General features: G+C 40.2%; 3 protein-coding genes, 1 long non-coding RNA gene and 3 pseudogenes across 5 annotated transcripts; 2 read left to right on the top strand and 5 right to left on the bottom strand.

Annotated features, from left to right (window-relative positions):
* Positions 1-18,486: 18,486 nt before the first annotated feature.
* LOC148209757 (uncharacterized) lies at positions 18,487-20,004 on the top strand. The gene is made up of 2 exons (XM_088126982.1): positions 18,487-19,025; positions 19,194-20,004. Exons 1-2 carry the CDS (start codon positions 18,487-18,489, stop codon positions 20,002-20,004), a joined length of 1,350 nt encoding a protein of 449 aa, XP_087983108.1.
* Positions 20,005-31,223: 11,219 nt separating this feature from the next.
* On the bottom strand, positions 31,224-31,679 carry LOC148209756 (uncharacterized). The gene has a single exon (XM_088126981.1). The coding sequence runs from the start codon at positions 31,677-31,679 to the stop codon at positions 31,224-31,226; it is 456 nt and encodes a 151-aa protein (XP_087983107.1).
* A 130-nt stretch (positions 31,680-31,809) lies between these two features.
* On the bottom strand, positions 31,810-35,571 carry LOC148209755 (uncharacterized). The gene is made up of 2 exons (XM_088126980.1): positions 35,212-35,571; positions 31,810-34,785 (listed from the first exon to the last, which is right to left on the bottom strand). Exons 1-2 carry the CDS (start codon positions 35,569-35,571, stop codon positions 31,810-31,812), a joined length of 3,336 nt encoding a protein of 1,111 aa, XP_087983106.1.
* Positions 35,572-38,732: 3,161 nt separating this feature from the next.
* LOC111025307 (uncharacterized) lies at positions 38,733-40,493 on the bottom strand. Its single transcript, XR_002603501.2, has 2 exons — positions 39,997-40,493; positions 38,733-39,007 (listed from the first exon to the last, which is right to left on the bottom strand). It is a non-coding gene; the product is annotated as an uncharacterized LOC111025307 (long non-coding RNA).
* A 16,371-nt stretch (positions 40,494-56,864) lies between these two features.
* Positions 56,865-79,734, top strand: LOC111025305 (lupeol synthase-like; annotated as a pseudogene). Its single transcript, XR_015792798.1, has 15 exons — positions 56,865-57,184; positions 57,461-57,677; positions 57,777-57,866; positions 57,957-58,145; positions 58,220-58,471; positions 77,158-77,346; positions 77,458-77,571; positions 77,649-77,768; positions 77,845-77,967; positions 78,054-78,152; positions 78,389-78,448; positions 78,550-78,596; positions 78,706-79,108; positions 79,179-79,262; positions 79,347-79,734. The product of XR_015792798.1 is annotated as a lupeol synthase-like (transcript).
* LOC148209754 (uncharacterized) lies at positions 65,163-66,025 on the bottom strand (annotated as a pseudogene).
* Positions 66,145-68,724, bottom strand: LOC148209753 (uncharacterized; annotated as a pseudogene).
* Positions 79,735-131,169: the final 51,435 nt, after the last annotated feature.

The following is a 131,169-nucleotide window of genomic DNA, read 5'->3' as shown; positions in this document are numbered from 1 at the left end:
ATATTAGTTAATAAGTTATACAAATAATAATAATATTATTGATATAACTAATATATCGAATATAAGTTATATTTATATCGAGAATATTAAATATATAAATGATACTTAATATTATGTATATCCTCTTGAGCTGGAAAGAAAAATGTGAGCAATAAGAAAGCTTCTCGTCATTCTTGAATTATGTAAAGCTTTTTTTCTTTTACTTTGTTGAAAACATCTTATTATTTAATTTAATGGCAATCTTTTATTTCATTTCATTGCAAAATTTTGTACTTTAACCATGAGCTAATATCTTTCTCAACCCTTGTATGAAAATTCTGGGCTGATTTTTCTATAAAAACACTTGTGATAGCGCCTTGTGCTCACCACTCCAATGTTTTAACTCTCATTCCGGTAGGATGTTCACAGGTTGGGTGGGTTGATTTAGAGTGGTTTTTTGGACCAACTCGAATTTTCAGGTTGGTGAGATTAGTGAATTGACAAAATCAAATATAATGGTCAACCCAACCCAACCCAATAGTTTCGAGTGGGGTAATGTTGGGTCCTTGGGTTGCATCTTTAAAGGATAAAATGTATGGGCAACCTTGGGTTGCATCTTTAAAGGATAAAATGTATGGGCAACCGGAGAAGTAGTTATATTAAATAGTTTGATTTGAAAAATGGCCAAAACAATCACATATCATGAAAATGATTAAAAGACAGTTAGAGTTGAACTATAGATTTTATATGGACAAATTTACCCTCCCATCAAAATAGGTAAATTTATCCTACTATTACCCCCATAAATTTGTGGCGAAAATGACTACAAGAATTTCAGTTTCAGCGACGAGATGTTTGGCGACGAAATGCATTTCGTAGCCAAAAATATTTTTCGGCGTCGAAAATGGTACTCGTTGCCGAAAGTACCCCCTTTCAGCGACGAAATTTACTTTCGTGGTTGCAGATATCAACCTTCAGCGACGAAAAATGGTGTTCGTCATTGAAGGTGCAAACTTTTGGCGACGAACACTTGTTTCGTCGTTGAAAGGACCCCTTTCAGAGACGAGTTCTAATTTCGTTGCCTAAAGTCCAATTTTGGCGATTAAAATCCCGCCCAGTGAAGACTTTAGGTTATGACTTTTAGAAATCATCGCCAAAAGGGGAACCTTTCAGCGATGGCTTGTAGAAGTCGTCGCTAAAAGATGACCTTTTGGCAACCAATTTGAAATTCGTCACCAAAGGTTACGCGGGAATTCACCTGGCCATTTTTCCCTCTACTTTCAGCGACGATTTTTGGGGGCCTTTGGCGACAAAATTTAAGTTGTCGTCGAAAGTCCTCCAAAATCCCCAAATCCCTATCTCTTTCATTTCGATTTCAAAACAACCCCCCTCTCAATCTTATTGAGATTAATGTGACCTAATCTTAAGTGCCAAGGATAGTTATTTTCTTTACGAGAAACTTTTTGCCTTTTATTTTTAGTTTTAGCATTTTTAAACAACTCGGTATTTAAAACTGCTTTAGTTATGGTTGGTCTTAGCACATACAAGTTGTTTTTAAGCTTAGCAGAACAAATATTTACTCCATTTCTAGAAATGAACACTTCATTTAATTGAAAAAAAAGGTAATACAAATGTTCTAACAAAAAAGTCATTGAAATTAAGTTCCTTTTGATTTTTGGAACTACGTACACATTATCTAATAATATATATAAATTCTTATTCGTAGACAACTTGAGCTCCCCTACCGCCACAACTGAGATGACCTCTCTCGTTCCGACCTTGAGAGTCATCTCTCCGACTTCAAGCTGCCTCCAGGAACTAATTTCCTGAAATGAAGAACAAACGTGATTAGTGGCTCATGAATCTAATATCCAGGCGGAGTCATCATTATCCACTAAACATATTTCCAAAACAAGTAAATCATATTTACCTTCGTTGGCTTTCTTATTCTCGACCAGGTATTTCGGGCAATTGCGTTTCCAATGCCCGTCCACGTTGCAGTGGAAACACTTTCCTTTGTCTGCAACCTTGGCCTTGCCTTTCTTGGCAGCTGTAGCAGTCGAGTCAGGTTTAGACCCCTTACCAGTCGCCTTCTTCTTCTTGAAAGTCTTACTTCTAGAAGAAGAGGGCGCAGACTTGGGTCCAAAGGATGAACTTCGATGGAACCTCTTTGAGGTGACAACATTTGCCTCCCCTTCTTGTTCCTTACTTTTCATAAGAGACTTGTAGGTCTGTAGCTCATTTAAGAGTGTGGTAAGAGTATACTCCAGCTTATTCATAACCGCATTGCTGCAGAATGTCAAGAAACTCTTTGGAAGAGATTCTAGAATGAAGTTGACCTGACTCTGCTCGTCTATGACCGCCTCGTTCGACTCTGCCACGTTGAAGTGGACCATCAGGTTGAGAACGTGTTCTTGCATCGGGGAGCCCTCTTTAATACGGGAGTTGTAAATGAACTTAAGGGCTTCATGTCGAGCCTGTGAGGACGATTGTCCAAACATGTTCTGCAGTGAGTCCATGATCTCCTTAGCGGTGACCGTGTCCTCGTGCTTCTTAGCAAGCACATCAGATATGCTCGCTAAGATGTAGACTTTGGCCTTGTCATTGGCCTTCATCTAGCGGTCATAGACGTTGCGCTCTGCCACAGTGGCGTCAGGTGCAATAGCTTGAGGACAATCCTCTTGCAAGACAAACCTAAGATCATTTATCACTAGTATAATGTTTAGGTTCGATTTTCATTGTTTGTAGTTTTCGCCGTTAAGTTTTTCCACGGCTAATAAGGCAATAAAAGTAGGCATGCTAAAAATAAAAACACACCTATATTAGTTTCATGCACTATCCTTTAAACCTAATCAAATTTTAGCAAAAGTAATTAAGCACCCTAACAAAATTGTTTTGCAACGATGCTTAAGTGATTTAGAGCAACAGCTACCGTAGGGCAGACAGCTACCCTTTCACTTAATTGAGACGTTCTCAACTAAATCTTACACTAGAATAACTGTTATTCCTATAACCTTTAGTCATCTTTTATTCGGTCAGGGAATTGCTAACTAGCTTAACAACTCCCGTACGTGTGACCCATCATTTTAGAATCTCAGAGATCCGCTCCAATAATCCCACGTAGGGAAGGAAAATATTGGAGCAAAACCTAAGAAAGCCTTATCCATTTCTGGAGTTTGCCTTAGTTTCGACTCCATACAATGGGCCCTCCGTAGGGATGGTCGCACCAGGACGACACGCAAGTCATGTATGAAATCTCACGGTGCAAACCAATGGTGGAGACCGTAGGATGTGTTGTCACACGTCCTTTTCCCACTTACTATGAATACTATATTCGTTCACCTCGATATTGAACCATGTAAACACCTTCCGTAGGGAGGCCACGCCCAGGGAGACACAAGGTCGAGCATGGAACTCACAGTGTGAACATTAAGGAGAAACGTGAGTGAAAAAAAAATGTCATATATACCTTGTATATCAAAAATATACGTGGTATATAACACATTCTCTTTTGCTCCCACTTAGTATTCTAAGACTATGGTATACTACTTAGTTAAATACTGGCTAAGTGAAATTAACTAAGTGAATTTTTAGTCCGCGCAAATTATTTATATTGGAAGTTGTACAATAATGTTTTAGTTTATCAAACATTTTAATAAACTAATGACATTATTGTATGCATAAAAATATTGACTAATTCAACCCTCAAGTCGGTTCCCAGGTACAGGTGTTTCCTTACGGTCAGCTTAAATACCTCAACCTAGACAGGATCTTACTTAGACAGAGTTCCCTTATAGGCAATATTTTATATTTAGTCTTTTATCATTTCATTTTAAACCTAGTTAAAACAAAAGAAAAGACTACCCCTTAATCATATTAGAAGATATAACTTAAGGTCTAACTAATTTTAAACCCCTTTAAAATTAATTAAGTTAGACCTTATGTTTGCATGCAATTTTTTATTATAGATTTTAATTTCTATCTACCAAATTTTATAACTCTTATAAAATTTAAGAAATTAAACCGATAAACATGCATTGAAGACATACATTAATATAACAATTATATTAGCTAAAGTAATGTCATGCTCAATGCAACTTTATTTTCATCTAATTAATACAACACTTATATTAATTAATCATGAAAATAAAACAAGCATTCATACATATAAAATTTATAACTATATGATGCATGATAATACATATATGATATATATCAAATATACATATTACGCATGTATCCTATGGTGGAATTTTAAAACTATATGGCATACGTTATACAATATACATTTAATTAAAATATAGATTCAAAATGCATAAATAATTAAACAGCAAAGTTAGACTGAATTTTGGCATCCTAAAAAACAAAATAAAAAAAACCGAAGAAAACTCCAGAAACAGCACTCAAACCGCGAACCAGGACATCGAAACCACGTCGGAAAACACCCGGGACAGTGCTGCAGCGTTACAGTGCAGCATCGCGGTGCTATCTGCTGTTCTTCGGCAGAGCGCCATGGCTCTTCCTATGTGGACTGCTTCGTCTTCTTCGTTGTTTTCTACAAAACATCGCTCAATCTGACACTATGAACAACTTTCGAGCGACCCGGACTTACAGACTCAATACATAAACATAGTGCCCAAAACACCGGGCCCTTACATGATCAAATCAAGAAGGAAAACGCTATCTACATATCAAAATTTGCAAACATCCAACCTGCAAAACCCACATTTTGAAAATGGAGAATTACGCACCAAAAACAGTAATTTTGAACCCGAAAAATTCAAAATGTAAACCTGGCTTTGATACCAATTAAAAAGACGTAAATCCTACTGTAGAGATAGATCTTGTTCTTGAATTTTTTGGAACAAAAACACAACACATAAATGGAAAATACAGGGGAACAATTTAGTTACTTTTGAAGAACTATTATTCAAGATTCTCCTTTGATCAACTGTAAATAACACCAAAAGAATCTTCCTTACTATCCCTGGGTACCGAGTACTGCTTGTGGGAGCACCGGGTTATGAATTCCAAAAACAAGGGAATTGAGAGAGAGAGAAAACAAAAACCACAAGAAAAATTCTCTGATTTTTCTTTTGCTGGGAAGAAAAAGAAGAAAACTGCAAAACACCTTCTGTATTTTATTGCCAAGTGACGTGGGGAATTACACACTCCCCTGTTGCTAAAATGCGGGGAGTTAATAATTAATAATATTAATTAATTAAAATTAATATAATTAATTAATTAAGTAAAATTATTAATCAAATTAATAATTAATAAATTTTAATTAATAACTAATTAATTAATTATAAATATTAAATAATTAACCATTAATTATTTAACATGTAATTAAATATCACATATTTAATTAAATCATATATTCGAATCATATTCAAATGCTTCTCTCTTGTATAACCTATAGATTTAATGTACATCTTATGCGAATTAATTTTAACCTATAGTTTTAATATGAATCCAATTCATATTATTATTTGAATCTTATTCAAATATTTCTCTCATAATATATAGTATTAATTTTAAAGCCTTATTCAAAATTATTATATATTTATATATAATGTATCAACATACATTGTATACAACCCCTTATATAATTTCAGCATTTTAAATTATTTCATAATTCTTAATCCTCGTTTTACCCATTGTGAGCTAGCAAGGGGACCTAATAGACCTACATACCAGAAGCTCCAACGATGCGAGATTAATCGGTCAAACTCATTAATCGAGTTAATCAACATTCGTTAACTATGGGTCACTCCATTAAAGACACGCAGCTGCACTCTTCTCATCGCATAATGTTTTTGTGTCCACGGATATACTACCATTAATGGCAAGTCAATCCTTCATGAATGCTCTGAAGGGATGTGAATCCCGGAGCGGAAGCAGACCGATGTTCGTCATATTTGGGAAAAACAAAATCTAAGGGTTGAGATAAAAATACATAGGGGAAAACATTACCTTTGAAGAACGTTTCTTCAACGGTTTCCACCCGAACACCACCACCGTGTCTTCCTTGCTATCCTCTTGGGTCTCGAGACCGTGCTTGTGGGAGCGCCTCGTTTGGAATGAGAGGGAGTATTGAGAGATCTTGAAAGAGATGGGAGTTCTCAGTTTTTCCTATCCTGTTGTTCTGTTTTTGCAGAACGTTTCTGCAATATTTCCCAGAAAAACAGTGATGTGGGGAGTTACCCCACGTCACTCAACTCCCCACTCCCCTGCAATAATGCAGGGGAGTTAATAATTAATTATATTAATTAATTAATATTAATATAATTAATATATTAAATAATTATTAATCAAATTAATAATTAATTAATTAAATGTAATATTAAATAATTAACAATTAATTATTTAACATTTAATTAAATATCTCATATTTAATTAAACCATATTCTCTCTATAGATTTAATGTACATCTTATGTGCATTAATTTTTAACCTATACTTTTAATATGAATCATATTCATATTAATTTTATTTGAATCTCATTCAAATAATTTCTCTCATAATATATGGTTTTAATTTAGAATTAACTATATATTATAATTTATCAATATACATATAATCCCTTAAGACATTTGAACCGTTCAAATTCTTCCAAAAACTTGATCCTCGTTTTACCCGTTATGAGCTAGCAAGTGGACCTAATGGACCTACAGATCTGAAGCTTCAACGATACGAGATTAATCGGTCAAACTCATTGACCGAGTTAATCAACATTCGTTAACTACGAGTCACTCCACTAAAGACCCGTAGTTGCACTCTTCTAACTGCAGAATGTTTTTGTGTCCATGGATATACGACCATAAATGACGAGTCAATCCTTCACGAGTGCTCGTAACTTAAGTTGGGTCAAATTACCGTTTTACCCCTGAGTTACATCTTACTCCTTAAATACCACTGCTCCTCTAATGAACAACCCGGTTATGGTCCGACCAATAACCGGAAGTCCCTCTCGGGCCAATGAGAGGATGGGGCCCCTTGTTAAAGTCCTAGAGTCAGCATTTAAGGGAACACTCATCTACTCCCCTAAAGTCGGAGAGAAGTGGATTCCATCTTGTGAAGTTATGTTCCCAGCTCCCCACTCGGTCTCGTCCCCAAAATGGTAGGAATATTGAGTCGGCAACTAGGGCCACTCTCACCCATACAGATCAAAGGACGAGCCCTCACGGGCAGGAGTCCATAACTCACTCAGGATTGAGAATGAGTTGCCTGGTCATCCTAAGAAACAACAATCTATTAGTTAACGGTGTTACATCTAAAGATTTGCTATTTCGTGGTCCGGTCTTATACAAACTCATTGTATAGGATACTACCACTCGCATGTCTTCACACGAACGACCTGGATCGAGTCGTTTGTAACCTTTACAGAGTGGGTCGTATCCATAGTGTTGCCAGGATAAGGTATCCAGCCTTATCCATATATTATAGATCCTTTGGGTTATTCACGGGACATTATCCACTTGTATATCAGGGTATATCAAATATATACCTCGTATATCAGGGGTATATCAAATATATACCCAATATATCAAATATATACCCAGTACATATATTGTCCCGGTTACACTAAAATAACCTCAGATGTTTAGTTTATTGGATTTTGGACAATGCAATGCTATGAATTCAATAACAAATTTATCGAATAAAACTTTATTGAATATACATTTGTTTTTACACAAATACAAACTACGAGTTTAGGGCAACACACTCAACATGCTCGTAACTCAATCTAGGTCAAATTATCGTTTTACCCCTGAGTTACATCTTACTCCTTAAATACCACTGCTCCTCTAATGAAGAACCCGATTATGATCCAACCAATAACTGAAAGTCCCTCTCAAGCTAGTGAGAGGGTGGGGCCCCTTGTTCAAGTCCTAGAGTCAGCATTTAAGAGAACACTCATCTACTCCTTGAAAATCGGGGAGGAGTGAATTTCATCTCGTGAAGTTATGTTCCCAGCTCCCCACTCGGTCTCGTCCCTAAAATGGTAGAAATATTGAGTCGACAACTCAGGCCACTCTCACCCATATAGATCAAAGGACGAGCCATAACAGGCACGAGTCCATAACTCACTCAAGATTGAGAATGAGTTGCCTGGTCATCCTATGAAATAGCAATCTGTTAGTCAACAGCGTCACAATTAAAGATCGGCTATTTCGTGGTTCGGTCTTATACAAACTCATTGTATAGGATGCCCCCACTCGCATGTCTCCACACATACGACCTGGATTAGGTCGTCTATAATATTTACAAAGTGGGTCGTATCCATAGTTTTGCTAGGATAAGGTACCCAACCTTATCCATATACTATAGACCCTTTAGGTTATTCCCGAGACATTATCCACTTGTATATAGAGAGTATATCAAATATATACCCAGTATATATATTGTCTAGGTTACATGATAATAGCTTTGGATATTTAGTTTATTGAATTTAGACAATGCAATGCTATGAATTCAACAACAAATTGATTAAATAAAACTATATTGAATATAAATTTGTTTCTACATTAATTACAAACTACGAGTTTATGACAACACACCCAACAAACTCCCACTTGAACTAAACTCGAAGGGCCGGTGGTTTTATTATACGGCGAGTGGCTTGTGACGGGTTTGAGGAGTCGTTCCACGGTGTGTCGAGTAGCTTCGATAATTTGGGTAAGAGCTCCGACTTGTAGCTCGATTTTTCTATTTTCATCCATATCTGACGTAGTTTTGTTCTTCCTACAGTTACGCCCAAGTCATCTCCCAAGGTAACTAACCTGACCAAGTTGTACCTGAAATCCATCCAGGCGCTCGACGTGAATAAGCGCACGGCTAAACTCTTATTCACTGATGCGATGGTCATTGAATGTGGGTTGTACAAGTTCTTCAATTATCCATCTAATTCAAAGGGCAGTTTGCTCCCCCAGGTATAGCTTTAGCTATTCCCTTGATTTTCGGCCGTATGAAGATATCTGAGGAGAAGGGGTATAGCTCAGCTCCTACTGAGACTAGCACCTCGAAGTCAGCTCCTGCTCAGAAGGTGGTTGATGCTCATAAGGTGGCTCTTGAGACATTCATCCTTGACTTAGAAACCACAGTTCCTCCCAGCTCCTAGGTCAAACCTTCTCCATGAAGGGACGTTAATCCTGTAGCAAAAATAAGGAACTTGTTCTTGAATTTTAAGGAGCAAAACCCACACATATAAAATGAGAATACAGGGGAAAAAGAAACTTACGTTTGAAGGCCTTGTAAAAAATTCTCCAGTAATTTCATTCACTACCACCAATCGTCCCGGCCATCCTTTGGGAACAAAGAACTTGTTTGTGAGAGCAACAAAATTAGAATTAAGATAGAGAGAGATATTTTGCAAGCAAATGCAGTGAGGAGTTTTTTTCTTGTGTACTACTTTTGCAGAACCATTCTGCAAGATAAACCAAGATGACGTAAGGACTTACCCTACGTCAGAAAACTTCCCCACTCTCGTGCAATTTTGTAGGGGGGTTTTAATTAATTAAATATTAATCAAATTAATATTAATATATATATATATTAATTAATATATAATATTATTAATCAAATAAATAATTAATTAACACTTAATTATTTATTACCAAAATAGAATCATATTCTAAAGTATTTCTTTCGTATAACCTATAGTTGTAATATACATCTTATGCACATTATTTTTAACCTATAGTTTTAATATGAATCATATTCATATTAATTTTATTTGAATCTCGTTCAAATAATTTCTCTCATAATATATAGTTTTAATTTAGAAGTAACTATATATTATAATGTATCGACATACATATATATATAATCCCTTGAGCAATTTGAACATTTCAAATTCTTCCAAGAAACTTGATCCTCGTTTTACCTGTTTTGAGCTAGCAAATGGACCTAATAAACTTACAAATCAGATGCTGGATTTTTTTTAAATAATTATTTTTTAAAAACAAATGACAAAACTAGTGTAGGTTTCAAAGTAATTACAAAAATATGGTAGATAAATCGCAGGATGCGATTTCATCGTAAATTGCAGCCATTGTCTGCGACTAATGTCGAAATCGCGGTCATTGACCGCAATTTTACTAGGCTGCGACTTCTCCCCGAAGTGGCACAAATGGAGCCACGTCTCTACTGACGGACCCTTTATTCTTTTATTATTATTATTTTTATTTTAAATTTGGAAGTCGCAGCCAATTTTTGTTTTTGGTTAAATTTGGAACCCCATTGTTTTCTTTTTCTTTTTTTTTTTAATTTACAAGTCATAAGCCTGCACTTCCCACCAATATCCCTTTGCTTTTTTTTTTAATTTTATTTAAAAAATCATAATTTAAGAAAAATACTATCATCTTAATTTTCTCGATATTTGGAAAATAGATGATGAATTACCTACAACATGATATTCATATTCTTGTAATGCAATAATTTAAATCAAAATAATTATAAAACAAACAAAACCATAATTATACATATCCCAAAATTTGGTTTTTGTTTTAAAGCCATATATTTCGCCATGTAAATGACAAAACATGTGGGTTTCATGTAATTCATACCTTGACTTTTAGGTTTTTATTAATTTAATAATTTTTTTATCCATTTAGTTTATATTAAATTTAAATGTTATTTTATAGAACATACGAAGATGAAACACGATAAGCTAAATGACATTTTAATCGGTTTTAATATAATTTTAAACTTTTACACTTTAAATGACATTTTAATCGAAATTTAAAATTAAACAAAACCAAAAAATTTAATCATATCTTAATTAAATTTTGCAATATTAATAAAATAACAATATATAAATTAAAATATTAATAAAATAACATATATAAATTAAATTAAATTAAAAAAATAAAAAGGTGAAAGTCGCGTACAATGTACGCGATTTCCGCCTAATCACCTGATACGTCAGATATATACGTTTGCATGGAAATCACAGGTATTGTACGAGAGTTTTAACTTTTATTTTGACCTAATCTATTTTTCTCAATAGTTTTGAAAACCTAACTTACATTTGAATTTATTTATTTAAATTACATTTATTTTGTAGTTATTTTTAAACTAACATTATTTTTGTAATTTATTTTTAAAATTAGATTATTTTAAAACTTTGTCCATCAGATGCTCCAATGATACGAGTTCAATCAGTCAAATTCATTAACCGAGTTAATCATCATTTGTTAACTACGGTCACTCCACTAAAGATCCATAGTTGCACTCTTCTCACTCCAGAATATTTTTGTGTCCAGGGATATACGACCGTTAATGGCAAGTCAATCATTCACAAGTGCTCGTAACTCAAGCTGGATCAAATTACCATTTTACCCGTGAATTACATCTTACTCCTTAAATACTATTGCTCGTCTAATGAACAACCCGGTTATGGTCCGACCAATAACCAGAAGTCCCTCTTTGGGCAGTGAGAGGTGAGATCCCTTGTTCAAGTCTTGGAGTCAGCATTTAAAAGAACACTCATCTACTCCCCTAAATTTTGGGAGGAGTGAATTTCATCTTGTGAAGTTATGTTCCCAGCTCCCCGCTCGGTCTCGTCCTTAAAATGGTAGGAATGTTGAATCGACGACTCAGGCCACTCTCACTCATACAGATCAAAGGACAAGCCCTCACAGGCAGGAGTCCATAACTCACTTAGGATTGAGAATTAGTTGGCTATTTCACGGTCTGGTCGTATACAAACTCATTATATAGGATACCCCCACTCACATGTCTCCACACGAACGACCTGGATCGGGTCGTTTGTAACATTTACAAAGTGGGTCGTATCCATAGTGTTTCCAAGATAAGGTACCCAGCGTTATCCATATACTATAGACCGTTTAGGTTATTCCCAGGACATTATACACTTGTATATCGATGGTGTATCAAATACATACCCAGTATATATACGGTCCCGAGTACATGACAATAACCTTGGATGTTTAGTTTATTGAATTTAGACAATGTAATGCTATAAATTTAACAAAAAATTGATTGAATATGAAACCCTAATCTTATTGAATATAAATTTGTTTTTACATAATTACAAACTACGAGTTTAGGGCAACACACCCAACACTCCAAAAAATGAGAAGAAAAAGAAGGAAAAGAAGGAAAAGAGGAAGGATCGCTCCAAGAGGAACACAAGGTTGTTACTACCGAGGAGCCTTCTTCCAAAAGAGCTCGGATCGGGGCTTACCAGAATTTCAAGTTACACTTCCGCACCAATACTTTGAGCAAGGGAATTAAGGCGGTCGTGTAGGAGGTTGCTAAAGGGTGCTTGGCTAGGTCAGCTCAGAGGCAGCACCTGGCGATGATGCCTGCAGCAGGCAATATTGAAAGGGCCATGGATACAGTTGCTGATGTAAGTGACTTTTTTTTTTTATTCTTGAGCTAAGCTGACGGTACTTCTTTGTAGGCACTCATCACTGTTTTCCAAATAGTTGCACAATTAATATGAATTAAGTTGTCAATTTAATTAATATGAATTTTTCATAAATAATAAGAACAAGAAATAAAGAATACATGAAAAAGTATAAATCCCAATCTGACTCGAGTCTCCCAAGCTTACAGTTGGATTTGAAATCACCCTTGAATTGAAAGAATTAAAAGCCTAGCCACTCATGGGAGAGAGGGAGAACTTGAATTTAGAAGAAAGAACTTTTCGTTGGAACTAGAATCAATCAATCTTCCAATAAGGATCCACTATTTCTAGAGATTAATTTTATCATCTTTTAAAGATGAATTATCTATAATATTATATTCCTAACTAATTGGGAAGATCTTATTTAAAAGAAAATAAATTAAATAAAATAGTTTCTAATCAATTTAGGATTATATTTCCTACTTTGATTATATCTTTTTATTTACAAAATATCATAAAAATCCATTATTATCAATTTGAAGCGTCCCACCGTAATAATTGTGTCTGTATTTTATCGGTTGAGCTCTACCCAATTTGGTGAAGTTCACATTATCCTCTAAAATTGTGTTTTTTTTTTATTGTTAATTTTGAATATCTCCAATCTACCACACAAATATAAATTATAATTAAATTTAAATATTTAAACATAATAAATTAATAAAATGTAAAATAAATATATAAAATATGGGTGTATTTTTCATCTTATCAATGAGACAAAAGACGATAGCTTGAGAAAAATATTAATAAAAAATGTATGTACTTCTAAATATAATTCCTAATATATATATATATATATATAATTCTTAATACTTGATTAATCTTTATATAATTATTTAAACAATATAGTGAAGAGTTCTTCTTATGGGATCTGTTAATGCTAGTTTACTTTGTTTGGGGGTAAACTTACCCAGGACACGTGGAGGACCATTATTCGTGTTGGAAAAAATTAGATAAAAAGGATTGCTTAGGTCCACCTCGGCCCCGCCGAGGTGAACCGAGTTTGTCCCTTAAAAGATGAAGTATGGGCAACAAAGTTCGACCTGACTGTGGTCCGACCTGCTCGGAACCCGACAGGTCCGATGACTGGCGTTTTGCTGAACGCACGCACTAAGCGTGGTAACAATTATATAGATGCAAGCGCACACCTGTCAGAGTAATATAAAATGGATGGAGTATCCAAGTATCGATACTCAAGGACTTTTAAATAATTTCCAAACTCGAAAGTTTTAAAGAATAGTGAATGTTAAAATGAGTGATTCTTGTAAAATGGGAAGTGGTCACAAATAATGGTTTTGGATTTGGGATTTGGACTTATAATGATAAAACCTAACCCGAATTACTTCAAGTTAGCCAACAAAGAATCAAGGATATGCTAAGGACGATATGCATTTTACTTTAGGAACCAACGACTACGCTTTTCACTTGACTTATGTCTAAGCAAGTTCAAAGTCCTAAGACATTCCCTAATATGTCTATTATGAGAGATATCTTAGTTTTAGGATGGAAATAGTCGCAACCTCGGGTTAAGGTCCTATGTCTAGGCTACTTAAGCGGAACCCTTATGTCTAAGGCGCTCCTCTCCTCGGTTTAACCACTCAACAATGCAAATAAGCAACCTTTTCAGTATTGACTTGCTAAGACTTACAGTGGCCTTCTCTAAATCCTAACTTTTTTGGAAAACATGTTGAGCAATGAATGGAAAGCAAAAACACTACTTCTTAGCAACCCTTTTTAGAAATAAAAGGCTAACTATCCATAACCGGGCTAGAGACGGGAATTTAGAAAGACATATTGAAGAAAATCCAGCAAGTAAAATGGTTGAAATTGGAATGCATGTGTGAACAACAAAAGTTAACTAACGGAGAGTTTTTATCGGGATTGAGAGCTTCGCCCTTCTCTTTCAAGCAAGGGGGAGTGTCACGTGCTCTTTCCTCCAAAAACACAACTCTCTTAACTAAAAATAAAGTAAAGGCAAAGGGAAGATAAGCAAAGTGCTGGATTTTTATATATTTGAATAAGTAGAAAATAACTAAGTACAAATGGAAACAAAACAAAGCTCAATAAAGGAATGTAAAGTGCTCGGGATTTAAAAACCAAAAGCAACTAATGAAAGCAACTCAAAAGTACTTAGAAAGCAACAAAGAAACACTAAAAATGATCAAGAGAAGGAAGCAAGGCTTGATGAATTTGGTGGAGAAGCTGCTGGAATTTATAGCTGTGCAGAATTGGTTAGGTAGGTCCTAAAACGATGGTGAATAACCCATTTCCAACTATTTTGACTGGCCAAATCGTGCTCAAACTGATAGTGGAACACTTCTTCTACACGTATGCATCGGTTGGAACCACCAAAACGCATGGGAAGACGCGTTTCATTAAGGGCAAAGTTGGAAGAAAAACTGTTTTCTGCAGCCTTCCCAGGCGCCTGGCGCCTCCCATGTAGGTATTTCCGACTTTTTGCTTCTTTTGATTAATTTACACTCCCAAATGGTCCTAAAATGTCATAAATACAATATAAGCCAACCACAAACCATAATATATGAATTTTGCATGAATTGGAACTCAAACGACCGAGAAAAATCCGAAACAAAGCTGAAACATAGTAAAAACAGCATCTAAAACCTTCTTTTTACGAATGTAAACAAGCGTAATCATCCGATATGAGAAAAGACATGTAACCGTCGGTCGTGCGTGCTGTCGGGTCCGTCACCTATAAATAGAGGGCTTCATTCCACGCTCAGGTATCGAATCTCATCTCGAACTAAATAAGGAATCCGATCTATACTAACTTTGAGCGTCGGAGTGCTTACCCTCTTGTACAGGTCCACTCTAGTGTTCAGGTCGGAACCGGAGGCCGGGTTCGAGCTCGATTTGTGAAGAACCGTTGTGCAAATTCCTGCATAAACATTTGGCGCCGTCTGTGGGGACGACATCTAAAGTCATCCCGATCTAAAAAAAAATATACGCAAGGATGGTGCACCCAGCAAACTCTGCCAATACGACAGAACAGAGGGGTGTGAACGCTGACAATGGCCCTCAGCGAGACCTCGGTGCAAGAATAGTCGAGGACCAGGTCCGAGCAGGGCAAGAGGCAGATCTGCCGCGTAGATCTGCCCGCCATGCGAACCAAGAGCTACCACCTGCTAACCCGAAACCCTCAAAAGCAAACAGAGGCCGAGGAGGGACGTCGAGAAAAACCTCCCAAAGGCCAATCAGGAAGCAGACCCCGAAGCTCTGTCTACTCTCCAGCGCGAGTTGGATGATATGCGCCATCGATTGCGCACAATGGAAGAAATGTATGCCGAGGCAATGCGTGCTAACCGAACTGCGTCTCCCTCTATGGCTCAAGGCGCACCCGGTGAAAAGGGGGCTCCATCTATCCAACCTGGCGGTCGTGAGCCCATTCCCAACGATGGGGGAGTGGATTACAGCTTGCGGGATAACGATTTGAGAAAGCATCTCACTGAAAAGAAGAGAGCATCTCGGGAGTCGGAAGACTCTCCTTCCTACTCCCGAGAATTCTCCAACTCGAACCTAAAGGCCCAATCAAAATACAAGCCTATGGTACCAGAAGCTGTGATCACAAGGGAAGAGTTCGACCTGATAAAGCACAAGTTCGATGAGCAGGTCGAGGCGCTTAAGGCCAGGTGCGAGAAGAAGGACTGTTCGTTCGACGATGGCGACTTGGGAGAATCGCCATTCACCGCGGACATCCTGGAGGCTCCAATCCCTCCGAAGTTTAAGACTCCCACCATGAAGCCCTATGACGGGTCTAAGGACCCTAAAGATTATGTTGAGGTTTTCGAGGGCCTCATGGACTTTCAAGCAGCGACGGATGCGATCAAATGCCGCGCCTTCCAGATCGCGGTTACCGGTAGCGCGCGCCTGTGGTACTGAAGATTGCCGGTCAGGTCGATCTCGACCTACTCCCAGCTGAGGAAGGAGTTCATCAGTCAGTTCTCCTCTCGGCATTATGATAGAAAGACAGCGACTCACCTTGCCACCATCAGGCAGAAGGAAGGAAAGACGCTGAGAGAATATGTCACACGGTTCCAGGAAGAGAAGCTTAAGGTCGTGCATTGCTCTGATGATTCGGCTATGTGCTACTTTCTCACCGGCCTGGCTGATGAGGCCTTAACCATAAAACTTGGAGAGGAAGCTCCAGCCACTTTTGCCGAAGTGTTACAGAAGGCGAAGAAAGTCATTAATGGGTAGGAGCTCCTCCGAACCAAGACTGGCCGACCTGAAAAGCAGATCGGTCAGAAGAAACTTAGCCAGGAGAGGAGAAGGACTAATGTCACGTTCAAAGATAAGGGACCATCCTCCTCCAGTTGCAGGACAGAGTACCGAAGGTCGGAGGGCGGCTCCATCTGGAGCCGACCTTATGAGCGGTATACTCCAACCACCATCCCCATCTCCGAGATACTCACGAACATCGAGGAAACTGGGATGGAAAAGCTCCTCAAGCGACCTGAGAAGCTCCGAGGAGACCCAGAGAAGCGCAACAAAGATAAGTATTGCCGTTTTCACCGCGATAACGGCCATAATACGACAAGCTGCTGGGAATTGAAGCGCCAGATTGAAGATCTCATTCAAGATGGCTACTTCAAAAAATTTGTGGGCAAACCGAGGTCTAACTCGGTCGAGAAGAAAGAAGATAGGAAGCGTTCAAGAACGCCGCCTCGCCGGAATGACCGACCAGCAGTCATCAACAATATTTTCGGAGGTCCGAGCGGGGGCCAGTCCGGAAACAAGAGGAAGGAGCTAGCTCGCGAGGCCAGGTGCGAGGTATGCACCATCAGGGAGCAGAAACCTACTTGCTCCATCACTTTCGGCGATGCCGATTTGGAAGGGATTCATTTGCCCCACAATGACGCGCTCGTGATCGCCCCTCTCATTGATCACGTCCTGGTCCGAAGAGTATTGGTTGATGGAGGCGCATCTGCGAACATCTTGTCCCTCCCAACATATTTAGCATTGGGATGGACCAGGTCACAATTGAAGAAGAGTCCAACACCCTTGGTTGGATTCTCTGGAGAATCGGTCTCCCCAGAGGGGTGCATCAACCTGCCGGTAACTATAGGGCAAGATGCTACCTAAGTAACGCAGATGGCCGAGTTCGTGGTAGTCGACGGCAAATCGGCCTACAACGCCATTTTTGGGAGACCCATTATCCACTCATTTCGAGCTGTTCCTTCCACATTGCATCAAGTCTTTAAGTACTCAACCCCTAATGGAGTGGGCACAGTCCGAGGTGAACAAAAAGCTTCAAGAGAGTGCTACGCGTCGGCGCTCAAGGGATCGTCGGTATGTGCCCTGGAGGAACAATCCAGTCGTGGCAAGCAGCAGGAGTCGGAGACCGACCTGCTAAAAGAAGGCAAAAGGCAGTTCTCCCCGCCAACAGAAGAGCTCGAGCTTGTTCCTTTACTTAGCCCCGAAAAACAAGTAAGCATAGGAACCAAGCTGGGGGCCACTGACAGGTAAGAACTGATCAACTTCCTCAGGTCTAACTCAGACGTCTTCGCATGGTCCCACGAGGACATGCCTGGTATCGACCCGAAGATCATGGTGCATCGCCTCAACATAGACCCATCATTCCGACCTGTAAAGCGAAAAAGAAGACCTGTAAATAAAGGGAGGAGTGATGTAATTGTTGAAGAAGTAAACAAACTCTTAAAAGCTGAATATATACGAGAAATTCTGTATCCTGAGTGGCTCTCTAACGTTGTATTAGTTAAAAAATCCAATGGGAAGTGGAGGATGTGCATGGACTTTACAAATTTAAATAAGGCGTGCCCAAAAGATTGCTTCCCCCTTCCAAGGATCGACCAGCTCGTGGATGCAACAGCCGGGCACGAGCTACTCACCTTCATGGATGCCTACTCCGGATACAACCAAATTAAAATGCATTTGCCAAACCAAGATCACACCGCGTTCATAACAGACCAAGGCCTGTACTGCTACAAGGTGATGCCTTTTGGCCTAAAGAATGCAGGTGCGACCTACCAAAGGATGGTGAACAAAATGTTCGCCAGGCAGATCGGTCGGAATATGGAAGTATATGTGGACGACATGCTTGTCAAGAGCAAGCAGTCAGAGTCGCACCTTTCCGATCTGACCGAAGCCTTTGAAGTGCTACTCAAGTACCAAATGAAGCTCAATTCGACCAAGTGCGCCTTCGGAGTCTCCTCGGGAAAATTCCTTGGTTTTATGGTAAATAACCGTGGGATAGAGGCTAACCCAGAGAAGATAAAGGCCGTGCTCCAGATGGAGGCACTCAAGACTCTAAAGCAGCTTCAGTGCCTCAATGGCAGGATTGCAGCCTTGAATAGGTTCGTGTCAAGATCGACGGACAAGTGTCTTCCGTTCTTCAAAGTTCTTAGGAAGAAGGGACCGTTCGAATGGACAGAAGAGTGTGAGCAAGCGCTGGCGCAGTTAAAAGACTATCTCTGCTCGGCACCTCTACTCGCGAAGCCATTACCAAGGGAAAAACTCCATTTGTACCTGGCGGTATCTGCCAGCGCCGTCAGCTCGGCACTGATCAAGCAGGAGGGCGCAAGACAGAGCCCCGTTTATTACACCAGCAAATCCATGACCGAGGCCGAGACCAGGTATCCCCAAATGGAGAAGCTGGCCCTCGCTTTAGTCACCTTGGCCCGAAGACTTAGGCCATACTTCCAAGCGCACACGGTCGTAGTACTTACAAACTTGCCCCTGAAGAATATCTTCTTTAAGCCTGAAACATCAGGGCGTCTGATGAAGTGGGTATTGGAATTAAGCGAGTACGACATCCAGTTCGAGCCCAGAACTGCGATGAAAGGACAAGCAGTGGCCGATTTTATCGCAGAGCTCACTCCACGACCTCAGTTGGTCAAATCCGACCTCCCGTGGACGATCTTCGTTGATGGGTCGTCTAATGAGAGGGGGTGCGGGGCAGGAATCCTCTTGCTCGCACCAGGAGGTGAGCGATTCGAATATGATCTGCGGTTCAACTTTCGAACCTCAAATAATGAGGCCGAGTACGAAGCACTCCTAGCAGGCTTGCGCGTTGCCAAAGGACTGGGGGCCAGTCACATAAAGGTCTTTAGTGACTCCCAGCTAATTGTAAGTCAGATCAAGGAGGAGTACCAAGCGAAGGACCCCTGGATGGAAAAATATCTGAGCAAGGTCAGATCGCATCTCGCCCAGTTCGGGACTTACGAGGTGAGTCAAGTTCCAAGATCTGAGAACTCTAATGCAGATGCCTTAGCCAAATTGGCATCAGCATACGAGACCGACCTGGCTAGGTCGGTCCCGGTCGAAATCCTAGACACTCATTCAATCTTGGAGCCAGATGTGATGAAGGTTGATACTCCTTCACCCACTTGGATGGACCCAATCGTGGAGTTCATCAAAGGAAACCCACCGCAAGAGCCGAAGGAGCAAAAGAAGATGACGCGAAGAGCAGCTCGGTTCACGCTCCGAGAAGGAATGTTGTACCGACGTGGCTTCTCCTTGCCTCTCCTCAAGAAGGCCTCTACATTCTTAGGGAAATTCATGAAGGGGTGTGTGGAAACCACTCTGGCGTCAGGTCGTTATCGGCTAAGGTAATTCGACAAGGGTACTATTCGCCCAGTGTCGAGCAGGATGCAAGGCAGTTTGTGAAAGCTTGCGACAATTGCCAGCGTTTCGCAAATATCATCCACCAACCTCCCAAACTGCTCACCCAATCTCGGCCCCATGGCCATTTGCCCAATGGGGGGTGGACATCATAGGTCATTTTCCTTTGGGCAAAGGACAAACAAAGTTCGCCGTTGTCGCTGTGGACTACTTCACTAAGTGGGCTGAAGCTGAGGCACTATCCCACATCACAGAGTCCAGAATCACGTCGTTCATATGGACAAACATTGTGTGCCGCTTCGGCATACCAAATACTATCGTGACAGACAACGGAAAACAATTCAACAATGCAAAGTTCAAGGACTTTTGCAGAAAACTTGGTATAAGCCACCTCAGTTCGTCCCCTGCGCATCCAAAAGCGAATGGACAAGTTGAAGCAGTAAACAAGATCATAAAGTGAGGACTCAAACTAAGGTTGGACTCCAGAAAGGGAAGATGGGCCGAGGAGCTACCTGAAGTTCTGTGGTCATATCAAACCACCCCACGGGAGTCAACTGGCGAAACTCCGTTCTCGCTAGCCTTTGGTTCCGAAGCTGTTGTACCAGTCGAGATCGGCATACCAACAGACAGGGTAGAACAGTACGAGCCAACGAAGAACGAGGAAGAGCTACTCCTTAACCTGGACTTATTGGAAGGGAAAAGGGAAATGGCTCAGCTGCGCTTAGCAGAGTATCAGAACAGAATGGCCAGGCATTACAATGCCCGAGTTCGACCTCGAATCTTCCAAGTTGGACATTTGGTCTTGAGAAAAATTCAGAGTCATGTTGACACCCTTGACCCAGGTTGGGAGGGGCCATTCGAAGTCAAAGGCATAGTCCGACCTGGAACTTATATGTTGGCTGACCTGGAGGGGAGAGTGCTTGCGCATCCATGGAACGCGGAGCACTTGAAGCGCTATTACCCCTGAAATGTCAAAATAGTCCCAAAATGTGCTTGTAAAAATTTTCAAGGGTAGGAACTTTCAGTAAATCGGGTTATTTAATTTCATAACTCCGAGTTCGATTAGAAATTAAATGGGGGCCACAGACTCCCATAAGACTTAAAACCGGCAGAGTAAGGGCTAAAATTGATCAAATTCGATCCTCGGAACCCACGGGTTCGAGGTGCGATGTCAAAATCAATTACGAACCAAAAGTCAATCCTTTGAACACTTAAGATAAAGGTGCGATGTTGAAGGTTCAAGAAATTCAATATTACTTCATGTTCTTTCGGAATTCCGAGTTCGAGGAGAAATATTAAAAGCTGATAAAAGAAACTCTCAAATTCAAACCTTAAGTAGGAGGTACGATATGAAAAGAGTTATCTTGAAGCTTAGCCCAAAGTTAAGTTAGAGGTGCGATCCTTTAAGTTAGAGGTGCGGGATGAATCCATTTATTGATAAGTTCCAGCTTACAAAAGTGAGTTCAAAAAAGTTTAAGGAAAAAGCAAGAGAAGAGTTAGAGCTAGATGCAGAACTGCAGTTTAGTATATGGAAGGAATTCATTAATGGGAGGACAGAGCCAAGGCTTATAGACCTTGCAGCTCTGCCCAAAAAGATGATATATATAAAAACAGAAGGAAAGAGAGCTTCAGCTACTTCCGAGGTGGGAGGACAGCTCGCCTTGGGAGCCTAGAAGGTTAACCTCCTGAGACCCATCCTGCTGGGAAGGAACCTCCTCTTGCGTTGTGCTGATCTCATTAGGGTCTTGGCTAGGAGCGTCCTCTTCTTCCATGTCGGAGTAGTCAGAGTCCAGCTCCCTGATATACTTGTCCACCAGTGGTTGGGGACCAGGAGTCCTATTAGGCCTAGAAGCCCACTTCTCAGAGTATTTCTTCTTGAGGGCGCTGAGATCGATCTGAAGGTGAGGCATGTCGGCAGCAATGCCCTTCATCAAGAACTTGAAGCCGGCGTCGCTAAAGTCCTTGGCAAACCCATCGAAGTCTGGGTGTTGCCGGAACGACTCCTCCAGCAGAGGTCCGCTGGTGAGGCGCTCCTTCAGGTCTTTGAGCTCGGCTGTGAGACGCCCAATAGAAGCATCCTTCTCTTGAAGAACTTGGGCGAGGTCGTCCTTCTCCTTTAGGAGTTGGAATTTCTCCTTCTCCAGCCCCTTAGTGATAGCGTGGGCAGCCCAGAGGTGGGCCTTGTGCTTCTCACCCTCCTTCTTCAAAAGTTAGGCCTTGGCATCCACCTCGGCCCTTAAGATACTCACCTCGCCTTGGGCCTTTAGCAGCTCGCCCTTCAGCGTGGTGGCAGCCTCTAACGCAGCAGAAGAGTTCTCCCTCTCATTGGCTGTCAGAGCCTCCCTTCCATCCAGCTCAGCGTTGACCATAATAGCTGAATGAATGGAAGCGACAAACGCCTGCGAAAGACAAGGAACACAATGGTTAGATCAAGCTGATAATCGAGAAAAGATAATAATAAAAAGTGATGCAAAGCAGATCGCACCTCGGCAGCGTTATCGATGGTCCTCTGCAGTACGGACCCAGGATCACTCACGAACTTGGATGCTCTCCCCAGACAGCGGTCCAAGCACGTGGCCGAGATGCGGGACACCTGGTCCTTCACCCCAGAGCTTGACGGTTCCATCGTGAACCGCGTTCGCACGTCGAATGTTCCCCCCATCCGAGCTGTGGGGTCGTCCACCAGGTCAGCATGGCTCGCGGGCAGGGTCCCACGAGCCCCAGCCTCCGAGAGGGAGGAGGTCTTCTTCTTCTTTCTTCTTCTCCTCAAAGGAGATTCTCCCCTCACATCGTTCAGGGGAGATACATCAAGCGCCTCGGACTCCTCCCTTGGACGCTTCTCTTCAGATCGACCCCCAGACAGGTCCAGTTCGATCACGGGTGTGGGAACTACAGAGGATGGCCCAGAGTTACCCTGAGCCTCAGTCTGTGGCACCGAAGGCGTTACTGGTTCAGGGCTCACCACGGTCTTGAGGGCGTGAGCACGGCCCTTGGACTTACGCTTCACACTTCCAGTGAATCTGCACACCATTGCTGCAAAGTAAACAAGTATAAAATGAAGGATCAAAGGAAAAATGAAATCAAGACCAAGGTCGAGCACGACTTACCGAGTTCGGAGTTCGGCCTTGAAGCTTCGATTGGCCGAACTAGAGGGTTGTAGTCAAGAAGTCCCGACTCCAAGAGAAGCTTGTCGGTGACCAAGGTTCCGATCTTCCTGCCCTTGGGGAAGTTCTCTTTGTAGAACTTGAGTGTGTTGAAAGTGGCTTGATCGAGCTCGGGGATCGGCTTGATCGACACTGCACAAAGTAAACAGAAAGTCAGAGTTAGACATGAATACCAAGAAACTAAAAGAAAAAGAAAGTAAGGAAGACTTCATACCTAGGTTCCCAAACCTAGCAGGCACGTCAAAAAAGGCACGACCTGATTCGTCCTTTGCCAGCCACTCTCCAGAGGCAAAGAACCACTTGCCTACCCATCCTTTGATGGAGGTCGGCCCCTTAACTATGCCACCCGCGCCCTTCCTTGCGCACATATAGTATCGACCTGGTTTTTTGGCTATCCTCTTAGCCTCAAAACACCCAAGAAGCTGGTCGACACTTAGCAACTTGGCCTCATCCTCATCCCGAGCTCGCAACCAAAAAAGAATGGCTAAAGCAAAAATGACACCCCACCCATTGGGGGCCACTTGAGCAGGAGCCAGTCCGGTTCAGTTTAAGAACTCCTGAGCAAAGGGATGAAGGGGAAGTCTGAGGCCGTACTCAAACATCTTCAAATAAAGAGTGACCCATCCCTCTGGAGGATTGTCAGCTCTTTCCCCTTCATCCGGAATCCTAAGGAGGATGTTATTCGGAATGTTAAACCCCCTACGAAAGGGTCCAAGGTAGTGCTCGGGCATCCTAGAAGGGTACTCCAGACCCTGGCCCGAGGTGGAGGTATCGCTATCCTCTTCATCATCTAAGAACCTAAAGTTCTCTATTTCTTCCAGCTCAGACTCTAACCTACGCGCTAAGACCTCCCAGAGTCACTAGGCTTGGGGGGCGAACTACTTATCGTCTGACCTACACTACCCAGGCTATCGCTACTGGATAGGGAAGATAAGAAAACTACCATGTTTTGAAAGAAGAGTAAGAGCAAAGAAGAGTGACTGACCTAGAAGAGAGGGTTCGAGCTGGTTTCAGATCGAACTCCAGAAATTCAGGAAACGTAAGGTTTGACCTGAAGTTTCGGGACTATTTATAGCTGATCGGAAAAACCTCTGCGCCGTACACGTGTAATCAACGAGTGGCTGAAATCTCCTTGGGATACGCAACGACGAAACGCTTGGGTACTCCGACAACCTGGCAAGTCGAAATGTATTCCGCAAACGGTCATATTCCCTCTACAAATAGAAAGTCGCCACGTGTCCAAAAGAGATTTGAAGGGACTTCTCTGTCAGGTCGAGATCGAACCTGACAGAGAGGGGGCCAATGTTTGGGGGTAAACTTACCCAGGACACGTGGATGACCATTATTCGTGTTGGAAAAAATTAGATAAAAATGATTGCTTAGGTCCACTTCGGCCCCGCCGAGGTGAACCGAGTTTGTCCCTTAAAAGATGAAGTATGGGCAACAAAGTTCAACCTGATTGTGGTCCGACCTGCTCGGAACCCGACAGGTCCGATATGAGAAAAGACATGTAACCGCCGGTCGTGCGTGCTGTCGGGTCCGTCACCTATAAATAGAGGGCTTCATTCCACGCTCAGGTATCGAATCTCATCTCGAACTAAATAAGGAATCCGATCTATACTGACTTGAGCGTCGGAGTGCTTACCCTCTTGTACAGGTCCACTCTAGTGTTCAGGTCGGAATCGGAGGCCGGGTTCGAGCTCGATTCGTGAAGAACCGTTGTGCAAATTCCTGCATAAACAACTTTGTCGGCAGGGAAGGATGATTTGGACCTATAATTTATAAGATGAGTTAAGATTTCTTACTCACTCATAAACTTTCATATTAAATTACTCGAATTCGTTCATACATGCCACTTTTTTTTATGGAAGATGACTAAATTAATATTTTTCTAAGTTACTTTAACTCGTCATTTAATATATTACATATGTCATTTTTTCAAGGAAGGGTATAACTAAACTTATATTTAATTAACATTACTCGAAAAATAATTGTAGCATAGTTTTAGTTAATTAGGTGGTCATTAATTATTTAGTTCAACATGTGGAGTATGTAGATCATTCCAACATTTGATATTAATTAGATCTTCTTTAGTTAATTACTTAATTAAGTAGTCATTTTAATATGTTGTTATAGAATTAATACTTTTGATATTAATTTTACATAATTAAATAAATTTCTTATTCATTTAGCTTACTAAAACTAATGATAATTACATCTTACTTTTACTATTAATTTCATGAAATTGAATTTATAGGGTTATGTTGTAAAAATATTTAGTGCTCATGCGTGTGATTGTATATATTAGATTATGTTATTTAAATTTATTGAAAAAAAATTATGTTATTTGAATTAGATATAAATTATGTCATTTAAATTAGATCTCTTTCGTATTTTAATTACTTGTAGATTATTTTAATTATATTTATTAATAAAAATGGGTTATTGAGTTTGTATGTATTAAGGAACAAGTATTCGATGAAATTATTTCCGTCTTTGGATTTTCTCTCTATTTTTCCTCTATGAAATTCTCATCATATCAGAAACAATAAGATTCAAGATCATGTAATCTTTTTGATAGAAGGACTTTATTTGGTTGCTTATCGTAGTCACGATATCTCTATTTTTTTTTTTCTCTTATACCATATTAATAGTTATGGGATTCCATCTTACAACCAATTGACTATGAGAGAACTAGTCAGATTCTTAACATTCCCTCTCAAGATCATGACTCTTTTGGCTCTCATCGATCTTGGCTGAATCCCATTTTTAAATCGGATGCTCGTTTGAGCGTTTTGAGCTCTGATCACATATTTATTCATGAGATTCTATCTCAAAACCAATTCGCTATGAGACGGGTAGCCCATGCTAACATGGATGATAAAAATAATTAGACTTGTATAGAACGTTGATTATATGCTCGTTTAATTTTAGTTAGTTTTATTCTTGTGTTGGAATTAGAATTGACATTGACGTGAAAAGTTATGCTGAGGCTACAGCGCCAAATTTGATAAAGAAATAATTGGCATGGTGAAGGTTTTGTTTGAGATTGGAGCACCAGGAGGTCTAATGATGAGGAATTGTATTGTATTGCCATTGGAATTTGACATTGATGTGTTTATTTATACTGGATTGGGATTGACGTTGACATTGGTGGTTGGCTTGCAACACATTTGCGGATTGCTTAACAAAATTATGATAGTATTGTGAGTTTGAGAGGACTGTTGTGTTCAATTATATTACCAGACTGTGTTTCTTGAATTGGATATACTTTAAGTTATGTTATTTAAAGTAAATTTATTTCATATTTGAATTACGATTTGGAATTATTGAGTTTTGTTTGAGCTGAAATTGCTGAGCTCGGATGTAACGTAGATCGGAACGTTCAGGATGAACTGTGGCCAACGGTCCAACACCTTCTCAGAACACTCTGGAGACCTGCAAAACAAAGTTAGCACTCCGACGAGCAAGTCAGTTCTAGTCCGAGCTAACTTGCCGAGTCTATCTAGGATTGCATACCTTGCATTTAAGGCAAGAGTTTCTATTTATAAAAGCTGGGCCCAACAGAGATTCTGACACACCCTAAGATCGCGGCGTGTTGTCGGGTACGGAAGGGACATTGTTACGAACTTTGCCTCAGGTCGGCTCGGCACTGTAGGTTCTACCCTGACTGCCGACCTGAGTATTTTCGAGTCAATTTCTACATTTCATTTGCGTGTTCACCCAACTCACTTTTCCGGTCATGACACGTGACAGCCTAGGATTCACATCCAACATTGGCCCCCACTTCGGCGGGGTGGAGGTCGGCTCGGCGAAGTCATTCGAGCTAACTGAAGATGGGTCGAATCCACACATTCATGCGTGACGTCATGGATGTCGTCAACACTAGCCTCTGCTTCGAGAACCCAAACGTCGTCATGGGGAAAGCCTGGCGTGGACGAATCTTGTCCGTTGATCTCTCCTTGATCGAACGGCTCCCGAGCCTCCGGGCTGTCCTATAAAAGGCAAGAGTCTTTCACTTTTCACTTTTTACTTTTCACTTTTGAGCTTTCGTGTACCTCGGCCGTTTCCAAGTCAGGTACTCTCTCCTTCTTTCTTTGGGTAGCTTTCTAGATTCTTTCTTTAGATCTGACGATGGGTAGCTCGTCTAGTGAGTCGTCATCTGGGTCGTCCGGTTCCTCTAGTTTAGGTGACATCTTAGGGGATCTAACCATAGCTTCTACCTCAGGGAACCCCTATGCCGAGGGTAGATCGGGAAACCCCAATATAGCCTCAACCTCGGGAAACCCTGACCTTGGTCTAGTAGTTGAACTTCCTCCTTCATCTTGCTCGGTAGGTAGGTTGGCCGAGCTCCGCAAAACTTACTCGATCCCCAACTCCATAGAGCTTAGCGTGCCTAACATCGTGGAACACCTCGACGACCCTCCTCCGGGCTTCGTCAGTTTCTACCCCCAGATGTTCCATAGGGGGGTCAGACTCCCACTCCACTCTTTCATTCAAAGGTTCCTTAGCGCAGTCAACCTTGCCCAGCTCAGCTCTTTGCTAACGGATGGTCTACCGTGCTCGGAGCCTACGTCATGTGGTGGGTCCTCCGAGACGAGGATGAGAACGGGCTCACGGTGGACCAGCTCTTAGCGACCCACACCGTCAAAGCCTCCAACGAGGGAGAGGGTCGGTACTACCTCTCAGCTCGACGGAACGTAGGTTAGCTGATTAGGAACCCCTCCCCTAACAAAAATTGGAAGGAGTGTTGGTTCCTCGTCCTGGGAGATCATCAAACGAGCCCAAGATCGGAGATTGAAGTACGTGCTGTGGGGTGAAGCACTAGTCTCAAACTCCCACCTCTTCTCCAGTGGTCTCAGACCCCACGACCAAGCGGACGAGCTCAAGAAGCTACCCAAAGCTCGGCACGTAGCTCGTAGAAACGTAAAGCTCCTTAAGGTAACTACTCCTTGACTCCTCAGCTCGGTTGATTTCAACCTCCTGTCTAACCTCGTCCCTTTTGCAGAAATGGCCTCCAAGTTCCTCGCGCTTAGTAGTACGAAGCGGCAGCAGGCCTCGGTCCCGTCTGCTCCGCCAGCACCTCCTCAGGCTCGTCATCGCACGAGCAGTGCCGACGTCCCGGCCCCCGGGATGGCGAACTTGGCCAAACTCCAGGCCCTTCAGGCTCAGCCTCTACAGACCATCGTCGGTGGCGAGGAGTCGACTACTCCACTGCAGCAAAGAAAAAGGGTGAGGGAGACACTCCCCTCCGAGAAGGTTAACTCCAAATCCCCGCCTCCCCCTATCATGGTCGACTCGGAAGACGGGTCTCAGCTGGGTCGGCGGCAATGCGACGAGCTTCCACTGCCGTTCAAGCTCGCCTTCTCTCGCCTCAGCATCCATGAGGCGGCAACGATGGTGAGATCCTCCAGCTCCCGCCGTGTGGGGCGAGCCATTCAGGCACCTGAGGACCCTGTGGAGGCGGTGAGAAAGACCATAACTCTGGCTGCAGAGGTAAGCTCGTGCCTACTCTTCCTTTTTTCTTTTCCTTTACCTCTTTTGATCTAACCCCTGGCCTTTGCAGCTGCACTACATGCCTACCTCTCGACGTCGATGATGAGCCTGGAACTCGGAGGGCGGGACTTGAAAGAGGAGGAGACGAATGCCTCCTACGAGTGGCGGATCGCCGAGCTCGAGGCCGAGGTTGTCCGGGCCCGAGCTGAGAAGGAAGCGGAGGCCGACAGGTCGCAAGCCCTAATTGCCCAAGCTCGTACCGACCTGAAGAACCCTCGGGGTCGGGCCGAGACTGCGGAGAAGGGCTGAAACGAGGCTCGGTAGAATTTGGCGAACTGGGCCTACTTGGAGAAGAGAATCAAAGAATTCCCTGAGTTTGACGGCCTAGCCGCGACATGGCAGACAAAGGCTTCTACTATGCTGTCAACAGGCTCGACACCGCTTGCTCGGAGGATGCCATCGCCGCTGTTGAGCAAGAATACGAGGCCATCTGGGTGGAGAGGCCTACCGAGGCCGGTAAAGAGGCTGAGGCTGTTGGCGTCGAGGCGGGGTCCAGCAAGCCTGCTGACCCTCCTCAGGAGTAGATCATCTCGGCCTTCCGTTGTTTCTTGCTTTCTCTCTTTTTTTAACCAAATCTGTACTGAGCCGAGGCATACATACCTCGACTCTTCACTAAACCTTATTCTAATGAAATGACATTGTTTTGTTTAGATCCGAGTAATTCTTTCCGAGGTCCCTATACTTAGAGAAATTTTGTTTCAGAGAAATTTAATGAAAACAATCTTCGTTCAAACTTGAGTTGTTCTCTCCGAGGTCCCCATACTTAGAGAAATTTAATTAAACTTCAGTTTTAGTTTTGGTCTCGTTGTTTGAGTTTCTCAAGTCTTTATAATTTCTTACCTACACAACGGCTTACGAGCCGAACAACTCAGCTCAGCGGTGTGTATTTGGGATAACAAGGTTCTTACGAGTTGATCATTGCTTCGCGTGTTTGTAAAAATGTAACTCATTGTAGGTCGTTTAGCATAGGTCATACCACGTAGTCTTCTTTGGCCCCCATTTGACTTAGCTCGGTAGTGGGAACCACTCTAACGAATAAAGTCAAATTTTGCACAGGTCATTGGAGATCGGCTTTCATTAATGAATGAAATTTTTACACGTCGGATTAGACACATTTCATTGATAATAAATTCGCAAATGCTCGGCATTCCATGGGTGAGGGAGTTGTCTCCCGTTTAGGTCGGACAGCAAATACGCTCCAGGTCGGAGTGTTTTTAAGACTCGGTATGGACCTTCCCAGTTCGGCTCGAGTGCTCCGACATGATGCATTACCTTCTTGAGGACGAGGTCGCCAGGCTTGAACGTTCTGAGTTTTACTCTGGCGTTGTAGTACCGAGCCATACGGTTCTGATATTCTACTAGCCGAAGCTGGGAGTGAGATCTTTTCTCCTCGAGGAGGTCAAGATTCACGAGTAGAGCTTTACTGTTGGCTTGCTCGTCGAAATTCTCAACTCGGGGCGTTGGCATGCCAACTTCGGCAGGGACAACAGCCTCCGACCCGAAGGCTAGGCTGTATGGCGTCTCACTAGTAGATTGGCAGGGTGTTGTTCGGTAAGACCACAATACCTCTGGTAACTCTTCTACCCACCGACCTTTCAGAGATTTCAGCCTCGTCTTCAAACCACGCTTGATGATCTTGTTGATGGCTTCAACTTGCCCATTAGACTGCGGGTGGGCAGGCGACGAGCTAAAGTGACGTATGTCGAGCTGTTGACAAAATTGATTAAACCGAGCACCGTCAAACTGCTTTCCATTGTCAGTAATGATGGCGTTCGGTATACCGAACCGACATATTATGCTCTTCCATACAAAGCTGACAACCTTTGCCTCGGTAATAGACGCCAGAGGCTCCACTTCCACCCACTTGGTGAAGTAATCTACAGCTACTATGGCAAACTTCAACTGCCCCTTCCCCATCGGTAGTGGGCCGATCAGATCTATCCCCCACTAAGCGAAAGGCCAAAGGCTTCAGATCGGCATTAGCATCTCCGGGGGTTGCCTCAAAATGCTCGAGAAGCGTTGACATTTGTCGCATGTTTTGGCAAACTCCTTGGTGTCGCACTCAATCGTCACCCAGTAGTAGCCCTGGCGGACGACCTTCACGGCCATGGACCGAGCTCCTCCATGATTTCCGCAAACCCCTTCATGAATCTCGCGCATGACATACCTCACCTCTTCTGGGTCGAGGCACCGCAGTAAGGGTACGGAATATCCCCTTTTGAAGAGCTTGCCTTTTTGCATCAAGTAGTGAGCAGCTTGGCGTCAGAGCTTTCTTGCCTGGCTCGGATCAGCAGGGACTGAGCCATTGACCAGGTAGTCCTTAATTGGGTCCATCCATGTAGGCCGAGCTGACGTGGTCTCCATGATCTCAGGCTGGTCGATGGACGACTCAGCGAGTATTTTAACTGGAACCGTTCTTGGTTGGTCGGTCTCGTATGCCGAGGCTAGGCGAGCCAGTGCGTCGGCGTTGGAGTTTTTGGACCTCGGCACCTATCGAATCACATAGTCCTCAAACTGGGCGAGGAACCCTCGGGTTTTGGCCAGATACCTCTCCATACGAGCTTCCTTCACTTCGTACTTCTCGGTAACTTGATTGACAATCAGCTGGGAATCGCTGGGAATCAAAAGTCGCTTCACGCCCATCCCACTGGCGACCTTCAGTCCATTTATCAATGCCTCGTATTCGGCTTCGTTGTTGGAAGCTCGGAAGCTAAACCGGAGTGCGTACTCGAACCGAAGACCACCGGGGCCGAGGAGCAGCATGCCTGCCCCATAACCTTTCTCATTGGATGAACCATCCACGTAGAGTGTCCACTGATCACGGACATCGCTCCCTGGCCGGGGTGGGGTCAGGTCGGCAACAAAGTCTGCGGCTGCTTGACCTTTCAACGCTGTTCTCGGCTCTAAGGCGACGTCATGCTCACTGAGCTCTAGTGCCCACTTCATCAATCGACCCAACGTTTCGGGCTTGTAGAAAATCTGTCTCAAGGGGAAGTTTGTCGGAAAGATTATCTTGTGTGCCTGGAAGTATGGTCGTAGGCGTCGCGCCGAGGTTACCAAGGCTAGGGCCAGCTTCTCAACACAGGGGTAACGAGCCTCGGCCTCGGTCAACAGGGCTCTGCCGCCCTTCTGCCATCCTGATAAGTACTGAGCTCACTGCGTTTTCCGACACTGCTAGGTACACGTAGAGTACATCACCGGGCAGCGGCTTTGACAACAAAGGAGCCAAGCCAAGGTACTGCTTCAACTGCCGAAGCGCGGCTTCGCAATCGTCGGTCCATTCGAACCGACCCTTTTTCCTTAGCGTTTGGAAGAAAGGGTGGCACTTGTCATTGGAGCGAGATACGAAGCGATTCAAGGCTGCCAATCGACCGTTAAACCTCTGCAGCTGCTTAATATTCCTCGGTGCCTCCATCTCGAGGACTGCTTTTATCTTGTCTGGATTTGCTTCAATTCCGCGTTCGTGGACAATGAACCCGAGGAATTTTCCTGACGAGACCCCAAAGGCGCACTTGCTCGGGTTAAGCTTCATCTGATACTTCCGAAGCACGCTGAAGGCCTCCGCCAGGTCGGCTAAATGGGAGCTCGTCTGCTTACTTTTTACCAACATGTCGTCTACATATACCTCCATGTTGCGTCCGATCTGTTTGGCGAACATCATGTTGACCATCCGCTGGTAGGTCGCCCCGGCATTCTTTAGACCAAAAGGCATGACGTTGTAGCAATACAGCCCTTGGTCGGTAACAAAGGCGGTATGCTCTTGGTCAGGCATATGCATCCGAATCTGATTGTACCCGGAGTAGGCATCCATGAAGGAGAGGAGCTCATGCCCTGCTGTTGCATCGATGAGCTGATCTATACGAGGTAGGGGAAAACTATCTTTCGGGCACGCCTTATTGAGACTCGTAAAGTCAATACAGATGCGCCACTTGCCGTTGGACTTTTTAACTAAAACTACGTTAGATAGCCACGCGGGGTAATGAACTTCTCTTATGAATTTAGCTCGTAGCAACTGCTCGACTTTCTTACAAATTACATTACTTCGCTCGGCGTCAACAGGCCGACGCTTTTGCCTTACAGGCCTATAGCTAGGATCTACATTAAGCTTATGAACCATTATGCTCGGATCTATGCCCGGCATGTCGTCATGAGACCATGCGAACACGTCAGCATTTGCTTTCAGGAAACCGACGAGCTCTTCTTTCACCTCGGCCCCCAGTCTACTGCCGACGCTGACCTGCTTTTCTGGCCCCAGCAGGGGGACAAGTTCTAGCTCTTCAGCTGGGGTTCCGTGGCTCGACTCTGATTCCTCGGCATATGGCTTGGGCGTGCTCGTGATTCCCGCACAAGTGGTTGTTCCCTTCATCGCAGTGGCGTAGCATTCTCTGGACGTCTTTTGCTCACCCCGGACTGTCGCAATTCCGGCTGAGGTCGGGTACTTCAAGACCTGGTGATAAGTGGATGGAACTACCCGGAGATCATGAATTAAGGGTCGACCAATTATGGCGTTGTACGCGGAGCTTCGATCTATCACAACAAATTCTGCGACTTTAGTTACTTGTTGATCTCCCTCGCCAATGGTAACAGGGAGCGAGACACATCCTTCCGCACTGACTGACTCCCCTGCAAAATCGACCAAAGGCGTCGGGCTGAGCTTCAAATGCTTCCTCTCCCACCCCAGGGCCGTGTAGGTTGAGAACGATAAGATGTTAGTCGACTCTCCTCCATCGACAAGGACTCTTCTCACCTTCACGTGATCTATGAGTGGGGCGATTACTAGGGCGTCGTTATGGGGCATATGTACTCCTTCGCCGTCCTGGTCGTCGAATAAGATCGGCATCACAGGCTCTTTGGGGTACGAGGTACAGACCACGCGTGCCGCCTCCCAAGCCAGAGCTTTTCTCTTCTGCCCCGACTGTCCCCCATTCGGGTCCCCATGGATGGTATTTATAACGGCGGGACGATCTTCCTTCCGTCTCGGCGGCGGCGACTTCTCTCGCTTCTCCTCCAGAGCCGACCCTTCTGGCTCTGCCCTTTCACGCCTTCCGACGTATTTATTCAGATACCCCCTCCGGATCAGATCCTCGACCTGCTCCTTCAGGTGGAAACAGCGTGAAGTGTCGTGGCCGTGATCCTTGTGGAATCGGCAGTACAGTCGCTTGTCTCGTTTCCCTGGAGGTCGGCGGAGCTTTTCTGAGGCTGCGAAAAGCGCCTCCAGGTCGGAATCTTGAGTCGGAATTTTCGCGATTAAGGCGTTCAGTGGAGTGAATTTGTCGAACTTCGGTCCTCGTCGGTCTGAAGGGGATTTCTCGTCTCGACGGCCTCTACCCTTATTGTCGTCGGCCCGCAGAGACGAGCCCCAACCATCACTGCGTTGCCTCTTGGGAGAAGGGGACTTTTGATCCCGATCTTCACCACGGTTGCTTCGCCGAGCTCCATTGGCTTTCCACAACTCCAAGCCGTCGATGTACTGGCGAGCCCTGGCGAGCATCTCGTTTAGTAAGGCTGGCGGTCGGCTTCCGAACTCTATCGTCAAGTTCCTGTCGTTTAAACCTGTGGTGAAGTACATCATGGCGATGTCATCGGTGCAACTTACCACTTTGACATGCTCGTCCATGAACCGAGCGATGTACTCTGTCAGGGACTCATTGTCCCGTTGCTTCACTATTCCGAGGTGAGAGGGCGGCAACTTCAACAACTGCCGAGCTGAGAATTGGTTGATGAACAACCTTCTCAGCTGTTGATAACTGTCGATGGATCGGGGCTTCAACTGTCGGTACCACAATCTTGCCGAGCCTTCCAAGGCTATTTGAAATGCTCGGCACTTCATAGCGTCGCTTGCGGCCAGGAAATCCATCTTCCCCTCGAACAACTCTACGTAGGAGATCGGATCTCCAGATCCGTCGTAAGAACTCATGACCGGAGCCTTGAACCTCGGTAGGATAGGTGCGTCCAAGATCGCTTGGGAGAAAGGCGGTTCTTCTTGCTCAGCTATGCGATGCAGGTCTACAGGCCTGCACTGCCGCTTGAGATCTTCTATCTCCCTCTGAAACTGATCCCAGAGGAGGTCCACTTTAGACCGAAACGAATGGTCAGCGTGGGAGGACCTCTCTTGAACGTCGACCTCTGGGCTTTCCTCCTCATCGTCAACCAGATACTCCCAATCTCAGGGTGCCACTACTCGTTGCCTCAGCGTCTCTTCACCTCGGCCCTGATGAGCGTTGGAGCTATCGAAAGATGCCAAGGGAGTCCGAATTGGTCGGATCCTCAGGCGTCGGCCCTCAACCCGATTATCCGGCTGAGGGTCGTCACGCACCTGTGCCTCCAGGGCACTACCTGTCCTCACCCGTTGTGGCTTTCGTGAGGGTGCTCCAGCTCGGGCCTCTCTGCAAGGTCAGAACTGATACTCCGTTCTTTAATTCGGATGCATCGGTCCCTTTCCTTGAATGGGATCCCTAGAGACGGAAGAGCCAGACACCTCGCTGCCTCTCTCGACCACCTCGAGCCTTGCCTTGACTTCCCTGAGCTCGGTGATCACGTCGGCTACCATGACGGGGTCCACGCCCTCATCGGCACTCGCCCCGGAGCGTGCACCAGTGTTTCCCCAACCGCAGAGGCGAGGTGCACGGGGCGGCAACCCGTTTCTCTGAGGTTGCAGTACCGGGAACTGATCTGAGGCAAGGTGGAAGTCCCGGACTGCTACTGGATCGGACGTGGCCGGCCGACCTCCGTTCTCCTTGACCACCCCCGCCTGGGGTCGTTGCTTGATGACAGGAGTTCCTGCCACTTGAGAGTACGTGAGTCGAGGATGGGCTCGAGAAGTGACAGCATCCCCCATCGGAGAGCGGGTTGGTGAAAGTTGAGATCGTGAGTGCTGGGAGCGGGTTTGGACCATTGGCTCAGATTGCAAAAGATGAGACTGACTTCTAGACGTGTCGATCCCCACGGACGGTGCCAGATGTTTGAGCCCGAAATTACTGAGCTCGGATGTAACGTAGATCGGAACGTTCAGGATGAACTGTGGCCAACGGTCCAACACCTTTCCAGAACACTCTGGAGACCTGCAAAACAAAGTTAGCACTCCGACGAGCAAGTCAGTTCTAGTCCAAGCTTACTTGTCGAGTCTATCTAGGATTGTGTTCCTTGCATTTAAGGCAAGGGTTTCTATTTATAGAAACTGGCCCCGACAGGGATTCTGACACACCCTAAGATCGCGGCGTGTTGTCGGGTACGGAAGGGACATTGTTACGGACTTTGCCTCAGGTCGGCTCGGCACTGTGGTCCTACCCTGACTGCCGACCTGAGTATTTTCGAGTCAATTTCTACATTTCGTTAGCGTGTTCACCCAACTCACTTTTCCGGTCATGACACATGGCAGGCTAGAATTCGTATCCAACAAGTTTGTATCTATTCAAACAAGTGTTCAATGAAACTCTAACTATCTTTGCATTCTCTATACATTTTTCCTCCCTTGAATTCACAATAGATATTTGATAACATTAAAGGTAGGTTTGATTACTGTTTCGTTTTTTATTTCTAGTTTTTGGATTTTGGTTTTTAGTTTTTTAAAAAATAGGTTTTTTGATAACCAATTCAATTTTCTATTTTTTTTTTTCAAAAACCATTTTCAAATTCTGTGTAAATTTCAAAAACAAAAAAAAAAGTTTTTTAAAACAAGTTTTTGATTTTCAAAATCTCATTTTTTCTTCTACTACTTTAACTTTTTTTTTCTTATATTTATCTCTGAAAAATTTATTTTTCACTCTAATATTTGTTTATTTCTAAATTTCTCTCTACGAACTTTATTTTTATCTCTCTAAAATTTTCATTGTTATTTGACTCTCTCCAGATTTTGCTGTATTTTTTTTTGTCTAACATGTCAGTTTCATTTCTCTGCCTAAAAATTTAATATTTTTCCTAACTTTTTTCTCTCCAAAATTTCATATTTTATAATTTTTATTTTTCTTCATAATCTATTTTTTCCTCTAAAAATTATATTTTATTTTCTCATTCAATTTTCTTTCCTGTAACTTTTATTTATTTGTGTATTTATTTATTTTCTATAAAAATTATATTTTGAATCTTGTTTTTATCTCTAAATTTGTTTCCACTATAAATTTTCTCTTTCTTTATAATTTATTTTTTTTCTTTAACATATATTTTCTTCTCAACTTTATTTTTTTCTCCAAAATTTTTCTCTTTCTGTCTTTAACTTTTTTTTAACTATTTTTTCTTCTAAATATTTTTATTTATCTCTCTAAAATTTATCTTCCAAAATTTTATTTACATCTCTATTTTCATGTCTCTACATGTGGGGAAGACAAAAATTTCCGCAGGGTCAGATCCCAAAAATATAAAATGCATGTCCCGACCCTCTCCCCGTCCCCGATTCCATTTTTTAAATAATTAATATATATTTATTACACTTTTTTATATTTGAATTCTAAAAATAATTAAAAACAATTATAAAACCGATAATTTTTCTCGAGAACATCTCTCGGACCCAAGAACGAGGTGGAGACGGAGACTAAAAATTTTTACGAGCCCGAGAATGCGGGAGAGCATCCTCGCTCGCACCCACACCATTGTTAACTCTACTCTACATAAAATTTTCTCTCTCTAATAGTATTTTCAATTTTCTAACTTTTTAAAAACTAAAAACTAAAAATGGTTACCAAACATGTTTTGGTTTTTGTTTTTTAAAACAAAAAACAAAAAATGGTTATCAAACATATATGATTTTTATTTTTTAAAAATAGAAAAAAAATAAAATAAATAAAAACTAGAAAAACAAAAACCTAAGAACTAAAATGGTTACAAACGGGCTTAAAGGGACCGTTTGGTTGAATGCTTCAAAAAGCTAATCTAGGATTAAGTTGTAGGAATAATATGCTTGGGAATCAAACATAATTGTATTTGGTTGTAAACATGGATTAATAACTCATCAGATTTAATTAAAAATAAATTCTATAAGTTGAACAATTTTAATTTATAAATTATTTTATATTAACATTCTAAATTTTAAATTGACAATTTAGCATAATGATCCAAAAAATTCAATATATACATATTTACCAAAATGATATGTGCATATAAAGCTTTAAAATTAATAAAAATTAATTTACATTAATTAATATAATATTTATTAAGTTAAAATATTAAAATTATTTTAAGCAATTATATTTTAATTTAAATTTCACTCATTAGTAAATATATTATAAACAATATATCTAAATTTATTTTTTGATTTTATTTAGCAATTCAATCTTATAATTATCATGTGTTTAACGAAATTAATACTTTCATTCTATCAATTGCACCCATATATTACATTTTTATATAAAAAATTAAGAATATGTTTCAGTAAATTAATTTAGATAAATTTTTAATGTTGTTTTATTAATTCTAAATTTAATTTAAATAGTTTGACTAATTTTAATTATTTTATGTTAATAAAATAAAGTAAATAATTATATTTAAAAAAAATAATTTATTGAAAAGGAGAGAAATAAAAATCTGACACAAAACCCGTGGACAAACTCATGAAAATGGGGAGCAGACAAAAGTCTTTATCCATTTGAATAAAGGATGCTTGAGAATAAGCTATTCCTATGAAAAGCTTTCAAATTTGTCAAACAATCCACGACTTTACTTGCCCATGCCCATTCCCACCTAGTAAACCCCCAGCGAATGGCCCTAAAGGTTAGAAAGCTACTCTAGTCTTAATAGTTTGATTGAGGAATGCTTAATTTTTTCAATATTTATATATTATATAAGATCCTTCCAGTATAAAACCCTTTATGTAACGCCCCCAAATTTCAAACAACTTAAATGGAGTACGTTACTAAAACATCTTATTTAACTCAATCCAATCAAGAGGATAACTACACTTTATTCCATGACTTTGTAAGCAACCTTACTAAGTTTCATAAATTATCAACTAAACAACTCTTATCTACGAAGCCAACACTAGTCTCATTTCATCTTGAAACAACACAATGATAGCTAACCTCAATAAACTTCAATGCCACAACCCGAATAGATAATCAAAACTATAGTTCTCAAAGAATAGTAAAATCACAACTTTAAATCATTCTTTAAACAGAAACTAAGCAAAACTAAACAGTTAACCAAACATCAAACTCAAGCTAAAAGAAACAACTTCTACAATCCTATTCAACATGAAAATTAAATGCGCAGCACTATGGTCTCTCTTCATCAATTCTCCTCCTTGCCACCACCATTCTCGTGAGTGACCTCGTTACCTGCAAATTCTACGAGAAAAGTAGGGGGTGAGTACAAAAACTAGTACTTAGTAAGCAGCCCTAACCTGAAGGGTCACGCTCAAACATGCTTACACATCAACCAAACATCATGCTTGTCATTAACATCATGCTTTAAATAAAATTGAACAATTTATACATAAGCTTGACTAAACATGCATTCTATATGCCAAAACCAAATCCTCACATCACGACTCACTCATTCTCTCTCATTATTCCTCCAAGGCTTATTCTTTCGAGTCCCACCGACCCCTGACCATCTATTCAGAGCCTCGACACTTTTCTACGGCACTTAGCGTTCGATCTCCGACCTTTACCCGGGCCTCAAACTGTTTCATCGACCCTTGACTATCTATTCAAGGCTTCGACGACTTTGCAACATATTGGTCCTTGTCCTTTTTCCACAAGGCCCCAATACTTGACTTCCCTCTAAGATTCATCGCATCGACCCCAGACCATCTATTCGAAGCTTCGAAACTCATCTTTGTCCAGAGTTGACGTAACGATCCCCGACAATTTATTTGAAGCCTCGATACCCAACTAGTGACGTGTCAGCCGTGTAACCTTGACACTCACCCATTCACTTCATAACAGAACCAACTCTTTCCAGAGTCCTACTACATACTTCCTTAAGCTATGACCCATGCATTCATTCAGCTCACAAATACAACTCAACATGCTTCTACAACATAAACAACATTCTAATAACGAAACAACAAACCAATCATGCTTTCATAACATATCAATTCTTAACAAGAACTCCAGAGCGAATTTAGTTATAACAGAGCATAGTCAAACAAATTTTAAACTATTAGAGCCCAACACAGTTCATCCAAAGCACTTAATATCCAACATTGGTAGAAAGACATCCAACATCAATATTCAATAAACATTGCTAGATATAATAAAACACATAAAACACGCCAAACAATTCATGTATATTCATACAACAAACATTCCCACAAGTAAGAACTACTTACAACAAGGTCCTAACACGCTACTAAGCTTGCCGAAGGATTCCTAACTCACACCAAATCCACTTGGGTTAAGAGTGGGTCGAGGGACACCGGAAACGCGAGCCACCATTGCTAGAAGGGGAGAACACGCCGGGGGAAAGAAAATTGCACGATCTGCCGGATTTGGGTCGCCGCCGTGGAACGCCGAAAATTGCCCAAACACACTCGGATGCGCTGCTGCTATCACGTCGTCGGAGGAAGCTGTGTCTTCGGAGAGGTCGGCGCCGGCGAGGGGTGGGAAAAGGGGCGGCGGCTGTGGGTGTTGGGAGGAAGAAGAAGAAAACAAGGTGGAGGCTAGGGTTTTGGATTATCTTTTTCTTGTTTTCTTTTTCTTTTAAAAAAAAATAATAAAACAAAATAAAAGGTTAAGGACCTAAATAAGAGAGGAGATTTTCGTGATCCTTTTGTTAAAAGGAAAACTCACTTCAAACAAAATTTGGAAATTAATTTAGGAGATTGAATTATTTTTATAACTCAATAATAGTATTCTAAAGGGAAAAATTAAATTTCCAAAACTTGAATTAAAATTTAGTTAAAAATATCTTTCCAAAATTTGAAAACTAAATTTATCTTAATCTAACGAAATTAAACTTAAATTCTAATTTACCCAAAATTAGAATTTCAAAATTATAAAATCCAATAATTTAATTATTAGCTCAATGGAATCCAAAGGTTCAATTTACATCTTAAAATAAAAGTAACCCGAAAACTCGGGGCGATACACTTTAATCTCTTTATTGCAATAAATAATGTAGGGGGATAAATGCTTTGGGAGTGCAATTAATTTTAAAGTTAGCATGTGATGCTCTTCCATATGTAGAAAACCCCTTTTTGATAGTTGGGTATTTGTAAAAGTAAGAACCCAAGCTCTTCAAATAACCAAGCACCTCATTGATTATGAAAATTCGTTCGAGGAGTAATCAATCAACCAGCTTTAGGCGAGTAGCACGAGTTGACCAACTTGAATCAACTAACACCGGCTAACCAACTCGAGTTTATCAGCCTATGACTGCCTACATTAGGCTACCAACTCAGGTCGTTAAACCCGAGCCCGAACCTGACTACCCAGGCCCAACTAGCACATTCAACCTTGGCCAACCACAAAGCCAACCAACTTGGACTAATTCAAATCAACCAATTCAGGCCAACCAACCTTAGATGACCATCTTCACCTCGACTAGCCTAAGCCTACGAACCTGAACTAATCCATGCCGAGAAACAAAAGCTGCCCAACTTTGGCCGACTAACCCAAACCGACAAACTTGGGCCACACCTAGGACGACCGGCACGCATCGACCAACCTACGTCGACGACCTTGGGCCTGAACAACCTTGACCAACCACCCCAACCAAACCACTCAGGCGACCACCTGAGTGGACCAATAAGAGCCGATAACTTTGAGATGTACAACTTGGATAACCTACGTCAAGCTGACCAATGTGGCCGGTCCACTTTTAGATGATCATCCCGAGCATGACCACCTTAGGTCGACCAGTCCAGGCTAACCAACCCGAGCGACTTAACCAGCTGTACCTCTATCAACTAGCCCCCATACAGCCATATCAAACCTGGAGGCATGGGCTAACCATCTTAAGACAACTTATATCCCAGGCCTAAAGGCCTATTTTGACTAGTCCGAATCATCAACCCGAGTTTAACCACCTTAGGCCAACCACTCAAAGTCAAGTCAACCAACATAGGCCGACCAGCACGGGCTTGATCACTCCAGGACATGGATAGTCACTCTTACAAAAATTGCTAGGAAAAGAGGAATCGGTGGGAGAGGATGGAAAGTGAAAAAAATAACTAATTAAAAAAAGATTTTTATAAAGTAATAAATTAACTGTAATCGTATTCTATCAATTATATAATAATTTATTTATTTAAATTTATTGTTAAATATAGTAATTTTTTTTAGTAATTTGATAATTTGATAAACTTTTGCAACCAAACATTAACATAATTAAAAAATCACTTCTAAAAATTTTTTTTTTATTTGTCTCCATATTTTTAGAATATATTATATTGAGTGGTCTTTGCACACAAATTTCTCATACATACACATACATATATACACATATATATACATACATACATATCCAAGTTGTACACATATATATACATACATACATATCCAAGTTGTACTTTTAGTTAAGCAACCCATTAATAACATTCAATTATGCTACTCTTCTACACTTTGATATAAATTACTTTGAATTGAGTTGCGTGCCGGTAAATTACTCATTAATGAACAATAAAGAGTACTTTATTAAGATTAAAGGAATTATATAGAAGAAAAGTATATTTTTGCAAGTCTATTTCTATATTATTTTTACAAGTCTATTTTTAGATTTTGCACTTTCATTGGATGTTATTAAGTTTATTGGAAGTCCAAGAACAAGCAAAATTATTAGGGGCCGTTTATTTCGTGGAATCCAAGATTCTCGTGAGACAGTCATTCGGATTCCCACGTTTGTTTTGTGCTAACGTAAGATACCCGAATATCTCAAGATGCTCATGTATCCTAGGATGTCCATTTGGAAGGAATTCAAGTCGATTTGAAAGCTCTTTTGAAACATGGGTTTGCATGATTCCCATGTCGAGGGCATCCTATGTTGGCATTCTTACCCCTTCGTTATTTTTTCATATATTTTATTTTCTCAAATTTATTTGGTTTTATTTGTAATTCTATAGTTTAAATAAATTAATACATCCATTGACTAATAAGCAATTAAGTATATTTATGTATTACATGTACATATAAAATAAACTTCAATTAAATTACATAATATCTCAATTTATTTTTAATATTTAGAATGAATTATTATGAATAATATATTTTCAATCAAAAAAGAAAAAATTATGAATAATATCTATTATCTTAAATACATAATTTTAAAACAACATTTTTCTAAAGATCAACTCACCTTTTATATTTTTTTTTTCTTAAAAGAATATAATTTGATAATATAATAAAAAAATTTACCCCATATAACATTAATTATATAATTGTATTTTTTTTAAAAAAATATTAAAGTTGAAAATGAAATTTATATTCAATATTAATTACTTTTAAAAAAGTCTTATATTAATATGAATTGTACCTAATAACATAAAAAATTAATACATATACGCAATTAATACAAAAAAACCTAAAATATTAAATTAATTTTAAGAAAATCTATTATATAAATGTTATTAGATTAATTTATAAATTATATGAATATTCGTAAGGGCGTTTTTTGAACATTATATAAATTTAGAATATTCCATGAATGAATCCTGCAAAACAAAGGTGGTTATCCAAATATTCCCGAACGTCCTTGTATATTACAAACATGGTCATCTGAAGATGCCAAACATCTAAAATTTCGGACATATGACATTCCAGGCATGAAGATGTCGGACATCTACATCCCCAAAAACAAATGATCCCTTAGTATATTTTCCATGTGCTGAGAATGAATATAGAGGGTTGGCTTAGAGATTGGTTGAATACCAACAACTTTTGAAACATGTGAACGCTGTTAGTCGATCTACATTGTTTTTTCTTCCAAGAAAGAAAAAAAAATATTGTTCATCTTGCCACAAATCCTACGTTCATAAATGAAATAATCACATAGACTTATTGCCATTTTTACGAAGTAAATAATGATTGATACTGTTAGGATTCTCCCAAATTTATTTTGGAAAATACTTGTCTTCCTACCATTAGATGATTGACAACTAAGAAAGAGAAATACAAAAGTAGATTTTTTTTTTAATTTTTTGTAATTGTAGTGGGTATCCAAAATATGTTAGGTATTTCAAAAAATGCTTTTCAAAATTTCAAATATAGCAAAATATTTGAATTTTTATTTTTAGAATTTTTATTATTCCAATTTTACCTCTATGGCATCTGATATACATCTGATCTATATCTATTTCTAATATACATCCAATCTATATCTCATATATATCTGATGTACATCCGATGTACCTCTGATATACTTCTGATATACATCTGATGTACCCCTAATATACATCTAATGAACCCCTAAATTTGGTCAATGCTAGGGTATTCATCAAAATAGTTTAAACTTGTAATCAAGCTAAACTCCCTTAATCCAAAACTTACAAAGTTCCCATCTAGTTTGAATATCAGTGCATCTAATGGGCTCTTTTCAGATTTTCGGCAAATTAGATGCACTAATAACTGTAATGCGCATCTTCTAATATTAAACGACATAAAGTGTCCAAATGGTCAACTTTTAAAGATTTCCATGTGGGTTGGTGTTAGCATCTTGATAATGTTATATATTGATTCTAATTTTGAATATTGTTGCACTATTGCACCACAATATCATATTTCATTTTCGTTAGAGTAAAATCAGCACTGTATCATATGTAAATCAAACTATCACGTATCGTATGTAAATCAGACTATCACGTATCGTATGTAAATCATACTATCACATCAATGGTATATTCGACGCTCATATTAGTAATATATCAAACTGTCATTCAGTAGTAGATAAAACACTCATATCACTAGTACATCAGGTGTATATGAGACTATGTCATCGGTAGTATATCAGACACTTATATCAGTAGTATATCAAACACGAATATCAGCAGTATATCAGACACTCATATAAATAGTATATCATATATACATATCAGTAGTATATCATACACTCATATCAGTAGTTTATCACATTTATATCAGATATACATATTGACATGAAACACTCATATTAAGTGTATATCAGATTATCACATCAGTAGTACATCAAACATTAATATCAGCAGTATATCAGACACTCATAAAATTAGTATATCAACCATTAATATCAGCAGTATATCAGACGCTCATATAAATGGTATATCACAAGTATATACTCATATTCGGTGTATATCAGATTATCACATCAATATTATATCAAACATTAACATCAGTAGTATATCAGACACTCATAAAACTAGTATATCAACCACTAATATCAGCAGTATATCAAACGCTCATATAAATGGTATATCACATGTATATCAGATATACATATGAGTAGTATATCACACACTCATATAAGTTGTATATCACATTTATATCAGGGATGCATACATATTGATATGAAACATTCATATCAGACGTATATAAGACTATGACATCAGTATATCAAACACTTAAGTAGTATATCAAACATGAATATTAGCAGTATATCTTATCGAAATCAAAAGGGAATCGAAAAGTAGGGTTTTTTGGGCTTATTTTTTTTGTTTATTGTGTTTGTATTTGGGCCTGTAGCACAATATTATCATTTAAAATATGTGGGCCTCCATTTTTTTTAATGTGCTACATTTGAAAAACCAAAACATGGTTGCTAATTTGCTTATTTTGCTAATTTCTTTCTTGCCATACCTGAAGTTGACATTTTTTTTTTCTAATAATGAGTTGTCAAATTTTAACAATGATAAGGACCAAATTTAGTTATCTCACCCAATTGATTCATCAATTTCATTATTCTTGTTCGGCATCAACCTCTCGTGTGCAACTTTTTTTTTTTTTTTTGCAACTTCTTTTCCGTTGATACAAAATTGGATTTATAGAATTTAATTCTATGGTTATATTTTAGAGAAATTTTAATAGTTACAGTTTTATTATAATAATAAAGACAATAGTGAGTAACTTGGTAATGGTTTATATATTTAATTGTAAATATAATTAATTTGTCAATTATAAACCGTTTAGTATAATAATAAAGACTGTTGATGATGAATTTCGGGAAGAGGCCACGTGTCCTACGGACGACTATGTTCACCTGAGAACAATTAGACCTGCAACAAAGAACTCGACACCGATGCGGTGTCTCACCTAAGACACTCCGACGATCAAGTCAGTAATCGGAGTAAGAAATAGGAAAAAGATACCTTAAGTATAAGTGACAGGTTTTTCACTTACCTGGTGAGGGGAAGGTCTTTCCTTTTATAGGCTTGGGAGGCCGACCAGGAAGGACGACGGTTGTAGGTGGCGAGGGCGTGACGGGTGGTACGGTGAGTGTCGTGGAGCACGTTACAGACAAATGTGGGGTGGCACTACTACTTGCAGCTCTAAGGTTTGTCGCCTGCAGCTGTGAGTAAGGATGGCAACGGGCGGGGCGGGGCTGGGGGGGCATCCCCATCCCCGCCCTGTTGAGGATTTTTTCTCCCACCCCCACCCCCGTCCCTGAAATTTTAGGGGTAGGGACAGGGCGGAGATTCCCCGATCGGGGACAAGTTCCCGATCTGTTATAAATATATTTTTTTAATTTTTAATTTAATTTTTAATTTTTAATTTAATTTTGTTATTATTAGTATAAAAAGTGAACAACAAGTGGCTAAATGAGGTATTAGCTTGAGTTTTTTTTTTAAATAAAAAAGTATTTATAAAATTAATATATATTAATATTATTATATAAAAAAATAGAAAAAGTAATAAAAAATTAAATGGGGCGAGGTTAGGGTCGGGGACGGGGCAGGGTGGGAGACTGATCCCCGTCCCCACCGGGGAACCCAATTGGGATCACCAATTTGACCCTGTCCCCGTCAAACCGGGGAATCTCGACCCGAACGGGTCAGGTATCCGCAGGGATCAAGTCCCGCGAGTATTTTTTTCATCCCTAGTTGGGAGGGGGTACGTCGCTCATATTGGTAACGTGCGTTTCATAATCCCCTATGTACGGTATGTAACCGCATGTGGTGCTTCTTCGTGAGCGAACACGTATTCTGCTCGGCAATACCACCATATGATATATAACCACATGTGGCCCCTACGTCCTTTGAAATGGGACACACGTCCTACTCGGTGTTTACCCCCAACAATCAGCCCTCTTTCTGGGCCAGGTTGCTTGGCCACTAATGGGCTGGGCCGAAAGCATTGAATTGAGGCACGGTTGTGTAGCCCGGACGCATATTTTTAAGGGTTTTGAATTGGGAAGCGAGGCCCATGAAGCACAGCAGGTATGACGATTAACCGTAAGAACGTACAGTTGCATTTAAGAACAGACACGTGTCCATCGTCGTTTCACGGGCAGTCGCGTCCTCCATGCGGTACGTGAAGTGATGGAGTCGACAGTCGCGATTCCCAGTGCCGTTGGGATTCGTAGCGACGCCTCCGTGACCTTTAAATTCACCCAGAATGGGGGAAGGGGAGGGGGCGATGATTACCCTTCATGCACTTTAAGCCATTATCATCCTGTACGGCTATTCATCTTTTCAGCTTCATGACCAATCATCAGGTAGTGAACCACATTCCGTCGCAGGCGACAGAGAAAGATCTATTGGAACTTCGTTCTAAGTACCGAGTTCCAGACTATGTCTTTATGCGTCTTCCGACGGAGGAGGAAAACATAGACAATCCCTCCCCAAGTGGGTGAGTTTTTACCCATAGATGTTCAGGAATGGGGTTAGGCTTCCCCCCTCTCTTTTTGCAAAATCTTTCCTGACTTTTGCCAGAGTGGCGTCGGCGCAACTAGCCTCCAACTCGTGGGAAATTCTGATGGCGTTGGCCATCCACTGGCCGGAACTAGGCGGTGGCGAAAAGATGACCCTAACCCTACTGTCCACTCTGACCCTAAAGAAGTCAATCAAGGGCTTCTCGGGGTTTTGCAGTGTGGGTTTTCGTCGCGGGACACTCTTCAATGTCCTTACTTTACACAAACATTAGAAGGACCACTGGTAGTTCGTTGGCGGTCGATGGTTCGCCGGTGGTCCATTCTCGGACACGTGACCAGTCGCTTCAGAGAGCATGGTAGGTATCCCAGTGTTCCCTCTTCGACCTCCTACCATTTGCTTGCAACTCTGAGGTCTCGAATTCTTCTTTGTAGTGTTCCTGAGTGGGGTGCTTCGTCTTTGATCTGAGTTGGAGGGCATACTGTGTAATATTCTGTCTCTCCCTTAGGCCAAGAGGGTTCCCACGCTCATCATCATAGATGGGAGCTTATCGCGTCATCGCCTTATTGGGGACACCAATTGGCCGAGTAGGGGCAGCGACGATGATCGAACCCTGGTGAGGCTCTGCCAGGTAAGAATATCTTCGCCATTTCTCTATAGGGTACAAGTTTGTCGTTTGCCTCCTTATCCTTGAACATTCGTGCAACTTGGTGAGATTACCGTTGGCTTCCCTGTCGGGGCGTGAGCTTGTCATCAGTCTTTTTCTTCATATCAGGCAGGTTTCTCCTAGTGGTTTCGACAGTAGTGAGAGCACCGCATCGACCAGCGCGGCAACCACTATCTCCCCCAGCCCCTATGAAGAGGCTTAATAGGGGGAGCCCTTCTTTGGAAATTCGGACGCGACTGGAGGAAGTGTTCCCTCCGACAAAGCGCAATCATCTGGTAAGGTGAAACGCTGCTGGCCCTTCTACTAAGGCACCCGTCGAGGGCCAGTCTTCCGGATTACAGAGATCATTGATCCTAGTTCGAGCGAGGCTGTCTCTTCGGATCCTCTAGCCAACGATCATGGGGATATTCAGGAATCTACTCAGGAGATGGCTCGCCACTTGTTTGGCCGAACCCTTTCGTCTTAGGGAGGAATATCTTAATAGAACCTTCGAAGCGGTTTATGTGAGCAACTTCTCCTTTTATTTTCTCTTTTTTGTCCCTACTCTTCGCCTAATACCTCATTTGGGTTATTTCTGCCAGTTGGATAGTCGTTTTCATGTCCTGTCCCTGGCCTTGCAGGATGAGTTCGTGGCCATAAGGGTCTAAGAACAGGAGCATCAGGCTGAGGTCCAGAGTCTTCAGGCCCTTCTAAATTTTGGTGGCCGATTGACCATCAAGCATGATCAATATGAATAGCTTAATTTCGAGAAGCAAGTTGCCTGTGAGGATGGATTGCAAACGTAGGAAAGGGCAGTCGTTCTCCGTATTAAACTGGATCGCATTCAGCATCGAATGGCTATGGCTGAAGCACGCGTTGGTGAGCTTGAGGGAGAGGTACGGTCTCGCTAGGCTCAAATAGTTGAATCAGAGTCTCGCAATAAAAAGGTTACCAAGGACCTAGAGATGGTTCGAGCAGAGGCTGCCTCCTACTACAACAGGATCGTTGAGTTGGAGTTGCACCTCTTGGACGCTGAGGATAAGTCGTTTAAGGCAGAAGAGGGGCGAGCCGTAGTCGAATTCGACTTGTCGAAGTCCAAGGAGGCTGAGAAGACAATCTTGTACTGTTTAGGACGAGAATACACTCGGTCTGCCAGCCTTGAGGTTGCTTTGGCTGGTGCGGAGTGTTCTCTTGCTCAGGTTCGAGAAGAATTACAGTCAGTGGGGGCAATCTTGGACGTTCCTGAGCTGTTGGAGTCCCATTTTCGTGGCTCGATTGTCTTTTGCGCATCAGAAAAAAGACCTTCAACAGGCAGGCTTTGATTTCATGAGGGTCCATCTATAGGGCCGGTGTCCGAATGAAGAATTGAAGCATGTTCTTGACGCTCTTAACGCTTCTAGTCTACTCTTGGCAGCTGCGACTCTAAAGAACATCTCTAGCATCTTGTCTCTAAAGGCCACAGTTATCATGACGCCTTGGTACATCAGGTTTCCAATGGCTTGCTCGCGGTCAAGTGGTGCCACATGGGTTATCCGGACTTGGGGGCAGCCTTCGAACTTGGAGCGTTTTCAAAAGGTAGGATTACGTCTGATTGGGAGCCGTAGCTAGGTCCTCCGCTCGGGAAATTCCTTGGAATATTAGGTCTCTAGAGGCTTGCTATCGGCCAAGTGATGTCACGTGAGCTATCCAAACTCGGGGGCAGCTTTGGATCTTTAAGTGTTCCGACAGGCTGCCAGTGACGCGGTGCTCCATATCAATTTCTTACATGTCATTGTACTTATTTACTGATCCGAAGATGCTGTCAATCATCCTCAGGGCACGTTCCCACAACCATCACCACTTTTGTGTTATTTTTGCCATTATGTCATGTGCACTTTGAGGCGCCTTCGCTGGGTCCTGTAGTACGTCGTTTCATTTGCCTTAGAATGTGAGGCGATGTGCTTCTATCGAAAAGACACTTGGAAGTTTGATACAATGGCTAGGGGTCACTACTTTATCCTTTAAATTGAGAGTTTGCCCTCGTCCTTGTCGTCATTTCTCTTCCTCTTTCATTCCCTCCGATTCACCCCGACAACAAGAAATGTATGGATCCTTCAACAGCGACCCCATTGAAGTTGACACTCCTTTGGAGAACGACCCTACCTTTCCGGAGGGGCACATTCTGGATGGGGATGAGGACTAGCTTTTCTCTAATGGGGAACATGCTTCTTCAGAGGAGGAAGACTATGTGGTTTCAGATGGTGGGTATCCCTTCGAAGAAGAAGATGGTGCTGGTGAGGAAAATGCTGAGGAGGAGGACTGTGAAGAAGAAACAGGTAGGGAGGAAGATGGTGGGCCTTCAAACGAGGCAGCAGGTCTTCTAGACCTTTGAATCGTCCCGTCCTGGACCCTTCCCGATCTTGCCCAACTGAGTAAGAACGAACCGATTGCGCGGGTTTGCAGACTGAAGTGCGACCATCACAAACTGAAGGAGGAGAATGTTGACACAGAGAACGACCGCCATTTTGCCATTGAGATGATATGAGAAGTCCTCCAAGAAATGGAGGAGATTGAGCAAGCTTACCAGGCGCTTTTCCATAGGTTTAGACGTCTGGAGAGGAGGATGGCTCGTCATGCGCCTACATACTGACTCCTCCGCCGCTTTTATTCTTCATGACTCTTGTATTATGATGTTCTTTGGTGGCGTTGCTCCCTTTTTTTTTTGTATGTAATCAAATGAGGGGGTCAATGGCTTCCTCCTATTGTTAATGAAATTTCCTTTCTTCCAAGTTACCCTTGTACTCTTTTTTACATTCGCACGCTCGCTTATTTCCACACGTTGGACTTTTTTTTTTATTTTTTGGCAGTTTAAACGAATCTCGAGGTAACTTTCGCATGTATAATGACAGGTTTGCCCTGGTGGGGTTTTCCAGTTTGACTATAAAAGGAGGTGGGGCTTTGGTTCCCTCCCATTCTCATAACTTCAAGCTTTTCTTTTCCAATATACTTTTTCCATGGAAGTTTTCCCAGGCCAACAGGACCTTAAAGACCGCATCTACCGTCTGCTTCTGGCCTGGTCCCATTTTCATGATAGTAAGCACCTAGATCCGAAACGTGTGAGAGCGGTAGCCAATAGGCGCGCTCGCCCTGTGGGAGCGTACAGATGGCTACATTTTTATTATAGTTGGGTACACATAGTCGCTCAATGGTCAAGCGAGCCACGTATGCCTTCAAGTCTTCGTTGGGCTTCTACTTGACGGACTCGAGGTGGACCTCCGTCCTTCAGTTGATGCAAGAGTAGTGGAACTGATCGACGAACTTTCAGGCTAGATCTTGGTAGCTTCCAAACGAGTACTGAGGGGAGGTTTTGGAACCATTGTCGAGCAGGGCCTATAAGGGTCCTAGAGAAGTCTCAATATTGCTCTGCGTCATTGTACCTGGCTTGTCGCATAGCATCGTGGTACAACGTGGCGTGGTCCACAAGATCAGCTGACCTGTCATATTTGTTAATGCAGAGGCCCTTGAATCCCTTCGAGAGTTCCACAGCTAGGATATTGGCCGTGAACGGCTCTTGAGCAATTTTGGATGGTTCGTACTAGGTGGTGGGTCCGTCACCTCCTATTCCAAGCTCAATTCTCACCCGATTGAAGATCTCTTATTTTACACAGTCCAGTTCCTCCTGCTGATCCCGACTTGAGACCTGCTCGGCCTGTTAGAAGTCTCGGTACTGGTTTGAGATTCTACATTGGAGGTGATCACTCCGCGCTTGGGGTGATTCTTATTGAGCTTATCACGAAGGTCTTTTGATCCTTCGGAGAGCCCTAGTGCCGCTAAGAGGTCCTCGTTGGTGTGTCCGCGTCTTGGTGGGGTCCAGAACTCTCTTTTAGCTACTTCCCCTTCGATCACGCTCTTGTTGGGAGTGGGAAGGGTTCCACGAGTTCAGTCGCCCAGGACGACCTCGATTAAATTCCCCATTTGGGGGGCCATTGGAGCACTAGCGGCCTGCATCTCGTTGCAGATTCTTGAGCTCTTACGATAAGGGTGTCTCACCGTTCGCTTGTCGAGGTGGCCGATCGAGCGAAGGGGGTTAACAGCTTCCCATGCCCCCTAGTCTTCTACAACACTAGGAGTCAGGACGGACTTGTTAACCGGTCTGTCGCATCGACGCTCCTCACTGACAGTATTCTCATAGGATGATTCCTTATTGGAAGTCATTTTACTAATGTCTTAGTGCGGAGAATTAGTTTTTGCTCTGGCTTGAAAATGTTGTCCCCATAGATGGCGCCAACTGTTGACTGCGAATTCCGAGAAGAGGCTTTGTGGTCTACAGACGAGTAGGTTCGCTTGAGAACAGTTAGAGCTACAACAAAGAAATCGACACCGGTATGGTGTCTCGCTTAAGAAACTCCAACGTTCAAGTAAGTAATCGGAGTAGCAAATAGGAAAAAGATACCTTAAGTATAAGTGACAGGTTTTTCACTTACCTGGTGAGGGTGAGCGTCCTTCCTTTTATAGGCTCAAGAGGCCGACCAGGAAAGACGAGGGTTGGATGTGGCAGGGGCGTCACGCGCGGTACGACGAGTGTTGTGAAGCACGTTCTCGACAACTGTGGGGGTGGACTACTGCCTACAGCTGTGGGGCGGGGGGAGGGGGTACGCCACCTGTACCACTAATGTTTGTCTATTGCAGCCCCTACGTACGGTATGTAACAACATGTGGTTTAGTGCTTCTTTGTGAGCGGACACGTGTTCTGCTTTGCAATACTACCATGTGATATATAACCGTATGTGGTCCCTACGTCCCCTGAAGGTGGACACGCATCCTGCTCGATTTTTACCCACAATAAAATCAATAGTAAGTAAATTGATAACAATTTATATATTTAATTGTGAAGATAATTAATTAGTCAATTACAAAAAAAATGGGCCAACTGTAGGAATGACCAAAATTAATAACGCATTTTAGAAAGTAGCCAAATCTATGAAATATTGCAATAATGACTAATTGATTTTTTCTATTAAATTTTAAAATATTTTTAATACAAATATATGAGTGTAACCAATTAGGTATATACACATAATTTTAGGGATTTAGAATTTTTAACTAATAGCAGAAACAATGGGCCTTAATTTTTAATTTTAGGAGTCAACTCTATCTAATCAAATGAATGAAATTTAAATAATTAACTTAAATCTAATTTAAATTGATAATCAAAATTTGAAAGTTGATTTAAGAAAAAATTATTAAAAATATGTTGCGTTGATTTTGAAATTTATCCATCTAAAATTCTGAAATAAGAGGATAAATAAGATTATTACTAGGTAAATGGTAAAATTTACTTCTCACCTTTGACATAAGTTAGACAAGTTAGGATTTTAGGAGTCCCCGCCTTCTTCTCACCTTTTGGTCTCACACAACTTCATGCACTCCACAACTACCATCTTCCTCCGTCCGGCGCCTCCCTCCCCCGCCCTCTCTTGCTGACAACTGCTTGCCACCGCCCCATTCAGATCGATCGTTCTGTCGCCGTCGTCCTATGCTACTGCACCTCACGAAGCAGATTCACGCACTGTCGTTCCGCCGATCACCTTTAAGGCTACCATCCCGTCCCGTCGCTCACCTCACGAAGCAAATCCATGCGCCGCTCATCTTAACGCCGTCGTCCAAGAACCAGAACTAGACCCCCTGTCGACGCCCTCCCTGCTGCAATTCCGACACAACACGTGCCATATCTACCCGATCCGCCATGGCCCAAACCAGATCTGTCGTCCCGCCGCCCGACCAGATCTGCCCGATGCCGATACGATCCGCCAGCCGCCTCAGACCATATCCACCTACTGCCACTTTGATCTGTTTCTGTTTTGCCGCCCAACTACCATCTTCCAGTAGCTGTTCAAGGAAGGTAAGACTCTTTGTTCAGACTCTGCGTATTTTAGGGAAATTTAAAAAGATATTTTTGGTTTTTCTGTATTTTAGGATATTTAAAAAAATACAAGTGTGAGACCGACATGCGTGTTTTGTTTATAACTTGATATGGGGAGAATATGTACAACAGCAACAGACTTACTATATTTATATAGCTTAAATTCTAAATATAATCTGTATATATGGTAAAAGTTAGAGGAGGAACATCTCGATGATGATTAAAAGCTACTGGTATAACATGTCGTTCAAGGCAATCGTGCAAAATCAATTTAGAAAGTGAAGAAGAGGTATAGACGTAGTAGTTTATATATTTTTTGTTTGTTAATTTTTACAGTAATATTTACAATTAGATTCAATGAGTTAGGGAAAAGGAAAGGGTCTCAAGATAGTTGAGGAAGAATGTGTTAGTGAGATAATTATTGGTATATACATGTATTGACATTCTACTTATAATATTTGAGTTGTATAGTTGTATATACATGTATTGACTTTCGTATTTTGTTAATTTTTGAATTGGTATATACATGTATTGACATAATTGATTTTGGTAATATATACGTGTATTGAATTCTAATTTTGATTTTTCTTTAATTGACATATACATTTATTGACCTTTTAATTTTTATAATTTTCTAATATTTTAAAGGACGATACAAAGTCGGATGAAAAGAATGAAAGAGTGAATAATGAATCCACCGATGAAGATAAGAAAAATAACTCAACGTCTAAAGAAGTTTAAGAGATTGGATCTAATGACGATACGTGCTCAAAGACTACAAATTTAAGAGGTATCATCTATTTTTCTAATTGTTTTGATTTATGGGTTGTTAGTGTTCGATTTTTTTTTTTAATTTTGTTGTAGATAATTTATTAAATGATAAAGAAGAAGGACATTAATAATACAAACAACAAGTGACAGCATATACTCCTTAGTTGTTAGGTATATATACTAATTGATGCAAATATGTATATATATATTAAGAAGATACATTAGAACAACGACAAATGAGATGAGAGACGATTCGTTGTATACAAATCGTTTAAATTACCTTAAATACAAAATAAAATAATTAAAATAATTAACTTGAAATGTGTTACATGTAGGAAAATCATTTTGAATTGGAAACAAAGATAGTTAGGTGGTTGAATATAAGAAAACCCAAAAAAACATGGAAAATGGTATTGTTGGAAAACCAAGTTCTTTTTGTAAAATTCCTAAAACACCATTTAGGCATTTGTGCAAAATTTAAAACTAATGGACATTTTTAGAAACAGCTACTTAAATTTCTCAAAAAAAATTAGAGATAATATCTTGGGACGTCTATTTTTAAATCTTAATTTCATAAATGTCTTTAGTTTTCAAAATTTACACTTTTAGATATTTTCATGTAGAATTTTATGTTAATACCGTTTCTACCCTTATTTATTCTTTTTATTTTATTATAATTTTAAAATTTAAAAGATTTGAATCCTTAATTTGTTATTATATTGATTTAATTATTGTGGACCCCGTTCAATTTTTCAACGTAAATTCCTCAAATCTCTCATTCAAAAAAGATTTTATCCTCTCACCAATTAAGAACTTCCAAATTTGTGAAATCATGTTTTGAATTACCGTCTCCAACCTTCTTTTTTTTCCTCGCCGTCTTCCTTTCTTTCATGCAGACCTTCATCAACGAGGACATGAGACGTGCAGACCGTATGTGTTCTTCTTTAGGGCTTCCATCAACGAGCGATTTTTTCCTTCTTCTTTTCGTCGAGATCTTCTTATTTCCGTCGCCGAATAGACTTTCCATCGACCTCGTTGCACGTTTCCAACGTCGTGCAGCGTGCTTCAGTCAACGAGGTATTTATTCCTTTAATTTCCGTCGCCGAATAAACTTTCCGTCGACGTCTTTGCACGTTTCTGACGCCGTTCAGCGCGTTCCTCGTCTCTTGTCCCCTTCTGTTTTTACCATTTGTACTTATTAATGTTCCGTTAAGATTGGTATATATGGGGATATATTTTCTGTATGTGTATAGAAAATTGAAGTTCTAAACGTCTCATAGTCTTAGTATTCCTGATTATATTCGTGTATATGGGTATATATTGTATATGTGAATATATCTTATATGTGTATATATCTTATAGTTCTGTAGAAAGGGTCCTCCATACCATTGGTAATTAGTAGTCTTCCGTTAAGATTGGTTATATATGGGGATATATTTTGTGTATGTGTATAGAAAATTAAAGTTCTAAATGTCTCATAGTCTTAGTATTGCTCATTATATTCGTATAGATGAGTATATATTGTATCTGTGTATATATCTTATATGTGTATATATTTTATTAGTATAAGATATATACACATATATCTTATAGTTCTGTAAATAGGGTCCTCCAAAATTGAACTTCTAAACGTTTCATGGTCTTGACCATTGTTATTTTTGGATTTTCGGGGATTTCTGAAAGTTTTCAAATTTTGGGGAATTTCGGGATATTGTTTCAAATTATAACCTTCCAATTAATCAATTCTATATCTTAAAATGAATTTGTAGATACAAGAGGGTATTTAAGTAATTTATGTGATGGGTACCTTCTTAAATAAGGTTGATATATAACAAATCTAAATTCTATACATTTCATCCTTTTATGTAATTAGGATGTTTAAATAGCCCATCAATGTACTAATCCCAAAAAATTAAGTTTCATAAAACACGAAGGTGGCCCAAATAGCACACCTGTGTAATTCGCTAATGAAAACTAATTTTATATTTTGTTTGAGTTTGTTTACTATTCAACCCTTCATTATACTCTCTTCCTTTAGTCTAAATAGAGTACTCCTTATTGGCCATTAATGAGTAATTTCTATCACGCACAACTCAATTTAAAATGAATTTACGTGGAGAGACGCATGCAATTAATGAGTTTCTTTATTAAGAATACAACTTGGATCACTTTTATAAGTATATGAGAAATTTGAGTGCAAAGACAAAGTTAGAGAGAATATATACTAAAAATGTGGAGACTTGAGGTGGGAGAGGGAGCAGATAACCCATACTTATTCAGCACCAACAAGTTTGTGGGAAGGCACACATGGCAATTTGATCCCAATGCTGGCACTGTAGAGGAGCGAGCTGAAGTTGAAGCAGCGCGCCAAAATTATTTCCAAAATCGTAACCATTTCAAATGCGACAGCGACTTGCTCTCTGGAGGTTTCAGGTTTTATTTTATTTTATTAAATCACTCATAAATTAGTTATTCCTTTATTATTCTCGTTACCAATTCATTTTGAGATAAACCTACTACTAATGATATGGTATAAAGTTCAAAAATTCAAACCAAGGAGAATCCGAAGGAGACACCATCCTAAAGGACGTGTTAAGAATCCCACATAAAATATAAGGAACCTAACAATGGTTTAAAATAGAATTGAGTTATCTCTCGTTTTCAAATTGTTTTGAAATGGAACCCGTAAATATGATATTGAGATTTACGAAATTTCCATCTTTGGGAGATGCAGACTCTACGAGAGAGAATTTCAAACAAACAATTCCAAGGGTGGTAGTGAAAGAAGGGGAAGTGATGAAGAGTGAAATAGTGACAGTTGCATTGAGAAGAGCAGCAACATTTTTTGCAGCCTTGCAGAGCAATCAAGGCCATTGGCCTGCTGAAAATTCCGGCCCTTTATTCTTTTCGCCTTCCTTGGTATTACTGTTTAATCAAAAATTCACATTATTTCTAATTTCAAAGGCAGAATTGTACTACAGACCAGACATTTTCCTTTCTCTTTTTTTTGGAAAAAAGGTATTTGCATTGTACATTACAGGGCATCTTAGCACTATATTTTCAGAAGAACATCGAAAGGAAATCCTTCGCTATACATATTGCCATCAGGTAAAAAAGTCGGCAAATTAATTTATTTAAATGGAAAGGACATGGGTCAACTAATCGTGTGTTTTGAAATGAAATAAATATACGTTTTAGAATGAAGATGGAGGATGGGGATTGCACATTGTGGGAGAAAGTTGCATGCTTTGCACTGTTTTAAACTATGTTCAATTGCGTTTGCTCGGAGAAGAAGTTGATGCGAATGCTTGCTGTAAAGCTCGAAAATGGATTCTAGATCATGGAGGTGCCCTCTACGTACCTTCCTGGGGAAAGATTTGGCTCGCAGTAAGTAGTATCTAGTAGAGGTCCGTTTGTTAACGTTTTCGTTTCTCTACTGAAATTTCAGAGGTTACGTGTAGGTTGTGGGCTTGTACGAGTGGGAGGGAGTAAACCCCATGCCTCCAGAATTTTGGATGCTAGGAAATGTGGTACCTGTAATTCCTGCAAGTTTGCTTTTTTTGTATCGATTGATATATCTTCCAATGTCATATTTATATGGCAAGCGATTTGTGGGGCCAATCACTCCCCTCATTCTACAATTACGACAAGAAATCTATACCCAACCTTACAACAACATCAAATGGAGTCGATCACGCCATTATTGTGGAAAGGTATTTGCTAATAACCAACTTTTAAGTTAGAATGAGACTAAAGATATTAGGGATCTTTATTAACACATTTTAAAGAAATATGTACCAATATTTCTAGTATTAGATTTAAAATTTTACATACGGGACATAAATTCAAAACTTATAGAATTATACGAGTGATAAAAACTCCATTATTTGTGACATTTTTAAAAAGAAATTAAATTAAAAGTATTGATATTTTTTATAAAGACATATTTATTTTACGTGATTTAGTATAATTTCTCAAATCAGTTTACCTTATGGAGGGATACGGATGAGAAAATACACGTAGGGGCATAAAAGTACATATATGTTAAAACAATTTTAATAATCTATCACTGTATGGAAAATATTTTGTAATATTAATTTAAACTAACATAGATTGGATAATATATATATATATATATTTTTTAAATTGATATGAAAGTCTGTACTTCTAAATAGAATTCCTAATATTTGATTAATTTTTATATAATTATTTGTGTGGCTTGCTCAAAAAATATCTAAGCAATGACCCTTTCCTATGACTTTTAAGAAGATATAAGATATCTTAACCAATGGATTTATGTTAGGTTATTTCGACTCATTCATATATCCCATTTTTTAAGGAATATAACTAATTTAATATTTTTGTAGGCTACTCAAAGCCATCATTGAATATATTGTATATGTTATTTTTGCAAGGAAGATAACTAATTTTAAATACTTATAACATAGTTTTAGTTGATCAGTTATTCATTAGTTTTCTAGTTCAATAACATCCAGGATGGAGATTACAATATTCAGTGTTACTTAGGTCTTCATGAGTTAATTAATTAATTAAGTAGCCGTTTTAATATATTGGTATAGAATTAATATTTTTCATATAAATTTTAGAGAATTAAATAACTGTATTTATATTATTATTTTATTATCAATTCAGCGTACTAAAATTAATGATAATTACATCTTACTTTTACTAATAATTTTATGATATTGAAATTTATCTAACTTCACCGTTCTTTAATAGAAAAATTAGAATATTATGGATTAAATTTAAACTATTATTAGGTGAATTTTAATAAATATTTCTTAAACCCAATCCGACTTGTCCATTATCTCTCTATTTTTTTCTCTCATAATTCACCTAGCCCAATGAGATTTGAGATCATGTAACATTTTTTTTGATATAAGTATTTGTTTTGGTCGCTTGCTGACGCTGATTTTTGGGTGAGGTTCACATAGGGGCTACGTAAGTCGTCTCCATCTCCAAGTTCTTATCGCCTATATATAGAAATCTAACACTCGTGTGGTACTTTGTCGAATGCACTCTGATACTTAAGTAAAGACTCAAGTTGGAGAAATAGGCATGGAGCATAAGAAATAAGAAGATAGTAATCTATAGGGTGAGAGTCTACTTGAGAGTGTGTGCCTAATCCTCATAAGGAGTTGTGTAGGAAAAATGTGGCTTATCTCGATTAGGGTTGTTCTTATCCTTATATGGAAGGAGAAAGTGGTGGAACAAGATGGTCAGCCAATCATCGTTGTGGGGACTTCTCCTAACATTTTGTGTCCTTTTCTTCCTAGCATAGAGTGGTGCAGTAACATTTAGGGTATTCTGTTGACATTGTCACAAACAAGGTTTTCTTTCAAAATACCTAGATTGTGATCCTTTAAAACTTCCGTTACACAAATCAAACAATAGAAACAGTTTTAAAGCAATGTTAGGTGAATCTTATCCCTAAGTATTCACAATCTAACTAAAAATGTAGACTAATGTCAATTAGAGCCAAACCCACATCTCACCTATTTTTCCAAATCATATGAGAGTAAGTAATCCAAAAATAGTGGCCATATTTCAGAATAATACGAAAGACAAATCAACTCTACTTGATAGCAAGGGAAAACTCGAATTACAGCATCTGAAGTTCACGACAAATTAAAAGTTTATACAACCTCCCCCGAAAATTGGGTTAGCTCATAATGGATGGGAAAGACAAAATAATAATGAAAGAATTACAACCCAACTCCATGAAAGTCTAGATACTACCGAAATATCCTTCAATGTTCCCCCAAAAACTGTTGGGTATTCCTCTAAGCAAAGCCATAGGGGTATATTCTCTCTCTCTTTTTTTTTTTTTGTTTTTCTGGTATTGTTTTATTGGGATCGATGATGTGGGCTACCTCATCCTATCGCTTTTGTACCATCCCTTTTAAGGACAGCAGGAACATGAGTACAAACATTGGGTAAAGAATATATGCATGAATTTTAGTTACTGCATTGCCATTTTCCATACAATGATGCTACAACATCACATGTCCTTCCTTCAGCTACGCAACTATGTTGCTTCACTCCTAATGTCCTAGCAATCCTACACAAGAGATAAGAAACAACAAGAACTAAGTAAATTCTTCCAAGTTTGTACATATGATCAAACTAAAGGTTGACTTTCATATTCTATCAATTAACTTTAGATTAAAGCAACATTAGGACAAGGACCCTTGAAATTATACCCATAAAATTAAAAAATAATCCTAAAATAACTCTTTGGAGAGTTATCAGTTGTTTGTCGCTCTGAGAATGCGTGTCGATTTTCTCTTTGTACTAGTGACGGAAGCGTGATGGTGCACTTGAAATGAATGCTCATGACGATACATCTTATTCTATGGTTCTAGACCGTCAGATCATCTCTTCATCCAACAGTTTGGGATTATAAGGGTCTTTTGGCCTTTTTCCCTTTTTAAGGGGATTCATGCCCTTGACCCGTCTTTCTTCTACTCATCCTATTTTTCAATCTCGATCCTCTTGCAAATCATCTATCTTTTTGCTTCCATGACTTTCTTCCTCCTCTCCACTAAACGAAGGTGATACACGCTGCCATTGAGAGAAGATTGGCCCTGAGTTGAGGTGTCGCCGTCACTCCAAGTATCATGACAGAGCATATCCCGACGTTGCTAATGCAAACAGACTTTGATGAAAGGATCGACTCCTTACCTGGTTGCTTGTTGGGGCTGTACTGTTAGGTGCTCAACAAGGGTTAAGGTTGCCGCCTCACCCTTTTGCCCAGTGGTTTTTGTTTGAGGCTTGTATTGCCTTTACACAGCTCGCTCCCAATGGGTGGGTCCTTACTTAGCTTGTGGAAGCTTTGGTTGGAGCACAATGGAGATGCAAGACTGTAGGCATACAAAGTCTTCCAGATGTTTAGCATCTCGAATGTCCTAGACTATTTAGAATGATTTTACCTCATATCTATGGTGGGAAGTTATTCAAAGGGCCGAGTTTCGTCAAGGAGTCGAAAAACTGTTGGTTTCTTGTGGAAGGGGGGCAATTGGACGAGCCCTTCCAATGGAAGTGTTCCTCATATGTCACTACAAGAATTTAGAGTTTCAGAGATGACGAATTTTGTCGCTAAAAGGTCCAAATTTGTCTCCGAAAATCTTTAGGACGAAAATAAGTCGTCGCCTGATTCGTCGTCGTTGCTCAATCGTGAGAGGGTTTCGGCGACGACTTTCGTTTTTCGTTGCCGAAGGTAACCTTCGACGACGAAAATGATTTTGGTCGACCAAATACGTAGTTGTCGCCGAAGATATCTTCGGCGACGAACTGATATTGGTCGCTGAAGGTGCCTTCAGCGACCAAATCTGTTTTCGTCTCTGATTTTTTTTTTCAACAATAAACCTAAATGCCATAGATTGAATTTCATATCAAATTTTATAATATTAAATAAAAATTAGTTTTACAAAAAGTACAAGAAGTCCATACAAACTAAAATTAAACAACATATTCTAAGAAGTCTGAAAATAAAAAACTTAAACATTCAAATGTCCCGTATCATCAAATTCTTCAAGAGAGATAATCAACTTTTCAGAAGCTTTCGATACAGAAATCGAACGAACCTGAAAAAATAAAAAACAAATAAACTTATGTTAACAAACACTTCCACAGGTTAACTCACCACTTCCATTCAAACAAACTTCCAATTCTAACTCATTCCACATGGCAAACTAAACATTCAAGCTTTCCACATGCCATGAACTAAAAATGTTATTCTCACTTCATATGCATGAACTCAAAGTAAGCATATGTAAGCATTAAAATTTAACAAAAACTCATTAAAACAACTTTCAAATTCACAAAACTTACTCTCACTAAGTCTAAAAAACATGCACACAAACTCTATCAAAATTCACTTAAAATTCAACAATGCCATCCAAGAACACTTAATAACTCACCACTTTCATTCAAACAAACTTCAAATTCTAACTCATTCCACATGTCAAACTAAACATTCAAGCTATTCTCACTTCATATGCATGAACTCAAAGTAAGCATTAAAAGTTAACAAAAACTCATTAAAACAACTTTCAAATTCACAAAATTTATTCTCACTAAGTCTAAAAAACATGCACACAAACTCTATCACAATTCACTTAAAATTCAACAACGTTATCCTAAAACACTTAATAACGCCCCCCCCCCCCCCCCCCGAACACTTTCACATATTCAAAGCGAATAAAAACTCTCCCAAACAAACTTAAAATGCACAAAACTTAGTCTCACTATCAAAACGCACACACAACTCTCTCACGTCCACATAACTCATTAACTTCAATCAAAATTATACAAACTAAAGTAAAGGGGTACGTATAAAACCCCCCAAAGTTAAAAATTACTAATCTTCAAACTTCAAATTCTCAAAACTTGCTTTTATTATGTAAAACATCCTCAATCACCAATTCATTTCACAAATTCAACAAAATCATCCAAAACCACATTATACATAAACGTAGCTAAACTATACATGACATATGTTCTAAATGGCTACCATAACTGCAGGATAGCCACATTTACAGTTATTGAATTCTAACAACATTATACTTGACGTACCAATTCACTTCACAGACAATTCACTTGCTATTAATATCTAAAACACTTCAAACATGCACTCACCAATTCACTTCACAGATTCACCAAAATCATCCGAAAATACTTCATACATAAACATTGTTAAATTATTCATAATACACGTTCTAAATGGCTACCATAATTGCAGGATAGCCACATTTACGGTTATTGAATTCTAACAACACTCTATGTTGATGTACCTATTTTGACGAGCTGACTCCACTTGACTGACCTATAAGTTGTACCACCATTGATCTCAAATCTGCCATTTCACTGCGTAAACCTGTAATCTAAGAATCTTTGGCTGCGAGACGCTCATCTAACTCCTTGTCTTTCTGAAAAAGACGATCCTCAAGCTCTTTGTCTTTCTGAGTGAGACGGTCCTGAAATTCTTCTCTTAGAGTACATATTTCCTGTGACAGCTCTTCTTCCCGCTGTAAAAATGCTACACTTGAAGCAGAACCTCTATGAGACTTTGGTTTTGGGCCCCAACCAGCACCCTTAACGTAGCCTGAATGATAACCAAGAACTGTCTCCAATACTTCTTGGGTTGGTATCGGTTGACCGCCGTCTTGCATAGATGCTTCTCTAACATGCATCATATCTAGCTGCATACATATTTAAAAAAGAACAAAATGTTTACACATAAAATTCAATGCGTAATTTGAAGTTAATTGTTATAAGATTTGTAAACTTACGTAAGCTGTCACCTCCCACTTCTTCTTTCTGCAAATGATAACACATAATTGTTGATAATCGATATTAAGTAATATAATTATATGGCCAAAAAAAATTATTGCATTGTACCTCCGACTTCGGCCCCGCACGATGGTTGAATGGCATCTTCGCCCTGTTGCATTTGTTAGTCTCGGATTTTTGCTAACAAAAGAAAACTTAAATGAGAATATATATTCAATATAAATTCTCAAAAAAAAGTATAAGTTATATTCGTAAATTACCTTCCACTCATCAGTCTCCCATCTATCGCACAGTATGTTCCAATCGTCTGGTTTTGCCACAACCGCTCCAGAGGATTGTTGCGCGCAATCTCAGGTGTGGGATAACTCAGGTAGTGCTGGCGCAATTTTGTCCTATACGCCTTATGTGTCGATCTCATCTCATGCTCGATGAATTTCATCATAACTCGATTTGATTCGTTGAAATCGAAATGACCCTACAACAAAAAAACATAGAACATATATTTAAGTGTTATTGCTGTTGCATCATAAAAAATGATAGAACATATTAAGTAATTAATCTCAAACCTTGAGTTGAGTTATATTTGCCCTCTTTTGAATTTCTTCGACCTCATTTCCCTTGTTAAACTTTAGGTCCACTTGTTCACGTGTATGTACCCCGATCACGATAGAGAATGTTGTGGCCATGGGACATATATGTTTATTAACTGTGGTCACAATTGATATGTACCTTTGCGTTCGTTGCACGAACTTGATTTTCTAGCTCTATCAATCTGGTATATCCTCGCACGCCTAATCTATCTGTATGTTGCCAGATAGTAAACCAATTAGTTAAATCATACTTATTTATTTTACTTATATTTAAATTGACGTACCTGGAGGAAAAGCCGGAATAGGGGGGTCTACTGATGGATGCTCACGATCCTGTACATGAGCCTGTAACTAACCAGCTTGGTCTGGTTTTATTTTTCTGCGAACTTAAGCAACCAACGAAAAAAATTATATATTGACAAAACAAATACTCAACATAAATCAATTTGATGCATAATTTATCCAACATAGATTTAAATCGACATACTTGGACGAATACTTATTCGCTATTGTACTCATCATCAACATCATCTATGCTATTATTAGTTGACGCGTCCCCTTCGTCTGATTCGTCATTTATAAAATCATCCACATTGCTTGCATCTATGCTTCTATTGGATTGTTCTTGACCCTTAACGACAATAGGATCAACGTCATCTCGACGCAATGAACTATCTTGAGTGGATTCATCTATTTCGATCTTAGCTCCTACTTCTAACAACGAAATTTGATCATTTTCAATGTTTTCTTGTTTCGGAATATCTCATACACGTTTATTTAGAATATGTTGCACAACTTTCCAATTATTACCAAGTTTGGATCATCCAAATAAAACACTTGTTGAGCTTGTCCAGCGAGAATTAACGGGTTGTCGGCATACCAATACTTAGACGTATTAATCGACTTAAAACCTAAGTCAACTCGAATTCTATTATTCTTAGAGTTCGTGTCAAACCATTTGCACTTAAAAGTATGACACGTCTCCCCTTAGCATAATCTAACTCCTAAACATCACTCAAGGCACCATAAAAATTCATGTCATCCCCTTCTCCTCCACACACCATGACCCCAATATTTTGTGTCGTTCGACGACTATCGCGTTCTATATTATGAAAGCGTAGTCCGTTGATAATACAACCACTATATGAACGTGCAGTTAGTGAAGACCCGAACGCAAGTGAATAAAGATCATCATCTAATTCGCCTTGTTCCTGTAATGTCAAAACCTATAATAGATCATAACAAAATAATTAACGATTTCATTTTGCGTTCATCTACATTCAAACCCTAAAAATCAAGATTGCCTTTTTTTTAACCAATCAGGAAATTGTGTACTGTGTCATTCATATAGGGCAGAAACATCGTCTCCAGGTATTTGAATTGAGCTCAAATGTTGACTACAATTCCAAAAAAGGAGAAAACTGACATTAGTGTTATATGTACTAAGTCTGAAAATAAAGTGAACGTAGCATAAGCCGAACTTACTCGCGATATGACTCTATCTCTACACAGTTGTTTAGTACATACCAGTGTTCAACTTTTCTTTCAATGATAGACAATGTCTTCGAAGTTGATGCCCCTAGAGGACGTGCACTTAGCCTGAACACGTCAAAATGTCCACAATTTTTATAATCGACAATAGTATCATCGTTGCGTTCATCTCTATTGAATCTCGTTTCAATTCCACTCAGATATAATAAGCAAAAAGTCAACGATGCATTCATGATGAATGATTCGACTATCAAACCCTCAGGACGAGTTCTGTTCTTCTTTTGTGAATATTGTTTTAAGGTTCGGAGACTTCGCTCGATAGGGTACATCCAACTGTAACTAACTGGCCCCGTAATTTTTGCTTCGTATGGTAAGTGAACTGCAAGATGTACCATAACATCAAAAAATGTGGTGGGAATATTCTCTCCAACTTACATAGTATAATTATAATGCCAGATTGCAATCGATCCAAATCACTGATGCGTACTGTCTTTGCACATATATCACGAAAGAAGTTACATAGCTCAACGATAGTTGTCCACACAAACTTTGGTGCGTACGCTCAAATGGCAATCGGTAAGGGTTATTGTAGCAAAACATGACAGTTGTGAGTTTTCAACCCCCATAGTCTCCCATCTTCTGCGCTCACACATCTCGATATATTCGACACAAATCCATCAGGAAAGTTAGCTGATTTTAAGAATTTGCAAAACTTCACCCTCTCAGCAGCAGTCAATGTAAACGTAGCATGTGGTTTTACAACTTTATTCCCCTCTTTTTGTAAGTGAATCTTTTCGAATTTTTAAATCTTCCAAATCCAGACGCGCATTGATCGTGTCTTTTGTTTTCCCATCAATATTTAACAAAGTTCCTACTAGATTGTCGCATATGTTCTTCTCGATATGCATTACATCCAACTTATGTCTTAACATAAGTTTCAACCAATAGGGAAGTTCGAAGAATATACTTTTTTTCGTCCAATTTAAATCTTGCTTTCTTTTACTCTTTTGTTTGGTTGGATTCTTACCAAAATCTGGAAAATTCAGTGTATTTACTTGTTGAAGAATCGCATCTCCATCCATTGATACTGGTGGGGGGCGTCGTTCTAACTTTCCATCATGTAGTCTACTCCCACGCCAACTATGATTTTGAGGAAGATAACGTCGATGTCCCATGAAACAAATTTTGTTTCTTATTCGAAAAGATTAATTATCCTCTTTACAGATGGGACATGCTTGGTATCCCTTCATACTTCATCCAGACAAGTTGCCATATGTTGGAAAGTCATTAATTGTCCATAAAAGAGCTGCATATAGTTGAAAGTACTCACCACTTGCACAATCATAAGTACGAACCCCAGTATCCCATAACTCTTTCAACTCTTCAATTAATGGCTGTAAGTAAATGTCGATATCTTTTCCAGGTGACTTCAGCCTAGGAATAAGCAATGACATTAATAAATTACTTTCCTTTATGCACTTCCAAGAAGGCAAATTGTATGGAATAAGTACCACTGGCCATATGCTATACGAATTGTTCATATTCCCAAACGGATTAAACCCATCTGAAGCTAGTCCCAAACGAACATTTCGTGAGTCTGAAGTAAATCGAGGAAATATGCTATCTAGATGCTGCCACCCCAAAGTGTCAGCTGGATGTCGTAAGACACCCTCTGTCTCAACTCGTTTTTCTTTATGCCACCTCATTTCAGAAGCAAAATGTTTTGAAGAAAAGAACTATTTTAATCTTGGTATCAACAGAAAATGTCGTAACACTTTTGGGGAGACTTGTGAAGCTTTCTCATCACTGTTTTTATAACGAGGTTCACCACATACTGGACAACTTTGACATTCAGAATATTCTTTCTTGAATAATATACAGTTATACATGTAGGCATGTGTGGACTCAAGTCCTAAATCACGCAGTCTCTTTTTAGCCTCGTATGATGTACTAGGTATAGATGCAGCTATTGTAAATGCTTCGTTTAACAATTCAAGTAACATATCAAACGATTTATTACTCCAATTGTTAATAACCTTGATATGCATCAAATTTACTAAAAACTTCAATGATGAAAATTTTGTACAACCTAGGTACAATTGACTACGCGCTGCATCGAACAACTTCTCGAAACTGTTAGACGTTTCTCTTCCATGTTCGTTTCAGGGCATATCAAAACAAAATTGTTCACCTTCTACATTTTCTTCTAGCATGGGGTACTGTAAATCATTGAGAAGTCTAGACATATCACCATCCTAATTATTCATAACATTGTGTTCTCTACTTAATTCATTGTGCGAAGGTGTTTCACGTCTTGTATAACAACTTGAAAGGATTGGTTCTTCTCCATGGTATATCCATTGAGTATATGAATGTGATATTCCATTAATAAACAAGTGTCTTTCTACTCCATCAATTAAAAGCCACTTTACATTCATACAATATCTACATGGACATCTTGTTTTCCCCGTATTGTTGACGTGAAGTTTTGCCAATTCTATAAAATGTTTTACTCCTTGAACATACTCGAGCGAGAATATATCTCTAACCTTAATCCAATCCTTATTCATTCTCGATGATAATACTCTTTAAAAAACCTCCAATTTAGTATAAATGGTCAATGTTGAATCCTAAAAGAATCAGACAAAAGATTAGGTTCATTTTGTCATCAACCTAAGGATATTTTGAAAATAGAAATATCTAAAATTTGTTTTCAAAGTGAGACGAGGATGCAAGGGTATGGTCCTTATTATCGATTATGAGTGTTGTAGTTAAAAGTAGAAGAGTTTGAAAGTATTATTGAGGGCTTAGATATATTCCTAAGGTATAGCCACTAAAAAAAGAACTAAAATATACTTAGAGAGATCGTCTAAAAATCTAGACCAACATCGGTCACAACCAACATAATAATAATTCATAATTCATTATAAATTAAAAACTAACAACAATAAAATCACAAAGAACACATATAAATAAAACAATCATGCGCACAAGCATCGACTAATTTAAGTATAAATAAAATAATTGTACTTACAAAGCCAATAAATTAAATCAAACAAACAAGATTTCAACACTCACAGCCAAAAAAACTATGTCAAAATCAAACAAATAACAAATTTTATATTTTCTCAAATAACTCATTTCACAATTTCTCCAATAACTCATATAAGATATCAACTACTATACAAAATATAACTCAAGCATGTGTTCAAGATTACAAAACATCAACTTCACAATTTCTCAAATAACTCATATAAAACATCACAAATTCTAAAATAACATTTACAATTTCTCACATAGCATTCACAATATCCCAAATATAATTCACAATTTCTCAAATAACTCAAGCTTGTGTTCAAGATTAAAAAAACAAAATAATATACATAAATATAATATTTTAAAAATAATCAAAATTGTGAAGTTTTCTATTGGTGATTGAGACAATAATACTTGCACATGAGCATTTAGTAAGAAATGGGCTAATTGCGACCCCTCTTCCTAACTGGCTATACTGCTTGAGATAGTCGTCGTTCCCAAGTTCCCTACGTTGTTGCACTGTTAGAGGCTCTACTAGCGGGTGTGCCGCTGGAGGCTCTATCGACAGCTGTGTTGCTTAAGGCTCCTTTGGCCACTATACTGCCTGAGATTCTCTAGGCCGCTGGACTAGCCGAGGTTCGCCTACCTTAGGTTCTAAGTGTGTCAATGTTGTGTGTGCGTCGCTGGTGGTACAGTTGGAAGATTCCATTATTCAGGGTAAGTCGAGGCTCTTTTCCTCAAAGATCTTTACTTGCTTTTTCCATGCTTTTGGTTGATCAATCTCTTTTTTCCTACAAGCTAAACTTCAAGGTGACACGTAGTGCATAGTGTCCATTGGAATCCTGTTCGCGCCCTATAGACCAAGGCACCTTCCACTCCTACCTTTCCTGTTGTGCCTTAGGGACCACCATTCCCATCGATTTTAGAAGTGTTAGGTTTGCAAAGTGAGTCAAAGAGGATTGAGACCCTCTCAACCCCAACTATTGGTCGTGCAAAGGACACCGACGTGGAGTCAAGTTGTCCAACGAGTGAGTTATCTGAACTTGCAGACCTTTGTCCGAGATTATGAACGCTTTCGTGTTGCCTAGCTACATTTTTCGCTCGATGTGGCGGAGGTGGATGGGGCTTTTGCAGTTTTGTGGCATTCTTAGCCTATAATGCTCGAGGTCCACCGCGACCTCGAAGCTCTCACCACTACCATCGCAATTCCGACTGTGTACCCCCTGCATCTATCGTGCTCTCTTTACCCCTTCATTTTTTTAGCTTTGCTGCCTAATTACTTTGTCTCGCAAGGCCTACTGCGTGTCATCACGATGACAATCCTTTTCGACGAGGATCCGATTCTCTAGGATGATCAGGTAGTCGAGTTAGCCGACACTCGAGACACGGCTATTTTTGGAACAGACTCTACTAGTGCAGAGGCGGCGAGGCTACGAGTGGAACTTGTGGAAGTGCAGTAGGAGTGAAAGAAGGCGTTATTGGCGGTCTCGTGCCATAAGGAGGTTGATAAGGCCTTCAAGCCTTCAAGGAAGCCTTTTGGGCTCAAATATTAGGTTTGGTGGCATTGGTAGTCAATCACCTAGCGATGGGGGGTGGAGGCGCAAGTTGTTGAGGGCTAGCTTTCTCATAGGGCATCCCCTCTTTCTGGATAAATCCTTTTACAGTCTGGCCTCTTGCCCAAAATTTGAAAAGAAACTGCAAAAAGAATGACTTGACATTGCTTTGATGTGCATTCGAGATCGATCTTCGTGGCTCGACATAAGGCCTATTGAAGCTGCTTTTGAGCAAAGTTGGATCAAGTCTTCCCCCTAATATTTTGCCGAACGCTACTGTCTTATCATTGAGGGTATGCCTCAGCACAAGATGACAGATCTTGCTACCTTGAATTCGCTCCTCCGGCCTGACGTTTTCATTCCCTTTTTTATGCTTATGTTGTATTTCAACTTAGGACCTTCGTGCCTTTTTAAACCCAAACTTAAGACACTAATGAGGTCACTTGTTTTGCTTTTTTATTTTTTACTTATTGGGTTATGATTACCGTTCTGTTGTGATTTTTCGCCAGGCGTCGTCTCTTAGCTTTGTGGTTAGGGTGGTTGAATAGGCTCAATCAACAAGGATGTCATCCTTCGAACCTTTGCCCAAAGGCACATCCCTACTACAATGGTTTGGCTTGGCTGGGGTAGGCTTCATCGATGATGGTCTTTTCTTCAAACCTGGTCCTAAGACCGTTCCTAAGGCTCTATGGCTGAGGCCAATCTCTTTTTTTGAAGGCTAGTTTGGCTGGGGTAGGCTCCATTAGCATCAGCCACAAGGTGGTTATGGGCTCTATGGTTAAGATAAAGCTCTTTTACCGAGGGCACATCCCTCTAGCTGTCGATCGATTTGTCTGGGATATGCTCCATCCGAGAGGACCCCATCCTTCGAACCTTAGCCTCACGGTGGTCCTCGGTGTTCTATGAATAAAGAAGGTCTCTTTTGCCGAGGGCACATCCCTCTAGTTGTGGGGGTAAGTTTTGTTGGGGTAGGTTGCATTAGCAAAGATCTCCTCTTTCGAAATGTGGCCACAGGGTAGTCCTCAAAGCTCTATAGTTGAGGTAGATATCTTTTGTCGAGAACGCATCTCTCTAATTGTGGCTCGGTTTGGTTGGGGTAGGCTCTTTCGATGAGGATACTATTCTTTAAACCTTGTCTCTAGTGTAGTCCCAGGGCTCTATTGCTGAAGCGGTCTTCATTTGTCGAGGGCAAATTCCCCTGGCCATAGGCTAGATCGATTGGGTAGGCTTATTCAACTATCTTGTTCTCTTACCCATAGCCCAATGGAACTCCCTAGGGCTCTAGACTAAAGCGTATCTTTTCTATCGATGACACATCTCTTTGGTTGTGAGCTTATTTGGTTGGGCTAGGCTCCATCGGTTATGATTCCGTCCTCCGAACGTTATCCCCAAGGCAACATCTGGGGTTTTATGGCTAATATGATTATCTTTTGCTAAGGAGACATTCCTCTAGTCGTATATCGCTTTCGTTGGGGTCGGTTCCATCCACAAAGATTTCGTCTTTTGAACCTTGGCCCCATGGCGATCTACGAGCTTTGTGGCTTAGGTGGATCTCTTATGCCAATGGCGCATGCCTCTAGTCATGGGCCGATATGGCTGGAGTTCGCTCATTCAGTGAGAATTATGTCCTTCAAACCTTGGCCCTAAAGTAATCTCAAGGGCTCTATGGTCGACACAGTCTCCATATGCCGAGGGCACAACCCTCTAGCCGTGGGTGAGGTTGGCGGGGTATGCACCAATGTCATGAATCCCATCATTTGAACCTTTGTCCCAGGCATCTATAGGATTCTTTAACTGAGGCAGATCTCTTCCACTGAGGGAGGATGCTTCTATAGGGCTTCTATCTTGATAGATAAGAGGTTGAGTGCAAGCATACACTGCCCCAAGTAATATAGGGAAAAAAGTATTCCGAGTTCGTATCCACATGTACTTTGTTTTAAAATGTTGTGAAGAACTTTCAATCACAATCAGTCTTCTTGGTCACATAAATGGTTGTCGTAGTGATGTCTTGGTTTTGAAAATAGCAAGATACTGATTAAGGACAATGCCTCTCCTTCACAAGAATTAAAATAGAACCAGACACATACTTGACTTCTACTGGAAATGAATTCTACTCTCATCACAAAGAGCTTTTGGCTGCTTCAGAGCCTAGGACAAGAATGAAATACATGTCTCTGTATGATTACAACCTAGAAATTACTACCCTACAACTAAAGAACTGATCTAAACCCTACAACTAAAGAATAATGATGAAAATGTTGATCTTCCACTGTTGCAGAAGTGGTGAGAATTTATAGAATCTGCTTGGTTATAACAATCTATCAAAAAGGGAGGAGATTGGTAGAATTTTTTATTATCAGACCTCCAACCGACTCGATAGCTGCGACTTATGTTGGGATAATGGAGCTAAAACAGATGACCCGTGTCCTACGAGGAAAAGGATTTTCAACATTAGTACCAATTCCTATAAGGAGTAGGATATTATTGTCTTATAAGGATTACAATATTGTTTTCCTATAAGGACTGAGATATTTGACCTCTTATAAATAGAACCCTTTTGTTAAGGTTTCATTTGTACAAAGTCCCAGTAAGAGAGACTGAGTAGTTGTGAGCAATGTATGAAAAAAAGTTTGTATCTCATGGGTTTAGTGAGAGTATTTCCAATTGTGTAATTCTAGGTAGCCATTGTTAGGGTACTTAGAAGCAAGATTGAAATATCTCGAGTGAGATCTCCATTGTAATATTCTCAACTATAATTGAATCTGTTTTTTCGTAGAAGACTGGACGTAGTCCCAAGATAGGGGCGAACCAGTATAATCCCTGTGGTGTTAGGCTTTTCTATCCCTATCTCTTATTTCTTTGTTATTGTTACTTACTTATCTGCTTTTAGCCTGTGGAAGGAGAAAATCAAATAGTTCCTGTTTGAAGAACTTACAGGAGGATCGATTGATCTATATTTTTTTTCCCAACAATTGGTATCAGAGCGTTTGGTTCATTGGGTCACGGGATCAGTAAAGAAGTCAGGTTTTGAAGGAATCATGAATTTCGATGGGGCTAATTTCGAATATTGGAAGATGCAGATTAAGGATTACTTGACATGCAAGAAGTTGAATAAAGCTTTAAAGGAACGACCAGTAGGGATGAAAGATGAAGATTGGGTAGAGACGAATGAACAGGCAATTGCCTTTATCAGATTGTGTTTGTCGATGAATGTGGCAAGTCTCGTAGCAAATGAAACGACAACAATAAATCTGATGAAAGCACTGGAGAATAGGTACGAGAAACCATAAGCTAATAATAAGGTATATCTCGTAAGGAGATTCTTTAACATTCAAATGGAAGAGAATACTTCTATCAATTCTCACATAACTGAGGTCACAAAATTAATTAATCAATTGGCACCAGTTAGAATTACTTTTAGTGACGAAGTGAATGCTATTCAGTTGCTAACATCCTTACCTGAAAGATGGGAAACCATGAAGACAACATTGTCCAATTCGTTAGGAGACAAATCTTTGAAATTCTCAGAAATTTTTGATGCGGCAATTGCTGAAGAAATTCGCAAAAAAAGGGAGTGGAAAAGAATCTACTTCGATACAAGGCTCATCATTGACTGTTGAAAGGTAAAGAGAAGGTTGCGTCTGAAGACAGGCAGCAGAAGCATACTATGAGGGATTGGAAGAGAGATGCTAAATGTTTTCATTGTCACATAAAAGACACATCAAGAAAAACTGTACAATATTAAAAGAGGATCTGAAAAGGTATATGGCAGAGTCAAATGCAGTTGTATACGATGCCCTCGTCTATGTTGAAAGCAACAGAGAAACAGGAAACCAGTCATCTAAGTGGGTAATAAACAGCGCAGCTTTAGTACACATATCTTCAAGTAGATCAAGATTATTCACATCTTTCAGAAGAGGTAATCGCGACCACGTGAAGATGGGGAATGGAAGACTTTCCAAGACTAAAGGGATTGGAAATATACGATTGAAGACTAGTAGTGGGACTGAGTTATTACTGCGAGATGTCAGGTATGTACCCAGTATCAGAATGAACCTTATCTCTACAGGTAAGTTGGACGATGATGGTTATCAAAGTGAGTTTGGTGGGAACCAGTGGAAGCTCACCAAAGGATCAAAGTTTGTGGCAATTGGCCATAGAAGATCTACAATTTACATGTCGCAATTGAGTATTGCCAGAGGTCATTGAAACAGTGGATGCAAGTTGCAAATGGTGTCAAAGTAGTTAGGACTAAGTCAGCAACAAAGACAATCAGAATAGATCAGGAGGATCTGCCATCAATTCAGGAACAACAATTGGGAAGTCAAAGAACAAGAACAGGTTCTTTAGGTTGTCTGGGATTATCTCTAGTTGTCAGACGAATGGATGAATTGATGAAGTCGCGTCAGCGAACAGTTGCATCAGAGAAGATAAACTCAGTAGGTGCTGTGGTAAAGAATGGAGTTTCAATTCTGGCAGCAGGCTTGAATACTGTTGTCAAGCCATCAGTGGGAAGTTCTTTCTTCAAGAATCAATGTTTGAGAACGAAGAAGAAAGATTCATATATCGCCACTTAGTTTGAGTAGGAGAACGTGGCTATGTCTCTTGCTTCTGGAAGACAAGACCATGTAGATTGCTCGACCTCAGGGCAAAGACAGATGGGACTGATGATTTCTAATATTATTTTTTACAAGTTTTTAAATTTGCAGAAGAAGCCTTGAAGATTTTTTCAAGAAGATTAGAAGTTGTTGAAGAAGAAGCCTTGAAGTTTTCCAAGATTATCAGAGACTATTGTTGCAGTGGAAGGCAAGATCGATGTTTTGTCTCCAAGTGGGAGATTGTTGGGATAATGGAGCCAAAACAGATGACTCGTGTCCTACGAGGAAAAAGATTTTCAACACTACTATCAATTCCTACAATGAGTAGGATATTACTGTCTTATAAGGATTACATTTCCTATAATGATTGAGATATTTAACTTCTTATAAATAGAACCCTTTTGTTAAGGTTTCATTTATATAGAGTCCAAATAAAAGAGACTTGAGTGGTTGTGAGCAGTGTATGAAAAAAAAGTTTGTATCTCATGGGTTTAGTGAGGGTTTTTCCAATTGTGTAATCCTAGGTAGCCATTGTTAGGGTACTTAGAAGCAAGATAGTAATATCTTGAGTGAGATCTCCATTGTAATATTCCAAAATATAGTTGAACCTGTTTTTTCACAAAAGACTGGACGTAGTCCCAAGATAGGGCAAACCAGTATAATCCCTGTGGTGTTAAGTTTTTTTATCCCTATCTCTTATTCGTTTGTTATTGTTATTTATCTACTTTTAGCTTGTGGAAGGGGAAAATCAAATAGTTCCTGTTCGAAGAACTTACAGGAGGATCGATTGATCTATATTTTTTTCCCAACAACTTAACGATTTCAATCAACTAATAAAATGTCCTTCTTGCCCTCCACTCAAAACAAAACATTTTGCAAAAATCGTTAGAAATAGTGTTAGACGCTACTGACCTGCATAACAAAAAAATTGTATGTTTTTGTTACATTTGCTCCAAAAAGTGTTGAATTTCCATACTTATGCATTATTCATATGTCCTACTCAAACATTAACATTATGTACTTGATATATAAAGTTCATGGACAAGTATGAATCATTTAAGTCCTAAAGTATGTACAAAAACTAACTTTTAACCCTTAAAAACAAGTGTTATCACTAAAGGATTTACCAATCACTCTTATTCGTCATCCGACAATTTCTCCCACATAACTATGTTTTTGCCATGACTCTGATACCACTTTTTAAGAACAACAATACCCTCGTACCTTCGATTGGGTACTTGCAAGTATCTCCATAATGGTATGGATATTATTCACTTTGAGCATGACCCTCACGGCTTTGAGCATGGAGAAAGTTGTGTTTGAGACTGCAGCACCGAGAGGTGGCTGAATTGTGGAGATTTGTATTGTATTGGCATTGGAATTTGTTGGTATTGACATTGATGGTTGGAATTGACATTTTCATTACCACTTAGGGCTGCTTGATATATTATTCGATTATGTTATTTGAATTAAATATAGTTTAGACAATGTTATTTGAAATAGATTATTTCATACTCGTATTATGATTTGGGATTATGTAGACCAAATATTTTAATAATATTTTATCACTGTACCTAGGTTATTGAGTTTGTATCATGTAAGCAAATAAGTGCCCAATGAAACCCTGTCTGTCTTTTTTGCATCCTCTCCATATTTTTCCTCCCTTAAATTTACAATGGAAAATTGGTTTTATTAAGTGCTAGAAAGCTGCTCTAATATAACAATCTTAATAGTTGATTGAGGAATGTTTGATTTGTTCAATATTTATTTATTATATAAGACCCTTAATATATCTTGATTGCAATGAATAATGTAGGAGGATAAATGCTTTGAGAGTTCATTAATTCTAAAGTTAGGGTGCGATGCTCTTCAGTACGTGGGAGAACCCCTCTTGAGTAGTTGGGCATTTAAAAAAGTAAGAAATCAAGCTCTTCAAATAACCAAGCGCCTCATTGATTATGAAAATCACAATAGTCGTTGCATACTTGGAAACGGTGTGAATAAGGTTTATTACTTCATTACTTTTTCTATATTATTTATTGATTCTAAATATATATATAAATTATTTATATAAATGCAACGTAATTGATATGATGGAGGGGTATTGAACATGTAGGCATGGTTCATGGTTGCTTCTTGGGCTGATGATCCCAATGGAGAAGCTTACAAGAAGCATCTCGCCAGGGTCAAAGATTACATATGGGTTGGTGAAGATGGAATGAAAATACAAGTTAGTATTACATTTTATTATTATATTAATATTTACTTTGTTCAAAATATTATACATATATGTATGTATATGAGTAGGGTGCCAATAGCCAATGTTGGGATGTTTCCTTCGCGATACAAGCCATTCTTGCTACTAATCTCCACCATGAATTCTCCGACACACTTAAAAAAGGGCACCACTTTATCAAACAATCACAGGTACAATTATTTCATTTAGATAAACATTTGTATATTTATTTTAATTATTTAATTTTGTTTTGGTAACTCTGTAAAGATAAGAGAAAATCGTTCGGGAGATTTCCAAAGCATGTATCATCACATATCAAAAGGAGCATGGCCATTCTCTGATCAAGATGAAGGGATGCAAGTTTCTGATTGTACTGCTGAAAACTTAATGGTACTGTGTGTTCTAATTTCTAAAGTTGAAGTAAATTTAAATTTAAAAATTACTTGCTAATTTCTCATTAATAAATGATGTCTCAGTGTTGTTTGATATTCTCGACAATGCCTTCAGACATCGTAGGAGATCCCATGGAACCACAACGCTTTTTTGATGCTATAAATATCATATTGTCCCTCCAGGTAGTGAACTGAAATTCATAATACTTCAAGTTATTGATTTCTCTCTTATTTTTCTCTTAAATGCTTAAATTAATTAATAACAATAACAAATCTCAATACTAATTATAATATTCAATGTTGTGTTATCACTTTGTGTATCCTTTTTTTAGAACTATTATATGTTTTCATCAAATTTTCCATCAATTACTTGGAGTATGACAACTTCAACAACAAAGTTTTAATTCTTATTTAAATAGGCAAAAAATGGAGGGGTATCAGCTTGGGAACCAACAGGCACTCTTTCATCATGGTTTGAAGTAAAACACATAATTTATAAAATATATACTATCAAGTTTAAATCTTAAAAGAACAGAGATTACTAATTAATATCAATTTTTTGTGATCTTATACTTTCCAGCGATTGAATCCTGTGGAATACTTAGAGAACTCAATATTGGAGTATGAGTACGTAAATAATCTAAGACTAGTATTCGCAAATATTACATGCAGGTTTTTTTCTTTTCTTTTTTTTTTTTAATTTTCTTTTATCAATGAATGTGATCATTGAAATTAGATACGTAGAATGCACATCATCATCGATACAGGCGCTAGTGCTTTTTAAGAAGCTATTTCCAAGTCACAGGAGGAGAGAGATCGAGACGTTTATAACAAAAGCAACAAATTACATCAAAGAAACACAGAAAGAAGATGGATAATGGTACGGAAACTGGGGAATATGTCACTTATATGCTACATTTTTTGCTATAAAAGGATTAGCCGCAGCCGGAAACACTTGTGATAATTGCTTAGCAATGAGAAGAGGTGTGGATTTTCTACTTAAAACTCAATGTGAAGATGGTGGTTGGGGAGAGAGTCATGTTTCATGTATCAAGAAAGCATATACACCTCTTCAAGGAAATACTTCAAATTTGGTTCAAACTTCTTTTGCTTTAATCGCTTTGATCCATGCTCAACAGGTTAGCTTAATTAACTAATTTAATTAAATTTTTGTCAATAAATAAATATATAATCTATAAATGACTACAGGTAGAAAGAGATCCATCTCCTCTTCACCGTGCTGCTAGGCTATTGATTAATTCCCAATTGGAAGATGGAGATTACCCTCAACAGGTGAAATAACATATTGTCTTAATTAATTGATTATTTTATTTTATTATTTAATTTCATATTTAAATATGTGGTGTTATGCGGCAGGAAATAATGGGAGTATTTATGGGCACCTGCATGCAACATTATGGATTATATAGGAACATATTCCCACTGTGGGCACTTGCAGACTACAGAAAAACAGTTTTTAAGTATTAATTTAAAAAAAAAGAAGATAAAATTACGTATAAGCTTTAGCTGGTGGATATGTATGGTTTTGCCGGTTGAAGAAGAAAATTTTGTCAAACCAGTGAGCTTGTGTATGCGATCAAAGAGAAACAAAGAGCTTGTTTTCCTGTTGATTGGTTCAAAATAAGTTTATTTCTCTCGATTGAATTTCTTTGCGTCGCCTTTGTCGGTGAGACATCTCCTTATTTTTCGGTTCCATTCTCTATAGATGAAGGGTATTTTTATGTACCAGTTGTTAACCAAGACTCTAACCTTATGTATTTTGTTGTATCCTCTAATTACAAGAAGAAATAAGTGTGACCCATTATATTTAGGATGTTTCCATGTAAGTCTTTGGAACTGTCGTGTGGGTTTCCCTTGAACTAAGGATATTTCCATGTAAATCTTGGTGTCTCTATTTTCTCTTGTGTGCTTTTGATTTTATTTTTCGTAGTTAAACTATGGACTACACATTAAAATTCCAACAAGTGGTATTAAGATAGGGTTGATTTTGCTTGTTTAATTGATTGGTTAATTTTCCATTGTGTAGTCATGACATGTTAGTTTGAATGAAACAAATTGGCAATTGTGGAAAGAAAAATAGAAGACTTGCTTTATTGCAAAAGGTTTCATGCTGTGATTAAGACAGAGTTGCCAAAGATATGTCCAATGAGGAATTCTGAACTCTTGAATAGTAGACAAGTTATGTGATATACCCAATAGGCTGATGATAGCATTTATTGTCACACTTCTAAAGGTTTATTTTAAATTTATTCTTCTTAAAAATGGTTGTTAAAATGTTGGTTTCGTTTCTAATTTGAGCATAGAATAAACATGTATATGTCAGTTTTTGTGGCACGTAAGATTGAAAACTTGAAAGAAAAAATTCACCTTTTTATGCAGAAATATCAACCTAGGCAGTAGACGACTCTACTTGCACCCGAAATTACCCTTTAGCGAAACACAAGTTTTAATGTATTATGACATATTCTTTCTATGTCACTTGTCATGTCAGCGATGAATGATGCGATTGCATTCAGAATAGGTCAGTCAAAGGAGTTATAAAGTAGTGGAACAGACCTCAATCTTCTCAGCCTCTCCAACAACTTGTCGCAGTCTATAAATTCATCAGCCCTCTCCTCACATTTCATCACGTTTTTGTAGCTTAGTTTAGCTTCTTTGGTTCAGCAAATTCTATAGTTACTTTGTCCAGCCCATTTCAGTTTCTTTTTGTTAGCTTTTGGTTAGCTTTTCCATTTATTTTCCAACTTGTTCTTAGTTCTTATTTGTAAACCGGATTGTTCCATTCAAATTTCCATAATTATTTATTCTCCTTCATCTCTCATGAGTTATTTATATTACAAGGTCTAGTAATCACACATTTTCGTGAATTTGAACAAGTTTTGCTCCCTAACTCAGAAAGAGAGAGGTGAAGTTAATTTGGGTTTAAATTTTCTAAATTTTCCACCATTGTTTTTTACTTAATATTCATTTAAAATGTCATCTACATATCCACCTTTATTCAGTTTAGTTTTAACAATTTAATTATGAGTTAAATTTTTTTTTTCTTGCCCTTTTATGGATAGTCAAATACTTTTTAAAAGATGATAGCATAAGGCTAAAGGCTGCCGTTTTATTAACATCAACTAAAAATTGATTTCAAAAAAGTTAATAAATTGATTTGGCCAATTAAGGAGTTAACACATTCATTCAATATCAAAAAGGGTTGGATGGTTTATTTGAAATTCAGGTGATTAAATTAAGGAGAGAAAGACTTTAGACATAAAGGTTCTACTTAAGTAGCTTAACATTATGACCTTAATCCTTTGTTGCAGTTGGTTTTTATCAAACTAAGGCTTTTAATTAATAGATATATTAGTAAGGGACTTAGAACTTCGAGATCTCTTGGACATAAATAGGTTAAGAAGCATAATCATTCAAAAATAGAAAGGGCGCGCCTGGCGCCTAGTACTATTCCTCGTGCCTTTTTATTTAATTTGAAGTAAAAGGTTTGGATTCCCATTCTTGTAAGTTTTTCTTAAACCAAAACAAGCAACATTTTAACTCGTTTTATCCTAAAATCAATTGCACTTACTTATCACCATTATTTGTAAAAGGCGTGTTTTGTCCCTGAGAATCGATCTTGTAAGACTCTTCCATTTATTACTTGTGACGAGTGTGCATTTGCACTTTATTCTTTTTCTATTAAGAAGAGCCTTGAATAGGAGACTAGTAAATTTGAAATATAAATGACCCTTATTGCAGAACAATGGCTATAATTTAATTCAGAAAAATGTTAGATATGTTTCTAATATACAATTGAATCTCATTTCCACAAAACAACTTGGCGATGATGGCTATTGCAATCATTTTGGAGAGAATCAGTAGAAGCTCATCAGAGGCTCGTTAGTAGTAACTAGAGAAAATACGAACTTTAACATGTATGTGAAGACTGTAAAAGTTGCAAAAGAGCTTCGTAAGTCCAGTGAAAGATGAATCGTTGATGGAGCTATGACATAAACAACTTAGACATATGAGTCAGAAAGAATTTGACGTTCTTACAAAGAAGCATCTCATACCACAAGCAAATGGAGTGTCTCTTATAATTTATTTATATTGCTTAGTTGTTAAACAACACAGAGTATAATTTGAAGGTCGTGCAAATGGAAGCTCCAATGTACTGGATATGGGGTATTCTGATATTCGTGGTTCATTGGAAAAGTCTCTAGGTTGTGTTTGTATTTTGTCACATTCATTGACGAACACTCTAGAAACGTGCAGGTATGTATCCTAAAATATAAGGATCGGGTCTTAAATTTTTTTAAGGATATTTAACTACACGTAGACAAAGAGACAGGGAGTAAACTTAAATGCAGCAGATCAAACAATCGTGGTGAGTATAGAGGTCCATTTTAAGAGTATTATAAAAAGGCATGAGATTAGATATCAAATGACAGTTCATAAGACTCCTCAGCATGATGTGCTTGAAAGAATAAATCATATCATTATAAAAAGCGTCAGATGCATGTTGTCGAATGTAAAATTTTCGAGATGGTTTTAGGGGAGAAGTAGAGAAAATTGAACTGGACTCAATAAAAAGTTCTCCTACAATTGCTTTGAAATCTAATATGCCACATAAAGTTTGGACAAGAAAATAATTTTCCTATTGTTGAGATAATGGAGCCAAAACAGGAAACTCATGTCCTATGAAGAAAATGATTATAATATTTTTTTCTTATAAAGATTAGGATTTCTGACCTCCTATAAATAAAATCCTTTTGTTTAGGTTTTATTTATGTGTGTTGTCGCATTCATTAGAGGGATGGCAAGAGCAGTGTTGGTGCACTAATTCCACACGCGTGGCAGTAGTATTAGGCAGAGTTTTAGAGGCGAGATCTCGGGGGTTGTAAAGCGAAGTCGGCAACCAATTCTCGTGGGTATTTTGTGAGGTTTTTCATTCTTGTTTCCTAAGATTATATTGTTGTAGTTCCTAGAAGCTAGGTGGCTTTTGTCGAGGTCTCTAGATTTGAGAGATTATTGTATTGTCCATTATTATCCCAATATCATAGTAGAACCCATTGTCGTGAAAGACTGGACGTAGCCCATAGTTGGGGTGAACCAGTATAAATCTCTTGTGTCATTACTGTGCTTTCTCTATATTTTTCTTATTGTATGATTGACTTAGTTTTCACTGAAAAACTGTGGAAGGGAAAAATATTATTGGTAAGTAATTTTCCCAATACCTCGCGCTTAATTGTAAAACCAAACAATGACTATTTATAGGTTGTTCGATATGACGAATTTGGTTTTGTTAGTAGGATCCAGTTGAAAAGAGACTAATTGGAAGTAGAGATTTTACGTTTCTCGAATGTTAGACCACCGAAGATATTTAGATCGTAAAGAAACAAGTGATTTCATAGATTTGAATCCCTCTTCATCGTATATGGAAGTTGATAATAAAGATAATGAATTTTTGGACTTAATGCCCCCCTCAAATGGCAAAAATTAAATTTGTCCTTATTTTTCAAACCTTCATTTTCAATACTTTTTGCTAATGTGATTTATATGTGAAATTACTTATCTTACGCTTCGTCAAACCATCTTCTTCTCTCTCCCTCTCCCTATCCCAATTATTCCTTTTCTTATCTCTCTAATCTCTCTCCCTCGCCTTCTTCTTATTGGAGGTAGATTTCGGCATCTACGTTGGAGAAAATGACTGGGTGTGGAAGGTGACACGTGGCTCATAGATCCCGTAGAGGATGAACCCAAGTATACTCATCTCGACTCATCCATTTGATCAAGCCGAACCCGAATCGGTGACCGAGCCAAAAAAGCATGTTCATAATCGCATTCCCACATCTTTGGTTGAACCAATTAGCTTACCTTAGGTCAGTCCCATCTCCGACAAACTCCACGACAACATGCTGCATTTCACGGTAACCTTAAAAAGCCATTGAGGCCTTGTTGGGAACACTGTCGGGGACTTCGCCTATAAATAGAGTCATTCTATTCATTTGGAGGTACGCTGACATTTCGATTCTCTCTCGAGTTAGTTTGAACTTTCACTGACTTTGGCATCAGAGTGCTCATCTGTTTTGCAAGTCTTGTGCATATTACTCGGAGTTCACTGCCCAACTCATCCTAGCCGAACCGATGTTTGCGGAGTTCACTTAGTTTTCGTAGATTCCGTTGTGATGCTACAAGAGGTTAGTATCCTATCCCATGATGAAACCCAACATTGGTATCAGAGTCAGGTTTGTAGCAAAAGGATTCATACAACAGGAAGGAATAAACTATGATGAAACTTTCTCGCCTCTTTTGAGGTTTACCTCTATAAGACTCATTCTAGCCATAGTCGCCAATTTAGATTTAGAATTACATCAAATGGATGTAAAAACAGCATTTCTAAATGGTTAATTAGAAGAAAAAATTTACATGCAACAACCCATCGGTTTTGTTACCGAAGGACAAGAAGATAAAATATGTAAATTAATGAGGTCAATTTATAGCCTTTAACAATCTTGGAGATAGTGGTACATCAGATTTCACCAAGTAATCATCTCATATAATTTTCATATGATCGATGAGGATCACTGTGTGTATGTCAAAACAAACAAAGATAAATTTGTGATTCTTTCACTATATGTGGATGACATACTGTTGGTTGGAAAGGATAAGGAGTATGTGTTAGCCATTAAGGAATGATTGTCCTCAAACTTTCAAATGAAAAATATGGGTGAGGCAGCTTATATACTTGGAGTTAAGATTGAAAGAGATTGCTCTAAAATGATGTTAGCCTTATCACAATGCCAATACATCTAGAAAATTCTTGAAAGGTTTAATATAATATATGTGATTGTAAACTCATTGATACTCCTATCGCAAAAGGTGAAAATTTGAGTCAAAGAATGTGTCCTACGACTCTTGAGGAAATAAAGCTCATGAGAAAGGTTCCTTACCAGAGTACTATTGGAAGCCTCATGTATGCTATGATGTGTACGAGACTAGATGCTTTGTCGTTGGCATGGTAAGCAGATACCAGTCAAACCCTGGCCAACCCCATTAGAAGGCTATTAAGAGAATACTTCGGTATCTTAAAGGTACTATGAATTATTCGTTGTGCTACCAAGGAAACAATTCAGAATTAGTAGGCTACTTGGCGTTGATTGGGGAGGGGCTATAGATGAAAGAAAATCCACCTCGAGATATGTCTTCTTACTCAATAATGGAGCAATATCTTGGAGTAGCAAGAAACAAACGTGTATAGCCTTGTCTACAATGGAAGATGAATTTGTGGCACTTTCAGCAGCGGTACAAGAAGTATGGCTTAAGAGATTCTCAAGTCATTTGGGATTTAAAGAAAGTGCACCTAACTCAGTATTGGTAGATTGTGATAGTTAGGCTACTATAGCTTTCACGAAGGATCCCATATATAGATACTCTAAGACCAAGCACATAGATATCAAATACAATTTTGTTAGAGATATGATTACACAAAAGGAAGTAAATGTGCAATATATATCGACGAGCAACATGGTTGCGGACCCCTTTACTAAGCCTATTCCTAGAGATGTATTTAATAGTCACATTAAATCTTTAAGATTGCGAAGGCTTTAAGTTTGTATTTTTGAACAAATTGTATTGTGTTTTTTTCTTTAAACTATGGAATATAGTTTCGTACTTCATTATGCATACACACAAAATGTTTAGTACATTTAATGAGAAGTATGTCGAACAATAGATTGACTCTTGTTGGGACTTTCTCTACCTTTAAAAAGATTAGAGACTCATACAAGCACACACGGTCACAAGTAATACTCAGAAGTATCCAAGGTCAAATCCTCAGGGACTTGTTGCTTTTCAAAATCAAATAATGCCGTGAAATGATTCAAATATGAAATTGCGATTTAGGAAGAAAAATATGATGAAATGTTGTTGTTTGGGGTTTTAACTAACAATCAATTTAATAAAACTCAACCTCTTTGTTTCGTACCTTAGTTTTAATGCAAAACATGGAAAACACATTTTGTTGGGAAAATGCACCTGGGGGAATTCTAGCTTTTCTTGGGAAATTGAGTTATACTCTTTCACTATCGATTTTGGTTGTTGTAGAGGTTATGGTAACCTACAATCATATGTCTATGTGTGATTACAATTCTAGAGAATAATTATCAACTCATTTGCTTTATGGGTCAGAGGACCTATGTCTGGGACCATATTTTATGCGCTTATGTCTAAGTCACATCCCATATTGGTTTCCTAATATTTTACCTAACTCACCCTTCTAATGGTTGAACTTTAGTGTATAAATTAAGTTTCCACTGGCCAAATGAAAAATGACGTAAAGAGAAATTTTTAGAAACCAACCCAAAAAAGTGCCAAGCGCAATTCTGGGAAAATCCCGAGCTTGTTGAAAATCAAATCATTTTGACTAAGGCATTCCATAAAGAGGTTGATTACTAGTTTAGAACATTTTTAAAGAAAAGAAAATGCACGAAAACATAAAGGAAGTATTTTTCATTGGATTAAAACGAATAAACAAGCCGTACAATGAGTTCTAGCTTTACCCTCTTCTCTCTCGAGTGTGAGGGGAGTGTAAACTCCCTAAAGAACTTAAGAATAATATAATAAACGAAGAACAAATGATATAACTTGAATTAAAAGTAATAAAGTATGAAAATAGAAGAAAATAATGACTAAAACTTGACTCTAAGACTAAGAACGAGTTCTACAACGAAGAGAGAATGTAAATGAAGTTGAAAACGAGCTTGGAAGGGATGATTTGCAAGTGTAGGGATGGCTTCCTTATATAGCAACTTGGGTTGGTTGAACTGGGTTGAGATTCACCTAACAAACTCTCTTGGACTTGGACTCACGGTTTTGAATTGGTTTGAACATCTAGGAAATGTCCTCCTTGCCCTTCATTAATCAAAACGTGCGTTTTGCCAATTTGCTCTCCAAAAATGTGCCGGGCGCAATTCTGGAGAAACAGAAAACTGTTATTTTCTTCCAAATTTGACCGCATTTTTCTCATATTTTTCCTAAAGTACCATACTTTGACTTTTATGCAGAAATGTTCTATGTCTGTTCTACTTTAAGATTATGTGGTCTTTTTTGGCAAATAATGATGGGAAATTGGTCAAAAACGTGGTCAAACAGGCCTACCGACACATGTTTCTGCAGTACAAATTCAACCCTAACACACCCTCAAAATTAGCCATTTCCTTGTCCTCAAGCAAAAACAACAACAACAAATCTAAAACAATCAACATGGTAGAAATATGAATGAGCAACAATCCAAAGTTTCTAAGTAAATGAATCATATACGTCTCAGGAAAGGCTCCACAAGCTAAACGTCCTAACTTTAATCTCAAGCCAACAAACCATAAACCATCCTTTGTTTTGAAAATAAAAATGATTATAAACTCCTTTTCTAAAACACAAAATTTTTTGCAAAACCAAGTAATATGCACACTTCCATTTTGATTCAAAACGGTTTTACATCAAAAGACACATAGACCGGCTACTAGCCCCTGAGGTATTCAACACACTAACATCGATTTCAAACCACAACCACTCATAGAATCTCTTGAGTTAGCAACCCGGCATAAAATGATGTCGACAATGGTTTTCACGAAGTCACCTTAATATGTATGCTACTACCCTCAAAGATACTAACACCACCCTTTTAAAGAAAATGAATGTCTATAATGGGACTCGCGAAAATGTAAATGCATTTTCTTGCCACTCATGTTTTTTTTCCACTCTTGTCTTCCTCTCACTTTTATCTGTCTTTTCTTCCCCCCACTCTTATTTTCTCTCAAGACTCTTTTTTGACTTGCTTTTTCCTTCTTTTGAACTCTTTTTTCATACTCTTTCTTTCGAAAAAAAAATTTCTATTGCATATGACTCTTTTTGCATAAGACTTTTTTTTTTACTTGCATTTTCTTTCTGACTCTTTTTCAAAATGTAAAAAACATTTTCTTTCTTAAAACAAAAGACACACACTATCCCCCCAAACTTAATGGAAACAATGTCCTCACTAGGGAAAGGAATTTTGAGAGATACAAAATTTTGGCACAAAAAGTACAAGGACTTCCAAAGCAATGAAAAAGTTGAGGTTTTAAAACAAAAAGAAGTAGAACACAGTTTTATAACCAAAACAAATAAAGAATGGAAAATGACTTATGGCTTGATCATAAAACTAGAAAATCTAACATATTCATGTCCTTAATTATCCTCATCGACATGATACAAAAACAAAGAACAAAGGAAAGCATTTCATTAATAAGATGAACATGTTGAGAGTTTAGAAAAGATGCATTCAAGAAGCTAAGGACAAGCTAATAGCTAGAACAAGGAAGCATGCAAGCTTGAACTTTAAATATATGCAAAAACACAAGTTATATACATCCTTAACAGCACAACATCTCAACAACTAACCTAGAACAAAAACTAAGCTAAACAACCTATCATGCAAAACTATAAACCCAAAAACAACCTACATAACCTAACATGCAAACTAAACTAAACAACTTAACATACAACATCAAGATCCAAATATCAAAGTAAAGAGAGGGAGATACTCCCCTAATCATCATCTGTAGATTCATCGTCGGTGGAATCGGTAGGAAGACGGGAAGAAGATGGTAAGTCGGCAGTAAGCTCATCGGGGAACAAAGTTGCTTCATCATTGTATATCTTCTTGAGGAACTCACATGTGGCACCCGTTTTTTACAATTTCAAATATAGCAGATTTTTTGAGATTTCTGATTTTGAATGTTTTAGTATTCCTAAATTGCCCTTTCCAGATCTCACGCACAAATTCCTTCATGCTTTTTTCGTTTATTTTTTTTTGTTCGCAGATTTTCTTTCACATCTTTATCAATTCTTCATCGGTCTCCTTGTTCATTTTTTAATCTCCTTTAGGTCTTCAGGTATTTATTTCTTCTTCTTTATCCGATTTTAGCTTCAGATTCATTCGATTTTAGCTTCAGTTTTAGGGTTTGTTTGCTTCTTCTTCTTTGATTTTATGCATGTTAAAATTTGAACCAATTTCTATTAGAGTTTTTTACCAAATTTTTTATGTGATGAAATTGATAGAGATCTAACAAAGGAATTAATAGAGATTTAATAGAGGAATTGCTTATAAGTATCTGAAAAAGTCGTGTTTGTTTGGAAGGGGAAGGCTCGATGATTCATCACCCCATGCAAATCTCCTAAATCACCTTCGTTGGAGGATCCCTTCTCTCTGGAAGGATAGGGAGGGACAACATCAATTTCACATTGATAAAGACCCCATAAACGCATTCAAGGCCTTGGCTGAAAAGATTGGTAATGGTGAAATGTTGACTATTTTTTATTGAGATGAAGGTAGTTATCATCTCTAACATTCTATGGGGGGATGATAAAGGTTGTTTTTAAAATGTTCTATGTTCTTATTGAAATGAAGATTATTAATCATCTCTAAGATTATGTGGATGTTAAAAGGCCATCTAGAAAGATTGTAATGAAATTTTTTGGTTTTTTTTTTTTTTTTTTTTTTTTATGAAGATGAGGATTGTTATCATCTCTAAGATTTTATTGCTTCCTTTGGTTCAGTAGTAGTGTTCTGTACATAGCAGTACTCGCTAGTTTTGTAATGTAGTCGATTGTATTTCTTTTCTTCAAAGTTATAATTAGTTTTTCTTCTTTAACATGATCAACATGAATTTTGCTACCAGTTAACTCATATACTCATATCAGTAATATTCAGTGTTGAAATATTCATTTCTTCTACATCAGTGATATTAATTGTTTATATATTGAATGAAGTATATTAATGAGGTATATCACAATGATATAATTTATATTAGTTATATCTATAATTGATATACTCAATAAAAGGTATACCATTAATTGATATATTTTATCACTGCTATTTATTTTATGTTATTTGTTGATTGGTGAAAGCATTTTCAAGATGTTGTTAATTGTTTCTAATTTAGAATATTGTTGTACTTTAACCCTAGAATACTAAATTTAACTATCTTATTAAAGTAATATATAATATATCAAAATATGTCATAGGTATATCAACAAAGTAGATAAAAAATAAATCAGCAGTATATCAGATGTATATTAGATACTTATATCAGTACTAAATCAGATATGTATTAGACATACATATTGCAAGTATATTAAACACTCATATCATTAGTATATCAAATGTGTATCATACCTTTATATTTCAAATATATCAAACACTCATATTAGTGGTATATCACATACATATTCAGGTATACCATAATATCATATCAATAGTATATTGGACATATATCAAACATATATTACATAGAAACTCACATAAGGTACATTAGAATATCATATCAATAGTATATCAGACATATACCGTATTTAATAGGTTTTTTGTTCATCATTGGGATTTTCTTCACAATTTAGGGTTCAATTTTTTAGAATTCCAAAAATTTCTTACCGTATTTCATATGTTTTTTGTTCATCTTGTTATTTTTTTATTTTAAATTAATGAAGTGTTTATGTTCTTCATTCTATTATAATAGGAAGCATATCAGATGAGTATATCACATTGATATACTAAATATAAAATATATTTTACGTACATCAATGTTATATCTAACATATATCATGACTATATCAGTGATAAATCAATAAATGGTAAATCATATAATCATATAAGAAGTTATATAAGTGATATATCAGTTGTATATACCAATAATTTTAGCATGCAGTCACATGTTATATATACCAACAACATGTAATCACATCAATTGTTCATTTTGAACCAAAACTTCAATCTCAAGTGATGTGATCATATTGGGCATGAGGTCCAAGAATCGAGCTACATTAATGAAAAGGAAGATAAAGATGGGAGGCTCCCTAAAACGAGGAAGGAGGAGTCTAAGAAGGAACCAAGAAACCACTTGCCAAGATGGAAGGCCAGTTACACGCATATGATTTGCCCATTGCACACAACCCGTGCGCGCTAACCTCACAAAGCCGCATCCCGCGTGCGCATGCCTGCGCCATTTAATTGCTCGTGCATGCCTTCGCCCTACGTGCGCTCCACCAACCGCCTACCATGCCCGACCACGCGTCCCTGCTGCCAATGCCTCTACACCAAGTGCTCCTACTATGCTAACCTTACAAGAAGCCAACGCCCTCGCCAGCACACACCCCCGCCAGATGCCTGCCCATCGCTCGCGCGCCCACACTCGCGCGCCCCTCTTGTCGTCAGTGCTTGTTCACCCGCATGTCCCTGTCCGCTTGCCCATGTCGTGCCACTCGCACGCCTGTGCACGCCAACTATCATGCCAGTCTCACAACGCTTCATGCGCACGCTCGCCTGCCGACATGCCGCCCCACACCTTTGTCCGCGCACCATCTTCCAGCATGCCGCCTACACCTGCCCCCAGCACCCGCGCGCCCATTGTCCACCAGCAACCATGCATGTCACCCTACATGTCGCGTGTCTCACGCCCCAAGCGCTCGCGCACCCCCTCCCGCACATCTATCAATGGCCATCACCTGCACCGCCGCCCATGCTCGTGCCCAAGCACCAACTTCTTTGCGCGCGCACCACATCTCCAAGGGACTTCCACCACTTGATGTTACCACCCCCATCGGTGCCCCCAACTTGCCTTGCCACCCACTCCATCACTTTTAAGGAAAATATTTCATTCTTATTTTCCTTGATTATATTGTCGGATTTATTTTTTGATTTATCAATTTTTAAATTCATATTATGCAAGTTTAGAAACTTTTAGGAATTTATCAATTTTTATTTTCTTTTTAATTTTTATTATTTCCTTAAAAGGCCAATGGCCTTGGCCTATAAATTGGCTTATACTCCTCATTGTTGAGGCACCTATCTTGAATAAAAATAGAGTTCAGTGTTTCTCTCATTGCCTTGTGCAAACCCCTTTTCAAATTTCGAATTCCTTTGTGTGGTTGAAGTTAGGTTTTTGTATTTGAACCCCTCGGAGTATGCTTGTTTGATTGGTCATCAAAGTCATGGAGTGTTCCCGTCCTCAAGCATAGTGAGTTATCTATGTACTCAAGGTAACGACTGCAAAGGTAATCCCTCTAACCCTTAGCCTTTCGGGTTGAACCAACTCTACGATTGGATTTAAGTGGCTTGTAGCTCGAGTAGCTCAATACGCTTGGGTTATCGCATATTATTTAGTATCAGAGCTTAGGCTCTAGACCAGGATATATGTTTATTTTCTGTCTTTAAATTTCAGTCTTGTCTTTACATTCTTTTATCCAAAAATCTCATAAAAAGTTTCATTGTTCTTGTTCTTCTGCGTGCCATTCAATCTATCATTCTTGGAAAGAATTTTTTATCTTAAAAATTACTTTAAAGTGTCAAAAACTTATTTTTTTTGTGTTCTGAACCTCAAAGGCTTTCCAACAAACCAAGTTTCACTTTAATTTGAGCTCTATAGCCAAAGTTATCAACTTTTCTTCGAACCCCAGATTTTGAGAGAAACCTACAAAGAGCATAAACCCAGAGCCAACTTGAAAAATCTATAACTTGTTGCTCAAAAGTCCAAATTAAGTAAAACTAGTGTCATTCGAAAGATCTTTGAGTTATCTTTCCAGAGAGCCTAGAATCAATAATTTTCGATCTGTGGTTTAGAAGTAATCTAGTTTTTCGTTCGCACTATTTTTCTGGAAATCCTGCCGCCGGCGAGAAAATCCAGTCCCAAATTCGATGATTCATATATTGCTGACCTTTTTTTTAATATAGTTAAATCAGGTACCACATTAAAGGTCTTTCAAAGATCTTTCCAGGAACATATAGATCGCTACCAATCGAGGTCGAAGTTATTAGCGAAAGAAGAGAAGGTGTCCAAGCAGAAAACTTTCCAAATTTGAAGCTTGACGATATTGGAGAAAATCTTTGGGCCATCAAATCTAGTCCAAATCGATTTCTTTTTGGCAAATAATCCTAACATTGTTTGTATTTTGATTTTAAAATATTTTTGGAATATTTTGATCATTTTGGACAGCTCAAAAGAAGGAGGATAGCCGCCTAGCCCACTGGACCACCCGAGAGACCTCTTTGTGCAGTCCCAGAATTTTCTTTCAGAGAGCAGCCCCCTCCAACGAATTCCAAACCTTTTAGCAGCCCACATACATCATTTACACTCGTTGTGCTACCATTTGCCACTGGTTAGAGCCCCATCTAAGTTGTATACATCACACACCCTTCACCCAAAACCACCCTATTTACCACAAAGGCTACTGTTTTGTTGGCAAGTATTATTTTGTGTGTGATTGCACTACAAATTGGATTTTGTATATCTTTTTAGTTTATTTTTAATTTCATTGATTTTATTTGCATAAGACTTTCTTTGTTTAACTTTAACTTCAATTTGCATATTGTTGTTGAGTCACTAGAACTAAGAGAATTCGGCTCAAGGTTGTCTTTACCTTGTTTGTCTTTGATCATAACTATCATTTGGTATTCTTTCAGTCTTGTCTTTGGTATCATCTATACCATTGAACTCTAGTAAAAAAAAAAAAAGAAGAAGAAAGGATACTTTTGCCAAGTTGCTTGTAGGATTATACTCAGTTGCTTCAAGATCGATTCGCCATGAGCATTCAAGTGAGCATCTCCAAATGGTATACACATCAACACCCACCCTACCAAAGGAGAGGAAGACGAGAGGATAAGTGAGGGAGTGAGAGAGAATTTTCTTTGTTTATACTAACCTTTACTTGTGTAGTTATGGAGTCAAGAATGGAGATTTCACAAGGAGCCACCACCAACTCCCAAGAAGGAGTAAGTCCACAATGTAAGTACTCATTAGATGCTAGGATATCTCTCAATGCAAAATCTAGGGAAGATTCCTTGGAGGAACATAAAATAATCTTTTTTACACTAGATTTATAATAAATATTGCACTTTGAAGTGTTCGTATTGATAGCGGTAGTTGCACTAATGTAATTAGCACATATATAGTGGATAGATTGAACTTAGCCACCACATCACATCCATGTCCATATAATTTGCAAGGCTTAACTAGTAGTGGTGAAATAAAGGTCCAAAGTCAAGCTAGAGTTTCTTTTGCAATAGGTAGGTATAAAGATGAAATTATTTGTGATGTTATAGGCCTAGAGCAGGAATATAGAAACTGGTATAAGAAGTTTGATTCATTCACAAAGTGAGTAAGGATATAAGAAAACAACTTCTGATCATTGTGTTTTCGATAAGAAATTTGTTGATAGCAATTTTATTATTCTTCTACTATATGTAGATGATATGCTAATCGTTGGTGCTTATAGCAAAAATATTAACGAACTTAATAAGAAATTGAACAAATCCATTGCTATGAAAGATTTAGGGTGGTGAAACAATTTCTTGGTATGATAATTTTACGTGATAGAAGAACTAAATAGTTGTGTGGTTATCACAATAAAAATATATTGAGAAAGTACTTGAGAGGTTCGATATGGAAAAAGCAAAGCCAGTAGGTATTGTGCTTGACAGTTACTTCAAGCTCATTCCAAATAGAGTCATTCGAATGAAAAAAGGAGGAAGATATGAATAGCGTTTCGTACTCCTTGACCATTGGAAGCTTCTTAATCTATGAAATGGTTGGTACAAAACTAGATATAACTCATGCAGTTGGTGTTGTCAGTCGATTTCTCTCCAATTTAGGTAGATAAAATTGGGAAACAGTACATGAAATAGATATTCAAATATCTCATAGCTACTTCCAGAATATGCTTATGCTTTGGAAATGGCAAAACTATTTACTTTGTTGGTTTACAGATTCGGATATGGCTAGTAATGTTAATTATAGTGTTTATGCAAAGATGTGCACAACAGTGTGTTCCTGGTTGTAGCTCGAACCCGGCCTCCGGACCGACCTGGACACTTGGGCGGACCTGCACAAAAAGGTGAGCACTCCGACGATCAAGTCAGTATAGGTCGAATTCCAAGTCTAGTTCGAAGCCAAAAATCATCGTACCTGATCGTGGGGTGAGGTCCTCTACTTATGAGTGGTAGTCCCGCTAATCTCGCGACGGTTACACCCGGCAATCTCGGGACCATCGGTTACACCCGGTGATCTCGGCACCGACGGTTACGCACGATAATCACGCCGCAGACAGTTGCTCACATCGGCCCCTACCGAGCTCCCCGGTAGGTCGGACCTGGGCCAGGTTCACCTCGGCCCTCATACTTAGCTTTCGTCGGCGTTGGTGGCAGCCATCTTGGCTATCCGAGCTGGGATGACGCATGAGCCATCTTGGAGCACCAATGGGGGTCCTCCACGTGTCCAGGGTATTCCCTTCCCCAAACATTGGCCCCCTCTCTGTCTGGTCTGATCTCGACCTGGCAGAGAAGTTCATTCGACTTGCTTCGGACACGTGGCGACTTCCTATTCGTGGGAAAATACAACCGTCGCGGAAGATTTATCGTCGGAATATTCAAATATTCTGACGCTTCGGATCTCAGAGAGGATCCCAGCCGCTCGTTGATTACACGTGTACGGTGGGGAAATTCTTCCAACGGGCTATAAATGCCCCCAATCCTTCAGATCATACCTTACGTTCCTTGAATTCTTGGAGTTCGATATGAAGGCAGCTCGAACCCTTGGTAGGTCGGTCTCTTCCCTCTCTCTTTCGAACATAATTGCCATGTCGTCCTCTATTAGCAGCAACCTAGGATCCGATTTAGCTCGTAGGTTAGAGTCCGAGCTCGAGGAGATAGAACACTTTAGAATCTCCGATGACGGGGAGGATAGTGATGCCTCCACTTCAGGTAAGGGTTTGGAATACCCTTCTAGGATACCTGAGCACTACCTCGGATCCCTTCGTAGGGGATTCGCTATCCCTGAGAACATCCTCCTCAGGCTTCCAGAGGAGGGGGAGAGAGCTGACCATCCTCCAGAGGGATGGGTCACTCTCTACTTCAAAATGTTTGAGTACGGCCTCAGACTTCCCCTTCACCCTTTTGTCCAAGAATTTCTCTTCCGGACTGGGTTGGCTCCGGCTCAAGTGGCCCCCAATGGGTGGGGTGTCATTTTCGCTTTGGCCATCCTCTTTTGGCTTCGAGCTCGGGATAGTGAGGAGGTCGAGCTGTTGGACGTAGACCAGCTCCTCGCGTGCTTCGAGGCGAAAAGGATAGCTAAGAAGCCTGGTCGGTTCTATATGTGCGCAAGGAAAGGCGCAGGCGGTATAGTTAAGGGGCCGACCTCCATCAAGGGATGGGTGAGGAAGTGGTTCTACGCTTCGGGGGAATGGCTCGCAAAGGACGAGTCAGGTCATTCCTTCTTTAACGTCCCCACTAGGTTTGGGAACCTAGGTACGGAGTAGTTCTTACTTTTCGTAATTTTCTTCTGTCATTCAGGTCTAACTCGGATTTTGTCTTCGTGCAGTTTCAATCCGACCAGTCCCCGAGCTTACGCAGGCCTCCTTCGATACTCTGAAATACTACAAGGAGCGCTTTCCGAGGGGTAGGAAGGTCGGAACCCTGGTGACCGACGAACTGCTGCTTGAGTCCGGGCTGCTAGATTACAACCCTGCAGTTCGTCCGATCGAATCCTCAAGGCCGAACTCTAAACTTGGTATGCCGAACTTGCCTTCCCCCTTTTTCCTCTAACCTTGTGTTGACCCTTGTTTTTATCTTGTAGCAATGGTTTGCGGATTTGCAAGCGGCGTGAAGCGCAAGTCTAAGGGCCGAGCTCATGCTCTTGAGGCTGCCCAGAGTTCAAAACCGCCCACCCCTGCCGTGGTAGGGCCTGCCTCGGAAGATCCAGCCCCGGTGATCGAGCTGGAGTCTTCTGGGGGTCCCTCGAGGGAGAAGCGTCCCAGGGATCAGACCGAGGCGGTGGACGCCCAGACCGAGGCGGCGGACGCCCCGCCTTTGGGCGAGGAGGCGAGGGAGGAAGCCCCTCTAAAGCGAAGAAGGAAGAAAAAGAAGGCGATCTCTCCCTCGGAGGTCGGAACTTGCAGGGTATTGCCTGCAGGTTGGGCTGATCGGGTGAACGATCCTGCGGGCAGGATGGGCGGGACGTCCGATGTGACGGCGCGGTTCAGAATTGAGCCGTCAAGTCTCGGGGTGAGGGAGCAGGTGACCCGCATCTCAGCTGCGAGTTTGGACCGCTGCCTAAGGAGGGTTGCCAAATTTGTGAGCGCCCCTGGGTCCGTTCTGCAGAGGACCATTGACTACGCCGCCATGGTAAGACTAGTGCCCCATTTTTTGCTTGATTTCGCCCAACAGGTAGTTCGATCTAACTTTTTCCTTGTACCATTTCTCAGGCGTTTGTTGCTTCCATTCAATCGGCTCTGGTTATAAAGGCCGAGCTGGATGGGAGGGAAGTTCTGGCAGCGAGGGAGAAAGAGGAGTTCTCCGCTGCCTTGGAGGCTGCTTCCTCCACCATGAAGGATGAGCTGCTGAAGGCTCACTCCGAGGTGGAGACTTTGAAGGCCGAGGTGGAGTCTCAGGCCGAGCTACTGAAGAAGGAGGAGGACAGGGGCAAGGCTCAACTCCGAGCTGCCCACGCCATCACCAGGGGCTTGGAGAGGGAGAAGTTCCAGCTCCTGAAGGAGAAGGACGACATGCTCCAGGCGCTCGAAGCGAAGGATAAGGAGTTGGAGCATGCAACTGCCGAGCTGGAGACGGCGAAGGAGCGCCTCAGCAATGGAGTCCTGCTGGAGGAATCGTTTAGGCAACATCATGACTTCGATGGATTTGCCAAAGACTTTTCTGACGCGGGCTTCAAGTTCCTCATGAAGGGCATTGCTTCCGACATGCCCGACCTTCAGATCGATTTCAGTGGTCTGAAAAGGAGGTATGCCGAGAAGTGGACGTCTGGGCCTAGCGGCACCCTTGGCCCCCAAGCGTTGGTGGATCAGTATGTCAGGGATCTGGACTCTGACTACTCCGATCCCGAAGAGGAGCAGGTCGACTCCACTCAGGAGGGCGCTCCCCCAGCAGGCTCTTAGGCGACCACCCTTCACGAGGCTTTTCGCTGTTCTCCCTCCCTTTTCTTTTTGTTTGTAAGTGTCAGGGCAGAGCTGCAAGGTCTATAAGCCTTGGCTCTGTTCTTCATTCAATAGAGAGACTCCCATTTGCTTCTACTTTGTTGTTAGCAACCTCTTTTCTTTGCCTTTCCTTTGAACTGCAGCTAATGTCACCTCGCACCTCTTACTTTTGAGGTCGCGCCTTTAATTAACATAATTTGAAAGTTTTGAGTTCAAATCTCTTGATGTTCAATACATTGCACCAACTCTGGATTTTTAATATTTCACCCTTAACTTAAAAAGGTAAAAAGGCTAAAATCCTAAGTCCGTAGCTATTCTTCATATCGTTCCTCGTACCCCCAAGTTCGGAGGCTTGATCATTTTGAACTTTTCTCATCGCCCCTTTGCCTTAAAGGTTTGAATTTTAAGTTCGTCAGTGGTTTTGGCATCGCACCTCGTACCCTTAGGCTTCGAAGGATTGAATTTGAACCAACTGCTGGAATGCGATCGCGTGGGAGTCCGTGGCCCCCATTTAATTTCTGGTCGAACTCGGAAGCATGAAATTAAATCATCACATTTATTCCGATCATAATGCTTTTGGAACAGTCGTTACAAATTCATTGAACCCTTTTGGCATTTCAAGGATAATAACGCTTCAGGTGTTCCGCGTTCCACGGGTGCGCGAGGACATCTCCTTTCAGATCGGCCAAACGTACTATGCCCTTGATCTCAAATGGGCTATGCCCAGGTCGGACTATGCCCTTGATCTCAAATGGGCCTTCCCAGGCCGGATCAAGGGCACCCACATGCTTTTGGACCCTCTTTAAGACCAGATGTCCGACCTGAAAGGCCCGAGGTCGAACGCGGGCATTGTAATGTCTGGCCATCCTGCCCTGATATTCCGTCAAGCGTAGCTGGGCCATTGCTCTTCTTCCTTGCAACAAGTCGAGGTTGAGGAGCAGCTCTTCCTCATTTGTCGAAGGCTCGTAATGCTCTACTCTGTCAGATGGCATGCCGATCTCAACCGAGACTACAGCTTCGGAGCCGAAGGCCAGGGAGAACGGGGTCTCACCCGTCGACCCCCGTTGGGTGGTCCGGTACGACCATAGAACTTCTGGTAGCTCCTCGACCCACCTGCCTTTCTTGGAGTCCAGTCTAAGTTTGATGCCTCGCTTGATGATCTTGTTGACCGCCTCCACCTGTCCATTTGCTTGCGGATGTGCGGGGGACGAGCTGAGATGACTTATGCCAAGTTTGCTGCAAAAGTCTTTGAACTTGGCGTTGTCAAACTGCTTCCCATTGTCTGTCACTATGGCCTGTGGTATACCAAAGCGACATATGATGTTTGTCCATACGAAGGACGTGACCCTGGATTCCGTTATGTGGGAGAGCGCTTCGGCCTCGACCCACTTGGTGAAGTAATCCACAGCAACCACAGCGAACTTGGTCTGGCCCTTGCCCAAAGGGAAAGGACCAATGATATCTACCCCCCACTGCGCGAATGGCCACGGGGCCGAGATGGGGGTGAGCAGCTCGGGAGGTTGGTGGATTATGGTTCCGTAGCGTTGGCAACTTGATTACGCTTGTTTACATGCGTAAAAAGAAGGTTTTAAATGCTGTTTTTACAATGTTTCAGCTTTGTTTCGGATTTTTCTCAGTCGTTTGAGTTCCAATTCATGCAAAATTCATATATTATGCTTTGTGGTTGGCTTATATTGTATTTATGACATTTTAGGACCATTTGGGAGTGCAAATTAATCAAAAGAAGCAAAAAGACGAAAAAAGCTTCATGGGAGGCACCAGACGCCCGCGTGCCTGCAGAAAAACAGTTTTTCTTCCAACTTTGCCCTTAATGAAACGCGTCTTCCAATGCGTTTTGGTGGTTCCAACTGATGCATACGTGTAGAAGAAGTGTTCCACTATCAGTTTGAGCACGATTTGGTCAGTCAAAAGAGTTGGAAATGGGTGATTCACCATCGTTTTAGGACCTACCTAACCAATTCTTCACAGCTATAAATTCCAGCAACTTCTCCACCAAAATCATCAAGCCTTGCTTCCTTCTCTTGATCATTTTTAGTGTTTCTTTGTTGCTTTCTAAGTACTTTTGAGTAGCTTTCATTAGTTGCTTTTGGTTTTTAAATCCCGAGTACTTTACATTCTTTTATTGAGCTTTGTTTTGTTTCCATTTGTACTTAGTTATTTTCTACTTATTCAAATATATAAAAATCTAGCACTTTGCTTATCTTCTCTTTGCCTTTACTTTATTTTTAGTTAAGAGAGTTGTGTTTTTGGAGGAAAGAGCACGTGACACTCTCCCTTGCTTGAAAGAGAAGGGCGAAGCTCTGAATCCCAATAAAAACTCTCCGTTAGTTAACTTTTGTTTTTCACACATGCATTCCATATTCAACCATTTTACTTGCTGTATTTTCTTCAATATGTCTTTCTAAATTCCCGTCTCTAGCCCGGTTATGGATAGTTAGCCTTTTATGTCTAAAAAGGGTTGCTAAGAAGTAGTGTTTTTGCTTTCCATTCATTGCTCAACATGTTTTCCCAAAAAGTTAGGATTTAGAGAAGGCCACTGTAAGTCTTAACAAGTCAATACTGAAAAGGTTGCTTATTTGCATTGTTGAGTGGTTAAACCGAGGAGAGGAGCGCCTTAGACATAAGGGTTTCGCTTAAGTAGCCTAGACATAGGACCTTAACCCGAGGTTGCGACTATTTCCATCCTAAAACTAAGATATATCTCATAATAGACATATTAGGGAATGTCTTAGGACTTTGAACTTGCTTAGACATAAGTAAAGTGAGAAGCGTAGTCGTTAGTTTCTAAAGTAAAATGCATATTATCCTTAGCATGTCCTTGATTCTTTGTTGGCTAACTTGAAGTAAATCGGGCTAGGTTTTATTATTATAAGTCCAAATCCCAAATCCAAAACCATTATTTGTGACCACTCCCCATTTTACAAGAATCACTCATTTCAACATTCACTATTCTTTAAAACTTCAGAGTTTGGAAATTATTTAGAAGTCCTTAAGGATCGATACTTGGATACTCCATCCATTTAATATTACTCTGACAGGTGTGCGCTTGCATCTATATAATTGTTACCACGCTTAGTGCGTGCGTTCAGCATAAACACCCAGTCACAACTGTCGCAAGTTCTAATGAACTTCTTGGCGTCCTGGCTGAGGGTCGGCCAATAGTATCCTTGTCGGATCACTTTGGCTGACAGCGACCGGGCGCCTGAGTGATTGCCGCACACTCCTTCGTGGATCTCTCTGAGGACGTACAGGCCCTCTTCAGGGGTTAGGCATCTCAACAGAGGCAGGGAAAAGCCACGTCGGTACAATGCCCCATCTCGGACCACGAACCGAGCTGCCCGCCTTGCCAACTTTATGCGCTCCTTGGGGTCTTGTGGTGAGTTGCCCCTAATGAAGTCCGCGATCGGGTCCATCCATGAGGGTTCTGGAGCGCCGATCTCCATCAGATCTGGCTCTAAGATCGAGGGATTATCTAGGATCTCGACGGGGACCGATCTGGCCAGGTCGGTCTCGTACGCCGATGCTAACTTGGCCAAGGCGTCAGCATTAGAATTTTCTGGCCGCGGAATCCGGCTTACTTCGTAAGTTCGAAACTGGGCGAGGTATGATCTGACCTTGCCAAAATACTTCTTCATTCGGGTGTCTTTGGCTTGGTATTCGTCCTTGATCTGGCTCACAACCAGCTGGGAGTCACTGAAGACCTTAACACAAGAGCCCCCAATGCTTGAGCGACTCGCAGGCCGGCAATAAATGCTTCATACTCAGCCTCGTTGTTAGAAGTCCGGAAGCTGAACCGCAAGGCATACTCAAATCGTTCACCCCCTGGTCCGAGCAAGAGGACCCCGGCTCCGCACCCCTTCTCATTGGAGGATCCGTCGACATAGACTGTCCAAGGTAGGTCTGACCCGCTCAGCTCGGAAGGTGGTGTGAGCTCGGCTATGAAATCTGCCGCTGCTTGCCCTTTCGACGCAGTTCTGGGTTCGAACTGGATGTCATACTCACTTAGCTCTATTGCCCACTTCATTAGGCGTCCGGAAGCTTCCGGCTTGTGGAAGATACTATTAAGGGGCAAGTTAGTGAGCACCACCACCGTATGGGCTTGGAAGTATGGTCTAAGTCGTCGGGCCGAGGTGACCAAAGCGAGAGCCAACTTCTCCATCTGAGGGTATCTAGTCTCGGCTTCGGTCATAGCCTTGCTTGTGTAGTAGACCGGGTTTTGCCGCGCTTCCTCTTGCCTGATTAGGGCCGAGCTGACGGCACTGTCAGACACTACTAGGTACAATTGGAGCTTGTCCCCCGGCATAGGCTTGGCAAGCAAGGGTGCCGAACAAAGGTAGTTCTTCAATTGCTGAAACGCTTGCTCGCACTCCGCCGTCCATTCAAATGGCCCTTTCTTTCGTAAGACCTTGAAGAAAGGGAGGCACTTGTCCGTTAACCCGAAGGGCATGACCTTGTAGCAGTACAGACCTTGGTCTGTTATGAAAGCGGTATGACCTTCATCTGGGACATGCATCTTGATTTGGTTGTACCCAGAGTAGGCGTCCATGAAGGTGAGCAGTTCGTGCCCGGCTGTGGCGTCCACGAGCTGATCGATCCTCGGCAGTGGGAAGCAATCTTTCGGGCATGCCTTATTTAAGTTCGTAAAGTCTACGCACATTCTCCACTTGCCGTTAGATTTTTTAACTAATACAACATTGGAGAGCCACTCGGGATACGGAATTTCTCTTATGTATTCAGCTTTCAAAAGTTTGTTAACTTCCTCAACAATTACATCACTCCTTTCCTTGTTTATAGGTCTTCTCTTTTGTTTCACAGATCGGAATGATGGATCTATGCTGAGACGATGCATCATAATTCGCGGGTCAATGCCAGGCATGTCCTCATGGGACCACGCAAAGACGTCCGAGTTGGATCTGAGGAAGTGGATTAGCTCCTCTCTGTCGGTGGCCCCCAGCTTGGTTCCTATGCTTACCTGCTTCTCGAGACTAAGCAGAGGAACAAGCTCGAGCTCCTCAGTGGGCGCGGCAAACTCCTTCCTCGGCAGGTCGGCCTCGAACTCGAGCGTCCCATCCCTGAGAGTTTTGAGGGCGCAGACCGATGGGCCTTTGAGCGCGGCGGTATAACACTCCCTCGAAGCGGTTTGTTCTCCTCGGACCGTGGCCACGCCATTGGGGGTGGGATACTTCAAAACTTGATGAAGTGTTGAAGGAATGGCCCGAAATGAGTGGATGATGGGTCTTCCAAAGATGGCGTTATAGGCCGACCTACCGTCAACTACAACGAACTCGGCCATTTGAGTGATCCGGGTTTGGTTTTGCCCCAGCGTGACCGGCAAGTCGATGCAACCCTTTGGGATGACCGATTCTCCAGAGAACCCAACCAGCGGCGTCGGGCTTCTCCTCAATTGCGACCTCGTCCAGCCCAAGGCGAGGTAGGTCGGTAAGGACAGGATGTTAGCGGATGCGCCCCCGTCTACCAGCACTCTCCTAACCACCACATGATCAATCAAGGGAGCAATCACAAGGGCATCATTGTGAGGCAGGTGGACCTCCTCCAAGTCTGCACCGTCGAAGGTGATTGGGCAGGTCGGCCCCTGCTCCCTGATGATGCACACCTCGCGTCTGGCTGCACGGGCTAACTCCTTTCTTTTATGTCCGGATTGACCCCCGCTTGGCCCTCCAAAAATGGTATTGATGACCGCAGGTCGGTCGGTGCGCCGCGGTGGCGTCCTTGAACGCTTTCGCTCCTCCTTTTTCTCTGCTGAGCTGGTCCCGGGCTTTCCCACAAACTTCTTGAAGTAGCCGTCTTGAATTAGATCTTCATTTGGCGCTTCAATTCCCAGCAGTCCGACGTGTTGTGGTCGTGCTCCCGATGGAAGCGGCAATACTTGTCCTTGCTGCGCCTCTCTGGGGCTCCCCGAAGTTTCTCCGGACGCTTGAGTAGTTTTTCCATTCCAGAATCCTCGATGTTCGTTAGGATCTTGGAAATTGGAATCGTGGTTGGGGTGAAGCGCTCGTAAGGTCGACTCCTGGTAGGTCCGTTCTCCGCCCTTCGATACTCAGCTCGGCCGCTGGAGAAGGATCCTTTGTCCTTGGACTTGGGATCTGCCCTTTCATCTTTTCCACTTCTGCCCCGGCTGATGTTTCGTTCAGGTCGGCCGGTTTTGGTTCGGAGGAGCTCCTGTCCATCGATGACTTTCTTCGCCTTCTGGAGCACCTCGGCGAAGGTGGCCGGGGCCTCCTCTCCAAGTTTCACCGTGAGGGCCTCATCGGCTAGACCGGTGAGGAAATAGCACATGGCCGAGTCATCGGAGCAGTGTGCGACCTTCAACTGCTCCTCTTGGAATCTGGTGACATACTCCCGCAGCGTCTCCCCCTCCTTCTGCCTGATGGTGGCGAGATGGGTCGCTGTCTTTTTGTCGTAGTGCCGAGAAGAGAACTGGGCGAGGAACTCCCTTCTCAGCTGAGAGTAGGTCGAGATCGACCTGGCTGGCAGTATCCGGTACCACAATCGCGCGCTGCCAGTAAGCGCGATCTGAAAGGCGCGGCATTTGATTGCGTCTGATGCCGCTTGGAAGTCCATGAGGCCTTCAGAGACCTCAACATAGTCCTTGGGGTCCTTCATCCCATCATAAGGCTTCACGGTAGGAGCTTTCAACTTCGGAGGGATTGGTGCTTCCAAAACGTCTGAGGTGAAAGGCGATTCTCCCAAGTCGCCATCGTTTAGTGAATCGTCTTTCTGCTCACATTTGGCCTTTAAGGCCTCCACCTGAGCATCGAGCTCCCCCCTCAGCTGGTCGAACTCCTCCCTTGTGATTATCCTTGCGGGGTTGTGAGAGGATTCAGCCTGCTGGTTGGAGCTCCTGTGGGAGCGGGAAGGCGACTGCCCTTTTCGGAGAGACGAGCCTCTCTTTCGGTTGAGATGCTCACGGAGGTCTCCCCTCTGGCGAGTGTACCCCTCACTCCCGTTGTCTTCGGGACGTTCCTCCTCGGCCGGGCCGGGGTGGGAACCCCTTTGCTCGCGTACGTCCATGCGCGTCGCCCGATTTTCAGATCAGGACCTTGCGCCTGCAGCTAGCACCATTTCGTTATACATTGCCTCCATGGAGCGCATTTGTGTGCGCATTGCCTCTATCTCTCTCTGGAGCGCATCAAAATTCTCGCTTGTTGGAGCCGGGGCTGGATCCCGGGCGCCCTTCTTAAAGGTCCCACCTCGACCACGGGTGGCCTTGGACGTCCTCGGGTGTGTAGGCGGTAGGGCAGGCGCGGTGATTCGTGCCGACCTGCGGAGGGGTTCCGCTGCTAGGCCGTCGTGACCTTGCCCCTCTACCGCCGCTGCTCCGACCTCCCTCTGGTGGGCATCGCTGGCAGCTAGAGTCTTTCGATCCGTCGTATTGGTCGAATTCGCTGGTTGAACCATGTTCCCTCGCGTGTTGGTTTAAAGGAATTGGGATGACTTAGATTGTCAGTCGTCCTCACAGACGGCGCCAAATGTTTATGCAAAGTTGTGCACAACAGTGTGTTCCTGGTTGTAGCTCGAACCCGGCCTCCGGACCGACCTGGACACCTTGGCGGACCTGCACAAAAAGGTGAGCACTCCGACGATCAAGTCAGTATAGGTCGGATTCCAAGTCTAGTTCAAAGCCAGAAATCATCGTACTTGATCGTGGGGTGAGGTCCTCTACTTATGGGTGGTAGTCCCGCTAATCTCGCGACGGTTACACCCGACAATCTCGGGACCGTCGGTTACACCCGGTGATCTCGGGACCGACGGTTACGCCCGATAATCACGCCGCAGACAGTTGCTCCCATCGGCCCCTACCGAGCTCCCCGGTAGGTCGGACCTGGGCTAGGTTCACCTCGGCCCTCATACTTAGCTTTCGTCGGCGTTGGTGGCAGCCATCTTGGCTATCCGAGCTGGGATGACTCATGAGCCATCTTGGAGCACCAATGGGGGTCCTCCACGTGTCCAGGGTATTCCCTTCCCCAAACATATAGAAAATTCACTTCGGAGCTATATCATAACAATCCAAGTTATAGAAGTTTGTGTTGTTCTTTTGACTACAAAAGCTTAGTTTATAGCACCAACTAAAGCTTGCAAATAAATACTTTAGTTGAAAAAATTCTTGCACAAGAGTTGGGCATTGAAAAATAGAGATGTTTGTTGTACTGCGATAAGCAAAGTGTTATTCATCTCAACAAGAATCTGACGTTCCATTCGAAGTCGAAGCATATTAGTGCTAGGTATCATCGAATTCAAGACAAGTTGAATAAGAAGTTGTTAGATAAGCAAATGAAAATGTGTCAGATATTAGAAATATCTTACCTAGAGGAAAGCATGAAGTATGTAGATAGTTAGGTATAATTTGTTGGATGTTTAATATGTGAAAGAAAGTGAGAAAACCGTTGAGTATACAAATTTAACATCTGGAAATTAAATTTGTGTATTAAGATTTTGAAATTTATTTTGTATTTGTAACAAATTAATTATTTATTGCATAAGTTGTTTTTGTTTCAATTTTGTGTTATGTAACTTTATTTTGTTAAAGTTACATGTTGTTAAAGTTGAAGTTATACACCAAATGAGAAGTTTTTCTTCATGTTATTAAAGTTGAACTTAATTCATGTGTGAGGAGTTTCATGATTACACAACTATATATAGTTGTGATTTTCTTCATTTTGAGATATTCAAACATACCTCAATTGAGTATTCTTCTCCTTTCACAAGAATTCTCTCTTCTTTTTGAGTTGTTCTTCTTGTTTATGTTAAGAGCAAGTATCTAAGAGTTTTGCCAGATCCGAGTAGTTCGAGGTTGCTTTTCTACCGGAGTTAGTCGTTGTATCTTGCTGAGACGATCGTTGTAGTCTGCTAGAAACTTGTGCAGAGCGAATAATTGTCTTCAGGTAAGCGCTATTGTAGCGTGCCTCGACTATATTTCGTAAAGTATTAGTGTTCATCAAGCTATCAAGATCTATAATTTTTTGTAGCCAGTTACGCTGTAAATTATTGCTAGTATTATTCAGTTTACATATACAACTTATATTTACCCAACAATCTGAAGACAATTACCATTGCTGTAAACACTTCCACCAATGCTCCTGTGATGATGGGATCGACCATTGTCAAATCTCATGCTGAGAAACCAGAGAAGTTCAAGGGAGAAAACTTCAAAAGATGACAACAGAAGATGGTCTTTTACCTTACCACCCTAAATCTTGCTCACATCCTAAAGGAGGTATGCCCAATACTCCCCTAGAAGCAATCACTACTGAAACTGAAGTTGTCAAGCAAGTATGGTTGCATTCAGACTTCCTATGTCGCAACTACATTATGAGTTGCCTAGATGACACCTTGTATAATGTCTACTGCAATGCCTTTGATACTTCAAGGTAGTTGTGGGAGGCATTAGACAAGAAGTATAAGCTGGAAGATGCTGGTACTAAGAAATTCCTTGTTGGAAAGTTCTTAGATTACAAAATGGTTGATACTAAGTTGGTAGTCAACCAGTTGGAAGAATTACAAATTATCATTAGTGATTTCCAAAGTGAAGGATTGGTCATTAATGAACCAATCCAAGTTCCTGCTGTGATTGAGAAATTGCCTCATGCTTGGAAAGAATTCAAATGTTATCTCAAACATAAGTGAAAGGAGTTGTCCATGGATAATCTTACTGTGAAACTCTGCATTGAAGAGGACGATAGAGAGGGAGACAAAGGGCCATGTAAAGTTGAAGCTAATGCACATATTGCTGAAGTTTCAAGGCGTCATCCTAAGAAGAATCAACCAAGATAAAGAATGTGAATCTTGGGCCAAGGAATGATGCTAACAAGCGCATTCGTGCAATCTGATGGGTGTGTGACAAGAATGGCCATATAGCTACAAATTGTAGACACAATAAGGGAAAAAGTTCCAACAACCAGGCCAACACTATGGAAGATGACAATTTAATTGCTGTCATCTCTGAGATAAATATGGCCTCTGACACCAAAGGCTAGTGGATTGATATTGGTGCCACTAGGCCCGTCTATGGGGTCAAATCACTGTTTACCACTTATGAGAAGCTAGATGACAATGATAAACTGTACATGTGAAACGCTTCAACAGCCTCAATGGAAGGCAGAGCAAAAGTTCTGCTGAAATGGACTTGTGGAAAGATACTTACCCTCACTGATGTGTGGCATGTGCCAGAGATTCGAAAGAATCATGTGTCAAGAACCCTACTTAACAAAAATGGGTTCAAGCTTGTATTTGAGTCAGATAAGTTTATTCTTACAAAGGGGGGTATGTATGTGGGAAATGGCTATCTGAATGGTGGCATGTTTAAATTGAATGTACTGGCACAAGTGCCCAAGAATAATAATAATAATAACAACTATTTTGCTTATATTATTCAGTTGTGTGATGTATGACATTCTATGTTAGGGCATGTCAATTATCATTCTTTACAAAGAATGGTATGTTTAGGACTGTTGCTTAACTTTAACATTGATAATAGACACAAATGTGAAGTTTGTGTTGAATCAATGTTTTCTAGAAAGTCATTTTCATTTGTGGAAAAAAATAATGAGTTACTTGATTTAATCCACAGTGATCTATGTGGCTTGAAAAGTACTCCCACAAGGGGTGGTAAGAGATACTTTGTCACGTTCATTGATGATTGTAGTAAATATTGCTATGTATATTTATTACATAGTAAAGATGAGACCTTAGATGTCAAAGCACATAAGGCAGAAAATGAAAATCAACATGAGAGGAAAATAAAGGTGCTTAGATCAGATAGAGGTGGTCAATATGAATCATCATCACTTTCTGAATTTTGTGAAGTTAATGGTATAATCCATCAAACTACAACACCTTATACACCACCACAAAATGGTGTAGCTGAAAGAAAGAACCGAACTTTGAAAGACATGGTCAATTGCATGTTAAATAGTTCAGGTTTACCCTATAATTTGTGGGGGAAGGCTTTGCTTACAACAAATTTTATCTTAAATAAAATTCCACATAAGAAGACTTATAAGTTGCCTTATAAAGTTTGGAAAAATAAGTTACCCTCATATAAAATACTGAAACTGTGGGGTGTTTGGCAAAGGTACAAGTTCTTTTACCAAAAATGACAAAACTTGGACCTAAGATGGTTCATTGTATCTTTATAGGCTATGTTATGCATAGTGCTCTTTATAGATTCCTGGTGATTAAATCAGAAATACCTGATATTAATAATAATACTATCATGGAATCTATTGAAGTTGAATTGTTTGAGGATATATTTTCTTTTAGAGAAGAAAGACCGAAAGGTAATGGTACAAAAAAAAATCATGAGGCTAGCTCTTCGAAAGGTCAAAACGATCAGGAAACTGAGATCGAACCTAGAAGAAGCAAAAGATCTAACAAAGCTACTTTCTTTTGACCTGATTTCATAACTGATATGATAGATGGGGAGCCTCGAAATTTTCAAGAAGCTGTGTCATCTCCAGATGCACCTTATTGGAGAGAAGCTATCAATAGTGAGGTAGAATCCATTTTGCATAACAATACCTGGATATTGGTTGATTTACCTCCTAGAAGTAAACCAATTGGAAGTAAATAGATTTTTAAAAGAAAGCTAAAGGTCGATGGCACTATTGACAAATATAAAGCCCATTTAGTAGCTAAAGGCCATTGTCAGAAAGAAGGGCTAGATTTCTTTGATACCTATTCTCTAGTAACGAGGATTACATCTATAAGGATGTTAATTGCTATAGCAGCTTTACAAAATTTGTAAATACATCAAATGGATGTAAAAACTGCACTTTTAAATGGAGATTTAGATGAAGAAATCTATATGGAACAACCTGAAGGGTTTGTTGTAAAAGGACTTGAAAATAAAGTTTGTAAACTTGTCAAGTCTCTTTACGGGTTGAAACAAGCACCCAAAAAAATGGCATGAGAAGTTTGATCACACTATGTTATCTAATGGATTTAAGATAAATGAGTGTGACAAATGTGTCTATGTTAAAACCATAGATAAATATTGCATCATTGTTTGTTTATATGTGGATGATATGTTGATAATGGGCACAACTAGAAGTGTCATTGATTCCACTAAAAGGATGTTGAATTCCAACTTTGATATGAAAGACCTTGGTCTTGCTGATGTTATCCTTGGAATCAAAATAACAAGAAATCCAAGTGGATATATACTTTGTTGGTAGTTACTCCGTTTGATACAAATTGTAAGTTGAAGAAGAATAATGGTGAAGGCGTATCTTCTTCAGAATACTCTAGAGTTGTGTGCAGTTTAATGTACATAATGAATTGTACAAGACCTGATATTGCCTATTCAGTAGGAAGATTGGCAAGCTACACTAGGAATCCTGGGCATGATTATTGGAATGCGTTAGTCAGAGTTTTAAAGTACTTGAAGTACACTTTAGACTATGGATTGCATTATATGAAATATCCATCTGTACTTGAAGGATTTAGTGATGCTAACTGGATCTCCGATACCATGGAGACTAAGTCAACCAGTGGGTATATATTTACCTTAGGTGGAGCAGCTGTGTCATGGAAATCTTCAAAATAGACGTGTATAGCACGGTCTACTATGGCATCAGAGTTTATAACTCTTAATAAGGTTGGAAAAGAAGCAGAATGACTTCAAAATTTTCTTGAAGATATTCCATTGTGGCCGAAGCCTGTAAGTGTCATATGTATTTATTGTGACAGCTTAGCAGCCTCAATAAGAGCTAAGAATAATGTTTACAATGGGAATTCACGACACATAAGACGCATGCATTATTCTATCAGGCAATTGCTCTCTAATGGAATAATTTCCATTGATTATGTAAAATCAAAAGAGAATGTTGCAGATCTTTTGACGAAAGGATTGTCTCGAGAGCAAGTTGCATATACATCGAGGGAAATGGGACTAAAGTCTATGAAATGAATTATCTGGTGGTAACCTAACTTAGTTGACTGGAGATCCCAAAATTTAGGTTCAATAGACAAACTGGCTGGATAATTCAAAGTTGAAACACTAAGAAACTTATAGTTTCTTCCCATTTCAACGATGTTATGTGTGTGATCTGTTGATGTTGAGGTCATATTGATATCTTGATTACAATAAGGGGTAGTGGTAGAATACTCCTAATCAGTATACCTACGTGAGAGTAGAATTGGGTCGGTTCTATGAGAACTTTTCAAGTGGCTTATGTTCTCTAAAGCTCTCATTAGGATCTTGTCCAGGACCAAAATGGACAGAACCGTATAGAACTCAAAGTTACAAGATAAGTTATGTGTGATATTTGTTGTCTCAATTTATCATGAGAATGATAGTTCAAGAGCTAGTTCTCACTATTTCTTCGATAAATTCGATAAATATTCACTAAGGAAGGTTCAAGTCCAAAAGACACCTCTCCTGATGGATAACTTATCTATTTGCTCTCATCGTCTTGGTCGTGTTTTGTCTGTCTCACTTTCATTCATATGAGGGATTGTTGGATGTTTAATATGTGAAAGAAAGTGAGAAAACTATTGAGTATACAAATTTAACATCCATAAATTAAATTTGTGTATTAAGAATTTGAAGCTTATTTTATATTTTTAACAAATTCATTATTTATATCATAAGTTGTTTTTTGTTTCAAATTTGTGTTATGTAACTTTATTTTGTTAAAGTTACATGTTGTTAAAGTTGAACTTATACTCCAAATGAGAAGTTTTTCTTCATGTTGTTAAAGTTAAACTTAATTCATGTGTGAGGAGTTTCATGTTTACACAAGTATATATAGTTGTGATTTTCTTCATTTTGAGATATCCAAGCATACCTCAATTGAGTATTCTCCTCCTCTCACAAGAATTCTCTCTTCTTTCTGAGTTGTTCTTCTTCTTTATGTTGAGAGCAATTATCTAAGAGTTCTGCCAGATCCGAGTAGTTCGAGGTTGCTGTCTACCAGAGTTAGTCATTGTATCCTGCTGAGACGATCGCTGTAGTCTGTTAGCAACTTGTACAGAGCGAATAATTATCTAAGTATTGGTGTTTGTCAAGCTATCAAGATCTATAATTGTTTGTAGCCAGTTACGTTGTAATTTATTGCTACTATTATTCAGTTTACATATACAACGTATATTTACCCAACATAATTAACCTTTTGCACAGTCGAGGGTGGGAGCCATCAGCATAAGGATCTAAAGGTTAAATTTGTTTGATATAGAAATTTTACAAAATTAGTATTCTGTAATTATTGCATATCTTAATAATTCGAGGCATTAATTTTTTGAAAAATTAGTTTCTTAGATATGACAACAAAATTAAATATAGGTTTAAAATAATTTGATTTCCAAATTGGAAGGAATAATTAGTCTTTCAAGGTAAAATTAAAAAAAAAAAATAGTTACAAATCTTTAGGATCCCTTTTATACATAATTTAATTTAAAATAAAGAAACTAGAAAATGGTAAATATATATTTAAGAATAAGGTTGTACTTTTATGTTTTTCGTTGTTTTGAAAAATATACATGGTATCAAATTTAGAACTCAAATTTGAAATTTAAATGTTATGGTGATTTCCACCACCCACGTGGCACATCCTGGTTGACTAATGAAACTGACATGTGGCTATGATGGATGGACCTCAAATTCCATCACCTCGATCTCGACTCAGTGGCCGAGCTTATTTATTGGTGGCCAAGCCGATCAAACCTTCTACGAATACTCTCATTCGTTGGTTGAATCGATTGGCTTGACTTCGGCTCAAATCTAGTATCTAACATACTCCATAACAACACACCGCTATTCACGGTTATCTTAAAGAGTCGTTTGAGGCCTTGATGGGAAAATTATCGGGGAAGCTACCTATATATAGAACTCATTCACTTTGTTTGAAGATATGTGAACACTAAATTCTCTCTCGAGTCTAGTTCAGCCAATCACTGACTTTGTCATCGGTGTGTGTTCTGTTTTGCAGGTCTCTTGTTCTGCACCCCGTCAGCTCGCCATCCAAGTCATCCTCATGCCGAGCTGACGTTCGTGGAGTTTGTCAATTTCTGGATAAAACATTTCGCGCCGTCTGTGGGAAAGACTATTTCTGAAAATCATTCTCTACCATCTCTGAACTAATCAATGGCAATTCCAACTCGCTCTCAGCTATCTCGTACCCCAACTCTCGGTGGGAACCGCGACCATGCTCGTCGGACCTATACCCACCGAACATACTCTTAGGTTGTAGGGACATCGAAGGACCAATTCCGAGCGCTCGCCAAGTGAGTGTCGATCAACCTGTTGTTAACAACCCCTCAATTTGAGGTCAGGGAGAAAGGGCCGAACCAACAGCCCTCTAGTGAATCCCCAACCAATCTAGAACTCGTTCATCTCGAAAAACTTAGTGGATCAGTTCCCTACGCTATCCGCTCAACAGACGCTACAGTAGCGAGCCCAACTGATCTGAAACTGGGATCGCACTTGTACCCACTCGAGTAACAGCATTGACCCCTGGTATACCCAACCATCGTGGCAAACACCATTGTTGACATCAACTAAGTGAAGGCGCGTCTGGCCGCTACGGAGCACGATGAGGGGGAGTCCATCCCTTTGCTTCGTCGAGATCCAAAGAAGGGAAAAGAACCAGCTAACCTGAGCCTTCGAGTGAAAGCATCGGGACGCCACTACCTGCCCCACATCATACTGTGGAGAAACTCTCCCCACTTGTGGCAAGCCCATGGCCAATCCGACCGCCACCGAACGAACCAGTGACCTCGGTTCAAGTTGTCGAGGAGGCGACCAAAAGGGTCAACCGCCAGCCATTACCTATACTCCACGTATGCCACATGGACCGAGATACCCTTCAGTGTACGAGAAACGCACCAGGTGGATTTTTCTAAATGAGCAGAGCCACCATTCACCCAGGAGATCCTCGATGAGTCGATCCCTCACAAATTCAAAGCCCCTACAATGACTTCGTAGGATGAGTTGGGAAACCCTATCTCGTACGTTGAGATTTTCGAGGGCATGATGGAATTCCTTACGGCTAGCGACACCATCAAATGTCGAGCCTTTCAGATTGCTCTAGAAGCCTCGACTAGGCTCGATTTTGGTATAGGTGGCTTAAGCCAAAGTCAATTAACAGTTACCAGCAACTACGTAAGATGTTGATCAACCAGTTCTTAATAAGACAGTTAATGAAGCTCCCCACATCCCACCTCGGAACGATCAAACAGCAAGACCACGAGTCCCTAACCAATTACATCACGTGGTTCGTGGACGAACAGGTCAAGGTGGTGAACTATACAGACAAAATGGCTATGATATACTTCACCACCGGGCTGAACGACAAAAAATTAGTAGTAAATCTCGGCAGCAATCTAGCAACTTCGCTGAATGAGTTGTTAATCTAAGCTCAAAGGTACATTGACGGCCTGGAACTCTGGCAGGCTAACAGAGGTAAGCGCTATAGCAGCTAGGACAATAGTAGGTCCCAGAAATGACGAGATGACGGTCGTAGTATAAATCACCGACTTGACGACGAGCCATCCAACAGCATGGTGATAATCGATCCAAGTCCAAGAGAGGGCCACGGTTTGATAAGTACAGGTCGACCAATAAACCCATAGCTGAGAACTTGCTCTCGCCACCCAGTAAGACATGCAAACCGACTGGGAAGAAGGACAATAGCAAGAATTGTCGGTTCCACAAAGACCACGGTCATGACACTTCAATCGACTATTGACTCTAGGATCATATTAAAGACCTGATCAGTCGTGGCTAGTTGAAGAAGTACATCGACTCATGTGAAAGGACGAACTGACGAAATCCAATAAAGATGATCGAAGAGAGTGGACCCGGACTCCACCTCGGCATATCGGCGACCGACCCCTAGTGATGAATACGATTGCTGGAAGGCCTAATGGGGGACAATCTGGATAGAAGCGCAAGGCTTTGATCAGAGAAGCAGCTCATGAAGTTACACCTCATACTCAAAGGAGTAGGGTATCCACTTATCTCACAATAATGCTCTAGTCATCGCCCCACTGATTGATCACGCAATGGTCAAATGTGTATTAATAGATGGTGGCGTCTCAAACAACATGTTTTCCATGTCAGTGTACTCCACCCTCGGATGGGAGTGAGCTCAACTAAAGCCGAGTATCACACCATTGGTAGGATTTGCTTAGGAGTCAGTAACAGCCGAGGGGTGTATCTCACTTCCGGTCACTCTCGACGAAACGACGCATCAAGTCACCTCAGTCGCTGAATTTGTGGTGATTAATCGGACCTCCGCATACAATGCCATATTGAGTCAAACCTTCATACACCAGCTGAAGACTTCAACCTACCATTAAGTTATGAAATACCCAACCACTGCAGGAATAGCCATGATTCGAGGAGAGTACAAGATGTCGAGAGAATGCTACGCTGTTACACTAAAGGACTCGGCCACCTGTGTAGCCATCACGGCTAACGTCTAGCCATCGGACGAGCCGACCCACGGGACGCCGTGTAAGAGCTCAAGCTTGTGCCACTCCTGAGCCCAAAATGACAAGTTAGCATCGGCACCAAGCTGGAGGAAGAGACAAAGAAAGAGCTCGTTGACTTCCTACGAGCAATTACCGACGTGTTTGCATGGTCGTACGAAGATATGTTGGGGATCAACCCGAGCATAATGGTACAATAGGCTTAGTGTAGACCCTTCTTTTTGACCTGAAAAGCAAAAGCGTCGGTCTGTCGATGCTGTGCGCAGTCTTGTAATAAGTAGGGAAGTTGATGAGCTCTTACGAGCCGATTTTATAAAAGAAGTTCACTACCCCGCGTGGCTCTCCAATGTTGTATTAGTTAGAAAATCTAACGAGAAATTACGCGTCTACATAAACATCACGAGTCTGAACAAGCCTATCCAAAGGATAGTTTCCCTCTATCTCGAATAGATCAGCTCGTCAATGCCACTACTGGCCATGAACTACTTACGTTCATGGATGCGTACTCAAGGTATGATAAGATGAAAATGCACATACTTGACCAAGAGCATACCTTGTTCATGACCGACTAGGGACTATACTACTGCAAAGCCATGCGCTTCGGCCTTAAGAACGCAGGTGCTACATATCAATACATGGTGAACATGATGTTCGCTAAACAGATCGGCAGAAAAATGGAAGTTTATGTGGATGATATGTTGGTGAAAAGCAAACAGGTCTGCTCACATATAGCCGACCTGACTGAGGTCCTCGATGTCCTCCGACGATACAACGTGAAGCTGAAACCAGAGAAATGCGCCTTCGGTGTCGCTTCGGGCAAGTTCTTCAGCTTTATGGTGAATCGACGTAGGATCAACGCCAACCTATATAAGATTCAAGCTATGCTCGACATAAACCTTCCCAAGAACCTAAAACATCTTAAATGCCTCAATTAACCCATTGTCGCACTAAACCGATTTGTCTCAAGGTCCACCAACAAGTGCGTCCCATTCTTCAATGTTTTAAGAAAGATGGAGAAGTCTGAGTGGACACGAGAATGTCAAGAGGAATTTGACCAGCTTAAATTATATCTCGACTCGGCTCCACTTTTGGCGAAGCCACTCCCAGGTGACAGGCTATTGATGTATCTTGCCGTGTCAAAAAACGTTGTTAGTTCGGTGCTTATCAAAGTGGATAATGGCCAACAACATTTCGTGTATACACTAGCAAGTCGTTAACTGATGCTGAGATAGTTACCCATGATCGAAATGCTAGCTTTAGCACTCGTCACATCGGCTCGGCGCTTGCGGCCCTATTTTCAAGCACATCACGTCATGCTGTTAACAAATTTTCCCCTAAGGTAAGTCTTCCATAAACCTGAGACCTCAAGGCGGCTCATGAAGTGGACCCTAAAGCTTAGTGAATATGACATTGCCTTCCAGCCCAAGACTGTAATGAAAGGCCAGGTCACTGCGGATTTCATTGTCGCGCTAACCCCTTACAGACCTGGAGCCGACGACAAGGATCAGTGGACTTTATATGTCGATGGTTCTTCCAATAACAAGGGGTGTGGGGCCAGAATGCTTCGTCTGCCTAGGGGAGCTTCGTTTCAAGTATGCACTCAAATTTAGCATCTGAGCCTCGAAAACGAAGAAGAATATGATGCGTTAATCGCTAGACTTAGAGTTATAAGAGGAACAGGAGTGAACCACCTCCTCATCCTCAATGACTCACAGCTCATAGTCAACCAGATTAACGAGGAGTACCAAACAAAAGATAGCCTAATGGAGCATTACCTGACCAACGCGAGAAAACTCCTCAACCAGTTCAAATAGTGTATTGTTCGACAAGTACCAAGGTCAAAAAATTCTAATGTCAATGTACGGGCTCGGCTTGCCTTAGCATACGAAATCGACTTGCCTCGATCAGTTCTAGTGGAAGTCCTGAATGAACCATCCATCTATCACGCTGAGGTGATGGATGTCCAGCCTACTTCTCCCACATGGACGGATCCTATTTAGAACTATCTCAATGGGAAGGTTCCTGAAGACCGGGTCGAAGCAAGGAAGTTAGGGCTCAGATTAGCCCACTATGTGATGCAAGAAGGCAAGTTGTATAAGCGGGATTTCTCTCTCCCTCTCCTCAGGTGCCTCGCCCCGAACGAAGCAAATTATGTAATGAATGTGGTTCACGAAGGAGTCTGTGGTAACCACTCTGGAGCTCAGTCTTTGATTTCCAAGATTATCAGGTAGGGCTACTACTAGCCTAGCCTAGATCATGACATGAAGTAATTCGTCAAAAGATGCAATAAGTGCCAGCGGTTCGCCACAATACTGCATCGACCTTCAAAGCTGCTCACTCCAATTTCAAGCCCTCGGCCCTTCGCTCAATGGGGCCTGGACTTGATAGGGCCTCTTCCAAAGGGTCAAGTGAATCACACTATTGTCGCGACTGATTACTTCACAAAATGGGTCGAAGTTGAGTCGTTAGAAAAGCTTACTACGCAAAACATCGCCATCTTTGTATGGAAGAATATCGTCTATCGGTTCGGCATCCCCCACACCTTGATAACAGACAACGTAAACAGTTTGATAACCCCCGCTTCAATAAATTCTGTGAAGACCTCGACATCAAGCACTTCAGCTCCTTCCCTGCCCATCTATAGGCCAACAGACAGGTCGAAGCAATAAACAATATTATAAAATGAGGGCTGAAGATAAAATTAGAAGAGCTTAAAGGGCGCTAGGCCATGACCTCCTAGACGTGATATGGTCATACTGAACCAAGCCTCAAGGATCAACAAGTGAGACCATTCACTCTAGCGTCCGGCTCGGTGATAACTCTCCAAAAGAAAGTTATTCTAGTGTTTATTTAGGTAGTTTTATACAAGGAATTGTCAAAATATGTCGGTTCTAGCTCGTAAACATCATGAAAAATCTTATAAATTGAACTTCGAGCTAAAGTTCCAGGTCTTGAATGCTTTGGCTAAAAATTATGCTAAACTTTCTTATTTTTTTGGCTTAAATGCACATGTTTGTAAAAAGAAGACAAAGCATGAAGAAAGCGCTGAGCCCATAAAAGAAAAGATGAAGCATGTTCAAGACAGGGAAGAAGAAAGTTGGAGCAAGCAATTGTTAGAGCTTGGATTCACTGCGCAATAACAACCCAGACACGGGGATTACAGTGTCCATACAAATTTCAGCTGGGTGCCCTAAAAATGGGACCTGATATAAAAGGGGCATGTTGCCCTAGCCGCCACACACAGATCCCAAGAAATACAAAATTTGAGAGCTGAAAAGACAAGATGAGGGAATATCTTCATTTTCGGGGCGATAGCTGACGACAGAAAGAGAAAGCTCACTTGCTTCGCCAAGATGTCTACTTTTTCTTCTCTGCTTCCTTTTGCTGCTTCCATGAAATGAGTTGTATTCTCCTTTCTTCCATTTTGTTTTCTTCGCCCATGTTGAGCTAAACCCCATATTGAGGGAGATTTACATGTTGTAACTAACTTGATACTGAACCTCTATCTGCTGCATCTATTTTTAAATAAAGTTGTTTTGTATTTCTTCAATCTTGTGTGACAGTTCTGGCCACGCTGTCGTGTTTGCTAGCTTCTGTATTGACCCGGGAGGGCTTATGGGTGTTTATTTACTTTATTTGTGATTAGCGCTTTTCTATAGCGTTAGAGATACTCTGGAATGGAGAAAGAGAAAGAATAGAAGATGAAGAGAGGAAGAGAAGGGAAGAGGAAAAAGTTTCGAATTTCAAACCCTAGTTTCAATTTCGCATCTTCATTTGTTCATTTGGTAAAAATATAAAATCAAAATAAAATATTATTAATTTTATAAAAAAGAAAGAAAGAGTCAAACAAAACAGATATAAAGAAATTATTTAAATTTAAAAATATATATATATATATATATAAATGGGGAGTGGGGCTGGCGTGCACTTTCCACTGCATTTGGCAGTATGCACTGCCAGCCTAGCCAGCCATAGGTCTGTCGCCGCCTGCACCTGCAATTACTTTTTTTTTTAGGTTACTGATAGTGATAACACACACACACACACACACACACACATATATATATATATATATATTAAATAAAATTATATATATTCGGTTCGGTTCGATTCGATTTCTTAAGCGGTTTTGTTCATGAAAACCGAAATCGAACCGATTTTCTGTTTTGATTTTATGTCTAACCAAACCAAACCGCTAAACCGTCAAATCAAAAATTTGGTTCGGTTTCGGTTCGATTTTTCGATTTTGTCGGTTTCTTCGATTTCATTGTGCACCCCGTAGAACAATCACTCATGGTCTGACCCAAGAGCCATTCACGGGAAAGGAGGCAGGGGATTGAATAAATCAGAGTCTTTTACCGCCTTAAATTCAAAGATTGAGAATTTGACAGATTTGGTTATGAGGAGCATGACACAGCAAAGTACAGTGGGGGCATCTGCTGGTAAGGCAAATGTTAGCCATATCCAAATGATTTCATGTTCTTTTTTCGAAGGAGAGCATCATTACAACAATTCCCCTGGCAATCTAGAGTCGGTGTACTATTTTAGAAATACTCATAATAATGGAAACAACTCGTATTCCAATACGTACAACCCGGGTTGGAGGAACCATCCTAACTTTAGTTGGAGTGGAAATCAGGGAGGAAACAATGCTGGTACATCCAATGCTCCAGCATATCAGCAAAAAGAAAGTTATCCCCCAAGCTTCTCAAACCAAGGTCAGGTAGTAGTGCAAAGACCATCTAAGAAGCGTTCGCATCTTTGGAGAATCTAATGAAACAGTATATGGAAAAGAATAATACCACGATGCAAAGTCAGGAAGCATCGCTGAGGAATCTGGAAATGCAGGTGGGTCAGTCGGCAATAGACTTGAAAAGTAGACCCAATGGAGTACTGCCCAATGATATTAAGGTGCCCAAGAGGGAGAGAAAGGAGCAATATAATGCTCTAACATTGCAGAGTGGCAAGACATTGTCTACTGCCCATCCAAATGCTCCAGGAATCTATAAAAAATTAAATCAAGATGAAGGACGTGGGCTACGAACAAAAGAATACGAGTCAGATGGAACACCTATAATCACGCCAGTTAAAAAAAGGGCAAACCTCAAGCAGTTAGTGAACAGTAGCGATCACATAGTGGAATTGCAAAATAACACAAGCAAAGAGGTCAACCCAGTAAAAGCTAGGGCAGCCAAAACAGAAGCATCACATCTGCACATGACTGGAAAACAAGAGCAGACAGAGCATAAAAATGCTCAAACCTAGTATCGACCCACACCACCATACCCAAAGCAGCTGCAAAAGAAAGAGCAGGATGTGCAATTTAGAAAGTTCCTTGATGTGCTGAAGCAGCTGCATGTCAATATACCGTTGGTGGAAGCATTGTAGCAAATGTCGACTTATGTGTGCTTCCTTAAGGACACTCACAAAGAAAAGAAAGCTGGGAGAATACGAAATGGTGGTATTGACTAAGGCCTGCAGCACTATCCTCACGAGCAAAATTCAAGAAAAGATGAAGGATCTTGGGAGCTTACCATACCCGTTTCCATTGGAGGACAAAAGATAGGACAGGCGTTATGCGATTTAGGAACGAGTATCAATCTCATGCCCTTATCAATCTACATGAAGTTGAGGATGGGAGAAGCGTGGCCGACAACAGTTACGTTGCAGTTAGCCGACCGATCAATCACGTATCTTGAAGGAAAAATTGAGGATGTTTTAGTGCAAGTAGATAAATTTATTTTCCTTGTTGACTTTATTATTTTAGACTATGATGCAGATAAGGAGGTTCCTATTATTCTGGGAAGACCATTCCTTTCAACTGGAAAAGTGTTTGAGGATGCCAAAAAGGCGAGCTGACAATGCGCGTTCAAGATCAAGAAGTGAAGTTCTCAGTCTATGAGTCCATGAAGTTTCCTGTTGAATCAGAAGAATGTTCAATGTTGAAGATTTTGGATGATACTTTAATGGAGGAATCGAGTGCAAAAGCAATGTTGGAGCATTGTGTAAGTAGGGATGCTGGAGCTTAAGAAGGTTTTCGTGATGGGAATAAAGAGGTGATGGTAAAGGAAGATGCTACCACTGAGATAAAGACCCCGGCACCGAGAGAAAAATATAAAAATGCTGAGCTATCAGATGCTCCAGCACAGCATGCATTAGCTAGTGAGGGTCAACCAAGTGGAGAGAGGGTAGATGCTCCAGCATCTTGTGCCCTCAATAAAAGACAAAGCCTTACAGCCTCGGTGGATAAAATGCACATCATTGTAGAGGAAAAGCTAGAAAACTTACCTAAGAAAGAGCCACCCGACATCAACCTGACTCCAAAAGGTTCAAAAACAAGGACGATGAGATCGAAAAGAGAGCTGGAAGCATCATGCAACAAAGAGAAAAAGGCAAAACCTTCCAAGACATCGGCCAAGGTACGAATCGCGCAAGCAGGAGCAACTCCAGTTACCACTTCCAAGAAAAACAAAAAGGTAAAAAAGAGAATTTTCATTTCCCCAACTGAGGGGAAGAGGTATGTTGCAATTATTACACAGGAGCATGCCCCAATCACAAAGAGAGTGAAGAAGACAATAGATCCAGAGAGGAAGATCAATCCATGGGCGACTCATTGGATGAGAAAGAAGCCAAAGAACATTAACATGCTTGACCCGCGAGAGGGAAGTTTTTTTCCTTTTTGCTTTGAAAAATGACCCGCCCTCCCCAGTTGTTCTTACTTTTTATTTTCCATAGTCTAGTTTAGTTCAGCTTTAAATTCCTGCATTTTAAAATTTATGCATTTAATTTTCGCCTTTACATAAGGTAGTTTCATTGTCGTTTAATCAGTATGTAGACCCCGCCCCCTTTTGAAACTAATGAAAAAGAAAGTTGTTAGCAATCTTGTGTTCTCAACATTTGCCCTTTGCCCTGCCCCGTATATTTAGTCTCGATTCTAGAGCCTGCTAGTGTGTAATTTTTCTTGTTGATGCTGGAGCATTTTAATGAATGTTAGTCTTCTTTTGTTCACCCTCTAGCTCATGTTTGCCTGCCCATGCCCTAGCATCCCTCTTGTAATACTGGCCCTAGGTAGAGCTTCTTACCCTAGGAAGGAATTTCAATGGCTATCTATCCAAAGTCGCCCTTATCTTTATATAGCTAGCACGGACCTCTTTCTTAAGATCCCCCTAGTTGTTAGCAAGCACCCTTTACTCCTCTACGTATACACTTAGTGACCATTCCTCTAAGTCTCATATTAATCGCGCTTTAAGTTTGGGGGTGTGTTAGAGCATTACAATCTAGATGTCCTTAGTTGCATTGAGGACAATGAAACTTTTAAAGTTTGGGGAAGTGAACGTTCAGTTCTTACATCTTTATTAGCAATTGTATAGAACCATGAACCTTTCTAATCCTGTAATTCAGCCCTTACAAAAAAAACTAAAAAAAATCTAAAAAATGGCTAGTAGCCGACATTCAGAGCATAAAGAGGCTACAGGATTAGGAAGGGCTAGTAACCCATGCTTAAAGAAGCCCAAGTTGGTAGTGCAAAGTTTAAAGGTTAAGGCTAGTGAAAAGGGGCTTGAGAAACAAATCTCTAAGAGAAGTTAAGCTTGAGGTTGGTAAATAGAAGGAAGCTAGAGTTGGGCAGAAGATAGTGTCTTCCAGAGTGTGAACAAACTTAGGCTGCCTTCATTTCTTTGCTCCAACTGAAGCACTATAGCAAAGTATGTAAGCTCTAGCATTGTTGATCAAAATGAAAGGTTGAGGCATAGGGCTGGATGTTTGAAGTGAAGGTTTCTAACATTCTTCTTTTGTGAGCAGAGGTAATATGCATGCTCTTGCTTGAGGACAAGCAAGATTTTAAGTATGGGGGTGTGATAACTCTCCAAAAGAGAGTTATTCTAGTGTTTATTTGGATAGTTTTATACAAGGAATTGTTAAACTGTGTCGGTTTTAGCTCGTACACATCATGAAAAATCTTATAAACCGAACTTCAAGCTAAAGTCCCAGCTCTTAAATGCTTTGGCTAAAAATTGCGTTAAACTCTCTGATTTTCAGGCTTAAATGCACAGGTTTCGAAAAAGAAGACAAATCATGAAGAAACGTTGAGCCTAGAAAAGAGTAGATGAAGCATGTTAAAGACAGGGCAAAAGAGAGTTGGAGCAAACAATTGCTGGAGCTTGGATTCACTATGCAGTAACAGCCCAAACACGGTAATTACAGTGTCTGTACAAATTTCAGTTAGGTGCCTTAAAAATGGGATCAAGGTGCCTTAAAAACACCTGGGACAGTGCCTCGGCGCCTAAGGGCAGCGCCACGGCGCTCCTGTAGCAGCAGCGCCGCGGCGCCCTGGCATGGCGCCATGGAGCTGCACAGCGCCGTGGCGCTGTGTGCTGTCCCGCAGCGCCACGGCGCTGTCTGCGCAGTCTGCTTTGTCTTCTTCACTGTTTTCTGCAACTTTTTCCCCAATCCGACGCCACGAACGACTTTCGAGCGACCCAGACTTACAGAAACAAAGCAGAAACATAATGCCCAAAACACTGGGCCCTTACATAATCGAATCACGAAGTAAAACACTATCTAGGTGCCAAAAACCTGAAATTTTCCAACCCGCAAACCCATATTTCGAAAATATGTAATCACCCACCAAACTTAACGATTTTGATCCCAAAAAATCAGAATTGCAACGCAGCTCTGATACCAATTGAAGGGATGTGAATCCCAGAGCGGAAGCGGATCTTCATTGCTGATTTTTGGGATACAAAATCAAATTGGAAAGAAGGAAATACAGGGGAAAAACCAAACCTTTGAAGAACGTTTCTTCAGTGAGTTCCCCTTGAACACCACCACCGGATCTTCCTCGCTATCCTCTTGGGTCTCGGGATCATGCTTGTGGTAGCACCTTGATCGAAGAGAGGGATAGATTGAGAGAATTTTTTAGAGAAATTCTGGGAGTTTTTCTTTTCCTGTTCTCTAACCCCCACTGTCTCATTCTCCAACACTTGGAGAAGAAGAATAAGGGTGAAGTGGGGTAACTCCCCACGTCACAAAACCTCTCACTCCCCTGCAATTTTGCAGGGTAGTTTAATAATAATAATATTATTATTATTAATAATATATAATATATATAAATATATATATATATCATAATTAATATATATATAATTAATTAATTAATTAATCAAATTAATTAATTAATCAAATTAATTAATTAATCAAATTAATTAATTAATAAATATAATTAATTATTAATCCAAGTAATAATTAATGAATATATATATACATAAATAATTAACACTTAATTATTTATTATAAAATTAGAATCATATTCTATAACATTTCTCTCGTATAACCTATAGTTTTAATGTACATCTTATGCACATTATTTTTAACCTATAGTTTTAATATGAATCTTATTCATATTAATTTTATTTGAATCTCATTCAAATAATATCTCTCATAATATATAGTTTTAATTTACAATTAACTATATATTATAATGTATCAATATACATATAATCCCTTAAGTAATTTGAACAATTCAAATTCTTCCAAAAACTTGATCCTCGTTTTACCCGTTATGAGCTAGCAAGGGGACCTAATGGACCTACAGATCCGAAGCTTCAACGATGCAAGATTAATCGATCAAACTCATTGGCCGAGTTAATCTAGATTCGTTAACTACGGGTCATTCCACTAAAGACCCGCAGTTGCACTCTTCTCACTGTAGAATGTTTTCGTGCCCATGGATATATGACCATTAATGACGAGTCAATCCTTCACGAGTGTTCGTAACTCAAATTGGATCAAATTACCGATTTACCCCTAAGTTAAATCTTACTCCTTAAACACCACTGCTCCTCTAATGAACAACCTGATTATGGTCCAATCAATAACCGGAAGTCCCTCTCGGCCAATGAGAGGGTGGGGCCCCTTGTTCAAGTCCCGGAGTCAGCATTTAAGGGAACACTCATCTACTCCCCTAAAGTCGGGGAGGAGTGAATTTCATCTTGTGAAGTTATGTTCCCAGCTCCCCACTCGGTCTCGTCCCCAAATGGTAGGAATGTTGAGTCGGCGACTCTGGCCACTCTCACCCATACAGATCAAAGGATGAGCCCTCACGAGCAAGAGTCCATAACTCACTCAGGATTAAGAATGAGTTGCCTGGTCATCCTAAGAAATAGCAACCTATTAGTTAACGGTGTTACATCTAAAGATTGCCTATTTCGTGGTCCGGTCTTATACAAACTCATTGTATAGGATACCCCCACTCCCATGTCTCCACACGAAAGACCTGGATCGAGTCGTCTGTAACCTTTACAGAGTGGGCCGTATCCATAGTGTTGCCAGGATAAGGTACCCAACCTTATCCATATACTATAGACCCTTTAAGTTATTCACGGGACATTATCCATTCATATATCAGGGGTATATCAAATATATACCCTGTATATCAACTATATACCCAGTATATATACTGTCCCGATTACATCATAAATAACCTTGGATGTTTAGTTTATTGGATTTTGGACAATGCAAAGCTATGATTCAACAACAAATTTATTGAATAAAACTTTATTAAATAGACATTTGTTTTTACAAAAATACAAACTACGAGTTTAGGGCAACACACCCAACAGTTTTGTATTTCTTCAATCTTGCGTGACATGGCTGGTGACTCTGTCGTGTTTGCTAGCTTCTGTATTGACCTGAAGGGCTTATGGGTGCTGATTTGTTTTATTTTTTATTAGCACTTTTCTATAGCTTTAGGGATACTCAGGAATGGGGTCTCCTAATCTTGCCTGGAGATTGCGTTTATTGCTTGGGTATTTAGCAACGAAATTTGTACTTACTCATGTTTGGGGTGTCTCAGAAGGACATCGAGTCAAGCTGGACATTAAAAGATCTTAGTAAGCTAGAGGGTATGTTGATAACCTGTGAAAGTATGCTGAATCTTTCCCATGTTTCCATATCTGTTACCCCTCATTTTCGCTGTTCAGTGCTGTAACTTCTTTCTGTTATCAGCTTTTTGAAGTGTGTCTACTGCTGAGATTTTCTTACTGCTTTGTTTATTATATTTTTTTTAGTTACGACACAACACTCATATTTCTTTGTTTTTACACATTTGGTATTTGCAAACATAATTTAAAATATTTTCTAAAGTCTCTGTGGATTAAACCTCGTTTCATACTATAATTGACAATTTTGTGTATACTTGCACGTGTTGTCAGTACAATTGGGTGGATGCAACACTCAGAGGCTATTATCCCAGTGGATATCGGCCTGCAAACACTTAGGGTGGCAAATTTCGACCAACGGACAAACAACGAAGCTCTCATGCTCAACCTCAACCTCCTTGAAGAAAAGTGAGCCCAGTCACAGCTCCGTGGAGCGGAGTATCAAAATCGCTTGGCTAGGTATTACAACGCTAGGGTAAAGCATTAATAACTCTCCAAAAGAGAGTTATTTTAGTAATTAATTGGGTTAATTCATGCTTTAATGTGAGGATCTTTATCTAATAAGCATGCTAAAGTGAGAAAAGTTAATTATCATATGTTAAATCCTCAACTTGCTGAATTTATACAAGTTCCTACTTATTTTCCCTATTTTTGGTTTAATTGTGCAGAATTTGGAGAAGTTGCTGAGGAGCAACAAAATGCCAGAATTAGAGGAGAAATGTTGGAGCGTTGTTGTGCCAGAGGATGTCAATGTTGGAGCATCGCTTACTGTAGAAATTCCTGAGCAGCGTAGAAACACGCAGCATTTTCACTTATGTCCATACAACGCGCGTTTTACTAAGTTTTGCCCTAATTTTCGAGGGTTCTATAAAAGCAATAAGATAAGGGTTGACTCACCATCATTTCCCAAGGGGGAATCGAACCCAATAGAGAAAATACTCCAAAAATGCTGCTGAAGTCGAGGAGAGCAAACCCATTTCGAGGAAGAGCTGATGATAGGGAAAAGCTGCTGCTGCCATTACGTGTTAGTGGTCTCCATCTGCGTTTTTCTCTCTTTCTCTAGAATGGGTTGTATCTTTCCTTTACCCATTTCATTTTCCCTTTTTCCCATGAAATAAACTCAATTTTGGGGAGATTTATATGTTGTAACTAACTTGATACTGAATCTCTAGCTGCTGCATCTATTTTTAAATAAAGTTGTTTTGTATTTCTTCAATCTTGCATTTATTGCTTGGGTATTTAGCAACGAAAGTTGTACTTACTCACGTTTGGGGTGTCTCGGAAGGGAACCGAGTCGAGCTGGGCATTAATAGATGTTAGTAAGCTAGAGGGTAGGTTGATAACTTGTGAAAGTATGCTGACTCTCCCCCACCTTTTCGATATCTGTTACGCTTTCTGTGCTAGAGCTTTTTCTTGCCCCAGCATCTGTTATTATAGTATTTATCTCTGGGATTTCATTTCTGCATTTTTATAGCATTTTCCTTAGTTTAGTTATACAACCACTTATTATCTTTTATTTGCATTTTTGGTATCCTTCAACAGTTGAGTGGCTATCCAACCATTCAATCGGCTATGGAGGGAGGTTTCAGCAAGCGGGTAAACCGATGCAAAACTTAGGTCCGTGAATACCTCGGTGTAGGTCCCGGATAATCCTTTGTTCCACAGTCTGGGTCTATTTACAACTAGCCAATTAAGAATTATCAGATGTACTAGTACTAGCAAGTGCATCAAAGATGCAGTCATCGATTCTCCCGAGAACGCATGCTTAATGTAACATCCTTAGTCCCTGTGGATTCGACCTCGTTCGTACTACAATCGACGAGTATAGTGTACACTTGCACTTGCATTCATCACAGTTGTGGGAACGCAACATGTTTTTGGTGCCGTTGTCGGGGACTAAGTTATTTTACTTTTAAGTGTTTGTGATTAAGGATACGGTGCTTAAGTGCTTTTTCTCTCTTCTGTGCTTGATTTTCTGAGTTAGCTACCCCCCCGCCCTCCGAGAAAAATGAAACGAGAAAAAGAAATGATTCACAAGTCTTGTGTCCCTTTTTTCTATCTTATGCCCTTCACTTTGTGAGTAGTCTGAATGTTGGAGCCTGCATATCATAGTCTTTTATGCCAATGCTGGAGCATTTAAATGTTTGTAGGCTTTAATTTGTTCAACCTCTAGTTTATGCTTGCCTACCCATGCATTAGCATCTCTCTAATAGTACTTGCCCCAAGTAGCGCTAACCTTGAGAGTGTTTTCAATAGCCATCAATCCAAAGCCAGCTTTTATCTTTGTATAGCTAGCTTGGACCTGTATAGATTTTAGCATTCGCCTTCCCTACATATGTACTCATCCTCTTAGCAAGCACTCTTATACTTCTTATCATAGTTTCGCTTAAAGTTTGGGGCGTGCTAAAGCATTATGTTCTAGTTGTCCTTAGCTGCATTGAGGACAATGCAGTCTTCTAAGTTTGGTGGAGTGAGCATTTATTTCTTAAAGCCTTTGGTAGCTAATTTGTATACAACCATGAATCTTTCTAATCCTGTAATTTAGCCCTTATAAAAATAAAACAATCGTAAAAGGAGGGTCTAGTAGCCCACATCCAGAGCATAAAGAGACTGCAGGATGAGGAAGGGCTAGTAGCCCATGGTTGAAGAAGCCCAAGTTGGTTGTGCAAAGGTTAAATGTCTAGGCTAGTGAAAGATAGCTTGAGAAATGAGTCGCGAGGGGGAAGTTAAGCTTGTGAATGGGAAGTAGAAAGAAGATAGAGTTGGGTGGAAAAGTGTCTTCTAAAATGAGAGCAAGGCCAAAGCCACTTTCCTTTTTATGCTCCAGCTGAAGCATTTTAGCTAGATTATGCAAGCTCTAGTTTTTCTGATAAAAGTAAAAGTGTTGGGGCATAAGTCTAGATGTTTGGTTTCCAAGCTGCTAATGTATTTCTTAGTGATAAAGGGTTGCAATGCATGCTCTTGCTTGGGGACAAGCAAGATTTTAAGTTTGGGGGTGTGATAACTCTCCAAAAGATAGTCATTTTACTAAATAATTGGGTTAATTCATGCTTTAATGTTAGGATCTTTATCTAAGAAGCATGCTAAAATGAGGAATTGAGCAGAAAAGTTAATTATCATATGCTAAATCCTCAAAATTTATACAAATTCTTACTTATTTTCCTTATTTTTGGATTAATTGTGCAGAATTTGGAGAAGTTGCTGAGGAGCAGCAGAAATACAAGAATTAGAGGAGAAATGTTGGAGCGCTGTTGTGCCACACCATGTCAATGTTGGAGCATTGCTTACTGCAGAAATTCCTTGGCAGTGCAGAAACACGCGGGATTTTCACTTATGTCTGTGCAACGCGCATTTTATTGAGTTTTGCCCTAATTTTCGAGCGTTCTATAAAAGCAACAAGATAAAGGTTGCCTCACCATCATTCCCCAAGGGGGAATCGATCCCAATAGAGAAAATAGTCCAAAAATGACGCTGAAGTCGAGGAGAGAACACCCATTTCGAGGAAAATCTGACGATAGGGAAAAGCTGCTGCTGTCATTACATGCTAGTGGTCTCCATCTGCGCTTTTCTCTCTTTCCATAGAATGGGTTGTATCTTTCCTTTACCCATTTCGTTTTCCCTTTTCCCCGTGAACTAAACTCCATTTTGGGAAGATTTATATGTTGTAACTAACTTGTTACTCAACCTCTATCTGCTGCATCTATTTTTAAATAAAGCTGTTTTGTATTTCTTCAATCTTGCGTGACATTGTTGGCCACTCTGTCGTGTTTGCTAATGTCTATATTGACCCGGGATGACTTATGGGTGCTGATTTGTTTTATTTGTGATTAGCGTTTTTCTATAGCATTAAGGATACTCAGGAATGGGGTCCCCTAATCTTGCCTAAAGCTTGCGTTTATTGCTTGGGTATTTAGCAACGGAAGTTATACTTACTCACATTTGGGGTGTCTCGGAAGGGAACCGAGTCGAGCTGGGATTAATATATGTTAGTAAGCTAGAGGGTAGGTTGATAACTTGTGAAAGTATACTGAATCTCCCACACCTTTTCGATATCTATTACGCTTTCTATGCTAGAGCTTTTTCTTGCCCCAGTATCTCTTATTACAGTATTTATCTCTTGGATTTTGTTTCTGCATTTTTATAGCAGTTTCCTTAGTTTAGTTATACAACCAGTTATCATCTTTTATTTGCATTTTTTGTATCCTTGAACACATGCTTAAAGTAACATCCTTAGTCCTTGTGGATTCGACCTCATTCATACTACAATCGACGAGTATAGTGTACACTTGCACTTGCATTCATCACAGTTGTGAGAACGCAACAAACATTGAGGGTTCAAAGCAGGTTACCTCGTCCACAAGAAAGTTTTTAGCCATGTCTGCGTGCTAGAGCTGAACTGGGAAGGCCCATACAAAGTGCACGAAGTAGTTCGACCATGAACCTACATCATCGTCGACCTTAACGGCAACAAGCTACCTCATTCTTGGAATGCTGACCATTCACATGTTTATTATCAATAGATGTAAAACGATTTAAGTGTGATTAAGTTGTATACATTGATTAATAAATTATTACCCTTAGACATTCAAGTATACCTCAAATTGCTAAGCTGCACTTCAATGGGGCCGAGGAATGGTGTCAGAACTGAACATGAGAGGATTGATGTCTCAGCTCGGATCATGTCCCCCCTCATTACCTACGTTAAAAAAGGATATCTTAACACGCATGGACATTTAGGTCAAGTCAGGGAACACAAAACAAGGAGATTCTCATTA

This window comes from Momordica charantia (genome assembly GCF_013281855.1).
Source record: "Momordica charantia cultivar OHB3-1 chromosome 8 unlocalized genomic scaffold, Mcharantia_2.0 BLBB01000008.1, whole genome shotgun sequence".
NCBI classification, from domain to species: domain Eukaryota; kingdom Viridiplantae; phylum Streptophyta; class Magnoliopsida; order Cucurbitales; family Cucurbitaceae; genus Momordica; species Momordica charantia.
The sequence above is the reverse complement of the archived record's forward strand: the minus strand, read 5'-3'. Positions and strand labels throughout refer to the sequence as shown.

Excerpts from the sequence above, each read along its gene's own strand:
- LOC148209757 (XM_088126982.1), top strand. The coding sequence starts at position 18,487 with ATGCTTGTCAAGAGCAAGCAGTCAGAGTCGCACCTTTCCGATCTGACC. Across the intron at positions 19,026-19,193 it reads ATGACCGAGGCCGAGACCAG|CGAGTACGACATCCAGTTCG; the intron begins GTATCCCCAAAT and ends ATTGGAATTAAG.
- LOC148209756 (XM_088126981.1), bottom strand. The coding sequence starts at position 31,679 with ATGAAGTGGGCACTAGAGCTCAGTGAGCATGACGTCGCCTTAGAGCCG.
- LOC148209755 (XM_088126980.1), bottom strand. The coding sequence starts at position 35,571 with ATGGGGGATGCTGTCACTTCTCGAGCCCATCCTCGACTCACGTACTCT. Across the intron at positions 34,786-35,211 it reads TGGTCGAGAGAGGCAGCGAG|TTTCAGAGGGAGATAGAAGA; the intron begins GTGTCTGGCTCT and ends CTCTGGGATCAG.